This window comes from Pipistrellus kuhlii, unplaced genomic scaffold (assembly GCF_014108245.1).
Source record: "Pipistrellus kuhlii isolate mPipKuh1 unplaced genomic scaffold, mPipKuh1.p scaffold_m20_p_158, whole genome shotgun sequence".
Taxonomy (NCBI): domain Eukaryota; kingdom Metazoa; phylum Chordata; class Mammalia; order Chiroptera; family Vespertilionidae; genus Pipistrellus; species Pipistrellus kuhlii.
In genome coordinates, this window is record NW_023425469.1 from 17605 (window position 1) to 160390 (window position 142786).

At 39.3% G+C, this 142786-nt stretch overlaps 1 protein-coding gene across 5 annotated transcripts; it reads right to left on the reverse strand.

Moving 5' to 3' along the window:
* Positions 1 to 59513: 59513 nt before the first annotated feature.
* Positions 59514 to 120771, reverse strand: RPGR (retinitis pigmentosa GTPase regulator). Of its 5 annotated transcripts, XM_036439484.2 has the most exons (19): positions 120525 to 120771; positions 118770 to 118895; positions 118293 to 118385; positions 116772 to 116834; positions 114572 to 114730; positions 113614 to 113763; positions 109951 to 110109; positions 102830 to 102985; positions 92247 to 92371; positions 89292 to 89474; positions 88038 to 88206; positions 81875 to 81969; positions 81479 to 81544; positions 78009 to 78956; positions 66957 to 67038; positions 66826 to 66917; positions 65114 to 65171; positions 63537 to 63628; positions 59514 to 60330 (listed from the first exon to the last, which is right to left on the reverse strand). In XM_036439484.2, the coding sequence occupies exons 1-19, from the start codon at positions 120685 to 120687 to the stop codon at positions 60124 to 60126; spliced, it is 3186 nt and encodes a 1061-aa protein (XP_036295377.1). In that variant the 5' UTR covers positions 120688 to 120771; the 3' UTR covers positions 59514 to 60123. The 5 variants fall into 5 exon arrangements, with proteins under 5 accessions (XP_036295377.1, XP_036295379.1, XP_036295376.1 ...); XM_036439486.2 differs by lacking the exon at positions 78009 to 78956; XM_036439483.2 differs by having other exon boundaries at positions 66826 to 67038.
* Positions 120772 to 142786: the final 22015 nt, after the last annotated feature.

Here is a 142786-nt window from a genome sequence, read left to right on the forward strand (position 1 = left end):
GCATCTATATTCTGTTATTATTACCTTCCTTGGAAGAATCAAGTTCTGGGGGGAAAATAAGGTAAAATGCAACTTATGGCAATTCTGGTATTTAAAATGACAATTGGCAGGCCTTGTGCAAAACCTGTTGGGAGAGGATAACCTGCAATTCACAATGCTTAGTGCTGTTCCTTTTTAGGTTTGATGGACATCTACTTTTTCGGGGACACTTCCAATACCACCCATGTAGTTCTAGTAGAAATGGCTCTATCCTATCCCCTGACCAGAGAATTTTTCTCTGGTGATAAAGTGAAGATGTGAGTCCTATAGTTAAAAAGGACAAAGTTTAAGTCGCATAGACTAGAATACTAATCCAAGAGAATGAAATCACCAGAGAAAACAACAGAGAAAAAGGGAAAGAGAGCTCTCATAGTATTTGAGCCCTTGGTTTCAGCATTCCTTGGACTCACCAGCATATATCTGCCCTTTCATAAAGCAATAAAATTTCCCTTTTGCCAAAGCAAGTTCAAGAAGGTTTTCTGTCATTTTCCATGAAGAGATCTGATGAGCAGTTGGCCATTGATTAACATCTGAATGAAATGAATTATAAAACATATGACATGGCATCTGGTTTGAGTTTGGAAAAAAATCAGTCTTGGCATATCATCTCCAATTTCTTATTTCAAAACAATACTGTAGTTCATCTTTAAAACACATTAGTGTGCTCCACAACAAATTTGGTAAGACTAACTTTATTCTTAATAAAATATATTATATATGAATAGGGGGGAAGTAAATCTACCTAATAAAATAGTAATATGATAACTGACAGTACCTTTGCAATGCCCACCAGCCGATTAGGAGTGAGTATGCATATTAACCCAACAAAGATGGTGAGTTAATTTGCATATGCTGAAGCAGCCAGGGATGGGGTGGGATGCTTGCATTGTTGCCATGGCGATGATGCAGGTGTTTCTCACCACCCCAGCTGCTCGGGGCCTCTGGGCAATGTGGGAAGGCCGAAAGCCAGAACAAAGGTGGTGCTAGCAGCCAGGGGAAGGAAGGCCCATTCTTGCATGAATCTTTATTCATGAATCGGGCCACTAGTAGTTATATAACACACTGTTCATAATAAAGGGTTATGAAACTTTTATTTTGGTAATATATGTATATTTTATATATATATATTTCATTGATTCCAAAGAGCACTTTTTTTTTTTTACATTTCCATTTCTCTGAACTTGTGGTGACTTTTACAATGAATGGAATGAAGTAACTCAGTTGGCATCAGTTTTTTCTGTTAGTGATATCTCTGACAACCAACGGAATCTTAGATTTGATGACATACTTGTGTGCATGTATGTGTGTTCTGGATTGTGATGTAAAATATACAGAGCTATCTTTGCTATACATATCAATGAAGGCATTTATCTGCTCTCATATTTACTGAAAGTATTAACACAACCAATTTTACAAATGTTCTTCAAATGGCTTCCTTCTCACTGTGAAAAAAACCCTGATCTTCACAAGAAAGCTTCAAGTAGTCAAATAGGCAAATGGAGTAATATATTTGATCAATAGACTTCTAGTGTTATTGAACAAATACTACATGCAGGCCCCTGCCCAAAGAGAGGTCCAAGTTGGTTTGCAACACTGCTAAGATTTCAAGGCACTATTGGCAGGGGATTTCAAGTGCCTTTCACTTATAGAAGGCAGTGCCCTATGGCAGTGCCCCATGGAATACTACGTGGCAATAAAAAAGAAAGAACTCATCATTTGCAACATCATGGTTGGACCTGGAAACTATTATGCTGAGTGAAATAAGCCAGTCAGAGAAATATTAATATCACATGATCTCACTCATATGTGAAATCTAATGAGCCAAATAAACTGATGATGAAAAATAGACCAAGAGTCATAGAAGCATGAATAGACTGTTGGACCTCAGAGGGAAGGCAGGAGAAGGTGGGTGAGAAGAGATCAACCAATGAGCTTGTATGCATATATGCATGACCCATGGACACAGGTAATAGGGTGGGGAGGACGTGGGGGGATTGGAGCAGCTGTAAGAGATTAATGGGAGAAAAAGGAGGACTTATGTAATGCTTTCAATAATAAAGATTAAAAGAAAAAAAGTATAGAAAAGTAGATAAATAAAAGAAAAAATGAATTTGTAAATCAGATGTTTGTAACACAAACTTGGCTTTCCCTGGGAAACCATATTATAAATGATGATCACATCCCCTGAAGTGTCCACAAAAGCTTTTTTAATTCATAATGTAGTCAAACTCTAGATATGCTTGGGGTGGGGTGTAACTCAATGCCCAATAAAAGGAAATTATGTTTTTCCCTCTCCAGTGCCTGCTACATCCTAGATCTGCTGTTTCCCACCCCTGTTCTGGAACACAGCATTCAGGCTCATTCTATTCCTGGTACAATCATCCTGCTAGTTGGCAATCTTGATTTACTGACCTAGAGTCTAACATATATACTAATACAGATTTGGATATCTATGTGTGTGTCCTGGTTTTCTTTATTGAGAGTCTTCTAGTCAAAGAATTCAAAGCTCTGAAATGCCAGATGCAAGCACATATAACCATTTTTATGTCTTGGCTGCTCTCAAGGATGCTGAAACTTGTCAAGTTGAGCCTGAAGGCATATTGTCCTCTTCCAAGCCCCTTACCGGAGAAGGGCCTATTGTGACACATTCCCTCGGTCCTTCCTTCAGCACCTCAAGTCATCAGTAAGCCCCAGGTTCAAGGCAAGACTCTTTGCAGGGAGGGAACTGGTGGATCTGGTCAAGTCCCCAGTTGCAGCAATAAGGCAAATTCTCAGAAACCATGGGCCAGGGAAGAAGAAAGTATAAACCTTTAAGGAAAGTAAAAGCTTTGCCAAATATGTGTCTTTCTGAGCAATTTCCCAGCACTCTGGTGCATAGATACATGTCCAGAATGAAAAGGAAACAGCCCAATAGAAGGTAAGTAAAATGTAGTAGCAGTGATTCTCTAACATTTTATTACATGGGAGCAGCTCAATACAGTGCCACCTTAGTTGGCCTTATTGGTCAAAACAGATACCAGTGAGTCTTATGCAGATGTTTGCAGCTTGTGAAGGGGAAGGAGGACCTACTATATTGTGAACAGACACTACCCAGGCATTCCCCTGGGTGATTTAAATTAAGTATTTAGTTTAAGCAATTCACATTAATAAAGCCTATCCAAAAGGAAGGAAAAATGCAAACACATTACTTTGCATCTCCTTACAAAAGTTGTGAATAGTTGCTTTGCTGGTATTATTTATTTTTATTATTATATTTTTATTGACTTTTGCAATGAAGTGAGAGAGAGATAGAAACATAAATGATGAGAGAGAATCATGGATCAGCTGCCTCCTGAATGCCCCCAACTGGGGATGGAGCCCGCAACTCGGGCATGTGCCCTGACCAGGTATCTAACAGTGACCTCCTGGTTTATAGGTTGATGCTCAACAACTGAGCCATGATGGCTGGGCAGGTATTAGTTTTTGAAAGTTTTTTAAGATGTATGGCAATCATGTCATACTCAAATTCTATACAGCAAAATCAAATTTGGTATAGGATCTTTTTCATTATTAGGGAGTCACCTGGAGAGTAAGACATGGGCATTAGAGCATGAATGCTAATGTCTTCTAGAACCAACACTCTTAAACAAAATGCTGAGCAAGAAATTGAAAATGAAAAATTAAGGCAAGCAGTCCAAAAACTGTTTGGCTCAGTGGTTAGAGCGTCAGCCTATGGACTGAAAGATCCTGGGTTCGATTCCAGTCAAGGGCATGTTCATTGGTTGAGGGGACATCTCCAGTAGGGGGTGTGCAGGAGGCAGCTGATTGATGTTTCTCTCACATTGATGTTTCCAACTCTCTATCTCTCTCCCTTTCTCTCTGTAAAAAAAAATCAATAAAATATATATTTTTAAAAAATTAAGGCAACCAGTAAATGGGAAACATCTTAGGCAGGCTTTTCATTTCCTCCCTTGGTAAATACAGCCAAAAATTGAAAATGTTAATCTTTCTGTTGTTGTTGTTGTTTTTGTTTTTTGTTAATCCTCACCCAATGATATTTTTCCATTGTTTTTTAGGGAGAGTAGAAGAGAGAGAAGAGAGAGGGAAAGACAAAGAGAAACATCCATGTGTTGGTTGCCTTCTGCACACACCCAGACCAGGGTTCAGGCTAGGGAGGAGCCTAAAATCAAGGTATGTACCCTTGACCATGTTCGAACCTGAGGACCCTTTGGTCTGAAGGCTGACACTTTGTTCACTGAGTTAGGGTGCAACTCTTTCTTTTATTGTAAAATCTTAAACAAATAAGTGATGGGGTAGCCTTCTCCACTGAGAATTTTCTAGTTTGCGAATCTGAGGAGGGCAGTTTGAGGAGGTATAAGTATTCTTTAACTCACCGAATTACCTGATTGCTCTGGTCCCATCCCATGAAATACATTTCAAAATAAATAGGTTGGAAATGGAATTAATTTCGAAGTCAAACAAGTAGGACTCAAATTCGGGTAGCATGGGCACCATTGTAGCCTAAGCATGCTCACACAAAAATCAACTAAAAGTTCTGTATAACTTAAAAAAATTTTTTTTTGAAATCCACTTTGAGTTTGCGAGAAAGAAAGAAATACTCCAAAGCCAAAAACTTTTGCAAAATGGGAACCTGGTCAGAAGATATCGAGGTGCACCTTTCATTCTGAGGAAAATTGCCCAAAGTGAGCTTTGATATTCATGGGCCAGTTGAAGATTCATGTAAGAAGAAAATTCCAGGGATCATTCAATATTTGCAGTTTCAGAGGAGACTTCTCACTTCCTCTCAACCCTCACATAGAGCCATTTCACCAAAGATCTGCACACTCAGTATAAAGAGTGAACTAGAAATAAATCCATCCCATGTACCAGGGCTACAAGAAAAAAAAAATTTGTTTTGTTCCTCAACATAAAGTGGAAGGTGGAAAAACCTTCCTATGAGAATTCATAACCATATTATTATTGCTATCATATTATTACTAAAAAATCTCAGTAAAATTAAAAGCACAATGATACTATTTCATACCCAACTAGTCTGTCAAAAATTAAAAAAAATCAAGTGTTAACAAGGATGTTGAGCAGTGGAAATACACAATGGTGACAAAGGGTTAAATTGGTATGATGTGTTTAGTAAATAATTTTGCATTATTGAACAATGTCAGAGTTATCCATGAACTGTGATCCATCAATTCCACTCCTATGTATTTATTCTAGATAAATCCCTGTAGGTTGTTCCAGGGAAGTGGACAAGAATCTTCCCAACAGCACTGTTTGTGTTAACATAAAGCTAGCAACAACCCAAATGCACTTCAAGAGTAGCATGAATAAATAATGGCATGTTTATACAATGGGATTCTATATAGTAATGTAAGTAAACAAACTATAACCACATGCAAAAAATATGAACAAATCTCTAGAATCTAATGTTGAGAAACGTTGCAGGAAAATTCAGTTAGTATGAGTCTATTTATATACAGATCACATATATGTGAAAGTTAATAATATGATGTTAAATATATAAACATATTCAGAAATATTCTAAAGAAAGTCAGCATAACAATTAACCAAAAGTTATAATATTTCATATCTCAGGAAATACAAGGGATGGAATCCAGCAGGGGCATAGTGAGGACTTCAAGGTCATGCTTATATTTTTTGTTTTGGGGTTTGTTTGTTTGTTGTTGTTGTTTGTAATGTTCTACTCAATGTTTAGTTAAAGTTTTCAGCCAGAACACTTATAATGCTTTTGATGCAAAAAGTTTAAGTTGGCTTCTCATTTTTTTGAAATTTCTAGTATAAGAATATATTTATCCTAGAAATTCTTAAAGAACGATTATTTGGGCCTCAACTAAAAGGCCAATAAAATTCAAGAGTCTTAGATCTGGAAATGCTCTCAGAAGATAATCTGATGTGGAGACATGTTTCAAAGATAGTGTGTCCCAATGAAAACCCGAAATCTGGAGACAAAGTCATCCCAGCCTACTCTCAAGCAGCTCTTAGTATTTTAAATCTAGAACAGCCTATAGTATTTATGTCAATATTCTACTGATGCCACTATCAGTTCTCAGGAGACATATCTGTGTGGGTCAGATAAACCTGGGAAAGTGTTGTTCAGAATATATCAGGTGGACAGAGAAAGCCTCTTAGGATTCAGGCAACAAAATTGGGTCAAATGCAGACTAAAGCAGGGGGTACTAATATCTATACATTTAAAATCTATTAAAAAAAACTAGACATATTGATGGATGGATAGAGGGATGAATATATATGTAATGAAGCATGCATAAATGTTAACAGTAGAATCCAGTCGGCACCATAAGATTGTTCACTATCATATGCCTTCAACTTTTCAGTGCATTTGAAATTTTTACTAACAAGTTGCTGACAAAAATATTGATTTGGCCTGGTTGGCGTGGCTAAGTAGTTGAGTATCAACCTATGAACCAAGAGGTCAAGGTTCGATTCCCGGTCATGGCACATGTCCAGGTTGTAGGCTTCATCCCCAATGTGGGGCATGCAGGAGGCAGCCAATCAATGATTCTCTCTCATTATTGATGTTTCTACCTCTCTCTCACTCTCCTTTTCTCTCTAAAATCAATAAAAATATTTTAAAAAATTGATTTGAATGAAAATGTGTCTACTACAAATTTTAAGTTTACAAAAAAAAAAAAAAAAGATTTAGCCTCTCCCAAAAACAGATGGAAATAACAGTGTTTTATTTTTTTATTTTATTTTTTTTATAAGTTTTTATTGTTCATATTATTACAAATGTTCCTTCCCCCCCCCCCACCATTGCTCTCCTCCACCAGGTCCCCACCCCACCCTCTGCCCTTTCCCCTCTCCCCATTGTCCTCATCCATAGGTGCACAGTTTATGTTCAGTCTCTTCCCACGCCCCTCTCTCCCCTTTTCCCCAAGAATCGTCAGTTCACTCCCCTTCCATACCTCTGATTCTATTATATTCAATAGTTAATATTGTTCATCAGATTTTTTTAATTTCCTTGGTTTTTAGATTCACTTGTTGATAGTTACGTATTTGTTGTTCATAATTTTTATCTTTGTTTACTTTCTCTTCTGAAAGAACCCCCTTCAGCAATTCATATAATTCTGGTTTGGCGGTGATGAATTCCTTTAGCTTTTTTTTATTAGTGAAGCTCTTTATCTGACCTTCGATTCTGAGTGATAGCTTTGCTGGGTAGATTATTTTTGGCTGTAGGTTCTTGCTATTCATCACCTGGAATATTTCTTGCCATTCCCTTCTGGCCTGCATGGTTTCTGTTGAGAAGTCAGCTGACAATCGTATAGGTGCTCCTTTATAGATTACTACCTTCTTTGCTCTTGCTTCTTTTAATATTCTCTCTTTGTCTTTTGCTCTTGGAATTTTAATAATGATGTGTCTCGGTGTGGTCCTCTTTGGATTCCTTTTGTTTGGGGTTCTATGCGCTTCCTGGACTTGTAAGTCTAATTCTTTCACCAGGTGGGGGAAGTTTTCTGTCACTATTTCTTTCAGTATGTTTTCCATATCTTGCTCTCTCTCATCTTCTGGGACCCCCATAATTCTGATGTTGGTTCGCTTGAAGTTGTCCCAGAGGTTTCTTACATTATCTTCAATTTTCTGGATTCTCTTGCCTTCTAGCTTCTGTGGAGGAGTGTCTTCTGGCTCTTTATGTTCCAAATCTTTGACTTGATTCTTGTGATCTTCCCTTCTGTTTTTAGGACTCTGTAAAATATTTTTATTTCAGACAATGTATTCTTTATTTCTTGTTGATCCCTTATCATTTCTCGATGACTCCTTATTAATTCTAGTTGATCTCTTTTCATATCCTCATAGGCCCTATCCATCTTTTCTAGGAAATTCTTGAAAAACCTTATAAGCGTAGATTTGAACTCTATATCCAGATGCTTTTTGTCCTCCATTTCTTTCGTTTGTGATCTATTTTGTTGTCGCATTTCGCAGTTACAGATGGGATGGGGTTTCAGGGTGGAGCCTGCAGCTTTGGCTTCTGTCAGCCCCGCCCTATGCGGGTCCGTCAGTGCTCGCTGCCGGTGCCTCTGAGAGAAAGGTGCCCTCGATTTTCGCCTGCTGCCAAACAGTCTATGCTCTCCCACAATGAGCCCAGTATTGGGGTTCAGTTCAGTTGGAAGTGGAGTTGGAGGTGGCGTTCAGAGCAGTCTGGAGCCCCAGTCTCCTTCCGGCCAGGGCAATCCCGCGGCACAGCCGACCATCCCTTCTCTGTGTGCAGTGTGTGCACCGCTGGGACCTCCTTTTGCCACTTCCCCGGGGTTCTGCCTTACAGCCCGGCTCCCTATGGCTGAGCCTGAGTTCCCGGGGTCTGGCTTAAAACTGGGGATCAGAGCAGCCGGGGGCCCAGCACAGTCGGAGTTTTATCTCCTTTCCGCTAGGGAACGCCCGCCAGGCACTCGGCCTCCCTCCTCTCCGGCTCCGTCCTCTCCGCGCAGCGCGTCTCTGTACCTTGGCTTTTCCAGCTCCTCCGCACCTCCTTCTGGTTTTCTCCTTGCTTCTCACTGTAGAATTTCCAGTCAGTCAACCTTCCTCTAGTTCTGGGCAATGTCCGTTTTATATTTTAGTTGTATTTTATTGAAATTGTTGTGTGCAGCTGCGGCTAGGTGTTCACCTGGGCGCAGCCATCTTGGATCTCCAAAATAACAGTTTTTTAATTATGTGAATGTTTATATAGAATAGAGCCTAGAAAGATAAACACCAATATTAAAAGTGGTTATCTTTGGCCCTAGACAGATTGACTCAGTGGATAGAGCGTTGGCTTTCTGACCAAAGGATCCTGGGTTCAATTCTGGTCAAGAGCATGTAGTACCTTGGTTGCAAGCTCCTCCCCATTTCAGGCCCTGGTCGGGGCATGTTCAGGAGGCAATCAATTGATGTATTTCTCTCATATTAATGTTTCTTTCTGACTTTCCCTCTCTTTTCCATACACTTCCTCAGGAGATTTGCTGAGGGGGGTTGTGTAGTTGTAGGAGTCAAAGAAGAATTAATTAATGTTCAGAAGAAGGTACAAACCTGGAAAAGATGGATCTTCGTTTTGTTCATTCCAAAGAAGACCCTGAGATGAGTACTTGGGTCAGGTAGGTCATTTGGGAGGTGATCCCAGGAAGCAGAGTGAGAAAGTAGAAGAAGTGATAAAGGAAAAAGAGAAAAAGTCCATAATGGAGTGCTAATGAGCAGGTTACTTCTGGGGGCAACCAGGATTCATTCCCTCTGGGACCCGCTGGTGAACTTGGAAGCTAGGGTATTGATCCACTGACTTCCTGCCCCTCCTTGGATGAGATCTGGCCCCAGGGGTGTTAAATCTCTTACTGCTCTAGGATTTCCTGAGCAATCTCCCACAGCACTGGAAAAAGGCTGTAGGCAAAACCTCTGAGTCCCAGGGACAAGGGAGGTGAGAAGCTGTTAGCATGAGTAGGAACTATCTACCTCACTGCAGGTGGACGCAGAGGTAGGCTAAGGAGAGATGGAGCAGGGTATCAACAGAGGTGGCTACTAATGGGCAGAAATGACAAATTAAATCATCGGAGGCAGTACCTGGTTAGAAACCCAGGGGAAAGAATTTAATAGAGATTCTAAATATGACGTCTTGTATTTCTCTTCCTACAGTAAGCTGCAGTTATCCAATGTTAATGTGAAAAATATTCAAACCTGTAAATAACTTTTGTGACTTTATTTGAGCCAAACTGTGGACAATTGCCAGGAAACAAAATCTCAACATCCTATATAATAAAAGATTAATATGCAAATTGTTCCCTTGACCAACCAGGAGTTCCATCAGAAGGCGGGAATAGTCTGCCAACCTCCTGTGTTCCCTGACCTCGGCTGCCCCCCCCACACCCCGATTTACCCCCACCAGCCACTTGTGGCCCCTCCCCCGGCCAGTTCCTCCCTCAATCACCTTTCCCAGCCATGCAAGAAATCATGCACTGGGCCTCTAGTATTGGGATAATGCTTCAGACTCCAAAGAATGGTGTTTTTCACCTCGTTTTATACATTACAATCAGCGGGTCATGTGAAATCTATTGGTGATAGATTCCAGAGGCGGGAGAAAGCAAAGGAGGGAAATCTCTGGGATTGTATAAAAAGTGAAGGTTTTTTGCATTGAGGAGTAAGGTGTTTCTATCTCTCACTCCCTCTCCCTTCTTCTCTGAAATCAATAAAATATATTAAAAATAAGAAGATTAAACATTTCATATGACTCATATTCAATGTAAAACGAGAGAAAAACAAGATTTTGGTACTGTCATTTAGAAAACAAGCTACGGACACTCTCACACATGTTGGAGCCTTGGAGGACAGATATGTAGGGAAACTATAAATCCAAAAGTGTCCTGGCTTGATAGAAGCATTCACAGCTAACAATAAATAAGCAAGTTCTCCAGGGTGGGGGGGTCAAGATCACGGAGTGATTATCACTATGATTTTCAGCTGTGGAAATTGTCTCTTTTTAAGAAGGATTCTGCAGTACTGATGGTACAAAGATTATGCAGGCACCAAGAAGTAAAAGTACCCTGGAGAGAATAAAAGATCTGTAAGAGGAAAATGAATTTTTAAGATGGACGAGAGGTGACTGGTTGCATAATAAAGGGCATTAGAAGAATATTAAGGCCTGAGGCCCCAGCAAAAAATAGGGAATCATGCTACATGCCAACAGTCTCCTCTTCTGCACTTTTTCCAATCGGTCCACCAGAGTCATCCCTCTTCTCTACACTTTTTTTTAAAATGTTATTGTTGAAAGTATTACAAATATATTCTTTACTCCCCTCCTTGCTCCTGCTCTCTCCCCAGGCCTTCCCTGCTTTATTATGGTTCCATTTCTGTGTCTTAGGATCTATTTTGTTCATAAATTTGTTTTGTTCTTTAGATTCAACCTATGAGTGAGATCATGTGATACTTATCTTTCTCTGCCTGGCTTATTTCACTTACTTTAATACTCTCTAGGTCCCTCCAGGCTGTCTCAAAGGGTAAGACATCCTCTTTTTTTTTTTTTTTTTTTTTTTTTTTTTTTTTTTTTTTTTTTTTTTTTTACAGCTGCATAGTATTGCATGGCATAGATGTACCACAGCTTTTTATACACTCATCTACTGATGGGCACTTGGGCTGTTTCCAGATCTTAGCTATTGTAAATTGTGCTGCTATGAACATAGGGGTATATATATATTCTTTCTGATTGGTATTTCAGGATATATTCCTAGAAATGGAATCACTGGGCCAAAAGGAGTTCTGTTTTTAATTTTTTGAGGAAACTCCATACTGTTTTTCAGTGGCTGCACCAGTCTGAATTCCTACCAGCAATGTACTAGGGTTCCCTTTTTTTCCACATCCTCGTCAGCACTTATCATTTGTTGATTTGTTGATGACAGCCATTCTGATAGATGTAAGATGGTACTTCATTATTGTCTTAATTTGCATCTCTTGGATGGTAAATGACTTTGAGCATTTTTTCATGTGTCACTTGGCCATCTGTATGCCCATATTGGAGAAGTGTGTATTCAGGCCTTTTGCCCATTTTTAAATTGGATTGTTTGTCTTCCTTTTGTTAAGGTGTATGAGTTCCTTATATATTTTGGATATTAATCAGGTGTATCATTGTCAAATATGTTCTCCCATACAGTGGGCTCCCTTTTCATTTTATTGGTTTCTTTTGTTGTGTAGAAGCTTTTTATTCTGATGTAGTCCCATTTGTTTATTTTTCTCCTTAGTTTCCTTTGCCATATGAGGTTATCCATAAACATATTGCTACAAAAGATGTCTGAGATTTTGCTGCCTATGTATTCTTCTAAGATTTTTATGGTTTCCCATCTTACATTTAAGTCTTTTATCTATTTTAAGATTATTTTTGCATATGGTATAAGTTGTGGAACAGTTTTATTCTTTTTGCATGTATCTATCCAATTTTCCAAACACCATTTATTGACAAGTCTGTATTGATTCCATTGTATGCTCTTGCCTCCTTTGCCAAATATTAATTGAGCATGATGGTGTATATTCTCTTTATATAGTATCCTGACATCTGCAAATAATGATGGTTTTACTTCTCCCTTCCCAATTTGCATGTTTTTTATTTCTTCTTATTGTTTTACTAGAGGTCCAGTGCACAAAATTTGTGCACGGGGCAGGGGGTGTCCCTCAGCCCAGCCTGCACCCTCTCCAATCTGGGACCTCTTGAGGGATGTTAAACTGCCCATTTAGGCCTGATCCCTGGTGGTCATCCCTCTCACAACCCAGGATTGCTGGTTCCCAACTGCTCACCTGCCTGCCTTCCTGATTGCCCCTAACCACTTCTGCCTGCCAGCCTGATCACCCCCTAATCACTCCTATGCCAGCCTGATTGATGTCTAATTGCTCCCCTGCCAGCCTGTTTGCCCCCAACTTCCCTCCTCTGCCGGCCTGGTCACCCCTAACTGCCCTCCCCTGCAGGATTGATTGCCTCCAACTACCCTCCTTTGCAGGCCTGGTCCCTCCCAACTGCCCTCCCCTGTTGACCATCTTGTGTCCACATAGGGGCAGGATCTTTGACCATATGGGGGCAACCATCTTGTGTATTGGAGTGATGGTCAATCTGCATATTACTCTTTTATTAGATAGGATAGAGGCCTAGTGCATGGGTGGGGGCCAGCTGGTTTGCCCTGAAGGGTGTTCTGGATCAAGGTGGGGGTTCCCTTGGGGTGTGGGGAGGCCTGAGTAAGGGGCCTGTGGTGATTTGCAGGTTGGCCAAGTCCCCTGGTGACCCAAGCAGAGGCCCTGGTATCTGGAATTTATTTACCTTCTACAATTGAAACTTTGTAGCCTGGAATAGAGCCAAGCCTTCTGCTTGCTCCATGGCTGCTGCCGTTTCTGTTTGAATTTGTTTACATTCTATAATTGAAACTGTATCCTTGAGTGGAGGCCTGGGCCCTCCAGGGTGTGTGGAAAGCTTGGCTTCCTCTGTTGCTGGGAAAACCCAAGCCTCTCAACTGCCCTCTGTGGCTGCAGTCATCTTGGTCAGGGTTAATTTGCATACTCGCTCTGATTGGCTGGTGGGCATGGCATGAGCAGAGTGATGGTTAATTTGCATATTACTCTTTTATAAGGTAGGACTGCTGTGGCTAGGACTTCCAGTACTATGTTGACTAAGAGTGGTGAGAGTGGGCAACCCTGTTTTGTTCCCAATCTTAAAGAAATGGTTTCCACTTTTGCCCATTGAGTATGATGTTGGCTATAGGCTTGTCATATATGGCCTTTATTATGTTGAGATGTGCTCCCTCTATTCCCATTTTGTGAGAGTTTTTATCAAAAAAGGGTGTTGGATTTTGTCAAATGCTTTTTCTGCATTTATTGATATGCTTATGTGATTTTTGTCATTCAATTTGTTTATTTGATGTATCACATTTATAGATTTGTGAATATTGTACCAGCCTTGCATCCCTGAAATAAATTCCACTTGGTCATGGTGTATGATCTTTTAAATATACTGCTGGATCTGATTTGTTAATATTTTGTTGAGGATTTTAGCATTTATGTTCATCAGAGATATTGTCCTGTAACTCTTTCATTGTAGGGTCTTTATCTGGTTTTGGAATTAGGATAATGTTGACCTCATGAAAAGAGCTTGGAAATATTCCTTCTTGGATTGTGAGAATAGTTTGAGGAGTATAGCTGTTAATTTTTCTTTGAATGTTTGATAAAACTCCCCTTTGAAGCCTTTTGTATGCTGGGAGTTTTTATCAGTTGTTGTTGGCATATTCAAATTTTCTGATTTGTCCTGATTCAGTTTTTTCATTGATTTTTAGAGAGAATTGAAGGGAAGGGGACAGACAGAAAGAGAAACATTGATGTGAAAGAGACACATCGATTGATTTGCCTACCACACACCCAGACCAGGGCCAGGGATCAAGCCTGTAACCAAGGTAAGTGCCCTTGATCAGAATAGATCCAGGACCCTTCAATCCATGGTCCGATGCTCTATCCACTGAGCAAAATCAGGTAGGGCATAAAAAAAGCATTTGATAAAATTTAACATCCATTCACAACAAAGCTCACAGCAAACTAGGAAGAGAGGGAACTTCCTCACCCTTATGAAGAGGATCTACCAAAAGCCTGCAATTAACATTACATTTCATGGTGAAAGATGAGTGCTTTCCTCTATGATTGAGAATAAATGAAAGACATCCATTCTCACCACTCGTTTTCAACATTATATTAAAAATCCTAGCTATTGCAATAAGAAAGAAGAAAGGCATGAAGGTTAGAAAAGAAAGCCTGATTATCCTAAAGAATCTACAAATAACTTCTGAGGTTAGCAAGATTGCTATATACAAAGTCATAAAACAAAAATCAGTTGTATTTCTACATCCAATAGCTCTAGAAAATGATATACTTAAGTATAAATCAAACAAAACATGTAGCAACTCTATATACCGAAAAGTTCCAAAATGCTAATCAAAGAAATAAAAAAAGACTCTCCAAAATAGAGATATACAGTGTTTGTGGATTAGAAGATTAAAATAGTAAAGAAGTTAATTTTTCCCAAATTGATAAACAGATTTAACATAATTCTAATGAGGATACCAGCATGCAATTTTGGTAGACAAGTTCATACTAAAATGTATGTGGAATTTATATCCAAAACAATTTTGGAGAAAAAAAAATAAAGTTGGAGGAAGTGCAGTGCCCAATTTTCAGACTATTTACAAAACTATAGTAATCAAAATAATGGGGCATTGGCAAAGACATAAGCACATAGATCAATGGCTCAGAATAAGAACATAGAAAAAGACTGGCAAAAAGCTGCCAATTAATTTTTGAAAAAGGTGCAAAGGCAATTCAGTGGAGTTTACTGTATGTCAAATATACCTTAATAAAGCTGTTTTTTTTTTTTTAAGCAACCAACCAAACAAACAAAAAACCTGTGTGTTCTTTTTGCAGTATATATATTTTTTTAATTTCAGAAATTTTGGGAATGCTAAATGCATGAAGAGGGGCTTTTGGGATTCACAGAAATGGAAAAATATTTGGGACACTGCAGCTGTTCATCCAAGTTTCTTTTTCTAGCATCTTGTAGACGCTATGTGAAAAATGTTTTGTTACTTATGCCTCATGTAATCAGTGCCTTTAGATCCTAAGTTAAAAATAATTTATGAGAATATAAAATAATACATTTTAGATTTTACCACTGATTACAAATGAATTCAAAGAAAAAAAAATCAAGGTGAAAGGAAATATCTTTGTTACTGATAGTACTAAGGAAACCAAAGCCCTTTGTTACAAAGCACAAATGATGCAATTTCCTTAAAATGAAAGGACATTAGGACACTTGAGGGCAGTGAGAGATTTTTTTTTTATGAAACCCTAAAAACCATGCTGGCTTGGAAAAGCATAGTAAGAGACACCCACGTCCACTTGAGCTTACAGTAAATGATCTGCTTCTAATTGCTAGTGGCCAATGGTTACCTAACAGTCATAGCCAGCAATTTGTGGGTGTCTGTCACATCAAGTCCAGTGAGAGAGACAGAGAAAATAGCTAGTCAGCCCTCTACAAGGCACAGAAATGTATGCAAGTTGTTTTTTTGGGGGCGTTATAACCATGCCTTACATTTGCACTGTACATTACAATTCACTTCCCTAGGAGAGCAGGTGGCATTGTTCATATTTGGCAGATGAAAGCAAAAGTTAAGTTGGTCAAGTTCATCCAGCTAGTAGACAGATAATGATGGTTACCATCTTTTTGTATAAACTTCTTTAGTAAAATGTCTGTTAAAAAATTTTGCCCACTCTTTAAATTGGGTTACTTGCTTTCTCAAAGGGTAAGAGATTCTTCTTTTTTACTTAAGACACTAAGTTTTAGAATAGTTTCTTACACAGCAATTGATAACTAAAACATTCCTCAACCTTCCTTCCATCATAGAAGTCAGCCTTATAGTTCACTTACTAACCTAGATAGCTCTATTCAGCAAGAATCAATTTAGCAGCCCAGTGGCTTGGCTCAATGGTTGAGCATCGATCTATGAACCAGGAGGTCATGGTTGTATTCCCAGTAAGGGCACATGCCAGGATTGTGGGCTCAATCCCCGGTGTGGGGTGTGCAGGAGGAAGCCAATCCATGATTCTCTCTCATCATTGATATTTCTATCTTTCTCCCTCTTCCTTCCTCTCTGAAATCAATAAAAATATATATTTTTTTAAAAAGAATCAATTCAGCAGTAGAAAGAACGCTAAATCAGGAACCAAAATTATGGGTTAAGTTCCACTTTAACCATTGTGTGTGTTAGGTCCCCCAAATGCACATTCTAAGACCAGGTACAAGTGCTTTTTTAGAACGAGACCCCAGGAAGCATTATGATGGACTGGGGAAGAGAGATAGGGAAGGGTGGAAAGGCAGTAAGTGTACTGTTTACTGGTCAATGGCGGGCAACTGGGGCTCCATCCCTCCTTCACTTTGATCACAACACCGCCCTTATGTAAGTTGTTTCCCCATTAAATCTATTCTTAAATGTCAGTTTTACCTTTATTTTATCCAAAAAGAATAATGGTGTCAATGTGGGAGGGGGTGCACTGGTGAGAGGATGATCCCTGCCAGACATGAGCTCTCAGATAGCCTTGTTTCTACAGCTGCTTCACCTCAGAGAATGTTCTTCCTCTATTCAAACTCTTCTGCACAAGACTCCAAAGGAAACTTCAGTCAGAGCCAATGGTACCCAGAGTCCCCAGGCACTTAGCCTTTAAATAGCAAAGATAAGACTGCATGTGGCTTGTGAAATTTTAATTGTGGCCATATATTTTACACAGCTAACAACAACAACAACAACAAAAGTTAAAAGAATAATCTTATAAAATGAAGGCATTACTCTCATTCAAAGGAAACATTTTTTTTCCAATTTAGTCTCCCTCTATTGTTTCATATTATGAAGGGCCAAAGTGTCTTTCTGCCCATCACCTAAAGCTGGAAGAGAAAATAAATTGGAAATGAACAGACACCTTAATCTGAAGGGGTCATCCCAAAACAGGGGCCCTCAATTAATGTCAACTCTTGTTCCCACCAAGGGGCATTCCCAAAGCCCTGGAATCTGACTCTTCACATCAACAGACAGACAAAAGGAGATCTGGCTTTCAAACTAAAACCAGACAACAGAATAAAAACATTGGCATATGGTCCTCTGAAGGCTTAACTGTTCCCCACAGAGGTCAACTCAGACACAGTAAAAATCCAAGAAATGAGGAAGGCCACATCACACCAGAGAGCTATAGAGCATGCTAGGGAGATGCTGAGCTGGAGAAGAGCTCACTCTTACACCATGTTCATATTTTGGGGCATTAAATAGCCTGTTTTCTGGAACACGAGGCAATCCTTCTTCTTTTCAGTTATGTTTAGAAGGCAAAAACAAATCTATAACTCACCCACCCACCTCAGCTCTTGAGGTCTTAAGGCCTCACCATCATTTAAATGAAGACAGAGTAAAGATCTGGGCAAGGAAACTTAGGGGTTCCTCTCACTTTACCTGCAAGCCTGAATGTTGCTAGGATTTTCAAACTAAGTGACAACACAGTATTTACAAACATAGCACAGAATGAAAACAGTTCACATTCAGAACCATGACTGGGATACCACTGGCCACTATATGGAGTGGTGCAGGAGGAAACTTTGGAATGAGAGGGAATGAGCTGAGTTCTGAGAAGGAATGCAAAGATGTCCTGCACTGAGAAGCACTGTCTGGGGACAGGCCACAGACTCAGATCTGAAAACTTCCAGAGGCTTTTCCATGTCAAGGGTACCAGTGCAAGCAATTTGGATCTGGCTGGCCTGGAAAAAAATGGGTTAGGGATTTGGATGAAGAACTTTTTGTGGGGGAAGAAAAGAGAATATTCTAAAGGGAGGTAATGTGCACCGGGTAAGAGAAATTCATTCCAAAAGCTGTTCCCAGCTTTCTTCACATGTTAATACACAAAAACACATGTTAAAGAACACGTTTGCAACAGCCAAACGTGGGTGGCTTTCAACTGGAGAAAACGTCTAACCAAGTGTGCTCACAACTATTTAGCAGATGATGGTTCTCAAAGTTTTTTTTTTTTTTTTTTTTTTTTTTTTTTTTTAATTCTTTCCTTTTTTACCCCTTGAGCCTGCAATGGTCATTACCACCATAAATGCTTCAGAAAATCTAATGTCATCCTCTCAAATGTCTTGTCTTGAAACAAACAAAACAAACAGTTTCCTTTAAAAACAACAAATGGGGCCCTATCCAGTTTAGCTCAGTGGATAGAGCACTGGCCTGTGGATTGAAGGGTCACAGGTTCTATTCCAGTCAAGAGCACATGTCCGGGTTGTGGGCTCAATCCTCAGTAGGGGGCATGCAAGAGGCAGCCCATCAATGATTCTCTGTCATCATTGATGTTTCTATCTCTGTCTCCCTCCCCCTTCCTCCCTGAAACGAATAAAAATATATTAAAAAATAAAAACAACAAATGGGAAACACTAGTCTAATTAGATGTTCTGAGAAAATTTGGAAATGTTCACACTGGTGGTTGTCACATTGGAGCATGCCCCAGATTACTTAGAAGGATTGTTAAATCACATTGCTGGGCCACTTTCCCTCCTATCCAGACTCAGTAGCTCTGGGGTGGAACCCAAGAATTTACATATCTAATAAGTTTCAATGTGCTGCTGCAGGTCTGAGGACCATACTTTGAAAGTAGAGGAAGGGAGATCCAAGATGGCTGCGCCCAGGTGAACACCTAGCCGCAGCCGCACACAACAATTTCAATAAAATACAACTAAAATATAGAAGATGGCTGCGCCCAGGTGAACACCTAGCTGCAGCCGCACACAACAATTTCAATAAAATACAACTAAAATATAAAACGGACATTGCCCAGAACTATAGGAAGGTTGACTGACTGGAAATTCTACAGCGAGAAGCAAGGAGAAAACCAGAAGGAGGCGCGGAGGAGCTGGAAAAGCCCAAGGTACGGAGACGCGGCGCGCGGAGAGGACGGACCTGAGAGGAGGGAGGCCGAGTGCCTGGCGGGCGTTCCCCAGTGGAAAGGAGAGAAAACTCCGACTGTGCTGGGCCCCCGACTGCTCTGAACCCCAGTTCTAGGCCGGACCCCGGGGACTCAGGCTCAGCCATAGGGAGCCGGGCTGTAAGGCGGAACCCCGGGGAGAGGCGAAAGGAGGTCCTGGAGGCGCCCACATTGCGCGCAGAGAAGGGACGGTTGGCTGTGCCGCGGGATTGCCCTGACGGGAAGGAGACTGGGGCTCCAGACTGCTGTGAACGCCACCTCCTACTCCACTTCCAACTGAACTGAACCCCAATACCGGGCTCATTGTGGGAGAGCATAGACTGTTTGGCAGCAGGCGAAAATCGAGGGCACCTTTCTCTCAGAGGCGCTGGCAGCGAGCACTGAAGGACCCGCATAGGGCGGGGCTGACAGAAGCCAAAGCTGCAGGCTCCACCCTGAAACCCCGCCCCATCTGTAACTGGGAAATGAGACAACAAAATAGATCACAAACGAAAGAAATGGAGGACAAAAAGCAACTGGATATAGAGTTCAAATCTACGCTTATAAGATTTTTCAAGAATTTCCTAGAAAAGATGGATAAGGCCTATGAGGATATGAAAAGAGATCAACTAGAATTAATAAGGAGTCAACAAGAAATGATAAGGGATCAACAAGAAATAAAGAATACATTGTCTGAAATAAAAAATATTTTACAGAGTCCTAAAACAGGAGGGATGATCTCAAGAATCAAGTCAAAGATTTGGAACATAAAGAGCCAGAAGACACTCCTCCACAGAAGCTAGAAGGCAAGAGAATCCAGAAAATTGAAGATAATGTAAGAAACCTCTGGGACAACTTCAAGCGAACCAACATCAGAATTATGGGGGTCCCAGAAGATGAGAGAGAGCAAGATATCGAAAACATACTGAAAGAAATAGTGACAGAAAACTTCCCCCACCGGGTAAAAGAATTAGACTTACAAGTCCAGGAAGCGTACAGAACTCCAAACAAAAGGAATCCAAAGAGGACCACACCGAGACACATCATTATTAAAATTCCAAGAGCAAAAGACAAAGAGAGAATATTAAAAGAAGCAAGAGCAAAGAAGGTAGTAACCTATAAAGGAGCACCTATACGATTGTCAGCTGACTTCTCAACAGAAACCATGCAGGCCAGAAGGGAATGGCAAGAAATATTCAAAGTGATGAATAGCAAGAACCTACAGCCAAAAATAATCTACCCAGCAAAGCTATCACTCAGAATCGAAGGTCAGATAAAGAGCTTCACTAATAAAAAAAAGCTAAAGGAGTTCATCAACACCAAACCAGAATTATATGAATTGCTGAAGGGGGTTCTTTCAGAAGAGAAAGTAAACAAAGATAAAAATTATGAACAACAAATACGTAACTATCAACAAGTGAATCTAAAAACCAAGGAAATTAAAAAAATCTGATGAACAATATTAACTGTTGAATATAATAGAATCAGAGGTATGGAAGGGGAGTGAACTGATGATTCTTGGGGGAAAAGGGAGAGGGGGGAGTGGGAAGAGACTGAACATAAACTGTGCACCTATGGATGAGGACAATGGGGAGAGGGGAAAGGGCAGAGGGTGGGGTGGGAACCTGGTGGAGGAGAGCAATGGGGGGGGGGGGAAGGAACATTTGTAATAATATGAACAATAAAAACTTATTAAAAAAAATACAACTAAAATATAAAACAGACATTACCCAGAACTACAGGAAGGTTGACTGACTGGAAATTCTTCAGCGAGAAGCAAGGAGAAAACCAGAAGGAGGCGCGGAGGAGCTGGAAAAGCCCAAGGTACAGAGACGCGGTGCTCGGAGAGGACGGTGCCGGAGAGGAGGGAGGCCGAGAGCCTGGTGGCGTTCCCTAGCGGAAAGGAGACAAAACTCCTACTGTGCTGGGCCCCCGACTGCTCTGAACCCCAGTTTTAGGCCAGATCCCGGGGACTCAGGCTCAGCCACAGGGAGCCGGGCTGTAAGGCGGAACCCTGGGGAGAGGCGAAAGGAGGTCCCGGCGGCAGTGGCGCGCACACTGCGCGCAGAGAAGGGACAGTCGGCTGTGCCGCGGGATTGCCCTGGCCGGAAGGAGACTGGGGCTCCAGACTGCTCTGAACGCCACCTCCAACTCCACTTCCAACTGAACTGAACCCCAATACCGAGCTCATTGGGGGAGAGCATAGACTGTTTGGCAGCAGGCGAAAATCGAGGGCACCTTTCTCTCAGAGGCGCTGGCAGCGAGCACTGAAGGACCCGCATAGGGCGGGGCTGATGGAAGCCAAAGCTGCAGGCTCCTCCCTGAAACCCCGTCCCATCTGTAACTGCGAAATGTGACAACGAAATAGATCACAAACGAAAGAAATGGAGGACAAAAAGCATCTGGATATAGAGTTCAAATCTACGCTTATAAGGTTTTTCAAGAATTTCCTAGAAAAGATGGATAAGGCCTATGAGGATATGAAAAGAGATCAAGTAGAATTAATAAGGAGTCAACAAGAAATGATAAGGGATCAACAAGAAATAAAGAATACATTGTCTGAAATAAAAAATATTTTACAGAGTCCTAAAAACAGAAGGGAAGATCACAAGAATCAAGTCAAAGATTTGGAACATAAAGAGCCAGAAGACACTCCTCCACAGAAGCTAGAAGGCAAGAGAATCCAGAAAATTGAAGATAATGTAAGAAACCTCTGGGACAACTTCAAGCGAACCAACATCAGAATTATGGGGGTCCCAGAAGATGAGAGAGAGCAAGATATCGAAAACATACTGAAAGAAATACTGACAGAAAACTTCCCCCACCTGGTGAAAGAATTAGACTTACAAGTCCAGGAAGCGCACAGAACTCCAAACAAAAGGAATCCAAAGAAGACCACACCGAGACACATCATTATTAAAATTCCAAGAGCAAAAGACAAAGAGAGAATATTAAAAGAAGCAAGAGCAAAGAAGGTAGTAACATATAAAGGAGCACCTATACGATTGTCAGCTGACTTCTCAACAGAAACCATGCAGGCCAGAAGGGAATGGCAAGAAATATTCCAGGTGATGAATAGCAAGAACCTACAGCCAAAAATAATCTACCCAGCAAAGCTATCACTCAGAATCGAAGGTCAGATAAAGAGCTTAACTAATAAAAAAAAGCTAAAGGAATTCATCACCGCCAAACCAGAATTATATGAATTGCTGAAGGGGGTTCTTTCTGAAGAGAAAGTAAACAAAGATAAAAATTATGAACAACAAATACGTAACTATCAACAAGTGAATCTAAAAACCAAGGAAATTAAAAAAATCTGATGAACAATATTAACTGTTGAATATAATAGAATCAGAGGTATGGAAGGGGAGTGAACTGACGATTCTTGGGGAAAAGGGGAGAGGGGGGCATGGGAAGAGACTGAACATAAACTGTGCATCTATGGATGAGGACAATGGGGAGAGGGGAAAGGGCAGAGGGTGGGGTGGGAACCTGGTGGAGGAGAGCAATGGTGGGCGGGAGGAAGGAGCATTTGTAATAATATGAACAATAAAAACTTATTTTAAAAAAATAAAAAAAAGAAAGTAGAGGAAGGGAGAGGGAGAGATAGAAACATTAACGATAAGAAAGAAACATCATCTATAGGCTGCCTCCTGAAAGTCCCCTACTGGAAATTGAACCCATAACTCCAGTATGTGCCCTTGACTGGAATTGTTCCCAGAGGGTAACATGGTACATTAGCATATCAATGATCCTGCACAATCCTGCAAATCCAGAAACTTACTTAATCCAGCACAATTTATTTAGAATGCATTTTGCTTCCCATAGAATATCTGTGAATCTCTCTGGGAAGCAGTGCTTCAAGAAAGCCAGTTTGGAAAATGTTCTACTAGGGATGTTCCTGATCATAAGTAATATTACAGGCTTCTGAGGGAAAAACAACCTGTGAAAGACAGATATCCAAGTCAAGCCTTCAGCCATGATCCGGGATCAGGGCAGTAGAGGGCTGTGGGCCATACCACCTAGCAGAAACTTGGCAGGGCAGCAGATATGGAGAGACCCAAGCCTGCTGCCCAGCAATCAGGCAGCATCAAGGAAGTTTGTTCAGCAGGTAGCAAAGGCCCATCCACCTTCAGCTTTGTATCAGGGTACCAGGTCTTTTTATAGAGACAGGAGCAGCTCTAAATCACACTAGTGTGGATTTCTGAAGAGCTGAAGTTTTTCTAAGGGACAGCTTAGCTGCACGACAAAACCCTGCAAGGACCCTGTTACCAATCACTAGAGGTATGCTTGGCTGCTGCTGGCAGAGGGACTTAATAAGAGATGAAGTCAGAAGCCCTCTAAGGGTGGGATTTGTGTTTTCGTAGAGGGGAAGTAGGGATCTAAAGGATGCACATGCTTATCTCAGGAATATCAGAGATAGGAAAGAAAGTCTAGAGGATGCAGCGATGAAAGCAAAGCCAACAGGAAAAGGGAGAAAAGGAGAGGAAGGGAACTATTGCATGGTAGTTTTTAAACAAGCAAACCATCCTATTTTTGCAAAGGGCTAAACTTATTTTTTTAATATATTTTTATTGATTTCAGAGAGGAAGGAAGAGTGAGAGAGATATATAAACATCAATGATGACAGAGAATCATGGATTGGCTGCCTCAAGCCTTCAATATGGGCATGTGCCCTTGACTAGAATAGAACCAAGGACCCTTCAGTGCTCAGGTTGACACTCTATCTACTGAACCAAATCAGCTAGGGCTGTGGGATTTGTTTTGATGGAAATGCTTTGAAATTGTGGTGACAGATACACCACAATTTTAGAGCATTTCCATCAAAATAAATCTGTGAATGTACTAAAAACCCTCAAAATTAGTTTAAATGAGCATTGTATGGGATGTCTCTATAAAGCTGTTAAAATGTTATTATATATGGTTGGGGAACTCAAAGCAAGTGTCATAGGGAGGGAGCATTGGAGGGACTTTGACAAAATGGAGCAAGAACTGGCTATGGGTCAGAATGTCTCAGAACCATTGAGGAATATCCAAGCAGCCCCAGGTTGAGACCCTGAGATTGCAACCAAGTGTCAATATGCTGGAATGTACCCAGCATATTGGCTCAGTGAATACTCAATGTCATTAATTCTTGTCTGCCTAACCCTGGTGCCTGGCATCATGCCTAACATGTAATGGCCACTCAAAAGTTGCATTCAATAACTGCCAATGGGAGTCACTAGAATGACTTCTAAACCCAGGTCTTCTAACTTTCTGTGTGACCCCAGAGAAATTCCTTCATCAGGCTAAGTCTTGGGAGTGGGGAATGTCATCATTAGGAAGCAAAGTGTTGCATCTCAAGTGCACCTCCCAGTCTGAAGTTCCACAGTTCCATGAATTAGATGGCCAATGCAGGGGAGATTGGATGTGGGTGAGAAACACCTGAGGGAAATTAGATAGAGCCTAAGACAACCAACCAGAAGGTCAGGACCAGCCAGAGGCATGCTCCCCAGCAGATTTCATTCCACAGATCCATTGAGAGCCTTCCATGAGCCAAGTCTCTGCTGGACCATGAAGATACAAAATGAACAAGACTCTAGTACCTGCTCACGTGGTAGGGGCATCAGATTCATCAGAGTAGCTAGTGGTGAAACAACCCATTGGAAAGCTGAGATAAAATATAAGTGGAAAGAAAATTTCAACATTGGATATTTAAAGGAATCAGAGCCTTTGTCTGACAAATGTTGAGTCAGTGGCAACAAGTTAGAGTTCCTACACAGATGGCCACTGTGGGCGCAGAGTCTCAGAGGGTGGACCACACCAACACTTGCCCTGGTCCAAAAGGTTTCAAAAGGGAGTTTTACCACTCCACAATGAGCCTGTCAAACCTTGGCTCAATAATCAATCTGTGGCCTTAATTTAAACAGTGTTTTTGAACATTCTTGGATCCTGGAACTGGAAGGGTCATTCAGCTCTGTTACCCAACAGTAAGTGACAGACCAGTGTCTTCTGTCCAAGGGTCCTGGGGTGCAATCGGCATTGAAAAGATAGAAGTTCACAAGGCACTACTGGACAGACACTGCAAACAGCCAGTGGCAGCAGGGGAAACAAGTCCCTGATGCATGTGAGCCGTCACATTGCAGGTCACTGTAAGAGCAAGGAAGAAGAAATAGTGCAGTTATATTTTAAGTCTAAGGCAGAAAGTCCTCCCTCAAATTCTATGTTTGGATCTGTCTATTACTCATAAAAATAGTTTTAAACCCAATATACTCAATTTACAACCCCAAACCTCTGGGAGAATCCAAGCTATTATGTCCAAACCCATATATCATCTCCCAGGAGGATAATACATAAAGAGGCATCCAGTATGAGCTAAGGATTATGGGTGAGTGAATCATTCAGCCTGAGCATGAGTGATCCAGAGGTTTCTGAGGCCGGAGAGCCATGCAACCGTAAGATCCAGGTGCAAACAATTATCATCTGGAAAATTTGGGAGCTTAGCAATGCTACCAATGAATTTTCTCTTGCACAGACTTTATCCTTAAATCTTTATCTGAAAATCCTATCCCTAGAACTCCCCAGAGCCTCTAAGTCTCCAAGAATAGTGTCCTAGAGTGATAGGAAATCCAAGAGCCTCAGCAACTTGCTATGCCCTGAATTGTTGCCTGCTCAAATGGCTCTTTTGTTCAGAGTAATGCAAATTTCCTGACATTTTGCTACATAGCATTCCTTTTTCTTTGGGAAATATCCTCTTGGAAATTCTGGTTAAACCCTGTAGGAATATTTTACATATAAATGTGTTGATTCCCTGTCACACTTATTTTAATCACTCAATCACTCAATTTACAGATATTGACTAAATATTTCCTCCAATGCCCTATACACTATGCTAACTGGAGGGGAGAGGAAAGGGAAGGGGTGTACAACCAGTTGCCAGCCCAAGCCTGAAGGCAATTCCAGTCTATGAATATGTCTGCTTTGTTTGCTGTTACTTTTTATATGAGGAGAACAGGAAATCTTACCATTGGTTATAACTCAAGACTACCTGCCCATTAATTCAATTAAAGTTTCACTATTCTAGCAATTTCATCTCACTTTGTATGCTGATTTTTGTGCCCATTAAGTACACATTCTCTCATAGAATTCATTAAGACAATCTAGTGAACAGTGGTTTTGAATCAGGTTGGCAAAAGAACACCCACAGATTTTTGTTTCCAATTTCAAAAAATTCTTAGAGAGGCCCACAGGTCTCCTACTTTATCCTTCTATGTGCCTGTAGTGCCATTATCTTTGGCAGCAGTATCTATCAGCTTCATTCTTCAATATCCAAGCCCAATATCCCTCCATGGCTTATCTCTGCACTCCTAGGCCTGTCAACCCATCTGTGTTATAACATTGATCACCTTAGATAACCCAGTGTCTATTTCTCCTTACGACAGAAAGCGACTGACAAAGGAATTCCTTCCATTATTCATCCTGGTATCCTAAACACTCCATTATTCAGTGACCACTTTGAAAAGTAAATTTCTGGACAGAGCCCAGGTTTCATTGGAGAAGGGAGAAACTGATTCTCTTTCAAAATTAAGTTCAAATATCCAAGAGAAAGATTCAGGCCTAAAACCCCTGAAACAATGGCCCATAAAAGATGACAGTCACGAGGTCATACAATCAAGAACCAAGGAGCTGGCCAGAGAAACTCCTTATAAACTGGAACTCAAGAGAGGGTTATTATTCACACTGCTTTTTGTATATATTTTTATTGATTTCAGAGAGGAAGAGATAGAAACATCAATGCTGAGAGAGAATCAGGAATCAGCTGCCTCCTGCATGCCCCCTAGTGGGATTGAGCCTGCAACCTGGGCATGTGCCCCAACTGGGACTCGAACTGTGACCTCCTGGTTCATATTACTAAGCCACACTGACCAGGCCACACTGCTTTTGGGGAAGTGAATCTTTAATCTTATTATTAATCAGAACTTGGCTTCTACAATTCCATACTTTGCTATAGCCTGGCAAAAGTAAACCTTCTGTTTAAACTCAATCTTCATTTTCAATTACTCATTTCAGTTGTGTTCTCTGAAAGGGTAATTGATGTAGCACACATTTGCATTTACTAAGGAAACCATTCAACTGCTTTGGAAGGGGCCAGAGCAAAGTGGCCAACAAAAATAATAAATGCAAACTCCAGCTTGTGGTTGTAGTCAGTCTCTCATCTTACAGCCCCCAATAGAGAAAGTTATGGCCTCAACAGAGGGTGTTCGTGGATTTAAACACAACCTCTAATGCCAGTAAGCCTTACTCCCTATGTATCTAGATTCATTGTGGCACAAAGTCCTGTTTACCTGCACATGTGTTTCTCTCAGCTCCTTTTCGTTCCAATAGTCAAGCACCCAAACTACAGGAAATTATTAACTCAATAAGCACAAATATTCACCTGGCTCAAGGTGCTCAAGTAGGCATGGTGGGAAATATGGAAGAAGGGTAAGACATAGTGTTACTCTGCCTTCAAGAGCTCAGAATCTAGAAGTATAGGCATACCTCGTTTTATTCCACTTCACTTTATTGTGCTTTACAGATGTTTTGGGTTTTTAAAAATCTTTATTGTTGAAAGTATTACATAGGTCCTTCCCCCTCCCCCATTAACCTCTTCCAGCCTGCTCCCCTCCCGCCCAGGCCCTCACCACCCCATTGTCTGTGTCCATGTATTATGTATATATGCATAAAAGTTCATTGGTTGATTTCTTCTCAACCTCCCCTGCCTTCCCTCTGAGGTTCAACAGTCTGTTCATGCTTCTATGACTCTGGGTTTATTTTTGATCATCAGTATATTAGATTCACTAGATTCCACATATGAATGAGATCGTGTGATACTTATCTTTCTCTGAGTGGTTCATTTTGCTCAGCATAATAGTATCCAGGTCCTATCATGCTGTTGCAAATGGTAAGAGTTCTTTCTTTTTTATAGCTGCATAGTATTCCATTGTGCAGATGTACCACAGTTTTTTTTAATCTACTCATCTGCTGATCTGCACTTAAGTTGTTTCTAAATCTTAGCTATTGTAAATTGAGGGTGCATACATCCTTTCTGACTGGTGTTTCAGGATTCTTATTCCTAGAAGTGGCATGAATGGGTCAAGTGGGAGTTCCACTTTTAATTTTTTGAGGAATCTCTATACTGTTCTCCATAATGGCTGCATCAGTCTGCACTTCCACCAGCAGTGTATCAGAGTTCCCTTTCAGCACCTCTTCTGAAGTGGGGGTATCACTGGACGATGGGCAGAATTTGAATAGACTAGATGGTTGGGGGAAAGCAGTCCAGGTTCAGGAAACTATAATACCAAGAAGTGGCAGAATGTCACTCAAATTCTATAAAAACAGGTAATCTATTTTGGTCAGATTTTAGGAAATCAGGTGAGAAGGAATCTAAAATTAGGCTAGAAGCAAATTGTATAGTCCCCTGAGAACATCTGAGGACTTTCTAGTTAACTTTAGAGAGAACATGGAGCTGCTACTCTCCATCTTTGAGTAGGAAAGTGAAATTATAAAAAATGGTACTAGCCTGGCTGTCATGGCTCAGTGGTTGAGCACCAACCTATGAACCAGAAGGTCACAATTTGATTTCTGGTCAGGGAACATGCTTGAGTTGTGGGCTCAATCCCCAGTAGAGGGGTGTGCAGGAGGCAGGCGATCAATGATTCTCTCTCATCATGGATGTTTCTATCTCTCTCTCACTCTCCCTTCCTCTCTGAAATCAATACAAATATATTTTTTCAAATGGCACTAAAGTAAAATTGTACTTAAAAGATCAGAAGCTGGAAAAAGACAGTAGAGTGAGTTAGAGTGACAGAGACTAAAAGTGATACTGTTATAATAATATTTAAAAAAAGAGAGGGGTGGCCGAAACTGGTTTGGCTCAATAGATAGAGCATTGGCTTGGGGACTGAAATGTCCCGGGTTCGATTCCGGTCAGGGTTTGCGGGCACATCCCCAGCAGGGGGTGTGCAAGAGGCAGCTGATCGATGACTCTAACTCTCATCGATGTTTCTAACTCTCTCTCTCTCCCTTCCTCTCTGTACAAAATCAATAAAATATATATTTAAAAAAAGAGAGGGGTGTATTTCAATTGTGAGGATTGATGAAATGGGAAGGTTTGAAGATAGTGCTTTAACAATGGTCTCCAGTATCTCTTAGAGCGCACAATACTGTGAAGTGAGAAGCAGTGTTATCAGTAAAGAAAATGCCAGATGGAAATGTCCTGCTCTCCCCTCCCCAGCATTCCACTTTTTAATGCAGAGTGATTTTGTCAGCTGATTACATGTTTTAAATCCAAATAGAAATTTCTAGCCTAGCCTGAGACTTTAATTGTATATCCTGAGCCAGGTGTTCTGTTCCTAATACATATATCCAAATGTGGCATTTCAGAAGACTCATTTGACTGGTCTGGTATGGGATGGCATTTAACAAACTTCACTCAGCTTTCCTGATTGGCCAACACACACTACATTAACCAGCTTTCTCCAGGTGTAAGGTTAATGGAGTCTTTTAGTGGCCATATCACTCATTTTCACCTTCAGCCTTGCTGACAGAAGTAGGTGCAGTAATTCTCCAAACTCTCATATATAAATAAGGTTTCAAGAGTTTATTTAGCCCTAACCAGTTTGGCTCAGTTGATAGAGCGTCGGCCTTCAGACTAAGGGGTCCCAGGTTCAATTCTAGTCAAGGGCATGCACTTGGTTGTGGGCACATCCCTAGTAGGAGGTGTGCAGGAGGTAGCTGATCGATGTTTCTCTCTCATCGATGTTTCTAACTCTCTATCTCTCTCCCTTCCTCTCTGTAAAAAAATACAAAATATATATTTTTAAAAAAGAGTTCATTTAACAACAGAATCAAAACTCTTCCCCTTATACATGTGCAAAAACAATGCAGATAACTTGACTCTAGGAACTTTCCACACATGTGTTGTTTTTTTTGTTTGTTTTTACACTAGATGCCTGGTGCACGAATTTGTGCACATTGAAAGGAAATTAATTAGAAGATGGCTGATGGGGCTGGGTGAGACAGGCTGTACATGACCTGGAGCCAATCTCCCTCAGTCCCTCCCCTGGGGTGGCACCTGGACTCCAAGGGTGTCTGAGGAGTGAGTGTGGTCCCTCCAGCAGGTGGGATCCCTTGGCCTGGCCTATGGGAATCAGGCCAAAACCAGCAGTCCGACATCCCCTGAGTGATCCCAGAGTGTGAGAGGGCACTCTGCAAAGTTGCTGTGGTTCAGCAGCTCCTGTGTTGAGCATCTTCCCCCTGGTGGTCAGTGTGTATCATACCTTCTGGCTGGTTGGCTGGTCACTTAGCCTTTTATACATATACTAGAGGTCCAGTGCACAAAATTTGTGCACGGGGCAGGGGGGTATCCCTCAGCCCAGCCTGCACCCTCTCCAATCTGGGACCTCTTGAGGGATGTTAAACTGCCCTGATCCCTGGTGGTCATCCCTCTCACAACCCAGGACTGCTGGCTCCCAACTGCTCGCCTGCCTTCCTGATTACCCCTAACCACTTCTGCCTGCCAGCCTGATCACCCCCTAACCACTCCCATGCCAGTCTGATTGATGTCTAACTGCTCCCCTGCCAGCCTGTTTGCCCCCAACTTCCCTCCTCTGCCGGCCTGGTCACCCCTAACTGCCCTCCCCTGCAGGATTGATTGCCTCCAACTACCTTCCCTTGCAGGCATGGTCCCTCTCAACTGCCCTCCCCTGCTGGCCATCTTGTAGTGGCCATCTTGTGTCCACATAGGGGCAGGATCTTTGACCACATAGGGGCAACCATATTGGGGAAACAGGGTACTATGTCTATGTTAGGCTGCAAAGAAGCCTAACCTTCTAGGAGTGGGAATAGGAAGGATTTACTCTAGCTTGGATAGATTTGCTGTGAAATTGCAGCTGGTTATATAATTAGGAGGCTAATGGGGCCCTACATCTCATCTCCCTCTTTCAGAGGTTCTTGACTGTGGGCCTCTTACCTTCTCTTTTACTGGAAACATGATGTCCACTTGTTAAGACGGTGCCTCTGAAATGATCTGCAAAATCTTGCCCCCTGCACATAGGGTGATTTTTCTCAGGACATGCTTGCCTAGAGTATATACCCTCCCCAGCTTTCCAAAACTTTGGGCTCAGTGAAACCCCCATCTTTGGTTTCAATAGCCCCAGCCAAGCACATTTCCTGAGAGACCCTGTGGAGAGGAGCCAAGGAAGGGCTTTGAAAGGTTCTTCAATTGGTTTCTGCTCATGTGGGATCTGAGCAGAGACTGAGGGCAGGTGAGGAATCAGGATAGGGGTTAGCAAGGAGGAGAGCTGTAGCTTCTAGTAGAGGGAAGCCTGCTTGCTGGCTGGAGAGTGGTGAGTGCCCAGCATGGGAAACCCATGATTCTGTGGGTGGCTGGACCCTGGCATCAATCCACACTATCCAAGTGTGGAAACTGAGAGAAAACAGAGTGGAGGGCACAGAAAAGGAGTGATGGCAGTCAGATGGTAAAAGAGAAGAGGCCCCTTGGCTGAGAAAGGCTCCACCAGATGTACAGGCAGTTCAAAGAAGCCTCCCAAATTAGAGTACAATGGCCTCTAGCTAGTTTCTCAACTTCTCCCCCTGCTTTCCCTTCCCCTCTGGGTTCATTTTTAACCCAACTCCTGCTAAAGGGGATGGGAATGGCACTAGTGTGGCACTGAGGATAAAGTTTCCTTTCCACTTTGCCCAGAATCAGTTCCTAACAAATGGCTTAAACTTGCAAGAGTCAGCTCAAAACACAAATGTTCCTCTTTATCACTTCATACATTTGTTTGACTCATTCATTTGCACAAGTGCTGAGAATTTCCAGCAGCCATTCCTACATCTCCCAAGCACATATCTGGGGGAAACCCTGTCCCTGCCTCCCCATCTTCCATGATATCCTTCATCTATAACTCAGTAGGTTTGTTTCTCAGACCCCATATTTAAACTGCCCACTGTGTGGATCACAAAGCCAAATATTGGCACACCTTATCTATGTCAACCACTTTCCCAGGGATTTATTCTCAGTTTCATGGACACAAGGGTGCATCCATGTTGCCCTGCTCCCCTGAAACTCTGCTAACCTAAGAGTCCCAGATGAAGAAATAAGCTTGAGGTTTGTATTTTTTATTCTATCTTTAAAAAATATTTTTATTCATTTCAGAGAGGCATGGAGAGGGAGAGAGAGAAACATCGATGATAAGAATCACTGATTGGCTGCCTCCTGTTTGCCCCTTACTGAGGATCGAGCCTGAAACCTGGGCATGTTCCCTGATAGGGAATCAAACTGTTACCTCCTGGTTCATAGGTCAATGATCAACCACTGAACCACGCCCCTTGGGCAAGCTTTAGGTTTTTAAGAGACATCTCTAAAGAAGGTTTTGCCACCTAGCTAGCATGTTTCAGTTGTTGAGTGCGGACCTATGAACCAGAAGATCACAGTTCATTTCCCGGTCAGGGCACATGCCCAGGTTTCAGGCTCGATCCCCAGTAGGGGGTGTTTAGGAGGCAGCTGAACAGTGATTTTCTCTTATCATTTATGTTTCTCTCTCCCTCTCTTTCTCTGAAATCAATAAAAATATAATTTAAAAAATAAAGTTTTTCCCAATACCAGAAGAACTCTAATAAATACCACGTTTCCTTTAGAATCTACAGACCATGCCTTCAAGAAGCTACATCCTCTTTTCCTGGGGCTAATGGAGTGCACGCCACATGTCACCATGCTCAGTGGGCGCCTCTCTCCCAGATGCTCAGATTTTCTCAGAATCTCCAGCTAAAGGGACTGGGAGCAGTAGGCAAGGCCCCACTTGTGCTGTCCAAAAGAATCCGCAAGTGACCCAGCATACAGCTTCAGGGGAGGGCTTAAAACCTCTGTGGTAGTTTCAGGACTACCTTCCAGACTGCTGAGACCAGGCCCTGAGCAACCCCTTGTAAGGAGTCAAAATTCTGGGTAGTGAGAAACTGATAGTGGGGAAAGGCACGGAATAAGAATAGAGCTACTGTTGTCTAATAATTATTTACCACATACTCACTATAGATGAGAGCTTTTCTTACAGACCCTGGGACACTGGAGGATGAAAGGAGGCTGTAAAATGATAAGATGCCTCAATGGGTCCATGACTCAGTAAGGAAATACGTTTGAGAACAGACCAAGGACAGGACACACTTTGATTTGATGGCTGCGCCTGGACCCTGACCCCCTCTGGGAGTTTTTCTCAGAAACGCTGACTGTCCTCTGGTCCCAGGAACAGGCTGAGCTGTTTGTAACATCACAGATTAGCCACCATATTATTGGGCTTTGAGCTCCTGAAGGCCTGACTGCGGACCTTCCCTTCCCCTTTTCCTTTCTCCTTACACTGCAGCTGGCAGTTGCAAGTAACTGTCTTCTCCCTCGTGTGTATATAACCAGCCAGCTGGCAAGGGAGTCAGAGCAGATTCTTGTGGGTGATCTGCTGCTTTCCCCTTGCTGCCAGTAGGATTGGAATAAACGCTCATATAGGATTCAACCCTGCTTCTGCTGAATTGGCTCATGTAGTGACAGGCAGCGCAGACGCATTGGCTGGCTGGCTACAAAAGAGCCCGCACCCAAACTTCTTAGAGTCGCCTTCTGCTCCAATATGGTTCTACTTGGACTCCTGGAACACCAGACACAGAGGGGACTCCGGATCCGGGCCCCACTGGTTGCCTGGCTAGGGGCTGGCAATCCTGCCCAAACCGGAGGAGGCTCCCTCCGCCTCCTCTCCTCCCAGGGCGCCGAGAAAGGCTTCAGACACAAACAAAGAACACTCTCTGCACCTCCCTCTGTCCCCTCCTCGGCTGAGGGGAGGTTACCCCTGCCCTACCTGGGAAGCCGAGGGTAAACGAGATTGGAAGCAGCAGCAGCAGCAGCAGCAGCAGCAGCGCGGGTCCCCTCATGGTGCTCCAGCCCTCAGCTTCGCTCTGCAGCGCCGCGCGTTTCCCTGTAGAAGGACCCGACCAAGGGGCTGAGCTGCAAAACTCCTCCTCTCCTCTTTCCCTCCCTCAGGCTTGGGGCCTGCCCTCCTTCCTCGGCCTCCCTGGAATGCTGGAGCCCTTTGGGGCTCCCACACACCCTCTTCTTCAGGGCCAAGCACTTTTTCTGACCCCCCAGGACCAGAGGGGGCCAGGGATATCTTTCTGTTCTCCAAGTTCTAGCCTGAATACACACAGGTGGACCAACTGCCTTCCACAGCAAGGGTCCCCAGCACAATGTCTTCAATGTAGGAAACTGCAGGAGTCTTATAGAAAGAGAAGGGGCAGCACTAGCGGGTTGGCTCAGTGAATGGAGTGTTGGTCTGTGGACTGAAGGGTCTTGGGTTCAGTTTTGGTCAGGACACATGCTGGGGTTGTGTGCTCCGTCCCCAGTGTGGGGTGTGGAGGAGGCAGCTTATCAAAGATTCTCTCTCATCATTGATGTTTCTATTTCTCCCTCTCCTTCTCCCTTCCTCTACAAGGGGAAAGCCTTCACCACAGCCTTATCTCACCTCGGAAGACATTTTCCTTACTAGTCTTGATGATAAATTCACAGAAAAACATTGTTTGGGGAACTAGTTTTGGAGAGGGGCTTCCAACAACAGACACCCCAAATCTTGGTCATAGGTGTGGTTACATAAATCAGGTTGGATCAATAGAACTTTCCCCCAAAGGTACTGTCATTAGAGGGATGAGAGTAGGTTTCATGCAGTGCAATCAGAGGTTTGCTCAGAGATTTTTAAAACAGAATCTGGTTGAAAGAATCTCTTAATTTCTTCTTTGGTTAGGCATTGTATAAATGTGACCTAAGAAGTGCCAGTTTGTTTTGGGCTCAGAACAAGATAAGACTCTGCAATATGTCTAGGCTTCTGTGCAAGCTGCTTTGCCACCTGGGCCATGTGATTAAGGCTGTTGCCAACCGGTGGTCCATGAGGTCCGAAAGGTTGGTGATACTGGTTTAAGGAAACCTTTGGAGCAGTGGTCACCAACCAAATGGTGCTCAAATGTCAGTGGCAGGCAAAGATACATTTTTATAAACTTTTCTCTCTATTTTATACTTTGTTGTTGAGAGTATTGCAGATGTCTCCCCTTTTATTCTCCCGTGACCCCTACCACTCAGTTCCCTCCCTGTCTCAGGCCTTCACCACACCATTGTCTGTGTCCATGGACAATGCATATATGCATATAAATTCTTTGTTTAATCTTTTCTCTGATTTTTAAAAATACATCTTTATTGTTCAGATTATTACAATTGTTCCTCTTTTTCCCCCCATAGCTCCCCTCCACTCCATGCACTTAGCCCCCCCCCCCATTGTTCTCATCCATAGGTGTAAGATTTTTGTCCAATCTCTTCCTGCACCCCACACCCCCTTTCTCCCGAGAATTGTCAATCTACTCCCCTCTATGCCCCTGATTCTATTATATTCACCAGTTTATTCTGTTTCTCAGATTTTTTAAAATAAAATATATTTTATTGATTCTCTACAGAGAGGAAGGGAGAGAGATAGAGAGCCAGAAACCTCAATGAGAGAGAAACATCGACCAGCTGCCTCCTGCACACCCCCCACCGGGGATGTGCCTGCAACCAATGCACATGCCCCTGACTGGAATCGAACCTGGGACCCCTCAGTCCACAGACCGACGCTCTACCACTGAGCCAAACTGGTTTCGGCTCAGATTTTTTTTATTCACTTGATGTTTAATGGTTTTGTTTTTTTTTTTTTGTTTTTTTTTATATTTTATTGATTTTGTACAGAGAGGAAGGGATAGAGATAGAGAGTTAGAAACATCGATGAGAGAGAGTCATCGATCAGTTGCCTCTTGCACACCCCCTACTGGGGATATGCCCGCAACCAAGGTACATGCCCTTGACTGGAATCGAACCCGGGTCCCTTCAGTCCCCAAGCCGACGCTCTATCCATTGAGCTAAACCGGTCCCGGCAATTCACTTGATGTTTAGATTCACTTGTTCATAGATATGTATTTGTGGTTCATAATTTTTATCTTTACCTTTTTTTCTTCTTCTTCTTCTTCTTCCTCTTCTTAAAGAATAACCTTCAGCATTTCATATAATACTGGTTTGGTGGTGATAAACTCCTTTATTTTTTTGTCTGTGAAGCTCTTTATCTGACCTTCAATTCTAAATGATAGCTTTGCTGGGTGGAGTAATCTTGGTTGTAGGTTCTTGCTGTTCATTACTTTAATATTTCTTGCCACTCCCTTCTGGCCTGCAAAGTTTCTGTTGAGAAATCAGCAGACAGTCATCTGGGTACTCCCTTGTAGGTAACTAACTGTTTTTCTCTTGCTGCTTTTTAGATTCTTTGTCTTTTGCCCTTGGCATTTTAATTATGATGTGTCTTGGTGTGGTCCTCTTTAGATTCCTCTTGTTTGGGGTTCTCTGTGCTTCCTGGACTTGTAAGTCTATTTCTTTCACCAGGTGGGGGAAATTTTCTGTCATTATTTCTTCAAATAGGTTTTCAATATCTTGCTCTCTCTCTTCTTCTGGCACCCCCATAATTTGGATGTTGATATGCTTAAAGTTGCCCCAGAGGCTCCTTATACCGTCTTCATATTTTTGGATTCTTTTTTCTGTTTGCTTTTCCAGTTGGGTGTTTTTTGCTTCTTCATATTTTATTTAATTTTTAAAATAAATCTTGATTGTTTATATTATTACAAATGTTCCTCATCCCCCCCCCTCCATTGCTCCCCTCCACCAGGTTCCCACCCCACCCTCTGCCCTTTCCCCACCCCCCGTTGTCCTCATCCATAGGTGCACAGTTTATGCTCAGTCTCTTCCCACACCCCCCTCTCCCCTTTTCCCCGAGAATCGTCAGTTCACTCCCCTTCCATACCTCTGATTTTATTATATTCACCAGTTAATATTGTTCATCAGATTTTTTTTAATTCCCTTGGTTTTTAGATTCACTTGTTGATAGTTATGTATTTGTTGTTCATAGTTTTTATCTTTATTTACTTTCTCTTCTGAAAGAACCCCTTTCAGCAATTCATATAATTCTGGTTTGGTGGTGATGAACTCCCTTAGCTTTTTTTTTTATTTTTTATTTTATTTTTTTAGTGAAGCTCTTTATCTGGCCTTCGATCCTGAGTGATAGCTTTGCTGAGTAGATTATTTTTGGCTGTAGGTTCTTGCTATTCATCACCTTGAATATTTCTTGCCATTCCCATCTGGCCTGCATGGTTTCTGTTGAGAAATCAGCTGACAATCTTATGGATGCTCCTTTATAGGTAACTACCTGCTTTGCTCTTGCTGCTTTTAATATTCTCTCTTTGTCTTTTGCTCTTGGAATTTTAATTATGATGTGTCTTGATGTGGTCTTCTTTGGATTCCTTTTGTTTGAAGTTCTGTGCGCTTCCTGGACTTGTAAGTCTAATTCTTTCACCAGGTGGGGGACATTTTCTGTCACTATTTCTTTCAGTATGTTTTCAATATGTTGTTCTCTCTCATCTTCTGGGACCCCCATAATTCTGATGTTGGTTCACTTGAAGTTGTCCCAGAGGTTTCTTACATTATCTTCAATTTTCTGGATTCTCTTGTCTTCTTGCTTCTGCAGAGGAGTGTCTTCTGGCTCTTTATGTTCCAAATCTTTGACTTGATTCTTGCGATCTTCTATTCTGTTTTTAGGACTCTGTATAATATTTTTTATTTCAGACAATGTATTCTTTATTTCTTGTTGATCCCTTATTATTTCTTGTTGATCCCTTATTATTTCTTGTTGATCCCTTTTCATCTCCTCATAGGTCTTATCGACCTTTTCTAGGAAATTCTTGAAAAACCTTATAAGTGTGGTTTTGAACTTTATATCCAGTCTCTTCTTTTCCTCCATTTCTTTTGTTTATGATCTATTTCCTTATCTCGGCATTTTCACAGCTTCCCTGAGTTGGTAGGGTGGCTCTGTGTGCTAAGGTGTCCTATATGGTTCAGTGAGTCAGCCTCCCAGTTACCTGAGGTGGACAGTCTTGGTGTAGCCCTTTGTGGGCTGTGTGTGCAGTCTTGTTGTTAAGCCTTGCTTATTTTTGGTATCACTGGGAAGCGTTGATCTCCAAGCCATTTGGCTATGAGGATCAAAAGTGTCTCAGCTAGGAGGGTTTCTGTATTCTGCTTGAATGGAGCGTAGTCTCGGGGTGGTACAGACAAACTTTGTTGAATCCTGCACAATTGGTTGCAGACAAGCTTTAGATTCCTGTCTGCCCCTCCCTAGGAGAGTCCTATTGGCAGCGAACGAGGAAGCTAGCCACTGGAAGGGCTTCTGTGCTCTGCTTGGATGGGGCAGAGTCTTGGGTGGTGCAGACAAGCTTTATTCAGCCCCTCCTACGAGGGTCTGGTTTCTGAGACCCGCAGTAATGGCCGCTGGCTTCACACACCTCCGAGAGATCTCTGCCCACTGCCTGACAGTCTGGCCTCTCCCTGTCTGGGGCCGTCTATCAGCGCAATAGAGTGGTTCTGTTTTCCTCCAGAACAAGAATGCCAGCTGAGCATTAGCTCTCCGCCCTCTCTGCGCTCAGGGAGCAAGCCAGCAGTGAAGTCGGGTGGCCGCTTTTTGGCACACACAGTTCTCCGCACCTTCACAGTTCCTGAGGTTCAGTGCGCCTTCTTTCTCCTTCCCAGATCGTAGAGCCTCCTCTCAGCCAGCCGTCTGGTGCTTCAGGGTGATGTTTCCCCTGCTTTTCAGTTCTAAATTCAAATTTGATGTGGTAGGCTGCATTCAGGTGTCTACCCTATGCCGCCATCTTGGTTTTCTCTCTGCTTCTTCATATTTTAAATCTTTGACTTGATTCTTGGGATCCTCTAGTCTGCTGTTGGATTTCTGTATATTATTCTTTATTTTGGTCAGTGTATTCTTAATTTTTGATTGGGCCTTTTTCATATCCTTGAAAGCCTCACTAAATTTCTCAGAGGTTTATAGAAGAATTTTTAAAAAATATATTTTATTGATTTTGTACAGAGAGGAAGGGAGAGAGATAGAGAGTTAGAAACATCGATGAGAGAGAGTCATCGATCAGCTGCCTCCTGCACACCCCCTACTGGGGATATGCCCGCAACCAAGGTACATGCCCTGGACCGGAATCGAACCCGGGACCCTTCAGTCCCCAAGCCGACGCTCTATCCATTGAGCCAAACCGGTCTTGGCTATAGAAGATTTTTTGAGTAACATTATAACCATGGTTTTGAACTCTATAGCCAGTATTTTTCTTTTATCTATTTCTTTCATTTGTGACTTGTTTCTCTGTCTCTGCATTTTGGCTGCTTCTTTGTGTTTGCTTCTATGTACTGGGTAGCTGCTAAGACTCCTTGAGTTGATAGAGTGGCTTTGTGTGGTTTGTGTCTTACAGGGCCCAGTGGTTCAGCCTCCCTAGTCACCTGAGGTGGACGTTCTTGGCCGCTTTTTCTCCCATTTTTATTTTTATTTTTATTTTTATTGGAAAGCAAGCTCTAGCCTTGCAGTTACTGGGATCCCTTGGCCATAGTGTGCACCTCCAGGCCTTGCTGCACCCCTTCCCTCTCCTCCTGAGTTGAGCATTAGCCTTGCCTTTGCCCTCTTACAATCTGGGACCACTTGGACGATGTAGCAGTCCACCAAGTAGCAGGTGGCCAGGGAGGAGCCTGAACCAGGGCTGGGTGCCACGCAGTTCAGGCTCATCCTGGTTGCTGCACCTGCTGTTGCTGCTTGATAGTGCTGCTGTGGGTCGCCAGCCATAAGCCCAGCTACTGGCTGAATGGAGCTCCCCCTGTGGGAGCGCACTGACCAACGGGGGGAGGGGAGGCAAGTTCCTGCATTGAGCATCTGCCCCCTGGTGGTCAGTGTGCACCATAGTGACTGGACAACCAGTAGTTCTAGTCATTCTGCTGTAACGGTCACTGGGCTTTTATATACACATATATATCAGAATTTTTTTTCTTTTCTCCTACCTTTATCATTTACTACAGGCCCAGTGATGAATTTGTGCACGGGTGGGGGGTCCTTCAGCCTGCCTGGTGATCAGAGCCAATTGGGGTTATCTAACCCAGTCTCTATCGGGCCAATCGGAGCCCATTGGCTGGGGGCAGGGACCACAAAAGGTTGACCGACCGTGGGAGGTTAGCTGTGGGAGTGCACTGACCACCAGGGCGAAGATACTGCTTTGAGCATCTGGTGGTCAGTGCTCATCATAGTGACCATTCAACTGGTCATTTGGTCAACCGGTCATAACAGTCACTTAGGCTTTTTATATATATCTATATCTATATCTATCTATATCTATTTATATCTATCTATATCTATCTATCTATATCTATATCTATATCTACAATATATCTATATCTATATCTATATCTATATCTATATCTATCTATCTCTGAAATATCTTACTAATACTTAACTTTACACTGAGTGGCCAGATTATTATGATCTCTGAACACAATAATCTGGCCATTCATAAAAAGCTAATATGCAAATTGTCCCCTCAACCAGGAGTTCAACCGGCAGACAGACAAGCCAACCACCCATGTCCCCTCCTCCTGGCCAGGCTGGCTGGACCCCACCTATGCACGAATTCATGCACTGGGCCTCTAATATATATTTTGAATGGCCAGATTATTATGTGTTCAGAGATCATAATAATCTGGCCACTCAATATATATCTCAGTTATAAGACAGCAAAGGAAGTGTGTGAATCATCTTGGAAAAGAATGAACATCATGCAAGTATAAAAAAAGAAATTTGAATTCTCTTCTGGGGAAAGGGTTAGCATTTTTTTATTTGTATGCAGGATAGTTGTATCATGTGAAGCAGAACTTTGGTATTGTCTTTATTCAGAGATTAAGTATACTTTAAGGAAATGCGTATGGATGCCAAATCGGCTAGGAGTGGATTTTAATGGCTTTATAATGTGTCAACTTGGCTGGACTAAGGTACATTTCCCAGAATTTATTCTCTTGTTTGTTTTCAGTTAAAATCAGTCACAGTGATTCTTGGGAGATTTGGAGACTGGAAGGGAAGCAGTGGCCATTTTGTAGCTCACATATGGTGCAGATTTGCTGACTTACCTCATTGGTATGAAGCAGTAATTGGGCCTGCAAGTGCTATTTCTTCCCCTGATCCTCCTTTGGTTGCTTCAACTTGTAGGCCAGGTGTGTGTGTGTTTAGCAGTTGTGACAAAGAGACCCACTTTTGCTTAATATACTCATCATTAACGTCAGTGGCAACAAACACTAATATGAGTTCCAGTCTTACTCATGGGGCTCCAGCTCGTGTTTGTTGGTTCCAGCCTGCTCTTGGTCTCCCCGCTCCAATTTACATCTTTCCTTCCCTACTGCCTAACCCAGTGGTTGGCAAACTCATTAGACAACAGAGCCAAATATCAACAGTACAAAGATTGAAATTTCTTTGGAGAGCCAAATTTTTTAAACTTAAACTTCTAATGACACTTCTTCAAAATAGACTCGCCCAGGCAGTGGTATTTTGTGGAAGAGCCACATTCAAGGGGCCAAAGAGCTGCATGTGGCTCGTGAGTAGCAGTTTGCCAACCATGGGCCTAACCCATGAACTTCAAGCTCTAATATTAGACTCGACAACAGTCATACAGAAATCACTTAGCCATCTCCCATAGTTGCATAAGAGCAATTAACAATAACAAATGCATATTGGCCTTATGCAGTATATATCTTCTATTGATTTTTCTGCTCTGGTAGAACTTGGACTGATAGAGGCAAAGAGCCAGTACGGGGCTACCATGAATTTAGTTTTGAACATGTTACGATTGTGATGCAGGTGAAACAACAATGTAGAAGAAGGTTAGTGTTAAATTTTTTTTTGAAATTCAGTAGATAAGATGAAGAGAGGGGTATATATTTGAAATGCTTGCATGGAGCTGAAGCCATTGCAGTGGATGAGATCATTGAGGATACTGAAGAAAAGGGGAGAAAAAAAAGGATATACAACTCAAACAGGGAAAAGTGAAGGAAGCCATAACAAATATCAGATTCTGGATCTTGACAAGGGGATATTGGAGACTGAAGGGCATTGTTTTTTTGTTTGTTTTGTTTTGTTTTTGACAGATAAAACCTGTGTAAATATATACAAGGGACCTTGACCCAGGACTAGCGGCTGAAAGAAAATGGCACAAAGTGAGAACACATCGGTTAGATCCTGTGACATATCTATTTTCTATAGGATTGAGCCAAAAACTTCAAAGCCCTAACCTTGGCTTGTAATGTGGTTTGTGGCACTAAGCTCATAGCCTAACAGAGTAACAGAGAAGCAGGAATCCAGGACACTTCTGAGGCAGGAATACCTTACCGTGGTAATGAAGGAAGTCAATTTGTATCCCACAGGCTGTATACTTGAAAAGGAGTGTAACTAGCATGGGACTGGGACTTTGTGCATAAAAACTATCCTCACAGCTCTGTTCAGTGTTTCTCAGTGGTTAGAGCATTGGTTCACCCACCGAAGTCTAGGGCACATACCTGGATTGTGGGTTTGCTCTCCATTTACCAGTCAGGATGAGTGCAGGAGGCACATCGATGTTCTTCTCTGTCTCTCTCTCTTCCCCTTCAATTCTCTCTGAAAAGCAATGGAAAAAATATCCTTGGGTGGGGACTAACCAAAAAATAAAATAAAAATATCCTTAGACACATGCCTCCATCAAACTATTATGTTGATTTCCCAAACAAGACCCCAGTCCTCCGTCCAATGAGATCCACTCAGGGCCTTGCAGAGTTAGTTTTGGCTCTTTCTCCCTTTATTTCCAACAATATTTCTAGGCTTCTAACTTTGAAGATGTTGCAACTGACACCTTAGATAAAGCTGCATTCATTAAACTGTCTCCCCACTCTTCTTAATCCTTGCTGACTCCATTGATATTGGCACATCCTAGGGTCTCTGTCTTTTAGAATGCTGATTCATCCAGAAAGCATGCCCTGGAGGTAACAGACTTGTTACATGCTTCAAGTCAAGGAAGGATGTGTTGGAGGAGATAAAGCTTTCATTTACTCTCTTGTAAGCAACCAAAGGTCAGCATTATTGTGAGGACTTAGACTGGAAAATTAGTCCTGTAGGCTAAATAGGGCTTCCAGTTGCAAGAAGTATAGTTAATACATATCCCCTGAATGTGTGTGCACCAAATAGGATGCCTCTCCCTGTGGCTGTACTCAGGCCCCTTTTTATCCTTTTCCTAAAGACCTCTCTTGAACACTGAGAGTTTCTGGCTCATTGTGATGTCTTCAGGGAGGTCAGAGCACATGCAGAAACCTTGCTGTTTGGCCAGAGCTCTGAGGAATCCAGCCAAGTACAGAAACAAGCCAAGTTTAGAAACAATGAGTTAATAGTCCTTATTAGGTTGCATCTTGCTGTTAGTGATAACTAACCAAATGCTTCATTTAATCAAACCTTGGATTTTTTTTTGTTCCAAGAACTTTTCAAGCATCAGCCTTTCTCTGACTCTGGCAAAAAAAAAGTTGATGCATGGAAAAGTTATGTTTTATACAAAGACCTACAGAGTTGGACACATACAAGCCAAATTGGGATTCTACAGTAATATTTTCAATAGGCTGCTTAAAGTTTTCCTGTATAGCTCTGGTCCTTCTTTCTGCCTGAGTGGGTTAAATTTCTATTTGTCTGGACATATAAGATATAGGCACTTTCCCCAGGCCTCATGCTCACTTCTCTTTAAATGAAGAATACACAGTGATGTGTTTCTTGAGTGTATGATCTGGTACAATGAAAACCAATATTTGTTATATCTTATCCTCAAATGGATGCTATTGCATGATGGTTATGTTATATAGTTTTCCTCCAACTTTTTTTTTCCTTTCAAAAAAGCTGTCCAAAGTCTCTGTCTCCATCAACCCACTCCAATCTGGGTCTGCCCACATTGTTCCTCTGAGATAATTCTTGCTCTCATGACCTGCATGTTATTTGCAGCAACAGACAAGTTAGTCATCATCTTTACACACTTCTCAGAAGCACTCAACAGTAATGACTACCTGTTATTTCTAGTGGCACAAACAATCTTTACATTCCAGGAGAGCACACTATCATGTGTCTGATCTCTCTGAATGCTGCCCAGTCTGTTTGGCCACCAATCATTATCTGGGCAACCACTGAATGTTGAATTCCATGAGTATCTCCATACTCTCCCTTTAGATGATCTCATTCACACAGAGACATTTAATTACCAGCTAAACAATAATAACTCATAAATCTGTATCTTAGGCTCTTCTGTGTGTTCTTTACTCTACTACATAACTTTTATTGATTGTTCAAAATGCATTTCCAACTCCACATATAGTTAATAGATCCAAGACCTATAACTTGCAAACCTCTACCATTCTGTTTCTGTGATTGGTACCACTATTCATCCTTGACTCCTTCCTTCCACTCCATCCAACCCATCCATATGCCCAGTTGATTTTCCTCCTTATCCTTCCTGAATTCTGTTATGTTGCTCCACCTTCATTACCACCCACTGGATTCCTATCAATAATTTTCTAAGTGGTATCCTGCATCTGCTCCTCTCTCTCCTGCAACCTCAGTATACTCAACTTATGAAAGCCAAGCAAACTGTCACTCAGCAGCTTAAAACCCTTTGATTACTGGTCTAGGAAAATAAAACAATAAGATTTTGAGCATAGCATAAAGGCTTTGTTGATCTGCACTCTGTCTACCTATCCAGCTTCAACTCTCACCACCCTTCCCATCACTCACTATATGTCAGTCACACCAATATTCTTTTTGTTTGCACTCTGGGTCTTTGCACATACTTTTCCTTCTGCTTGTTTTCCCAACTTCTTATTCTAGGTAACATCTCCTTATTTTCAGATGTTATCTTAAATGACATTTCAGGAAAGCTCTCCCAGGCTCCATAGGGCTTTTTTCTTACTTGCATCCTAGTCAAGGAGGAGTAGTTCACATAATCGATAACAAGGCTTAGAAGACATAAAGAATGCGAAAGGAGGCATAGGCACAAGAAAATACAAAGTAAGCATCAATAAAACCCAGATCCTGGAAACATGGATATAATGGTGACTTCTTTTTTTATAGAAGCCACAATTTGCTTTTTGGCATGGCCAAATAAATTAGTTGGGGTCAATATTCTGGCAAATACTTGAAGTTATCGGGTCTAGTAATAATTAATGTCGTTTTTAAACATTCGTTTAAAATCTTGCTTGGCGTTGACTTGTATTGACATAACCTTCAAACACGTGGTATCTACAGAACGTGTGAAGTGCAATTAACAAGTTTTGCTTGAAAAAGTTTGTGTTTGGTTTGTTTTTTGTTGCAAAACTAGGGCTAAGAAGATGGCGGATGAAGAGCATATTCGGCACTGCATGCTTTACGAGTTCCAATTAGGAAGAAAAGCAAGTGAGGCTGCAAAAAACATCTGTAGTGCTCTTGGTCAAGATGCAGTTAGCGCCAGAAAATGCCAGCGTTGGTTTGAGAAATTTCGCGAGGGAAATTTTTCGTTAGATGACAAGAGTGGTCGAGGCCGTGTGTCCAATTTTGATCAAGAAGCTCTTCAAGCTCTTTTGGTGCAAAATCCTCAAATTACCCAACAAGAGCTTGCGACAACTTTAAATTGTTCACAAAAAACAATTTCCAATCAATTGCGTGCACTTGGCAAAGTCCAAAAGTTTGGAAAATGGGTTCCTCATGAGTTGACCGACAACAACCGTAATCACAGAGTCACAATTTACAGTTCGCTCCTCTCTCGTCAAAACCGTTTGCCGTTTTTAGAGCAAATTGTTACCGGAGATGAAGAATGGGTGCTGTATGTTAATTTGAAAAGGCGGCCTCAATGGTTGGACAAAAATGAGGCTCCACAGCCCACGCCAAAACCTGACTTGCATGCGAAAAAAGTGATGTTGTGTGTTTGGTGGAATTTTAAAGGAATTCTTCATTATGAACTTTTACCATCTAACCAAACCATTACAAGTGCAGTGTATAGTGCCCAATTGGAAAGGTTAGCCCAAGCTTTAAGAGAAAAAGAACCCGCGCTGATTAATCGGAAGGGCGTAATTCTTCACCACGATAACGCATGACCGCATACTGCAAGAATCACTGCTGAAAAACTGCGCCAGTTAGAATGGGAAGTTCTCCCTCAACTTGCATATTTTCCTGATATTGCCCCTTCCGATTACCATTTGTTTCGTTCTTTGCAAAACTTTCTTCTTGGAAAAAAATTTAATAATGAAGAATGCCTCAAAAATGCATTGACGGAATTTTTTGCATCAAAATCACAAGAATTTTACAACAGAGGGATTAAAATGCTTCCTGAGCGTTGGGCACAAGTAGTAGAAAACAACGGCAACTATATTGTTGATTAAATTTTGTTGTATTGTTTAAATAAATTCAATTTAAAAAAGTATTACTAATAACATGATAGATGTGTGTTTTGTGATAGTCCAACACCTTTTCTAAATGGTACCCCGATTTCTTTCTAGGGAACTACCTCTCCCTATTGTGAAAAATCTGCTGGTATGAGAAATTCAAATTGCTTGCTCTCCATCTCTGGCTATCCAATTGGTTTCAGGAAGTAACATCCATCTAATTATTTCTACTTCTCCAAAACAGTGTAAGGCAGGCACCTTTTCTTGGTCATTTGGACTTTAACCTAGAACAAGAGACAGAAAAATCACAAAATGGTTGGAGTTTTTATTTTTTTAAATCGACATCAGTACCTTGACTGTTCCAATAGTGCCCATTTCCTGTGCACTCCACCCCCAACCAAAGCTGCCCTTCTTTTGCTTGTTTACAAATATTTTTCTTCTACTTTCCTGCCAATATTGTGCACTCCTAAAACCCAACTCACTTTCCACAAATATTCAGTCTCTTTAACAATAGAGCTACCAGACTTTAGCTAGGCACTTAAAATCCCAGATCTGGATAATATTTCGGCATTTCTTGTAATTTGGTGTAGTCATAAGACTAAGTTCTGGTCATTGGATGTAAACAGAAGTAGTGCATGTTATTTTCAATTTGTCTCCCTACAATGAAAGGTTGATGTGCTCTCCCGAGCCTTTCCCTTGGCTGGTTAATTATAAGATCTGGACTTAAGCCATGATGAGCCGTGTAATAAATGAAAGGGCCCTATTGAGGATTGTACAGCAACTTCATTAATCTTGGACAACATAGTTTTGAATTGTGATCTGAGAAACACATACCTTGAATCAGCCTATTAATAGTGGGTCTATGTTGCAGCATCTTGGTGTGAACCTGAATGATATAATTTCCAATACTTTATGATAAAACTGATCTGACATGTCTAAGAAATTCATGTTAATAATATGAAAATATGAATAAAATTCAAACTTTGTGTGTTTTCAGAGTCCAAATATTCGTGGACATGAAATATTTAAACAGAGTTCTGCAGCCAAGAGAAGCCACTGCAGACACTGGAATATTTATAGTGTAAGACAGGAAATGTCATGGTATTTATGTTTCCATAAGGCTAAGGAACCATTTTCATCTTAAATCCAATCTAGAAATTTTTTTCCTGCCAAAGCATAACTTGTATAAAATCTCCTCTTTCACCAATGTGGAACAGAAACCATAGAAGCAGAAAACTCAATTTTCACTAGACAGAGAAACAGAGCCACACCACAGAAAATGTGATCCTATTTCCAGAGTTGCACGATAAAAGCAATGGGCTTTTTGCAGAGTGTTAGGGCAAACCTGACTAGTAATATAGTTGCTACATCCCAGGATTCTAAGTAAACTTTGAGCAATCACTCATGGAAACATAATTTTTAATAAATTTTCCAAAAGACTATATGGCACAGACATTTACTAATTATCAAATACTTAAGTCCTCCCCTACATTAGTGAATTCAAAATTTGTTATTTATTATCAAAAGAAATTTTGAATTATTGTTTATATTTTATGTTGTTTGCATCCAAGTTTTTTTCTTTTAAAAAATATATTTTATTGATTTTTTAAAGAGAGCACGGGAGAGGGATAGAGAGTTAGAAACATTGATGAAAGAGAAACATTGATCAGCTGCCTCCTGCACACCCCACACTGGGAATGTGCCTGCAACCAAGGTACATGCTCTTGACTGGAATCGAACCCTGGACCCTTCAGCCCACAGGCTGACGCTCTATCCACTGAGCCAAACTGGTTAAGGCCCAAGTTTTTTTTTGTTTGTTTGTTTGTTTTTTAATTGGCATATGAATGCATAATTGTTACAACACCATTTATTGAAATGACTGTTTTTTTCTCCACTGCATTGCTTTTGCACCTTTGTCAGAAATCAATTGACCTTATATGTCTGGGCCTCTTTCTGGACTTTCTATTCTGTTTCATTTATCTGTTTGTTTACCTCAATGCCAGTACTGCAGTGTCTTCATTAATGTAAGTTTTTAATAAATCTTGAGGTCAAGGAGTGTTATTCCCCCATATATGTTATTCTTTTTCAAAGTTTTTTTCCCCTCTCTTCTGGGTCCTTTGTATTTTCATATTCATTTTAGAATTAGTCTGTTAATGTCTGCTTAAAAATCCTACTGAGATTTTGATTTGGGTTGAGTTTAATATATAAATTAGTTTGGGAATAATCAGTATTTTAATAGTATTGAAGCTGATCCATGAACTTTAATTTCTCTCAACATTCTATTGTTTTTGATATTCAGATCTTGAAGAACTTTTGTTGTATTTATCTCTAAATATTCAATATTTTCAATGCTATTACAAATGGTACTATATTTCAATTGTTTGTATAATACATAGTATAGAGAACTCAGTAGTTTAATTATTTTTTTTAGAATTCATTGAATTTTATATTTAGACAATCATTTCATCTCCAGACACTATAATTTTTTTTCTTTCCAATCGAAATACATTTTATTTCCTTTAATTGCCTGATTGCACTGATAGAACTTTAGCACAATATTGAATAGGAGTGGCAACAGTAGACACCATAATCTTAGAGGAAAACATTCAGTCATTCACCATTAAGTATGATATCAACTGCAGTTCTTTTGTAAAAAAATGTTCTTTATTGAGTTGAAAAAGTTTATTCATAGTCTCAGTTTGCTAAAAAATTTTACCAGGCATGGATGTTGAATTTTGTCAAATACCTTTTCTTTTGATATTATTATATAATTTTTCTTAGGTCAGTTAATATGGTAAAATACATTGATTTAATTTTGAATGTTAAAACTGGTTTTTATTCCTATGATAAATCCCATTTGGTGATTTTTAAAAATTTATTTTAGAGAGAAAGGGAGAGAGAGAGAAAAAAACATCAATGATGAAGGAGAATCATTGATTGGCTGCTTCCTGAATGCCCTCTACTGGGGATTAGCCCACAACCTGGGCATACACCCTTGACTGAAATCTAACCTGGGACTCTTCAGTCCACAGGCTGACACTCTATCCACTGAGCCAAACCAGCTAGGGCTCCATTTAGTCATTTATTCCTATGATAAAGTTAATATTTTACTTTATTAGAGGCTTGGTGCACAAAAATTTGTGCACAAAAATATGTGTCCCTCAGCCCGGCTTGTGCCATCTCACAGTCCAGGACCCTCAGGGGATGTCTGACTGCCGGCTTGTGGCTCAGTGGCCTTCTGCTGCTGTGCAGCCTGGTGCTTGAACTTCAGCAGCTGCTGCATATGCATGGGCTGGGCCACCACCTTCTCTCCTGTGAACACCATCAAGTGAGTGAGTCAAGCATGGAGGCAGGCTTACCCTGAGTTCTCTGTGCTTCCCTGAGTCACTGAGTTGTTCAGACTGACTACCTTCTACAGAGAAAGACACTAGGATCGGGTCTAAGCCAGCAGTTGGACATCCCTCTCGCAGCCTGGGACCCCTCTGGGGATTTAGCAGTGTGACAAGAGGAAGGTGGCCAGGGAGTAGCCCAAATTGGGCCAGGTGTCGCACTGCTCATGCTCATCCTGGCCTACTGCTCCTGCTGCCACCGCTCTGTAGTGCTGCCCTGGAGCCAGGGGAGGCTCCCCCAGTGGCAGCTGTACTTGCCAGCTGTGAGCCCAGCTTCTGGTTGAGCAGCGCTTCCCCGTTGGGAGTAAACTGACCACCAGGAGCCAACTCCTGCATTGAGTGTTTATCCTCTGGTGGCCAGTGCACATCATAGTGACCAGTCATTCCACTGTAATGGTTTCTTGGGCTTTTATATATATACTAGAGGCCCATTGCACGATATTCATGCAAGAATAGGCCTTCCTTTCCTTGGCTTCACTCCCCACTGCCTGGAAGCTGGCAAGTCCTCACTTTTGTCTGGAGCACCACTCCTGTAGCTCCCTCCACTGCCCCACCGCTCCCTCATAGCAGGCGTCCTGCCCCTCCCAGCCGCTCTACACCTGTATATGCAAATTAACCCTCCATCATTGTTGGGTTAATTTATATACTCACTCTAATTGACTGTGGGCATAGCAGAGCTATGGTCAATTTATATGTTTATCTATTATTATGTAAGACTAGTGGCCCGGTGCACGGAATTCATGCACAGTGAGGGGAGAGGTCCTTCAGCCCAGCCTGCACCTTCTCCATTTTGGGACCCCTCAGGGGATGTCATACCTCTTATAATCTGGAACCGATGGTTCCTAACCACTCACCTATCTGCTTTCCTGGTCACTCCTAACTGCCTTCTTCTGACAGCCTGGTCACTCCTAACGGCCTCTGTCTCGGCCCCCACCATCTTGGCTTTTTCCAAAAGGATGTCCAGAATGATGTCCAGATTAATTAGCATTTTACCATTTTTAAAAATGTTTAAAATATATTTTATTGATTTTTTTTTTTTTACAGAGAGGAAGGGAGAGGGATAGTGAGAAACATCGGTCAGCTGTCTCCTGTACATCTCCTACTGGGGATGTGCCTGCAACCAAGGTACATGCCCTTGATCAGAATCAAACCTGGGACCTTTCAATACAGGTCGATGCTCTATCCACTGAGCCAAACCAGTTAGGGAAGCATGTTACACTTTTATTAGTATAGATAAGTATTTGTCATATTATTTTCTACTTTTCTGTATGTATTTAAAATACTCCAGAATATTTTAAGCTAATTAAAAATGGTCAAGTTGCAGAAAAATAAAAGTTTTGAAATACAACCTGGTAGGCTTGTAAGCAACATCTGCGTAAAAGGGCATAAGTTGCAGTTGGCAACAAAACTTGTTAGGATTGCTTGGTTAATATTCTTTTGTTGGAAAGACATGGTTTGGGCAAAGGAGAAAGGAAACCAGCCCTATAAAAGGGAACATCTGATTGGGCCATTGGCATAGCAGAGAGGGGCAGGTGCGGCTAAGGCCCAGGCTGTCCCACAGGCAAGGATGTCTGTGTGTATGGGAAATCAAAGGACACCTGTCACACTTGAAACACAATTTTCTAACACTCACAATTGCAGAGCTCAGGAAGAATCACTGCTTTTAAAACTGTTATTTCCCTGGCATATAAAATACACATTCATATAAATATACATGCCCTCTTCTGAGTTTCGCCTGCCCTCCACTTTAATATTTGGCTATGGCCTTCTTTTCATGTCAAGGATCTGGATGTACAGACATAGTTTTTAATGGCTACAGTGTTATCCCTGACTGTTTGACGTTACTATGGTTTACTTCACTAGTCCTTTATTGTGGGGCAGGCTGTTTTCGGTTTCCCCTGGCATCAACAACTACAGTAAACAAAATTGCTTATTTGACTGTTAGGACACATTCACAGACATGGAACTCCTGGCCCAAAGCTCATTCACATGAATTGTGATACACATTTCCAAATTGACTTTTTAGGAAGTGCTTCTGTTTGTTTAGTCCATTGGTTTTAAATAAGATTACACTCCCATAAATGGGGTAATAGAAAACTCTTCAATGTGCCTTCGGCAAATCACAAACTCTTGCTGAACTTGAGCGACCCCTTCCGGGCATAGCTGTCTGCGCACTTTTTAAGGGCTCTTTTGAAGGAAGAAAGGAAAGGGATCTGGCACCTCTATAGCTCTCCCATGAGGACAGAGCTGGAAAAGCAAAGTTTCCCAAATAGGTGGAAGAGCAGTAGGGACCCTCCCAGCTGCCCCCTAGGCTCCGGGGATGGAACAGGGCACACGAGGCAGGGCTAGCCCTGGGCGGGCGTGGGGTGGGGTGCGGCAGATTGGCTGTGTCCCCTTTGGCTGCTTACCTGCCAACCCTGAGCAGTAAGAGCCCTCAGCGCCCTTCCCTGTCCCTTCCCTGTCCCTTTTCTCAGGTGGGCAGGCAGGGACAGCGTGTGGTAAGGAGACTGCACTGTTGCTCCCAGTTGACTCCCGAATCCTGAATGCTGTGTTACTGAGAAACCTTAGGCTGGGACAGGCCACCAAGCACAGGACCAGAAGGATCCAGGCTGGAGGGTGAAGTCCAGTGAGGCATGGGTGGCTTGGTCAAGGGCCCTGTGTGGATGTGGGCATGTGAGTGCTTGTGTATCACTGGGGTCCACGCTCATGCACACACCCACATGCTCACATTCTGGCTCTGCACCCTCTGCCACCAGGAACCTCCATGGAGCCTGCCATGAGCTCAGATGCATCCAGTCTCAGCACCAAGCAAGTATGAGAAAGTTTCCCCAGACTGACTCCTACCTCGCAAGTGGTAGGTGGAACCCAGACTGATGCTCCACCTCCCTCCTCCTACCTCCTGCCTCCCACCTCCTACCACACACGCCTACTCAGGCAGTAATAGGGAGCTCTGGAGGGAGTTCTGAGCCCCAGCTGGGGGCGGTGGCCACAGGAAGCTATGGGCCTCAGGTTTGAAAGTCAGCCATAAACCCCAATCACAGAAAACTCAACTTTCTGCCACGCTCCAGCTGGGGCCCAGAGCTCCCTTCTGCTGCTGCACCCCAGCCAGGGCCCATGGCTCAGCCATTTGGTCATCCTTCACTGCCCCTCCTGCTGTCCTGGTCGCCCCATGCAGTCTCCTCTCCATTTGGTCGTTTAGGTCATGATGTACCCTGGCTCTTTATAAGTTAGGACTAGAGGACCGATTCATGAAATTCACACAAGAGTAGGCCTTCTTTCCCTTCGTTGCCAGCACTGGCTTCCCTCTGGTACCCAGAAACTGTGCTTTCCTTGCAGCCCTGGCTTCGTCTGGAAGATCATCCAGAAGGAGTTCTGGAAGGGTGTCTGGTCTAATTAGCATATTATGCTTTTATTATTATAGATATGCAATTTATTGTTTGATTCGATCTAAAAATGTAAAAAAAATTATATCTATGTTCATGAAGGGAATTAACATAAAGTAAATCTCAACTTTTAGAGTCTAATCTCTTTCATTCTTACTAAAACTATTATGGGTTGAATTGTGTTTTCTCTAAAACATATGTTTGTGTGTAATAGCTTTTTCTATCAGAGTAAGATTGTTGGCCTTATAGAATGAGTTGGGATGTATTCCTTCCTCTTCAATTTTCTCTCTATGAGTTTATGGGAGCTGTTGTTACTGCATATGGTGGTAAGCCTTAAGTCACTGTAGGTAGCAGGGCTAGCAGTCAGAAAAGCTGAACATGATGTGAAAGAAAGGACAAACAGAAACCTCCAAAGATAACAATCTGTGGGCCCAGCTGCTATCCCGTGCTAATGGATAAGCAAACATGTCATCAGCAATGTGTACATTCTGCAGTGTCGCCTAGCACCTAACACTAACCTTCAGATCATTTTCACCTTTTAAAATCTCTTGTTGCCAACCAGATACTAGAACCACAAAAGGAAGGAAATTCTGGGAAACATAGTTACAGGTTAGCTAAGTTGACACAGTACAAAGTTAATACATGTAGCCTAATTTAATATAGATCTCAAAGGAAATAATGTGACCAGAATAAGACTTATAAAAGAACTAGAAGCCTAGTGCACGAAATTCATGCAGGGTGTGTGTGTGTGTGTGTCCCTCAGCCCAGCCTGCACCCTCTCCAATCTAATACATCCCTCTCACAATCTAGGACTGCTGGCTCCCAACCGCTCACCTGCCTGCCTTCCTGATTGCCCCTAACTGCTTCTGCCTGCCAGCCTGATCACCCCCTAAACACTCCCCTGCCAGCCTGATCAATGCCTAAACTGCTCCCCTTCCAGCACGAATGCCCCTAACTTCCCTCTCCTGCTGAGCTGGTTACCCCTAACTGCTCTCCTCTGCTGGCTTGGTCCCCCCCAATTGCCCTCCCCTGCAGGCCTGATCCCCCCCAACTGCCCTCCCCTGCAGGCCATCTTGTGGTGGCCATCTTGTGTCCACATGGGGGTGGCCATCTTATGTGTTGGAGTGATGATCAGTTTGCATATTACCTCTTTATTATATAGAATTGGAGTAAAGTACATCAAAACAAGATAAAAAAGATCATTTTCTTAGCCACACCTAGCTATGAATATTCATCAATTCTTCAGACAGAAAAAGAAGAAAATGAATGTAGAAAATTAGTTACAGTGCTCTACACAATTTAAAGTGTAGTAGTTAAGAACACAGTTTTTATAAAGTCAGACATCATACTTATAAGCTGTGTGTTCTTATGCAAGTTTATTTTCTCTGTGACTCATTACTATACCTGAAAATGGGGATACTAAATCTATTATAGTCTTATTTTGAAGATGAAATGTTTAAATAAAAAGAAAGCATTTTGAACAGTGCGTGGTGCATAAATTATTTTTAAATACTAATGTTATAATTATATATAATCATGCTTTAACCATATAATATGTACATTTATGATTCTCAATAAATGTCTATGTTGTCTTCATAAAGTCCTGAGTGAAATGCTTCCTCCATGTGTTATGTGTTTCTGCTTGTTGGTTGTAGGCAAGATTCTAATGTGCAGAATGGGGAAATTCAAGTTTACAGTCTTTTGTTGACTGCTTCCATTTGAGAAAGTGTCTGCATCAATATACACCTCATTATCACGAATTACTGCCACTTCTGTATATTTATATATCTCAACATAAGCCATATGACCTAGAAAAATGATATATTCATATCCATGAATAACCACAGAGAAAGCAAAAACTGTCTTTAAAAAGTAAAACAAAACTCTTAAACTCTGTGTGTTCAGTGAAAACTTCTCAGGTATATAAAGCCAAGATATACAAGTAAGTGCCACAGTGGTTTATCAGACTTAATTCTGGATCTGGGATGATTTTCACTATAATGTGTGCACAGGTATATATGTGTCTGCAAATGTATATAAGTATGTGTGTGTGTTTTATAGGCTATTACCAAGTCAGAGTCTGTATTTAGTAGATTTTCATAGCTAATTTGGCTGATTGTATTTTGTTAACTTAAAAACATTCAGTACCTTTTTTGGTGATAGGCCTGGGGAGCCATGATTGTGTAAGATGAAACTGGTTAAGGAAATTTGTAATACAATAGAACCATCTCCTTTTGTAACTTAGGAGTTTCATCCTATAAAATATATTTTAAAGTATATAAAAATATTACCCATACCAATAACATGTGTACCATATGTATTAGCACATATGATAAATTGGATGTGGTCAATAGAATGGGCATTGCAAGGTACTCAGAAAACACACACATTGAATATAACTTATCCCATTTTTCACTCTCAACTTAACAGCTAGAAAATGATTCTCACCATTACAGTGCTTCAGTTTGAGAGCTACAGATCACACAAAATAATCTCAACTTTTAGAGTCTAGTCTCTTACATTCTTACTAAAATATTATTTTAGGGTTGTGTTTTCTCTAAAATATGTTAAAAGTCCTAATCCCCAGTACTTTAAGCTGTTGAGCATCTTTACCATCATTACTCTGAACTCTGTTTAAGATAAATTGCTTATTTCTGCTTCATTTATCTCTTCTTCTGAATAATTCTCTAGTTCTTCCATTTGGGAGTTGTTTCTTTGTCTCCTCATTTTGGCTGTTTGGGTTTGTGACTATGTATTAGGCAGATCCTCTATGACTCTCAATCTCTAGTGCAGGACAGTGTAAAATGCTCTTTCTGACTAATTAGATCAGGCAAAGTCTTAAAGCCTCCAGAGACTGCCTCTTCTTACGGACTGATAGGATTTCAACTTGAATTGCCCCCTGGCAATCATCCACAGGTATAGTGAAAGTTGTTTTCAATAGGATGTGGCAGTTGCTTCTGCCTGGAGGCTATTTTTAGTCTCTTAAGTGGCCTTAGGGCAAGATGTTTTCCAATAGGGTGTGTCAACTGTCTTCCCTCCAGGCAAGGTCACCTCTTTAGCCAATATCTGTTTGGGAAAGATGTCCTCTGCTGCATTAAGGAATGACTCAGCCCAGGAAACTTGGGGTGTCTGCCTTCTGAGCTCTAACCTCCAAGTCCTCAGTCCTGGCTTATGCTCACACAGCTCCAGTCCACTCTGCCCTTCCTCTGCCAGAGCACAAGGTGGGTGGCTGCACAGGGAATTTTGTGCATTGGCCCGTAAAGAAGGTGCCTTAATTTCCAGCTGTCTCTCCCTAGCAGACAGCACCCCTGCTGCTTTTCACAGCCAGATGTTATTGGATACCCTTCTCAGTTTTGGTGCTCTCTGCTGGGGGCCGAGCTTGGGGATTAGACCTCAGAGTTCTCAGTGGCAACGCTCCACAGCTGAGATATCTCTCTGGGACTTCGGTTGCTGACTGAGTACCCAGCCAGCCCTTTCATGCTTCCACCCCTCCTACCAGTCTCTATGTGATCTCCACTTTTAGTCCTTGGTGATCAGGGCTCTCTCCTGTGAGTTTTCCATTGATTATTCAGGGAGTTCTTCTGTCTTTTAGTTGTAATTCCAGTTTGTTCCTGGGAGCAAGTCTATGTAGCATCCACTTACTCTGCCACCATTTTTAATCTCCCTCAGTACTTCAGAATGCCATATTGTTTGCAAACAGGGCCATTAAGGATATAAATTAAAATGAGATCATTAAGGTGGGTTCTAATCAGATATGATTTGTATCCTTATTTAAAAAAAAGAAAATTTAGAAATGGCGACAGACACGCACAGAAAGAAGACAATGTGAAGAAACATAAGGAGAATGCCATATGAGGACACAGGTTGGAGTGATATCCTGTATCGATAAGCCAAAGAATGCCTGAGGCTACCAGAAGCAGTAGAGAGGTATGGCACATCCCAGTGCCTTCAGAGGGAGTAAGGCCCTGCCAATACATTTATTTTGGAGTGCTGGCCTACAGAACTGTGAGACAATACATTTTTATTGTTTTTAAGTATCCCAGTGTGTGGTCCTCTGTTACAGAAGCCCTAGGAAATGTAAGAACCTTTTCAGAATTGTACAGTTTCTTCTTCATACAAAGGAAGGTCTTAATGAATACCAATATTTCCTTTATTTTTAATATTTCAATATGGGATTGAATACTATTTCATAAGACTAAAATCCTATCACTACTGGCATTCTGTAAATTAATATCTATAACATTTGGTCCATCATAATCTGAACAATATCAATGACCCTCTAATGTTCAAGAGATTCTGTTTTCAGCTCCCAAAAAGGTCAGTAAAAAAATATCCAAAGAAACAGTACTATAGGAAAAGAAATTAATGACAAAGAATAGAAGGGGAATAGTTTAGGGATTAAAGTAACCATTTCAATTTTTATTAAAACTATAAGGTTATTAATGTAGCTTTTATTTTTGAAACTAGTTTAAATTGATAATTTAATTCTATCAACAATCTTTTCTTCTTGGGTTCTTAAATGTTAGTTATTTTTTGTTTGTTTGTGTGTTTAGTGTTCACTGATCTCCTTTTCATCCTATTAGGAAACTTAGGTTTTTAAATTACCCTAACATCTCTAAATGATGATGTGTTTTATTTTACTTCACTATACTGTGACTTCTATTTTCTTAGTTTCTGGTATAATATCTGGCATGTAGGAAGTGTTCAGTATTTCAATGTAAAAGCCAAATATGAAACCAAAATTGGAAAATAAATATAATCTAATCATTACTCCAAGGGAAGATGGCTGGTATAATGTTATTTATAATGGTTTTTATAAAAGTATTTATAAAAGTACCACGAAAAATGACTGTGTTGATCCTCAATGAACCACCTTATTAAAAATCTGAATTGTTCTGACACCTCTGACAAAACAGGGATACTTTGTCAGTTTGTTTGTCTTATGTTCATCTCTTCCAAGTGCTTTGACTTAATCCTTCCTTTTCTCCTTTATAATGAACAGCCAAACGAGTAGTATGGCAAGTAGGCTCTAAAATGGCCCCTGTGATCCTTGCCTCCCAGTCTTCATATCCTTGTGTCATGCCCTCATCTTGAGTGTGAGAGGGGCCTGTGACTTGCTTCTAAAACAGTATGTCAAAAGTGATGGGATATCACTTCCCTAATTTTCTGATACTTGTCTTGCTATTAGATTCTATTGACTCTTTTTAATAAAGGAAGCCACCATATGGAGAATCCCTTCAACAGAATAAGACTGGTATTAATTTATATTGCTACATGACAATTACCATAAACTTGGTGGATTAAAACTACAGTATTCATGGGCCAGGAGCCTGGGAACTGATTAACTGGGTCCTCTGTTCAAGGCCTCATAAGACTTCAGCCAGTGCTGTGGTCTCATCTAAGGATTGGGTTCCTCTTCCAGGCTCATTGGTTGTTGGCAGAATTCAGTGCCTTCCAGTTGTAGGATGGAGGCCCTCAGATACTAGAGGCTTCTCACTTTCCCCTGGCACATGTCCCTCTCCATATTGTGGCAGTTTGTTTCTTCAAGGCCAATAGAAAAGCATCTCTACTTCTCTGACTTCTTCCATCTCTGAGTTCTAGAGTCTCTTTGAAAGGGCTCACCTGATTAGGTTAGGCCTACCTAGGGTTATTTCCCTTTTGCTTAAAGTTAACATTAGGAAACTTAATTACATCTGTAAAACCTTTCATATAATGTAACCTAAGTGATATCTCTCCATAATCCCTCACCCACACTCAAGGGGAAGGGATTATTCAGGGCAAGTATGCCAACAGGCAGGAACCTTGGGGGCTATCTTAGAATTCTGCCTACCACTACTGGCCTAATTCCTATTTGTGAGCTTTATTTCCACTTGGCTCATATAGTTTAGATTTTGGCAAAGTAGTTTTTCAATACTGTACTATTACTATAAGTGGAAATAGCAAAACATTTTATTAAGTTTATCTTTAACCTTGTGCATAAGGCACAAAGATGATGTTTCTTTATTTAACTGATATTGCTTTTTATTTGTTTTCTTCTTCAATCACAGTGGTCACTGTGATTGAAGAAGAAAATGTTCAGAAGCTAGAATGGGGACAATGAATGTAGTTTGCTCCATTAAATAAGCATCATTTGTGAGCATAGGAAAGCAATGTCTCTATTGGTGTAGACTAAATAGCTTTACCCTTTCTATACTTGTGGCAGAGCACTGTGTGTTAGAACCAACTGTCAATGCTAGAAACAGCTGAAATAGCAAGACTGGGTATGTTTGGTTCTCCTGTGGTAGGGATCTGTGGTCAAAGACTCCAGATCCATATAATCTGCAATGTCTTCATGCCAAATCACTTCCCTGAAGAAAGGAGTGGGAGGCAAAGAAATTTCAACACAGTTTCTCTATTAAGGTGTACTGTTTACATTTATACAGAAATTTCCTTTACTTAGAAGTAAAAGCATCTTATAGCTTTGAATATTTTAAAATTAGTTTTTTTGGATCCATTTTGTCAATTGAAAAGTCCAAGTACCCCCAAATTTTATTCATAGTCACCTATTTAAACAGTGCAACCAACCAGATATTGTTTATTAAAATATTCTCATTAAAAACAATTTTGACAGTTTTTAAAAATTGCAAATACATTAAAAACTGTTATAGTGTTTTGAGTTTGTAAATATTGCCTTTTGAAATTATAAGATGTAAAACTGTTTAGTTAAACTGTGAAATTTCTTAATTCAACTTTCACATATAAAAATATATTTTTATGGAACACTGAACAGTTAAGGCTACAACACTTAGAGAGTTTGAGATATACATACTGTGAAACTGCTTGTCAAAAATATTATCATAAATAAATATCAAAACTGGTCATACTATTCAAACCAAATAAAACATATTAAATTATATCTTCAAGTTTGTTATCAGAAACATTCCTTAAGAAGTCATGTTTTTCAAGTATAAATTACAATGTGCATGGTGACCACACAAATATATATTTAAAGTATTACACAGGATTTTGATGTTTTCTCAGTATTTGGGGGTGACGTATCCTGATTATTTTGCCCAATGTGGTTCTGTTTGAAATCCTTCTTATTGCTTTTAAAAGCTATTTGATCTCCTAGTGATTTTATTTCTGGAAGTGGCTCATTATTATTCGGCATACTTTTCATACTCATCAGTGACAGTCTTTTAAAAAGGTAAGTCTAGAAAAAACACAAAAAATTCATTTCAGTAAGTGAAATATTCACTTAATAGTATTTGGGGGGGTGCACAATTTTCAACAAGTCAACATTATTTCATCATATCCTTATGGGACACCATATATATATTCTTAGCATTCATAAGCCTTTTTTTTTTTTTTTTTTTTTTTTTTTTTTTTTTTTTTTTTACCAATCACAATCATGATTCCTCCTTGAGAAACTAGCTGGAATATGGCAGAGAAAAGGTAGTTGCCAGGAAGGCAAAAATATACAGGCATGCTTTTGATAGAGAAATTCTCATCTCAGACTTTTATTTATGGGAATGACAATGAATAAAACAATCTATTGACTTCAAACTGGCACTGGATCTTTAACCTCTGTATCTGCAGTCTCTAGCCTTGTGCCTGAGACATAAGAGATACCCAATTAATATATGCTAAGTAAATATAAGAATGAACTAATTCCACAATGAAAATAAATTTTTAATAGTTGGAAAACTTACTGCTTTTTTAATTAGTTTATTAGGGTGGAAGAAAAGCCAATGACACAGTTTTCTGAGTGGCTAACTGTGGATCCAAATAATCAGCATTGACTATAGTTTAGAAAAGCAATATTTGGTAATTTCTAGATCTAACAATCACCTACCAAAAGATCTCTGCTGTCAATGAAAACCATAGGTCCCAACCTAGCTATCTGAATCATTTAAAATTATGAAAACAAAATTCAGTAGTGAATTCTGTCTTGCAGAAGAGTGCAGTTCTTTCTTTTTCTTTTTTAGATTATCCTTAATTAAGAAGAAGGAATACAAAATCCCAAACATATGTTAATTTTGATACTAGAGGCCTGGTGCACTTATTTGTGCACGGGTGGGGTCTGACTGGCCTGCCCCAATCGGGGCTGATCGAGCCTGGGGGGAGGAGGGGCCACAGGCAGTTGGTGGGCTGGCCCTGCCCCTGATGGGGTTGTGTGTGTGGGGGTGATTTGGGGTGGGGCCAGTCAGGGGAAGGGGCTGAGGGTGGTTGGCCAGCTGGCCCTGCCCCCTGTTCGAACTCCTGGTTGAACTTCTGGTGGAGGGGACAATCTGAATTTTAGCCTTTTATTATATAGGATGTGTTAATGAGCTACTTTTCCCAAGTTTTAAAAACAGTTTGGTTTGTTTGGCTTGGATAATGTAAATAGGTGAGAGACACTGTAGATAAAAATGTTATGTGAGAATGATTGAAAAAAAAATCTCATTCAAATAATTTCCTTTTAATAAATATGTAGAATAATAGCATATTCCTTAAGTAGGGAATATACTTATTACTTCTTGATTTTTTAATATAATTTTCATTACCCTTTCTTTCTTTCTTTTAGCCAAGGAAATATGTATCTACTGAAATACATTTTTCTACTAGGTATAAATGAGAATTTAAGCAGAATCAACCTTGAAGACTGAATTCTTCATTCTGGCACTTGTCCTGGCCTAACCTTACCTTTGTCCCATCCACTAGTGCTGGCACTTGAGCACCTTGCTTGGTCCGCTTCTACAAGTGTGTATTATTCTGCCTCCCGCACAGAATTCCTTCCCTGGCTTGGTCCTCTCTCCTGTACTGTATATCTAAATCCTACAACCTACAGGGAATTCTGAAGACTGGAGAGTCTGAATAGTCCCTGAAATCTGACCATGGATTCTAGAATATGCGTTTTCATTTGGTCAGAGGTATGTTTTCCAATAATCTTTTGTGTGTGTGTGTGTGTGTGTGTGTGGCTTCACTTCACTTTTCCTCCCATGATTTTATGCCTCCTGACTCTTTTACTTTTCACCTTCCTCCCTCATATTTGATTTTCTTTTTCAGATACTTTTCCTGAACTCTCATAATTGGAAAAAGTATTCACAGGAATGCTATGAAGCATAGTATATTATAATACTTGTTAAATGTCCTGGTCTACTGGACAGAAAATTTAAAAAGTTTTTTAACCTTGAGCAAATGTTCTGATGATGCATCTGTTATAATTATAAAGCTAATTCAAAGTGTCCTTTGAGCCAGGTCACAATATAATAATCCAAGTTTATCAAATAATTTTTTATAAAGAAAAAATGGTCATAAATTAGTTTTTATCAAAAGATAACAATATGGGCATCATGGCCAAATAGCATTTGAAATTTCTAAAGTAACTCTGAAAGGAATGATTGAAAAGAAATTTCAGAGTGGCATATACCTCCAAAGCTGGCAAAAAACAGGCTGTTTAACTACTCTAAGTATGGTTCCTGGTTTTAATACCTTCAGCTTTCTTCTTTCTTCCTTCCTTATATTTTAAAACTCATTGTCAACCAAAAATATTTACTGAGTATTTACCACATACCAGAAACTGTGATAAGTGATGAGGATACACTGGAAAACAAGGTAGATTATTATATCTGTCCTATGGAGCTGAAGACCAGTGGGGAGATAGAGGCATAAAGCTAATAGGTATACAAATGACTATATAATTGCAAATTGTGGTGAATATTAAGAAGGACAAGAAAATGTTATGTGACAAAATAATAATAATGGGATATAATAATTTACATAAGTGCTGCTGGTCATAAAAGGCCTGTATATGGAAATTACATTTAAGCTGAGACCAGAAGTTTGAATGGGAACTAACAAGGCCTTTTATTTTTCTTGTCTTCCATGTTTTTTCTTCTACCCTGAAATATGGTCTCATAATTAAGAAAGTTCTGAAAGTGAAAAGAGAAACTTACTTTCAAGGAGGAGAAACATATTCCTTACTTTCAACAACTTAAAAACATGTATTAGTCATCTCGTGAGAGACTGAAGTAGTATGTTGTAATGTTTCCTAAACACAACTATCTTTATTTTTTCATTCATCCTTTCTATTTCATGGCTTTGTCTTACTCTCTTGATTATTATGCACTTATAATTTAAGCAAAAAGTTTCTTTATGAATCTTTTCTTGTATGATGAATCAGCATGGATAGAATGATTAAAAAATATGCTATTAAATTTTAGAAGAACTACTTGACTCATAATCTAAAGTCCAATAAATAAACAGATTTGCAAGTTAAAAATGTGAAACATCACCTAAAATTCTTCATGTTTCTGGGCATAAAAACTCATATTAAAGAAGTTAAATTATGTGGATCACCATATAAAAAAGTAGAAGGAGCAATTCAATACTTTGGTCTTAATATTAATATTAAAATGAAAAGTTCATTTCACTTACCTTCTTCGATACTTTCCTGTCTTTATCTGGTGTGGATTTACTATCCTCCAGGATTTCTGCAGATCTGCTCTTTGTAAGCTCACATATGTTTCCTACAATAGAATATATTTAGAAATTTTTTTCCTAATTAATCAGAAAAAGAAAAGTGATGCTTTTAGTGAAACTCTATCAACCCTGAATTATAGGTTAATAATAAAAGACCATACCACTGGAGTAATGGAAAAGGTCCAAACTGCACATTTCCTGAAAAGTTGAGTTAAGCCCTGGCAGGTTTGGCTCATTGGATAGAGCAATGGCCTGGGGACTAAAGAGTCCAGGGTTCGATTCCAGTCAAAGGCACATGCCTGGGTTGTAGGCTCTATCCCTAGTTGGGGGCATGCAAGAGGCAGCCAATCAGTGATTCTCTCTCATCATTGATGTTTCTATCTTCCTCTCCCTTTCTCTCTGAAATAAGTAAAAATATACTAAAAAAAAAAAAAAAAAAAAAAAAAAAAAAAAAAAAAAAAAAAAAAAAAAAAGTTGAGTTAAGGCAAAAAGCCAAGAATGACCTGATCAGTTCTGTAAAAGTTTAGAAGGCTACAAAAGTAACAGTGAATTTTGTAAAATATAAATTATGTTTTCAAAAAATTATAATTAAATCCCTTTTACTCAAATGAACATTATTTTTGTGTTCCAAATTAATCCACATGTTATATAGTTAAATAATGATCTTTAAAGTATACTCATAAAACAATGCATTATTTAAATTTATATTACCAACTACTTAAATATTATATTTAACTTCTTTTTAACATTTTAGGTTATATGCTAAAAATACTCAGAGATGATAAATATTTTAACATTTTACTTAAAATATTCTAAAACTTTTCTAGTCTATCCAAAGAAGTTAGAGGAAAAAAGTAACAAGGGAACTATTTCTTCTCTGCTAAAGTTCAGATCAAATATCTACTATTATGACAGGTATTTTTAATGAGAACATAGTAAAAAGCACACTGTGATGTGATGGTATGGAAATGTAACATAGGGGCTATACGGCAAAAACACAGATGATTTGGGTGTAGAAAATGTAGGTCTCCTCTCTTCTGTGGCACTTGTTCTCTGATACCAACAGCTAGACCTGGAAAAGGATTCCTCTTAGATATCTGTGGTAAGATAAAGACTTATGTCTGAGATCTGGGGACAAGCTAGAAGGCTTCTGTGGCTCTAGACCAGCCTGGTCATAGGCAATAGAGTCTGGCAGTGCTCACCAGAGATACAAATTGAAATTTGGGGCAAAAGCTTAACTTAAAACTGATTGAAAAGAAAAGAAAAGGTAGTGAAAAGGCTGTCCTAAATCACTTGAAAATGACATATGAGCAGCTAGGAGTAGCATGATTAGTTTTATGTGAAAAAGCTGTGGTGGCTATCAATGAGAACAAATAAGCTCATGTCACATATATCATGTGACAGTAAAAAGTATAAAATAGAGTATATGTGTGTAAACTAATTACTCCACAAAGGTACATATGTACACATATATGTATGTTATAGATCTAGCTTTTCTAAAAGCATACTTTTGAAGTCAAATGTGCTCACACCTTTTGGATTTTCATTGTATTCAGAAATGGCCGGTTCCTCTTGGTTGTTTTTTTTGTCCTATAAACAATAAAGAAACAATATAATAAAAAACATATTTGTTCTGTGCTAGAAAACCTAGTCTTGCTTTGTAAGTAGGGTTCCAGAGACGGCCCCTGCTATTAACACAAATATGTGACAATTACTTCACTTTGCTGGGTTGTTGCCACAATGCTGAGTGATTGCTAGGTCACTCTTAGCTTAAAATTATATGATCCAAAAAATAATGTATGATTCAAGAACTCTACTAAAAGAATATTTAGGAATATTAATTGGTATATAATTTAGCTTAGCATCTTACAATGCCAAATTTGAGTTTAATGTGTTCTATGTTAAAGAATTATAGGGACCATCCTAACTGTAACTCATAAATGCTCCTTATAAACAGAATTCTTCCCTCCTTCTGGGGAAAGAAAAAGCAACAACTAATAAACATTTTTTTTTCCTCTATGAGAGGAAGGATATTTGGAAAAAGAAGGAATCAAGAAAGATAATGACGCCCAGCCAGCGTGGCTCGGTGGTTGAGTGTCAACCTATGAACCAGGAGGTCAGGGTTTGATTCCCAGTCAGGGCACATGCCAGGGTGGCGGGCTTGATCCCCAGTGTGGGGCGTGCAGGAGGCAGCCGATCCATGATTCTCTCTCATCACTGATGTTTCTATCTCTCTCTCCCTCTCCCTTCCTCTCTGAAATCAATAAACATATATTTAAAAAAAGAAAAATACCTCTATACAAAATACCATCTTGTAAATAAAAAATACATGCACACAAAACAACAAACATGTTTTACATGTATAGATTCAAATAAAAGGACAAGCATGATTCAATGGTTGTCTATGTTAGGGTGAAGAGAAATGGGGCTAAAAAGGGATAAATTTCAACAAAGAGAGAGGAGCCTTGCCCAGACCAATGATAATAGTGTTTCATAAATGAGAAGGCATGACTAACTCAGTGTTTTATACAAGAGATCCAAAAAATGAAAACAAAAATGAATCAATACAGTATCATTCAATTTGGGTTTCTGAATTATATATCTAATGAAATTATTCCAGGTTAGTGTTAGCAAATTAATGATTTCAAAACTATCATTTGTCTACTAGCAGTGTCATTATCAGGCAAAACTGCCAAATGGAAGAGATGTTTTTGATGTCTCTAGATCGATCTTTAGGATGGCTTTTTCTTCCTCAGTGACACCTCCTCTTTCTCCTCCCACAAATAATTCCTTCTAGAATGCACCTCTGCAGAACTGATTACAACCTTAAACACTCTTGTGAACAACTTTAGTTTGTCCCTATACGTGTAAATTAACACATGTATGCAGGCACCTACACGTCCCATATCTGCCACCAATTCAGTGCTTCTAACTTTGTATTTTCATAATTTCAAAGACCCAGTGGTGAACTTCATCATTTATTTCTCAACAGTATACTGTACTATACTGGCCCACATCATTTGATTTCCATTCTTGCAGGGAACAGAATGCTAGCAAGAAGTATAGAAAGAGAGCTAGAAACAGTGTGCCTCATTCATAAATTTGCAGGAAAAAAAAGATATTCATAGAAATAGTTTTGCTCCCAAAGGAAGTTGGAATATGTCTTCTGCAGAGACCAAGGAACTCATATGTTTTCTCTTAGGCAGGATCTCAGGATTTAAACATTTTCTTTGGTTGTCAATACCTTTTCAATTGAGTTGTCGCTGGTTTCACTTGGGTAACCTGTAGGAACATTTGAATTGTCGCTGGTGTCACTGAGGTCATCTGCAGAAACATTTGAATTGTCGCTGGTGTCACTGAGGTAATCTACAAGATTTTTATTGTCTCCCACAGCTTTCTTCTTGTCTTCCAGATGTTTATTAATATCCTCTGCCTTGTCTTCTGGAAGTGTGCGATTCTATGGCAAAATTGATAATTAAGGAAGAGTTAGATTTTCTTTTTAAAAAAACCCAGAGATTTATTTTGCTGTCATAACTCATATTATCGCAAAGAACACATGGATATGAGTTCAAATATTGAAGTCAAAGAAATAAATTCTGCATAACCCATGCTGCATATCAAGTTACTATATTAGCAAGGATTTTGTGCCTATTGCTCTATTTCATTTTTAATGACTAGAATTCCAAAAATTTTATTATCACCTATGAAATGGTTAATATGGAAACTAAATTTGCTACTAGGGCTGTCTCTAAAGAATGCTTCTAAATAAGTTAAAAAGCTTTGTATCTGGGGGAGGAGGGCACGTTATCTACTGGCACATTATAACAATCATATCCATGATGTTCATTTTCCAAAACAGGGATTTACAATGATTTCAGAAGTAAAATTCACTTATTCATAAGAGGTAAGTGTAATTACATTTTAGGAAAAAGATAAAGAGACATGAGCAGTTTAAGTGATTTGCTCTTAGTTATTACAGCAAAGGGAAAACCAAACTGAGGCAGGACTTATTCTGATTCCTATCCAACTAATCCAAATTATAAAACAGTCTATGAATTTGATAGATTGAGAATAAATCATGTAATGTTTATTAAGGACAGGCAGAAAATATAGTTTTATCTTTATTTCTATATTGAGGTTTTTTATTTTGCAGTTTCATATTTGGGGTGGAATATTATTGATTTTTTTTGTCAGGAGATTAAGCTCCTTATTGGATTTTTTCCCTATGCTTTTCATTTATGCACTTCATTAAAGGTAAAATTACCTCTAAAATACAAGAAGCAGTAAGTGATTAATGCCATTCACTTCTCCAAAGAACGTTTTTACAGAGTTTCATCTTGGCCCTATTTGTCTCAGAACATATACGTCCTTTATATCCCTTTAACACTAACTACCTTCTCATGGTCAACTTCCTAGTGGCTGTTTGGCTAAAGATAAGCCTGATAGAATCTTTAGTAGATGCTTTAAAAAAACAATGCTTCTAATAATCAAATCATTTTTCTTCTGACAAAAAATAAAAATGTTAGAGAGTTAAGGCTAGGGAAAAGATATGTTTATATTTGATTCCTTAGTAACAGATTTAAGTGGGATCTGCAGGCCAGCAGCACTAAAGTTGTGGCCTAAAAGCATTCCCACCAAGGACAAGCAATCCAGAAGTGAAGCCTTCATATTTAAAAAAGAGTTTCAGACGTCACTTTGGAAAGGCTTGATTTGGGTTAGTCAAAAATCATGAGGCAGTGCATGCAGGAAGAGAACAGGGTGCCAGGGTAGATATGTTTAGGTTGTGTAGGGTTAACACAAGGTAGCTACTATTTACCAAGAACTTCTAAGGCTTTCTTTTTTCCTATATGATTTCCCCTCTGAATGACATATATTAGGCCTAGTCAAGTGTACATTATGAATAGCTAAAATGATCAGAGACAGCTTGACTTTGGAAGGGAATTTGAAGCAAGATTACTAGATTTAAGACTTTTTCTCATAAACAGATGTATTCATAAGTGTATATAAATGAAGGTCAACCAGGAATAACAGTGTTCCTGACAGAATTTCAGACTTAGTTCTACTATACCCAGAGGGAGCGTCAGTGAGCTACGCTCAAGCAAAGTCCTCATTGCTTGCAGAGTTTGGCTAATCTAGCATTTGGATCAATTCTAATTGTGCTAGTTAAGGCATTAATGTAACTACAGGATATCATGCTATTATAAAAGAAAACATAGAACTTTAAATTATTTTATAAATAAATAAAACACCCATTTCTTTAATAATGAACTACAATTTTACTCATTAACTTTATGAAAATCTATGATAATGAACTGTTAGAACTACATCATTTTCTAAATTTGAGAAAGCTTTTAGAAAATGACATTTGTACTACAAATCACAACATCAACTGTAAAACTGCACTCATTAAGCACATTTTAAATTATTCAACACACATCTGGACAACTACTTTAAATCACATACAGCACTTACCTTCAAACTGAAACAATTTAGGAGAGATTGGCAGAATACAGTCATTTTATAAAAGAAAAGATAAAGTTTAAATACATTCTTTCATATATATAGATGTATATATGTGTATATATATGTATATATATATATATATATATATGGTGATTTCAGAGAGGGAGAGGGCGAGAGAGATAGAAACATCAATGATGAGATTGGCTGCCTCCTGCAAGCCCTACACCGGGGATTGAGCCTGTAACCCAGGAATCAAATTGTGACCTCTGGTTCATAGGTCAGCACTCAACCACTGAGCCACATGGGCTGGGCTCAATACATTCTTATCACCAGAACCACATAAGAAGTAAAGAGGTAATCTTGAGTGGTCAGTGGAAATGCATATGTGTTGAGATCACAGTAAAGAAGTGAATGGGCCTGGCTCCTACAAAAAGGGTTCTTGTTTCATTTTTCAGACAGCATGGGTGGCTGAAGCCTTTGGTCTGTCCCAGGGCATTGCTTTTTGTATTTCTTATGGGAAATATAAAAAAACAAACATTCTTCTTAAGGTTTCAGTTTCCTTAAGAATATGATCATATTACATGCTTTAAAACCTAGAGATTGCCATCAGAAGTCAGCCTAGTGGTCACCCTGGGAGGAGGGATAGTCACCCTGGGAGGAGGGATAGGAAATTATGGAAGGGGGTTGAAGGGAAACTTCTGGGGAGCCAACACTGTGCTTTCTCTTGATCTGGATGTTAACTATATGGGTGTGTTCAGTTTGTGGAATATACACTGAGCTATATTCTTTCTGATGTATGTATAACTTCACAAGAGTTTTTTCAACTTTAAAAATACTATAAAGCATAAATTTTTATGCTAATGTCATATAGTATAGACATTTCCCCCTCCCCCAAATAGGCTAATAGAGCATACAATTTTATATCTAAGTCATATCAGGTAGAGAAGTGCATATTTATTTTCATCTTAATTTCAAGGTTTCTTTAAGACAAGAAGAGTTAACATGTAAGTTCATGTTTTAATTATACTAGAAATCACTGAAGCAGTAGAGATGGGAAAGGGCATTAAATGCAAAGACCTAAGCACTGCTTTCCAAGCCTTTCTCCATTAGTCACAGTCTGAGCAAGGCACCTAATTAATGTACTTTACAGTCTCTATCTGTAAAATGAGAAAATGACATTAGCAATGAAGCAAAAAGCATACGCAAACAGTATTTGTATGTAAATATAAGTGCTTTTGTAAAGGCCCTTCCATAAAAAGAATCCTTAGTGTTAACATTTGTTTGACATAATTTCCCAGATCTTATTACTAGAAAACAGTTCATTTAAAAGTTCACTCATTTGTTCTATGCTATTGCACACATCCCTTTATTCTCTATCAGGAGCCCAGCAAACAGAAAAAGCAAGGGAAGAGGGCGGCACACCTGTCAGGAGCAACCCAGAATGGCAGGGAAGAAGAGGAAAGCACAATGCTCACAGGCCCTCAGGTTTCTAACAAAACTCCACAAAACACTTTTAAATATAAAATCTTCTGATATTTAAAGGTTAGCAACAGAGCCACATGCTTATGTATACCAAACAATAAATCTGCAGGCTAGACTGCATCCATGGGCTGCCAAGTATGACTTCCCAATTGTTGGCTTCTAATGACACTACTTTATAAATTCTAAACATTTCCTTCTTTGTATATACCACTCCAAAATAATGTATTTTGACCACCAAATACATTACAATTTGGCTTTTATTAGCATACTTGAAAAAAATAAATATAATGCTCAGGGTATAGAACATCTTGCTGGTACATAGCTTTATTCTCATTTTCACTTTTATTCTTTATTATTCCCCCCTTTTTCCTTAAAAAAACATATTATTCACCTTAAACAAATGTATGATATGATTACATTTCATGTGTGAATTACTTTTTAACTATTTGATAAAAACATTAGGACACAGAAAAATCTGTGGTTCCCATAACAGCACTAACATCTAAATTTTAGGTTAACCATGTGAGTGCAGTCAGCCTTTCATCATTCTTCAAATGTTGAGGGGCAATATTTGACCCATGTATGGTATGTAATGGTAGAATTCCACTCTACCCCAAATTTAACACGTTAAGTGCCCAGTCACCGGTGACTGACACTATACTTTCCATCCAGAAGACAAAACAGGCTGGGTGCTTAACATGTTAAGTGTTACCATTATTATAATCCACTTCATTCCCCCAGATCTATTTCCATAAGCCAATTTTTGGGGAGTTGCTATCCTATATAATAAAAACCTAATATGAAAATTGTCCCCTTGGGTCATTAGACCGCTCACTATGATGTGCGTTGACCACCATGGGGCGGCGCAGAACATGGTGGGCATGGGTGACTAGCACTGTGGGCGGCAGTGGAGGTGCTGTGGGTCCCAATGGGCCCTGATGAGAGTGGGACCATGGTGGGATGGTGGAGCAGGTGAATGGGTGGCGCTAGGCCAAAGCAGGTACAAGTGGGGGCTTGATTGCAGACAGTGACTAGCGGTGGTGGCAGGGATTGGGGGGAGGGCTGCTGCCCAGTTCCCAGGCACTGAGGGAGCTGGGGGGGGGGCAGTCCCAACTCATCGCCCCATAGGAGGGATGGTGGGGCTGGGTGAGGGGGTGGCGCCAGGCCAATGCAGGGTGTCAGGTGGTGCTGCAGGGCTGTGAGGCTGGGGACATGAGCTGGGCCCTATCTCCACAAACCATCCTGAGGGATCCCACCCATGCATGAATTCATGCACTGGGCCTCTAGTGTTATATCAAAACAAATGTGAGGTTCCATAGGAAAAAACTCATGCACATCAATCAGTGACTTGGAGATTCAAGTGGTTTTGTTGCTTATCCCAAAAAATGTTTCATGTGTTAACTAATTATCAAAAGACCGTCTCTTTCCTTTTCTAAAAGAGGAGAATAAGACTTAGAAAGGTTAAGAAAAAAACTTGTCCAGCCCAGCCAGTGTAGTTCAGTGGTTGAGTGTTGACCTATGAACCAGGAGGTCAGGGTTCAATTGCCAGTCAGGGCACATGCCAGGGTTGCGGGTTTGATCCCCAGTAGGGGGCATGCAGGAGGCAGCCAATTCATGATTCTCACTCATCATTGATGTTTCTATCTCTCTCCTTCTCCTTTCCTCTCAGAAATCAAATATATGTATATATAACTTCTCCAAGTGTCCACAGAGCTAATTAAGTGTGAAAGGCTGAGATTTGAACTTAGGCTTATTGGACTGCAGAGCCCATGCTCTTTTCAAAACTCTGCTCACATAAATTGAGGACCATAATGCCAGCCTTCAGGGTCCACCCCCCCCCCCCCACACTCTGATATTTAAAGTATTTCAGAAGCTTATGTTGATAGCTCACTTTGATAACATCATACCCTTATATGCCACTGTAAACATTAAGGATTTTCTTTTCCCAGAGTACCAAAGTTTCTGGAACATATATCTCCCTTCCTCAATTGAGAAATATGCCAGTAGCACTTTGCCTGGTATTTATTTTTCAAATTCTAATATTTCTCTACATATAGACTTCCTGGAGCATACTCTTTGCTGGCAATATGGGTTCTGCCCAACCCTCTGCTGGGAGTCCTCACAGGCCCTATCACAGCCTTCACCTTCCTTCTTCAGTAGTTTGGGCAGCACCTCTTTCCTAGAAAGTGTTCCCACCCACCTTCCTTCTCAGATTTCCCTTTCTCACCCTCCCTTTACCTGCTGAAGTTTCCCTGAATTTTGTCTTCAGTTCTTTTCACATTATGAATGCTGCCTCTCATTCAACTCCACCATTTTAACTACATATATAGTATGTGCTGGTGATACTCAGCAATCTCTCTGGAGCTCCAGACCCAGATCTGCAGAACATCTCCTGAATCAACAAACCCCAAACCTTTCCACCCAGTTCTCCAGGCCAGAAACAAGAAAAGTTTGGCCTTTTCCCACCCTCAAAACTACATCACTTTTCCAAGCCCTCCAATTCTATCTCTACATTTCTCACAATATATGCCCCAAACTCTCCATCCCCACTGCCCTAGTCCAGCTGCACTTCAGTCTCTACCTAGTCTACTGTTAACAGCCTCCTGACACCCACACCTCTGGTCCTCCTCCCTTTCAATCCACCCTCTGTATTGCTGCAGAATGATGTTACAAAAGCCCAAAGGTTCACATCTTGCTCTTGTTTAACGTTTACAAACACATAAGGCCCTTCACCTCTCTATCTACAACCAAAGGATACTCTAGGTGCCACTGATAACAAAACACTCTCATGGCTCCCATCAGCCTGGAAAGCCCTGTTTGCCACACTCCTCTTTTTCCTGGTTAGGCTTTACTTTTCATGAAAATTGTCCCCTTGGGCCATTGCCCCACAGTCACTTTTCATGACTCAGTTTCCATTTCATCACTGCTCCTTGAAAGCCCTTTCCTACACTTTCTCTATGGCAGCTGAAGTGCCACTCCTAAAGCACTCTATTGTACTTGTAAATTTTCTGGTCAGCTTGTAGATACAACCAAGAGTTTCTTGAGATCGGGAGCCACACCTTACTCTCTTTATAACCAAGATACAAAAGCATTTACTTCTTATTAAGGTATTTAATGTGGGAAAGCCATAGATGGGTTTTTAAGATCCCATTTTTATCTTCAGGCAGTCCTGGCTAAGAACATGGGAGCAAAGGTATACAAAAGGACATTGTTAAAATAGCAGTTAAGGCAGAGTCAAGGAACACCTTTTATCTGGTATTCTTTTAAGAAATCTATACTTACCTAACATTCCACAGAAGGTTTACTGTAAGTAGCTCTCACTTCTTGAAATACACCTGATTTGGGGAAGCTACTGTTCTATTTTTGGTGCTTGGTATATAAATATTTGTTGAATGAATAATATGTAACAAATGCTAAGTTATGTGTCAGGTACTGGGCATATAATATCACATTTAATTTTCATAATGGAAAGAATGAAGGGATTATAGCACCTTCCTCTATGGTAGCATTTTATTTTTTATATGTGCACAGCAAGTTTATCTCTAAGTGAAATAATAACAGACATTTCAATTGCACTCACCTCAAGTGCTGATGTTCAGCAGCAGTAGATCCTTTGGTCATATGCCTTTATAGCTTACCTTATATTAGTTTTCTTCTACAGTCATTATTTTAAACTGTAACTAGATGGATTTTATACACACTACTCACACTTGCCTCAGAAATGATCACTGATAACTATAGTTAAAAGCTTGACTGGCCAGCAGATGGAGAGCATAATGAAGGAACTAGTTATTCCAATTTCTTTAACCAAGTATTAATTCAGGTCTGAAAATAAATAACCAGGCCAGTATTTTGACAAGAATACTATGCCACACAAATCAATGATTCTAAAGAAGCACAAAAAGATTTTGGACTGGGAAATGTGAAGAAATGGGTAAGAAGTGATAATTAAAAAATTGTTATTTTGATCAGTTCAAATACTAGGGTAGACACAGCTTATAATTTCTTCACTTCATATTCTGGTCTTTCTCTTCACAATCTTTCTCATTCAAGGAGAATCAAATGTGCAAAGAACTCAACTACACAAAATTTACAGGAAGTCTACTCCAAAATCCTTCTTGATAAAAGAATGTAAAAGAAATTCTCATGTCCAAGATATAGAAGGGATTGGAAAAGGAAATCAGTTGAAAAGGGAGCTATGAAAGCTGCATTATATTGAAAATGTTAAGGGAAGATTGAAATTACACTAGTAGAAATCTAGCCTCTCTAAAATTCAATATCTAAGATTAGTTTATCTTTTCACAAATAATTAGTGACTTTTTACATTTAATTTTTATTTTACTTGAAACATTTGACAAGCAACAAACAGAATTATAGAATAGTCAATGAAGAATACATTGAAAGTACATAAAAATACTTACTGAGAATGAAGTTTCTCACAGTACAGTTAAAGCATGGAAATTATAGTTTAGAAATACAGAATTACAGAAGATAAGAAATATTAAACCTGTCATAACTTTTTAAGATATAAGAATAAGAATTTATAGAAAACTAGATAAATTTTAAAATGCAATTCTTCCTTAAAACTGTCTTATGCAAACAATGAATATGATAGAGTAAATCAGCCTAAGAATAAAATAATTTAAGGGTTAGAAGTATGGTTATAAAATTATCTAACCCACTCTATTTTACAGATGAGAAGACTGTGGCCTAATGAATAGCTTTGCCTGGCCAAGAAATACTTAAAGTTTTGCATACTTCCTAATCATAGGTTTAAGTTAATCTCCATTTCATGATATATACTGCCACTTGTCTAGACAGTAACTAAAAGAGACTACGTTATTAAGATCTGAGCTCTGAATCCAACTGTCACTTGGTAGATTGTTGCAAAAAGGACACATAAAAGGTAGAAGAGACAACACTACTAGTATTTCTTTAAAATGTGAATTCTTCATGTTGGCTTTTGAATACCATCCATTTTTATAAAATTATTCTATGTGGTAGGTCAATTATAATCAGACTGAAAATAAGTGTGCTAAATATTTAAGAAATCAGATGAATTTACAGCCCCAATGATCTGCTATTTTTGTATATACAAACAAAATATTTTTATAGTGTACTCCTATTTTCTAAAACTACCTTTAATGAGGAATATGTAATGTTAATTATATTAGCTTTGATCTTTTGATGTTTTCTGATTATAGAGTAATAATTTGGGTAAAACATTTACCAATATAATAGTTTAAGAGAAGCCAAAATTTACCAGTGCCTTGTGTTGTCTTTATCAGTTGTTACTGTACCACAAGTAATGTAACCATGACATAAAATCAATTTAATAAAATGTATTGAATAACTATTACATGTAAAACAATCAAATATTTTGTCTAGGAATAATCAGGTCAAATTTAGTTATTTCAGTTCCAAATAATGTGGCAATACATTATTCCAGAATTTTTTGGAACCTGGTGGTTTCAGAAAAATTTTAGAACCATTTTCTAAAACTTGCTTTGAATGCACTGGCATTCTGTACCTCTGTACTTCATGTTCTTTCCCCTTTCCCTTTGTGTTAGTAATACACTTTTTTTGATATGTTTTATGTCTCTCATATTTCACAGATCCTTTGAGTTTGCTCACTTTTCTGGACTGTTTTCCTTCACCCTGTTTTCCCAGCCTTTCAATCCCTTCATTGCCTGTCTCCTGGTATTTTCCCTCCTCTTTCTCAATGTCCTCTTTTCCCTCCTTCCCTTTTCTCCTCCAGTTTTCTTCCACTTCCCTTTTCTCCACTTTCCCCTCTTTCCTTTTCCTTTCCTGGCCTTCCTCCTTCCCTTCTACCCCCCCTCCTTCTTCCCCTTCTCCCTCTCCTTCTTCCCTTTCCCCCTCTCCTTCCCCTTCCCCCTCTTCTTCTTCCCCTTCCCCCTCTCCTTCCTCCCCTTCCCCCTCTCCTTCTTTCCCTTCCCCCTCTCCTTCCTCCCCTTCCCACTCTTGTTCCTCTCCTTCCCCATCACCTTCTTCTTCCCCTCCCTCCCCTCCCTGCTCTTCACCTTCTCTTTTTTCTCCCCCGCCCTCTCCATCTTCCCCTCCCCCTTCTCCTTCCTCTCCTTCCCCCTCTCCTTCCTCTTCCTCCACTCCACCCTCTTCTTCCTCCTCTTCACCTTCTCCTTCCTCCTCTCCATCCTTCCCTTCCCACTCTCCTTCTTCCCCTTCCCCCTCTCCTTCCTCCCCTTTCCACTCTCCATCTTCCCCTCCCCCCTCTCCTTCCTCTTCCTCCTCTCCCCTCTCTTCTTCCTCCTCTTCACCTCCTTCCATCTCTCCATCCTCCCCTTCCCATTCTCCTTCTTCCCCTTCCCCCTCTCCTTCCTCCCCTTTCCACTCTCCTTCCTCTCCTTGCCCCTCTCCTTCCTCCCCTCCCCCTTCTCCTTCTTTCCCTTCCCTCTCTCCTTCCTCCCCTTCCCACTCTCCTTCTCCTTCCCCATCTCTTTCCCCTTCTCCTTCCTCCCCTCCCTCCTCTTCACCTTTTCCTTTCTCTCCTCCCTCCTCTCCATCTTCCCCTCCCCCCTCTCCTTCCTCTCCTTTACACTCTCCTTCCCCTTCTCCTTCCTCCCCTCCCCCCTCTTCTTCCTCCTCTTCACCTTCTCCCTCTTCTCCATCCTCTCCTTCCCACTCTCCTTCCTCTCTTTCCCCTTCTCCATCCTCTCTTCCCCCCTCTCCTTCCTCCCCTTCTGACTCTCCTTCCTCTTCTTCCCCTTCTCCTTCCTCCCCTTCCCCCTCTCCTTCCTCCTCTTCACCTTCTCCATCCTCCCCTCTCCCCTCTCCTTCCTTCCCTTCCCACTCTCCTTCCACTCCTTTCCCCTCTCCTTCCTCTCCTTTCTCCTCTTTATCCTCCCCTCCCTCCTCTCTTTCCCCCCCTTCCCCTCTTTCTTCCCCTTCCCTCTCTCCTTTCTCCCCTCCTCCATCTCCTTCGCCTTTCTCTTCCCTCTCTCCTTTCTCCCCTTCTCCCTCTCCTTCCTCCCTTTCTCTTTTCCCCTTTCCTTTTGCCCCTTCACTCTCTCCTTTTCCTTCCCCCCCTCCCTCCTCCTCTTCCCCTTCTCCTTTCATCTCTACATCCTCCTCTTTCCCCCCTTCCTCCTCTTCTTTCCCTTCTCCCTCTTCTCTGTCTTCTTCCCCTTGTCCCACTTGTCCCCCTTCCTTATCCTCCTCTCCTTCCCCCTTTCCTTGTTCCTCCCCTTCCCCAATCTCCATCCCTTTGTTTGTTTCCTTTTGATGGCCTTGTTTCCTCTCTCTTTGCTCCTGTTTTTTCTTCTCTTCTAAATTGTTTTTTCCCTTACCCTGGCTTTCCATTTCTCCTCTTCCTTTGTTTTTTTCCTCTTCTCCCTCTTCACTTTGCCCCTGTTCCACTTTTGAATTACTCTGCTTACAGATTCCCTCACATCCACCTTTACACACATTTGCTTTTCCCCCTGACTTTCCATTGCCTTCACTCACCTCTGCGCTGTCTGTAAGGTCATCTGATAGGATCTCTGCTCCCTCATCCTCCTCCTCCTTTCCTCCAGGCATCTCCACATTTCCCTCTACCTCTTGCTCCTGTATTCCACTTCCTTCTAAATCCTCTGCTCCTTCCTCTTCCTCTGGAATTTCTGGCAAGTGGTCAGACTTAAAATCATATTTTGCCATGAATTCGGGTACTTTGAGTTCAGTATCTTCCTCTTGTTCAATACATTTTCTGCTATACCATAAATTTTGGTCAGTTTCCATTTCATCATCATCTTTTTCTCCACTACTGCATTCTACTGACTCAGGAAGCTCAAAGTCATCAGTTGCACTGTGCTGACTTTCACATTCACCTTCCAAGTAACTACATGGCTCCTCTATAGATTCTCTTTCATTGTCAAAGATCCCATCTTGCTTGTTCCTTTCTTTAACAAAATTATTTTCTTCAATATCCTCATCAATATTCATGACTTCATTTGGTAATTCATCAAAGAATCTGTTAATATCATTTATATTCTCTTCACTTTTTCTTATATCCTTCAGACCTGCCATTTCTGCCAGCTTAGTTTCCTTCTCAGAGACCATTTCTCCTTCTTCTGAATCTTTCTGACTGCCTTCTTCATCACTTTTATTTTCTATTTCCTTATCATCAAGTGGGTAAATGCTATGTTTATTTTTAAGTATAAGTGTCTCTTCTTGCAAGCCCTTCTCATTGGTATCAGCCTGAGACTCAGGTTGTCCTGAGTCATGACCTACATCCTTATCTGAACATGCTTCCAGCTTCTCAGTTGTTGGTACCATGAATGTTCCTTTAGCCAAAATTTGTTTATATGCTTTTCCTTCTTTCATTTTTTGAGACATCTCTTCACTTTCATATTCATCACTATCATCATTTTCAGTATGAGCTGTTTGCTGCTTCAATTTCTCAACTGATTCTTGTTTCTGTAAATTTTTTGAAGTAATTGTCATACTACTATTAATTAACAAAGGTAACTTATTTACTACAAAAACTGCCAAAATTTTGCATTATCCATTTCACTAAGAGAACAAAAATGTCCAGTTTTACCAAACATTTTGCTCAGATTTTATTTTCTTTGGGGATAACTTATGCTGTTCTCTAAGTCTATGGTACATCTAATTTTGATTTAGAAACATTTTTCTATATTTAACTTTCAAATTCTTACTGCTTGCTTTAATTTTGCCATTACTTGCAGTACCATCAATATTTATTCTCTGACCCTTTTCTAAATCTTAATAAATTCTTAAATATAATACATTTTCAGACTGATTTTGCAAAATATTGTATAAAATGTATACTTCTCTTGCATGCAGTGCAGTTCAGTTTTTTTCTACCTTTCTTATTGTTTTAATTATCAAATTTTGATTGGTCTTTCAATTCCATAAATATCACAAAATTAGAGAAAATAAATGAAAATGTGAAATTTCTAAAAATTGGGGGGAAAAGAAAATAGAAAAACATAGCTGGGATAAAAACTGAAAATTGAAATCTTTCAATATATACTAAATAACAATAAATATATTTTTCTTTTCAAAACAAAATCTTGTTTTCAAAATTTTGACCCTCTTATTGTATTCTTTAATTATAATAATTTGCATACCTAAAAAACCACAGCAAGAAAAATACTTAAGGTTAAAATATAAGATTTTAATTAAAACTATAAAATTAAACATTGATATTTGAATAATACATTAAGAATTGAAGCCTGGCTAACATGGCTCAGTAGTTGAGCATTGACCTGTGAACGAGGAGGTCATGGTTCAATTCCTGGTCTGGCACATGCCCAGGCTACAAACTCCATCCTTAGTTTAGGGCGTGCAGGAGGCAGTCAATCAATGATTCTCTCTTATCATTGATGTTTCTATCTCTTTCCTTTTCTCCCTCTTTGAAACCAATAAGAAAAAAGGTGTTTTAAAAAAAAAACTGAAATTAATTTCCTGCTGGATGAAATAAGGCAAAATTAAAACTGTTAACCTAAATTTGTAAGCTAATAGGTTGAATATTTCATTAATTTGAATCTCTGGTAGTAAAACCTCACTAAATCAAGTTTTATAAATTGTGATGTTTGTTAGACCCAGAAAGAGGTCATACTTTTCTTTTGCTAAAGAAATTATTTAAAAAGCACAAGTTAAAAATTAATATATAGAAATACTATAATAAATTTCTTTTTATTTACCAAAGTAAGCCTGGTAGGGCTTCTAATTAAAAAAAGTACATGAACCTTAATCAATAAAGAAAAAAAAGAGCATGTGAAGTATAAAATATAATATCAATTAGAAAGGAAATCTTTATCTGTTCTAGGTGCTATTCTTTAGAAAGTCATCATTCTTTCATGGGCCCTGAGAGAGACAGAGGCCCATGTGCCAGAAATGATTCCTAAATTCCCCAGAGTAAAATAACAACACAAAAGAGGTAGAGCCCAAAGTCTAAGATAAGAGGAAGGAAAAACACAGAAAAGCTCGGAGGTCAGAATCAGTCAACATTCACTGAGCTTCCACCACTGTGTTAGAACAACTCTCCCATATAGGAAAAAAAAAAATCTATTCTTGACCTTATCTCTGTCGGTAAAATAAAGATAAACCTAATGAAGATTAACACTAAATGTTTATAGTTTAGCAAGATGCTCTTGCATTTCAGTTATTTTTAACGAGTTTTAGCCTAACAATGTGTAAATGGCACTAAAAATATAAATGAAATATTTTCTATAGCCTTTTTCCTTCAATTTATATTTCTCTATTTTATTCTTATAATTCCCAAACTCCTCATACTTTAACCCCACTGGTCCATAAAACTAGGAAAAGCAAGAGATTTCAGGGGAGGCCTTTATCTCTCCACAGCTGTGATAACCAGACTATTCCTTCCTTTTGCTATTCACTTGTTATTCATGAAAGGTCTGTTTTTTTTATCAATGATGCACAGTTTCTGACTAATTTTCAAATATTTAATCTTGTTTTTATGCTACCAATTCCTTGATAAATTAAAGCCCATTCCAAACATTGGAAAGCAATTAAATATTTTCACTAAAACCATACAAAAGATGTCAATATAATTCTGTAAGGTCAGCACAGTTACTCATCTAAAGCAATAGCAAAGCAATACTCAAGTAAAGTCACAGAGCCATGCTGATAAACAGTAGGCTCTTCCAATGCTTAAGAACTACAGCAATAATCTTTTGCCTTTCTGACAAGAAATTATGGCTATTCTGACTTAAGTGACTGTACAGAGCAAACTTCAGCATTGGAATTCTGTCATTCTTGTTGCACCACAGAAAATACACACCAACAGAACAAGCCCAAATTAGGGTGATCTACATTATATTCCTCTCTTTTCAATTCTAAAGTAAGTGAATGCTTACCTTTCTTGTGTTCTTTTCAGAAACCTTTCAAAGAGAAAAAAAATTTAAACTGTTCTTACCCACCATAATAAAAATAACTGTGTATTATACCTTTTGTTTTTGAATTGGTGATAATTTTAAAGACTTTTCATTGGAATTTAGGCTCATCATATGTGTCTGAAATAAATAAAAAATAAATGTTCTAAAAACAATGAAGACTATATATAATTATATACTTATACATTCTAATATACATTATACAATACAGTTCAGATAGTAATATAGTAAACTCACAATTGCATACTTATAATGTGAGGATTGAAATGAATTTTATTGCATGTAACCTATACCTCAATAAACCTGATTTAAAAATAACAAAAGGAAACCAAACCAAAAAGCATTCTTTGCATGTAACAGAATAGTATAGAAAATATATACATACATACAAATACCTGATGAACAGAAATTCAAACTTATATCTAAATACATAAATAAGAAAACCATTACCATATTTAATACATCAGTAGTTTCTCCAAGGCTTTTTGAATCCACTGATGAGCTGTCTATATCCTTCACTTTGGTCATTTTATCTTGAAAATAATCTGAATGATTAAAAGATAAAAGAGAAAAAAAAGACTTCAAAGGAAAAGTGAAAGACAGCTGGATACTAAACAGAAATTATTCTGTAATATAAAGTGCAGATATAATTTTATGGAAGGTCTTTTAACCACGTATTAAGGGAACTGAACAGTATTCATTCCAGTGATAAATGGTTTCAAAATTTCTTTTTGAAAAATTGAAGGTTTTGACACTGATGAGATAATAAATACTGCATCCATATGAACAAGAAAACACCGTTCCTTTGGGATCAATACTACCTAGGTATTAAGCACTGTGGAAGTGAGTCTGCAAACAGGGACCCAATGAGCCACATCCTCCTGGTATGCATAACTCAGTGTAGTATCTTTACATATTTTATAAGATTTATCTTTATGGCCTGTAAAATAAAGCTGACATAATTGTGATGTTGTGTCTTGGTCTCACATCTTTTTTCTTTCTTGGATCACTTGTTCTGGGAGAAGCCATGTTGTGAACATCCCTAGGGAGAAGCCCATGTGCTAAGGAAGTGAAGCCCCCTAACTATGGCCATATGAGTGAGCACGGAAAAGGATTTGCCAGGCCCAATACAGTTTTCAGATGACTGACAGCCTGTCTACAATGCATGAAATGCCCTGAGCCAGAGCTACTCAGCTAGACTGTTCCTAAATTCCTAATCCTCAGAAACTGTGGGATAATAAATGAGTGCTGTTTTAACTCTGTAAGTTTCAGAGTCATTTGTTATGTAGCAACAGATAACTAGTACAAGCACCTAGAAACTTTCATGGAAAACTGCAAGGTTATCTATATATATAAAAATCTAAGCAACCTTTATGACCAGTCAACTGATCAACTGGTTGACCAGTAGCTATGATGTGCACTGAGAACCAGGGGGCAGATGCTCAATACAGGAGTTGCCTACTGGTGGTCAGTGCACTCCCATAGCCAACCTTCCATGGCCGGCCAAACTCCTGAGGTCCCTCCCCCTGGCCAGCCAACCTCCAGGCCCCTGATTGGCCTGATTGGGTCTAGGCGAGACAGGCCCTGATCAGCCTCAATCACCAGCCAGGCCAAGGGACCCCACCCATGCACAAATTTGTGCACTGGGCCACTAGTTATATCATAAAGATAATTAAAAGTTATAAGCTCTATTTGCCTTACATCTTTATTAGTTGTTATACCCCCATTTACCACTTAATGAAGTCTTCACTAAAAACGCTAGTCCACACTGATATCCCCCTCATAAATTCATTAATTTCCAATGATTAATCAATTATGTTGGTTCCATGTGTGGATATATGCACAAGATATCAACTATTAATTCTTTTTTTGGATGCTATACTTTTTAGTTTTTCAATTAGTTTATACTCAATACTAGAGGCCTAGTGCAAGATTCATGCACCAGTGCGGTCCCTCGGCCTGGCCTGCAACCTCTTGCAATCCAGGACTCTCCCGGGGATGTTGGAGATCCAGTTTTGGCCCAATTCCCACAGGCAGGCCAAGGGACCCTATGCATTGGGCCTCTCTCTAGTGTGCATATAAGATCTTCCCACCCTTCCCTCTGAGATTCATCAGTCTGTTCCATGTTTCCATGCCTATGGTTTCTGCTCCTGCATTGAGCATCTGCCCCCTGGTGGTCAGTATGACTTCACATTTCCCTCTAGCTGCCAGTTGATTTCTCTGCTCCTCATCATGACCAAAATATGCAAAAGAATTTATCCACACCCCCTATCTATACTTCTTCATTTCCCTTTCACACCTCAATTCTTAACACTTTAGATTTTGCTCTGATCTTCCCCTAGTTTAATCTCTTGATGTTAAATCAATGAGATCATCTAATCTTCATGATGTTAAATTCATGGGCTATTCCCTTGAGCTCTTTTTTCTTGGCCCTTGCACAATACTTTGAATTCACGACCCTACTCTACCCTAATTTCCCTTCTCCTACCCAACTGGCTGAGCAGGTTGAGGAAGGTGTTCCTCCTCAATCCTTCTAAATATTAGATATCCTCAGGACTAAATTCTGGGCTCTCTTCTCTTCCTCTTCTACTCTCTAATAAGTGATTTTTACCAGCATTCATGGGTTGTAAATACCATCTCTATGTTGATGGTTTCCAAATTTATATCTCTAGTCCAGACCTTTCTTATGAATTTTAGGCTTTTTCAACTGCCTGCTTGACATTTCTGCTGGGATGTCTCAGAGGTATCTCAAGCTCAATTTTATCTCCCTGCCCCCTCAAATTTGTCAACCAAGTTCAGGGTTGTCTAGGAATCATCCTTGATTCTTCCCTTTCCTTCACATCTATATGTAATCCATAACAAGTTTAGCAAGTTCAGTTGGTGTACATCAAAAATGTACTCCCAATCTGCCCCTTCTCTTCATTTCCACTGCAAACACCTTGGTCCACACATCATTATCTCTTACAAAAAGCTCCTATATATTCTTAGTTCTAGTCTGTGCCTCCCTACAACACACACAGAGGCAAGTTAGGTTGGAGCACCTGACTCTACTGTTTAAAATCCTCTAATGACTTTAAATTGAACTTAAAAAATGGCTACCATCAATAAATCAACAAACAAGTGCAGGTGAGGATGTGGAGAAACATCCTAGTACACTATTGGTGGGGATACAGACTGGTACACTCACTATAGAAAACAATTTCAAAAATTAAAAATGTAACTGCCATTTGACCCAGTGATCCCAATTCTGGGAATATATCCTAAGAATCCCAAAACACCAATCAGAAAGAATAGACATACCCCCATGGTCATAGCAGCACAATTTATAATAGCTAACATCTGGAAACAGCCCAAGTGCCCATCAGTAGATAAGTGGATAAAAAAGCTGTGGTACATTTATACCAAGGAACGGTATGCAGCTGTAAAAAAGAAGGATCTCTTACCCTTTGAGACACCATGGAAGGTCATGGATATTAATATGTTAAGTGAAATAAGCCAGGCAGAGAAAGAGAAATGCTAAATGATCTCATTTATATGTGAAATCTAGTGAACAAAATAAATTATGAACTAACTAGATTCACAGGCATTGAAACATGGAACAGACTGATGAATCTTAGAGGGAAGGTGGGGGAGGAAGGACAAGAAGAGATTAACCCAAGAACTTATATGCATACTAGTGACCTGGTGCATGGATTCATGCACATTGAAAGGAAATTAATTAAAAGAAATATTTTAATGTGGCTATTTGCCCTTTATAATAGAAGTGTCAACCAAATTCATGATTGACAATGACAGATTGAAACATATGTGTGTGATTGGGACCAGAGAGTTTTTATATGTATTGTTCATGTGCAAGTTAATGTTCATTTTTAAACTAGAAGCCCAGTGCATGGATTCATGCACTGGTGGGGTCCTTCAGCCTGGCTTGTGGGGATTGGGCTGAAACTGGCATTCCGTGAGGGGTTCTGGATTGCGAGAGGATGCAGGCTAGGCCGAGGAACCCCATTGGTACATGACCGGGGCCAGGGAGGGACCTTGAGAGGGCTCTAGGGTGTATCTGGCCTGTCTTGTCCAGTCCTGTTCAGGACCGATTGCAGCCAGCTGGCCAGGGAGGGATTGTCAGAGTTTGGTCAGCCAGGGAGGAGCTGTGGGAGGGTTCTAGGGAGTGTCTGGCCTGTCTCACCCAGTCTCAATTGGCCAGATCACGGCAGCAAGCTAACCTACTGGTCGGAGTGTCTGCCCCCTGGTGGTCAGTGCACAACATAGCAACTGGTTGAATGGTTAGACACTTAACATATTAGGCTTTTATTATATAGGACTGCTAGTGCCCCTGGTGCACATGGAAAGGAAATTAATTAGAAAGTGGCCAGCGGAGCAGGACTGGGTGAGATGGGCTGGACACACCCAGGAGCCAACCTCCCGTGGCCCTTCCCCAACCACCCACACCTAGGATGGCACCAGGGCTTGAAGGGCATCTGCAGAATGAGTGGGGCCCTTGGCCTGGCCTGTGGGGATCGAGCCAAAACCAGCTCTCTGACATCCCCCAAGGGGTCCTGGATTGAAGAATGGAGGTTCTCAGGTGACCCACCTGAGAATCAGGCTCTCTTCTCTCTGGTTCTGGGGTGTGTCACCCGAGAACCACCACTGCCAAGTCACCACAGCTCAGCAGCTCCTGCACTGAGCATCTGCCCCCTGGTGGTCAGTGTGTCCCATAGCTACCAGTTGAAGCACCTGCCCCCTGTTGGTCATTGTGTGTCATAGCTACCGGTCGGACAGTCACTTAGCCTTTTATATATATAGGCATAGCCCAGGGACAGACAATAGTGTGGTGAAGGCTTGAGGAGGTGGGCAGGAGTGGGGTGGATGCGGGTCAATGGGGATAAAAGGGAAGGATATCTATAATACTTTCAACAATAAAGAAAATTTAACAACATGGACACAGGGGAGGCATTTAATAAACTTTTTTCCTTTGGATACCCTCAAAACAAATAAAAAAAACCCAGTCAAGTAAAATTGGCTTGTCATGGCCTATAAAACCACAAATAATTTGTCACTGTGTCTGTTTCCAAAATCATCTTGTCCTGCTTTTTAACCTCAATCTCTAGCCCCAATGGTTGTCTTTCCTTTTCTTAAAACGGCCTCCAAATATTTATGTATGCTATTTTCTTTGCCTGGAATACATATACTCTCTTTCTTTCTGTGACTTTCTTTCTTATCCTCTATGTTTTAGCTTAATTGTCATCTTCTCAACAAGGTCTTCCAAGATCACCTTTCCTCTATGATAAACACTGAAGTCTGCAAATAAACTAAGAAAAAGTCACATAATATGTTGGACACAACATTCAAAATACTTTTCACTAAGACAGCTTTAGCAAACAGTCACAAAAAGATAAGGAATTTTTTTCTTTTGATCTAGTTACAAATTCTCTATACTTTCACATTCAAATCTTGAAATGGAAAACAATTTCTCAAAACCATAAACTTCTCTTTTCCTTGTACATACTGCTGTCAGAATCTACTTTTCCTATGTACAGGACTGAAGAGTGCCACTGATTTTTTTTAGTTTCAAAAGAAAACATCCAAAAATTCTGGGTGAAATGAAGGAAACCAGATCATTATCAAGGTCCTAGTTGTAGATAGTATCTCATTATCATGGCCCACAATTCTTACCTGAATTTCTGATCTTTTATTACCTTAATTTTTTGTCTAGCTCCCTGATCCCTAAAATACTAAAAATTATCTCTGCCATAGTCCTTAATCCCAAATGCCCAGATTATCTTCTTCATTAGAATCCTACTAATTACTCTGATCTCCTGGTCTTCGCTTCTTGTCCTGCCTCTATCATCCAAGCACATGCCCTGAAGTAACATATATATACTTGTAAGATACACAAATATCTATAGACAAAATTATTTAGAAGATGTATGTAACAGCTAAAGAGCTGGGATTACAATTTAAAACATAAAAGCTATATTTAACAGGTAGTGAGGTGGAGGTATTAATAATAACCATGAATATATTTACTAACGGGTTTATAGAGGTGCTAGGCTAAATGCTAAGTATTTTATATGCCTTACTTAACTGTCACAATAACTCTCTAAAATAGGTATTATTAAACTCAAAGATAGGAAAATTGAGACTTATAAATCAGTCACATAGTTAATAAATATCAGAGCTGTTATCAGGCCACAAATCAATTTAACTTCATATACCAGGTTCTTAACCACTATGCTATACTACCTAAATGCAGAACTTCACACAGGTCCAGAAGACCTGCATTCAAACCCATTCACTTCATTTATAAACTGATCTTGGACAAGTCAATCTCTTCAAGCCTTTCTCTTTTCATCTATAAAAGTAAAGAATATAACTCCTATCTATTTCAAAGACTTGATTCAGGGTTTAAAGGAGACAATGTAAGCTAAAGTACTATGCATGCCAAACACTGCTTGCTATTTGTAAGAGCATTCTAGGATTTGAGTTCAAATGAGTGATGTCAGTCTTTAGGAAGAAAAAAAATTTAATTGAAGAAAACATTTTAAGGTAATATGAAAACAACAGGAACAAAAGCTACAGTTTTTTTTCTCAGAGCAGACAGAGTATCAAATATTACCTGGTTCCATGGGCTTCATGGAGTCCTCCTTTTCAGTCATTTTTCCTGACAGATTATTTGTAGATATGCAGAAAGGAACTAAACTTGGGGAGAAACAAACAGGTGACCCAAGAGTCCCTTTAATTGGAGGTAGTATTTGAGTCATTTGAAGAGAATCTGGGGATTTCTCCTTAAAAAAAAGGTTAAATAAACTTAGATGTTTTATACATTTAAAACAGAAATCAAATACCCCATGGTTGCTAAAAACAATTGAGAGAATTCAAAATTGGCCAACATCCCACACCATTCATTTGATATAATCCCAAAAGGCTCAAAAATGTTTTGTTTTGTTGTCTCTGTATCAAAGTTGCTCTAAATTGCCAATTTGCAAGCCTATTTTTCACACGATGGGGAAAGATACGTTTGTTTTGTTTTCTCTGCTTTCTTGAGAAACAAAAAATTACTCATAATACATAAATAACAACTACAAAATGTTTATGGGATATATCTCAATCTTTCCATATATACTTTTCATAATAAAAAGTCAAACTAAACCTTTTACCTCAAAAGAAATTAATTTTGCAACTTAAACCAATTTTTAAAAAAAGGAATGTCTCGCCTGGTCAGTGTGGGTCAGTGATTGAGCATAGACCTATGAACCAGGAATTCATTGTTCGATTCCCAGTCAAGGTACATGCTAGCGAGGGTTTTGGATTCGATCCCAAGTAGGGAGCATGCAGGAGGCAGCCATCAATGATTCTCACTCACCATTGATGTTTCTATCTCTCTCTACCTCTCTATGAAATCAATAAAAATATATTAAAATTTTTTTAGTATCATAGAAATAATTTTAAAGCCCAGAAAAAGACTCTCTAAATTTAACTGAAAAAATATCCCCTTTCTCAAACTGAAGACCTTAACATATTCTTTGTTTTCCATATTTCATTGTTTATAACATATAACTTTCCACTGCTCATGAGGTATATATAACTAAAAGATAAAAGCAAAGTAAAAGTCAATTCACATGCAGTTGAGAAAACAACTCTCAGCATTTAATCCAGTGTGATATTAGCAATTTGAATTTTCTAATTTGTATGTTTAACAGTTTAAATGAGTTCCCTTTAAAAGCTTATAAGCCCTCAATTCTAATAATTTTATTTAGTAAATGTTTCTGGCAAGTCCCTTCATAGATTTTAAAAGAAAATGGATCTTTTTCTTCCAGTTTTATTTGTAGTAATAGACAATACTATTATATAGATTAGGCCACAATCGTACCCTCTCTCTTCGACGCACACGTGCTGATAAACTTCTATGCAGTATGTTTCCTGAGGTCAGGTCGCTGATGGACCGAGAAGCTGCTGCAGGTCTGCGAGAATCACAAATTTCCCTAAGTGCAATTTTTTCTATAACAGGTTGTGGAGTAGCAAACACTACCATGTGACATCCACCACAGGCAACCTGCAGCATAAATTGACAGATAACTTAATTGACACTGGCTTTAAACACAAGTAGGTTTTTAACAGTTTTTAGCTACAAAACATTTACTTAGTGGTAGATTTTCTATGCTGAATGACTCTCTCTCTGGACATACACATACTCTCTCTCTCTCTCTCTCTCTCTCACACACACACACACACACAAAAAAAAAATTGTAATATACAATTGATCTTTGAACACAGGTCCACTTATATGTTCATTTTTTGAAATAAATAGACAGTTGGCTTTCCATATCCCTGGGTTTCACCATCTGTGGATTCAATCAACTGTGAATTGAAAACAGTATTTATGATCCACAGCTGGGAATCCACAGATGCAGAGGGTCGACTGTATGCATTGTTCTAGCCATCTATATAGGTATATAAAAGCCTAAGTGAGTATTACGATCAAGTGACCGGAACAACCAGTCACTATGACTAGAACTGACCACCAGGGGGCAGATGCTCAATGCAAAAGCTGCCTCCTGGTGGTCAGTGTGCTCCCACAGCCAATCTCCCCCAGCCCCTCCCCTCTGTGGGCCAACCTCCCGTGGTCTCTCCCCCCAGGTCCCAATGGGAAGGGGTGGAGGGCTGTCTGGCCAACTTCTGGGGTCCTTCCTCCTGGTTGGCTGGCCCCCTGATAGGCCTTGATTGCTGGCCAGGCTGAGGGACACCACCCATGCAATTAGAATAAGTTCTTAATTGGCAAAAGTATTAGAAACAACAGATACAAAATGACTGCTGGAGATAAAACTAGAATTCATGCACCAGGCCTCTAGTTTTATATAAAGGACTCAAGCTTTTGTGGATTTTGGTTATCTGTGGCAAGTTCTGGAACCAATCTCCTGCAGATATAAAGGGATGATTGTAGTTAAGTTTTTGGAAAGTCAAAAGTTATACATAGATTAAAATATATATATATATATATATATATATATATATATATATATATATATATATATATATATATATATATATTGTTGACTTCAGAGAGGAAGGAAAAGGGAGAGAGAGAAACATCAATGATTAGAAACAATCATGAATTGGCTGCCTCCTGCATACTGGGGATTGAGCCCACAACCCAGACATGTGCCTTTGACTGGATTTTCAAATTTGTAGGGTCAGTACCCCTAACCCCTGAGTTGTTCAAGCCATCAAATGCATATTCTTTAAACACTATAATTGAAAATTAGAACAAATTTAACACACTATTTTACACACTTTCAATTTGATATAGTATAGAGAAAAAACTATATTTGATAGTACAGAGAAAAAAGTAAATGTAATGTTATAATTCTTACAAGTTAGAAAATGTTATTTTAATCTGAGAGCAACAGGTTAATTACTTGTAAAAATTATTCAGAAAAATTCAACTTGGAAAAAGAATAAATCAGTCTCATGGGCTAATCATGTCTCTGAGCCTTTTGTTATTGTTGTTAATCCTCACCTGAGGATATTTTTTTCCCACTGATTTTTAGAGAGTGGAAGGGAGGCAGAGAAGAAGGCACGGAGGAAGAGGGGGGGGAGATAGAGATAGATGATGATAGATAGATAAACACTGATGTGAAAGAGACAAATTCGTTGGTCAAATTCCTCCTGCACATGCTTGGACTAGGGCTGGGGATTGAATGTACACGCTCTTTAATGGGAATTGTACCCAAGGCCCTTAGGTGCTCAGGCAGGTGCACTAACCACTTAACAACACTGGCCAGGACCAAGCCTTTTTCTTTGCATGAATATTTTTTAAAGTCCTTAGAGCAAAATGCAAGCATTTAAAATGATGGAACAATGAAAAATAAAATCAATAAAGTATTTTTAGAAATAAATAATTTTCAATAAAGTGTTTAAAAAACCATGTGTAGTATTTTTAACATAAAGATTTTTTTTATCAACTTTATAGTGTACATGGTGGCATAAGAATAGCATATTCCAAACCTTTCCTTTATTTTCAAAGTTAAAATTTATACATTGTACATAGCATTTTAAAAAATGACCTTCCCTATAAGACTATAAGCTCAGTAAATAAGGATTTAATTATTTTCTTTATCACTATATGTTTTTTATTCCTTATACTCAGTCAGTATCTTATTTAGAGCAGGGGTTCATTAAACGGGTTAAATCAAAGAACAGAAATGTTCCATAATATGAGGTACTGAGTTTTTGGAGAACAAATTTCAAGTGATATAATCATCACCAAAGAAACAGAATTTTCAAGTCTGTAGTTCTTAATTGGCAAAAGTATTAGAAACAACATATAAAAAATGACTGCTGGGGATAACTCTGAAACAGTACCTTCTTAACCAAACAACATTTGGTCAACAAAACATACTTTCAAAACTTCATTAATTATCAGAGTTTTCTTTATGGAGAATTTAAAAGTCTTAGTAATATCTAATTCAACAAATATTTATAGATGACTATTGTAAGGTACTCTGCTGGGTAATATAGCAGTCATAAAGCTGTCAGGCATGGCACAATCCTGGTTTTAAAGAAACATATGAAATTAAAATAGAAGAGTCAAGATTAAGGCAAAACGGAAGGTGTTAAAGGAGGAAAATTAGGAAAGGGACAAAGTTTCAGAGTGACATGATGTCTGACATTTGGCTTTTAGGAAACATATATATATATATATGTATATATATATATTAGATATAGCCATGATATTCTTTCATTAACGTATGTATTTTCTATAAAATACTGAAAGATTCAAATAAAGAAATATGAAAATATAAACAAGGAATTGCAATATCCTTACCAAATAAACTTTAAATCTCAAAAAATTAGGGCACAAAGTAGGAACAAACTGATTGGTAAAATTCTCCATTCCAAGTCCTAATTTCCCATATCGACCATCTCCAAAAGTATACATTCGGCCTATATCTAAAATGCAAAGAAGAGAGAATTATTTAAGTGTTACTCATATGACTTCATTTGTAAATAAACGAATATATTAATTTGCATTGCAATTCTAATGCCCCCACACACACATTCTGCATTCACTTTTACTTGATGCATTAATGTTTCCATACTCTCTATGGTCTCTGTGGTCTTGCACATAACATTAGGTAATAGATACTCTGAGAATATGTCATTAAACCCTTCGTGGTTTAAAAGTTGAAACTCAGTTGTGTGAGGCCTCATGTAGAGCAGCAGCAATCTAGCATGAGATCTCATGATATATATCATCTTCTCAAGGGGAAAGAGTTTTGTATTCTGATCCCCTACATCCAAATACAAACAATTTCCTTTTAATCTCAATTCATTGATTGAATCAGGAATTCTCAACCTGGGCACTACTGACATTGGGGCTGACTGTGTGGGTTTGTCCTATGTAGGATGTTTAGCAACATCTCTGGCATCTATCTACTAAATGCCCATAGAATACCCCACCTCTGCAGTTGTGACAATCAAAAATGTCTCCAGACATTGCCATGTGCCTTGGGGGACAAGATCACCACTGATAGAAAAATACAGGCAAAAATAATCCAGCTGTCTTTTTTTACTAGTTCTGTTCCTAGGATGTGAAACATTGCTGATAGAAATGCCATAAACCAACTCTGCCAACTAACCCCTATACCAATACTGGGTGTCATCTACCGATATATAAGTGGTCCCACAATGATGATGAGTAGTAATCTTGTCACTTATCCCACTGCCATAGAGAACCTTCATTCCTCAAGCGCTTCCTTCATAAACTTCATCTTAAGTGGGTAAGTACCATGGAAACAAAAGTAAAGGGAAAGGTTCCAGGATGGGTATAGAGGAGAAGGATCTCCCATTAGTCTGGGAATTATGGAAGGCTTTCAAACTGGAGCATAAGGGATGATTAGAGTTTAGCTACAAGAAGGGAGCAATGAATCTTCTAAGCAGAATCAGCAGTACATACAAAAGCTCTGAGTCAAGAAAAAACAGCATAGTCAAGAAGCTGAAAGGCAATCAACATGCCTGTAGCACAAGGGAGTGGTATGAGTCTGAAAAGATAAGAAGGAACTACAACATAAAATATTTTGTTGGTTCATCTTAAGAATTTCTGAACTCTAGTCTAAGAGGAGAAGAGCACATTGGGAACATCTAGTTTAAGATAGCAAAGTAATTTCATACTAAGAAAACCCAAGAGAACTGACTGAAAATGATTAGAAAAAATACAATTCAGTGAAGAAGTTCAAAAATTAATATACAAAAATAAAGATTCCCTACAAATCAGCAATAACCAGTATTTAGACTCTAAATTTACTCTTATAATTCTCACTATTAGGTTATTTCCTTTCTTTATATATATTCCCCATTATCTTTTTTGCCTTCCCCACCCTCCTTTGACCCTGATTTATTTATCCAAAATGTTTTTTGAAGGTTTGACCTTTTAATTTGATTATCTTTAGCCAGGAAAAAATAAACTCTGATCCAAGTCTCCTGATTCCACTTCCAACCTCCAAAAGCTTTTAAAAATGTGAGCTACTGGCTATCATGTGAAACTGAGAACTTACAGATAACTTACTACATAATCCTGGAGAAAAAAATAATCACAACACAAGTCCCCTGGGGACAATTCATGAGCAAAAAGGCAAACAAAGTTAATGTTCAATTATTTGTGCTACAACTTCTTTCATCAGGAGTAAAGGTATTATGAAAGTTTAACTAAGTAATCTCATTGTATGTTTAGATGACCCATAAAAGTGTGTATTTAACATCAATGGCAATTAGAATTGATGAAAAATGATAGGAAGGGCAGAGAAACTGAGATTAGGATCCTGCAAGTGTGACATACATTTCAACAACAATCCTAGGACTATGAAAGAATAGTAATTCTTTACATTGTATATACATGCTCGATTCTATGCTATATTTATAAAGATCAGTATTTAAAATTATAGGTAGGTCTCTTCTACCCCAAAGAACCTTTCAAAGAGACATACCTGCCCATTTTCAAGTACAGATTCTATTTTCCCTAACCAGACACCATTAGATGAGCTCCACTATAGCAGTAGCTGTTTTTTTTTTTCTAAAAAAAAATCTTTATTGTTGAGAGTATTACAGATGTTTCCCTTCCCCCCCACCAATGTCTTCCTTCAACTGTTCCTGCCCTGCCCCAGGCCTTCAACACCCTATTGTCTGTGTCCATAGGTAATGTATATATGCATATAAGATCTTTGGTTAATCTCTTCTCACCCCCCTTCCCCTTTTCCTTCTGAGACTCATCAGCCTGTTTTCATGCCTCTGTTTTATTCATCAGTTTATTTTGTTCATTAGATTCCTTGTTTATTTTTAGATCCAATTGTTGAAATGTATTTATTGCCATAAAATTGTTCATATTTTTTATTTTTCTCCTCTTCCTTCTCCTCCTCCTCTCCCTCCTTCTTCTTTTCTCCCCCTCCTCTTCCTTTTTTATATTCTTCCTCTTCTTAAAGAATACCCTTCAACATTTCATGTGATACTATTTTCAAAAGGAGGAAAAATGGAAGGAAAAGTGGATCTTGTCAGAGGCCTGAATATTCACAGCTGCAGTGACCACCGAGCAGCTGTGAGCCTCAGAACACCGGTCCCAGGTGGCGCAAACACTTGGACTCAAAGGAGTGCTCCACCGCACAATAAAAAGGAGAGAGAGAATTACATAACCAGACATCCTGAAAAGAGAGATCATGGGGAGACAAAGAAACAGCCCACATATGAAAGAAAAGCAGGCATCACCAGAAAAAGAAGTAAATGAGTTAGAGGCAAGCAACCTACCAGAGCAAGAATTCAGAGTAATGAACATAAGATGGCTAAAAAGAATGGAAGAAAAATTTGACAATATGAGTAAGAACCAAGAAGAAATGAAAAATGAGATTGCTACTGTAAAGAACTCAATAGAAAGCATCAAGAGTAGACTAGAAGAACCAGAGGACCGCATTAGTGAGCTAGAAGACAAGATGGAAAAAAAATACCCAATTAGAGCAGCTTCTGGAAAAAAATAAATAAATAAAAAGCAGGAGGAGAGCCTAAAGGGAACTTTGGGACAATACAAAACAAAACAATATCAGAATAATAGGGATTCCAGAAGGAAAGGAAACTGATGAAGGCATAGAAAAAATGTTTGAAGAAATAATGACATAAATAATAATAAAACTTTCCTGAGATAGAGAAGAAAAAACCCACACGAATCCAAGAAGCTTGCAGAGTCCCAAGCAAAATGAATCCCAAAATACTGACACCAAAGCAAATTATAATTAAATTGGCAAACACCAATGACAAAGTAAGAATCTTAAAGGCAGTCAGAGAGAGACAGAAAGTTACATATAAAGGAACCCACCAGACTAGCAACTGATTTCTCAACAGAAACTCATCAGGTCAGAAGGGAATGGAATGAAATATACAAAGTCATGCAAAGGAAGGGTCTGAATCCAAGAATACTGTACCCAGCAAGGCTACCAATGAAAATTGAAGGCGAAATCAGGAGCTTCACAAGCAAAAACAAACTAAGAGAATTTATCACCACCAAACCAGCAATGCAAGAAATGCTAAAGGATCTGATGTAAAAATAAAGAAATAGGAAGCAAAGAAGGAACACAGGGGTATAGAAAAAAATGGCGACAAATAAGAACCTATTAATAATAATTTTAAATGTAGATGGATTAAATGCCCCAATCAAAAAACAGGGTAATGGATTGGATAAGAAAACAAGACCCATATATCTGCTGTCTACAAGAAACCCATTTCAGAAAAAAAGATGCACACAGAATGAGGGTGAAGGGATGGAAAAGGTTTTCCAGGTGAATGGAAATGAAAAAAAAAAAAAAAAGCTGCTGTAGCAATACTTTCTTCTGACAAATTAGATTTCAAAGTGAAGGACACAGCAAGAGATAATGAAGGCCACTTCATAATATTAAAGGGAACAATCCAACAAGAAGAAATAACCCAGGTAAACATATGTGCACCCAATATAGGAACATCCAAATACATTAAAAAAAAAAAAACTGCTAGAGGACATTAAGGGAGAGTTTAATAGCAATACAATAATAATAGGAGATTTTAATACCCCACTATCACCTTTGGACAAATCATCTAAACAAAAATCAGCAAAGAAACATCAATCCTAAATGACGCACTAGATCAGATGGAATTAATCGACATCTTCAGAACATTTCACCCCAAAGCCACAAAATATACATTCTTCTCAAGTGCACATGGGTCATTTTCAAAGATAGACTAGATATTGGGTCATACGCAAAGACTATTCAAATTCAAGAAGATAGAAATCATATCAAGCATCTTCTCAGATCGTAGTGGCATAAAACTGGAAATCAACTACAATAAAAATAATCCAAAGAAATCAAATACATGGAGACTAAACAGCAAGATATTAAACAATGACTGGGTTGCCAGAGAAATCAAGGAAGAAATTAAAAACATCCTGGCAACAAATGACAAAGAAAACACAACAATCCAAAATTTATGGGACACAGCAAAAGCAGTTTTGAGGGAAGTTCATATCTCTACAAGCCTACTGCAAAAAAAAAAAAAAAAAAAAAAAAAAAAAAAAAAAAAAAAACCAAGAAAAAATGGTAACAAATTATCTAACTCTGCAACTCAAAGAGTTAGAAAAAGAGCAACAAGAAAAGCCCAGTGTAAGCAGAAGAAAGGAAATAAAAATCAGAGCGGAGATAAATGACATAGAGACCAAAGAAACAATACAAAAGATCAACAAAACCAAGAGCTAGTTCTTTGAAAGGATAAACAAGATTGATGAACCTCTAGCCAGGCTAACCAAGAAACAAAGAGAGATGTCCCAAATAAACAAAATCAGAAATGAAAGAGGTGAAAATAACAACAGACCCCGCCGAAATACAAAGGGTTGTTACAAAATACTACGAACAAATCTATTCCAACAAACTGGACAACCTGGAGGAAATGGACATATTCCTAGAAAAATATAACTTTCCAAAACTCAATCAGGAAGAATCTAAAAATCTCAATAGACCAGTGATCTTGGAAGAAATTGAAACAGTCATCAAAAAGCTTCAAGCAAACAAAAGCCCAGGGCCAGATGGCTTCACAGGAGAGTTTTACCAAACATTCAAGGAAGAACTAAAACCTATCCTTCTCAGACTATTCCAATAAATTCCAGAGAAAGGAACACTTCCAAACTCCTTCTATGAAGCCAGCATCACCCTAATACCAAAACCTGATAAAGACAACACAATGAAAGAAAATTAAAGGCCAATTTCCCTCATGAACGTAGATGCCAAAATCCTCAACAAAATTCTAGCAAATCGGCTCCAGCAGAGCATCACAAAGATCATACACCACGACCAAGTAGGATTTATACCAGGAATGCAAGGATGGTACAATATCCGCAAATCAGTAAACATGATACATCACATAAACAAATTGAGAGGTAAAAATCATATAGTCATATCAATTGATACAGAAAAAGCATTTGATAAAATCCAACACCCTTTCCTCATAAAAACTCTCAACAAGGTGGGAATACAAGGATCATACCTCAACATAATAAAAATTATATATGATAAAACCACAGCCAACATCATACTCAATGGGCAAAACTAAAACCATTCCCTCTAAGAACAGGAAAAAGACAGGGATGCCCACTCTCACCACTCCTGTTTGACATAGTATTGGAAGTACTAGCCATTGCAATTAGACAGGAAGAAGAAATAAAAGGCATCCAAATTGGAAAAAAAGAAGTAAAATTGTCCTTATTTGCAGATGACATGATATTGTACATAAAAAACCCAAAAGACTCCATAAAAAAACTATTAGATTTAATAAATGAATTCGGCAATGTAGCAGGATACAAAATTAACGCCCAGAAATCTATGGCATTTCTATACACCAATAGTGAATTTACAGAAACAGAGACTAAAAAACAATCCCATTTACCATTGCACCAAAAAAATTAAGATACCTAGGAATAAACTCAACTAAGGAGGCAAAAGACTATACGTGGAAAACTACATGACACTGAAAAAAGAGATAGAGGAAGATGTAAATAGATGGAAGAACATACCATGTTCATGGATTGGTAGAATCAACATCATCAAAATGTTCATACTTCCCAAAGCAATTTACAGGTTCAATGCACTCCCCATTAAAATACCAATGGCATATTTCACTGACCTAGAAAGAACTCTCCAAAAATTCATCTGGAACAAAAAAAGACCACGAATAGCTACAGCAATCCTGAGAAAGAAGAATAAAGTAGGAGGGATCTCAATACCAGATTTCAAGCTGTATTACAAAGCCACGGTTCACAAAACAGCCTGGTACTGGCACAAGAACAGACATATAGATCAATGGAATAGAATAGAGAATCCAGATATCAACCCAAATCACTATGCTCAATTAATATTTGACAAAGAAGGAATGAACATACAATGGAGTCAAGACAGTCTCTTCAATAAATGGTGTTGGGAAAATTGGACAGATACATGCAAAAGAATGAAACTAGATCACCAACTTACACCATAACAAAAATAAACTCAAAATGGACACAGGGCTTCAACATAAGACAGGAAACCATAAAAGTACTAGAAGCATCCACATGCAGCAAAATCTCATACATATGCCAAAAGAATTTCTTCACTGATACTGCCCCTAGGGCAATGAAAGCTAAAGAGAAAATAAACAAATGGGATTACATCAAAATAAAAAGCTTTTTTACAGCAAAAGAAACCATCAACAAAACAAGAAGAAAGCCCACTGTATGGGAGAACATATTTGCAAATGTTATCACTTATAAAGGTTTAATCTCCAACATCTACAGACAGCTTATACAACTTAATAAAAGGAAGATAAATGGTTCAATTAAAAAGTGGGCAATGGGCCTAAATAGAATCTTTTCAAAAGAAGACAGAAGGAAGGCCAAGAGGCACATGAAAACATGCTCAAAGTCACTAATTATCCAAGAGATGCAAATAAAAATGACAATGCGGTACCATCTCACACCTGTCAGAATGGCCAACATCAACAAATCAACAAACGACAAGTGCTGGCGAGGATGCTGAGCAAAAGGAACCCTCATGCTCTGCTGGTGGGAATGTAGACTGGTACAACCAGTGTGGAGAACAGTATGGAGTTTCCTAAAAAAACTGAAAATGTAACTCCCATTTGACCCAGTAATCCCACTCCTTAGGAATATATCCAAAAAACTAGAAACACCAATGAAAAAGGATATATGCACCTCTATGTTCATAGCGGCACAATCTACAATAGATAGGATTTGGAAACAGCCTAGCTGCCTGTCAGCAGATGATTGGATCAAAAAACCATGGCACATCAACACAATGGAATACTATGCTGCAGTAAAAAGAATGAATTCTTATCAGTTGCAGCGAGCTGGATGGAATTGGAGAACATTAGGCTGAGTGAAATAAGCCAATCAATGAAAGAAAAACACCATATGATCTCACTCATTTATGGATAATAAGGAACATTATAAACTGATGAACAAAAAGATAGATACATAGACAGTAAAGAAACAGACTGTCAAATTACAGCCGGGAAGGTAGGAAGATATGGGGGAGATCAGAGATCAACAAAGGACATATATGCATGCATATAAGCATAACCAATAGACGAAAAACTCTGGGGAAGGAGAGCATGTATGGGAGTGGGGTGGGGTGGGTATTGGTAAGGTATGTACACATATAATACCTTAATAAAAAAAGAAATTCTGACTTTGAAAAAAAAAGAAGGAAAAATGTAGAAATACTGATATCTGGATTACTCTAAAATATATGATTTTTAACTTTTTAATGCTTTATTTTTACATAGAAATATGACCTAGAAATAGTGAAATTATAGAACCTTTTGTTCTAAAGCAATTAAAACTGTGTAGTATATCAATTACCTACAAGTAACCAAGTCATTTTAGGGGAGGATCTTATATTGAGTCCTACATTAGTAGCACCTAGTTTCTTAAACTGATGAGGGCCCAATGCAGCATCTCCCTGGATAGAGAAAGTACAGAGTGGAAGATCTAAAGGACCCAGATATTCATTTAGTGATCTTAAAGGTGCCTTTCTCTCTATCACTGTGGAGCAAGTAGGGGTCACTCCTGAAAACATCTTAGAGTGGCAAAAGAATCATAAGAATTTAGTGGCGAGGATGTGGAGAAAAAGGAACCCTAGTACACTGCTGGTGGGAATGCAAACTGGTGGAATAACCATGGAAAACTGTGGAGTTTCCTTAAAAAAAAAAAAAAAAAGTAACTGTTATTTGACCCAGTGATCCCATTTCTAGGAATATATCCAAAGAATGCTAAAACACCAATCAAAAAGAATATATGCACCCCCATTGTCATACAAGCACAATTTATAATAGCTAAGATCTGGAAACAGTCCAAGTGCCCATCAGTAGATGAGCTGATAAAAAAGCTGTGGTACATTTATATCATGGAATTCTATGCAGCAGTAAAAAAAGAAGAAACTTTTATTCTTTGAAAGAACATGGAGGGACCTAGAGAGCATTATGTTAAGCAAAATAATCCAGGCAGAGAGAAAAATATAAAATGATTTCATTTCTATGAGGAATCGAATGAACACAATAAATGGACAAACTAAATAGATCCAGAGGCATGGAAGTCTGGAACGGACTGATGAATCTTGGAGAGAAGTAGGAAGAAATTAACCAAAGAACTTAGATACATACTTGAGGCCGGTGCATGAATTTTATGCATGGGGGAGGAGGATTGAGCCCATTCTGTACTCTCTCCAATCTAGGATGGCTGGCTCCTAACTGCTCACCTGCCTGCCTGCCTGATTGCCCCTAACCACTCTGCCTGCCTGATTGCCCCTAACCACTCTGTCTCCTGCCTGATCACCCCTAACTGCTCTCCCCTGCTGGCTGATTGCCCCTAACTGCCTTTGCCTCGCCCCACCATCATGGCTTTGTCTGGAAGGAAGTCCAGTCTATCTGGTCTAATTAGCATATTACCCTTTATTAGAATAGACTAGAGGCCTGGTGCATGAATTTGTGCATGGGTGGGGTTGCTTGGCCTAGCCAGCGATTGAAACCTATTGAGGGGCCAGCCAGCCAGGGAGAGGGACCCTGGGAGGTTGGCCAGCTGGTCCCCTGATTGAGGCCAATGGGGGGAAGCAACTGGGTGGGGGAGGGGCTGTGGGAGGTTGGCTGGGCAGACCCCCATGACCAGGGCCTATGGTGGGGGGCCAACTGGGCAGGAGAGGACCTGCAGGAGGCCTGCTGGGTGGGAGGAGGAGGGGCCATGGGAGGTTGGCTATGGAAGCACACTGACTACTGGGAGGCAGCTCCTGCACTGAGCATCTGCCCCCTGGTGGTCAGTGTGTGTCATAGTGACTGGTCAACCTGTCATTCAGGTTGTTAGGTCATAACTGTTGCTTATGCATATATATATATATATATATATATATATATATATATATGCGCATGTATTGCCTATGGCCAAAAACAATAGTGTGATGAAGGGCTAGGGAGGAGACAGGAATCTGGTGGAGGGTTACAATGAGGGAAAAAGGGTGGGGCATCTGTAATATGCTCAACAATAAAGATTAAAAATAAAGAATTTACTCAGTCTAAATATAGCTCTGTCAGATTAAATAGGGAGAGTAGTTTAAAATAAGTCCCTTTTTCTTTCCTGGTGAACAGAGCTGGGAAATACAGAATTATACACTTGAAACCCATATTATTTTATTAACCAATTTCACCCCAATAAATTTAAATATATTTTATTGATTTTGTACAGAAAGGAAAGGAGAGAGATAGAGAGTTAGAATCATCGATGAGAGAGAGTCATCGATCAGCTGCCTCTTGCACATCCCCCACTGGGGATATGCCCGCAACTAAGGTACATGCCCTTGACCGGAATCGAACCCGGGACCTTCCAGTCCCCAGGTCGACGCTCTATCCATTGAGCCAAACCGGTTTCGGCTCACCCCAATAAATTTAATAAAAATTAAGATGATGATAATAATGATAATAATAACAATAATAATGGACATGTGGATACACATAAAATAAGTTTTTTTCTCATAAGACTTTTCCCTTTGGTCCAAGTTGAATTAAGAACCTTCAAATTCATACAATTTCTGAATGATTCCAGATTTCTGCCAAAGTATAATACTATGGTCTTATCTCTGACACTGCTGACATATTCTGAAGTTCTTAATCTTTGAATCCTTTATATAGACATTAAATTGAATTAAAATTTTTAAAGTTTACAATTTTATATTCTGGTATATTAAACAAGGAATTCAATTTTCTCAATTATCCTTTGTTTAAGTTATACATTAACTCCATATAGTATTTATTTTATAATACAATATACCCAGTTCTATAAATATAAACCAGAAATCTGATCTGTACCTGTTATCAAAGCTGTGTGATTTTCTCCACAGGCAATAGAAGTTATTTTGTGGTCCTTAACAGATTTAATGATTTTGGGTTCTGCAGTTTCAAAGACAAAAGTGCCAAGACCCAGTTGACCAAATTGTCCCAGACCAAAGGTGTACACAGCTTTCTCTGAAAGGGAAGGGGCAAAAACAAGAAAAGCATTGTAGTGAAGTAGACACTGTCACCATTATATATAGTGAAACTGTGATATTCAACTTTTCACAATGAAGGTTAAGTATCTCTGAAAGAATTCCCATATAAGAATACCTAAGCATACATTTCTCAATGATGAAGGAAGAAGAAAAATGTCAAGGTATAAACTGTAAAAAACAAAAACAAAAAACTCTTTCTTCTAATAACATTACATATAACAACTAATATAACTTTTGGTCATAACACCTTTGTAAAATCTAACAATGTAATTGAATATTAATAAATAATACAATATGAGAAAAACAGATTTCATTAGTTAGCTTCAGATCAATACTACTCTAATTTCACAGAATTCAGTTTGATTTCATGACTAGTAACTTGTTGCCCTGTAGAGATCTTAAGTTTGTCCAAACATAATCTGGATAAGTTAAGTTCTTATTTTTCCTGGGATCTATATTTCATTGAGGACCCCATCTTATAACCAGGCCTTTCTTGTCTTTTGGTAACTGACATACAAGATCACATCTAACACTCTGTGCCTCATTTAGTGTGTCCCAGTTCTAGTCTGACACTTTCTCAATAGCAGTCCACTGTTTTCCTGATTTTAAGGAAAAACTAATTATATCATCACCATAACCAGTAGTTGTATTTCCTAATCTGTCATCGTCACATTTAAATGTTATGTTTAAATAAACAATAAACTAATTTAAATTATCTTTGAAGTATTTTAATGAATGATATCTAGCTAGATTTTAAGACCAGAGATGCAGACATAAGGAAAAAGAAAGCTGGGGAAGGCCCCTATAGAATAATATAATCCAGGCCCTTTCCTTTAGTGAAGGGAATAGTTTAGAACAGAAGGTTAGTTATTCTTTCCTTAAAGGTCTTGCAAAGTATTCTGTAACTTCTAGGTATTCATATAATACTTATTTTATTTTTATTTTTTAAAATATATTTTATTGATTTTGTACAAGAGGAAGGGAGAGAGATAGAAAGCTAGAAACATCGATGAGAGAGTCATTGATCAACTGCCTCTTGCACACCCCCTACTAGGGATATGCCCGCAACCAAGGTACATGCCCTTGACCGGAATCGAACCTGGGTCCCTTCAGTCCCCAAGCCGACGCTCTATGCATTGAGCCAAACTGGTCTCGGCTCATATAATACTTATTAAAACTAATGGTCAATTCTCTCTTCCAAGTCCATTTCTTCATTAGGATTAAATATTTAACCTTTCTGCCAACACTGTGTTCCAGAATACAGATTTCTCATCAGGGCTAGCTCATAATAACCTCCCCCAGGTCCATGGAGAAATGTGAAAAATAGGAAAAGTAGTGAGTTTACCATACAGAAAAATTTATACAATTTAAGGGTGTGTTTTTTATTATAAAATTAAGAGCTTTTAAATTTTTTTTTGAAAATCTCCCTTATTTTATGATACGATTGTGAAAACATTGCTTTTTTTTTTTTGCAATGTCCGTATTTAGTCAATGAAAATCAAAAGCTTGCAACTCTATATTCATCTTCATATTTTATAAAACAAAAATCATAAAATACAAAAGCTTTATTGGTCTATGAGATTGCAAAGTCCGCAAAAGTCTGCAAAAAATAATCAATTTCTGGTAAGATAGCTTTTAACTATAAAATAAAGTCCAAAGGAAGCTAAATGTCTATCTATAATAATAAAAGCATAATATACTTAGATATGACATCATTCCAGATGACCTTCTGAACAAAGCTGGGGCTGCGAGGGAAGCCTGAGTCCCGGGTGCCTGCCAACGGCTGGAGAGAAACCTGGGTCCCAGGTGCCAGAGGGAAGCCAGTGCTGGCAGCCAAGGGAAGGAAGGCCTATTCTTACACAAATTTTGTGCATCAGGCCTCTAGTAATATTATAAGAAAATGTCACACAGAGGGGACCCTTAGCCTGCCCTGCAGGATTGGGTCGAAACCAGCTCTCCGACATTCCCTGAGGGATCTCAGATTGTGAGAGGGTGCAAACCAGGCCGAGGAGCCCAACTGGTGCACGATTGGGGTGGGGGAGGGATGCAGGAGGTTGGCCAGCCAGGGAGGGACCATGGGAGGGCTCCAGGACATGTCCAGCCCATCTCTCAGTTCCAATCAGCCAGACCCCAGCAGCAAACTAACCTACCACTCGACTGTCTGCCTCCTGGTGATAGTACATGTCATAGAGAGCAGTTGAGCGGCCTTAGCATATCATTAGCATATTATGCTTTGATTGATTGAACGGATGACTGGATGACTGGACACTTAGCATATTAGTTTTTTATTATATAGGATAGTGTTCTTTAGAACTTTCAATCACCTATTAAATTCTTTCTGTAATTTTTGTATAAACTACATAAAATATGTAACATAAAGAATAAATTGGAGAACCAAGATGGCTGTCTAGGTAAGCACCTAAGCTGCCGCCTTGCAAAACAATTTCAAAAACAACAACTAAAATCAGAACGGACTTCATCCTAAACCAAAGGAAAGCTGGCGGAGTGGGAAATCTACAACTAGAAAGAAGGACAGAGGCTCACGGATCGGACTGGGACCCACAAAGTGCTGCGTTAGGGAGACACTCCGCGCACATAGAGGAAGTGTGGCTGAATGCCTGGTTGGCAGGAGGGGAGGAATTCCCGATTGTACTGAACCCTTTCTGACAGTACTGAATCCCAACCCCGGCCGACATCCCGTGGATCCAGGCTCATACGGGTGGAGTCTGGACTGTAGAGAAAGGCACCCAGAGACTCAGAGACTGGGATACTGGGGGAGCCGGGAACCCCAGCGGGCAGGGTCTATAGTCAGGTGCATGAGCGAGTGCGAGTAGAGAGGTCCAATCACGGAGGTTGCTGCAGCCTCTCCATAGCAGAAGGAGGCAGAAGCTCCAGACTACAGAGACCCAACCCAATTCTGGGCGAACCCCTGGGGCACCCACATTCTTGCACGGGGGGGGGGGGGAATCTTGGACGGTCAGGTGGAAACTCAGGGAAGCTGGGAAGGCAGAGGTCAGGAGGAAACTCAGGCGAGCGCACAAGGGCAGGGCTGATGGGAAGCCAAGACTGTCAGCTCAGCCCTGAGACTCCGCCCCATCCACACTGAGCACAAAGGCTTCTGCAACTTTGCAAGTCTGATCCTATAAGACTGTCTCCAGTACAGAAGGTATCCCACCCAGAGTAGACACAACTGATACTCACATCCAATTGGCCTGAAGGTCAATTCCTCTCAGGGATACCAACAACAATCAAGTCTTAACTACAACAAGGCTGTATACTCAGTCCACAAAGGGGAACACCAAAAGTGTCTACCTCAGATAACTGGGGAAGCTGACCCACCAGGCCATATAGGAAACCAAACACACAAAGCCATCCTACCAACTCTGGGAAACAGTGAAAATGCCAAGACAAGGAAATAGACCTCAAACGAAAGAGTTGGAGGATATAGAGTTCAAAACCACGGTTTTAAGGTTATGCAAGAATTTCCTAGAAAAGGCCAATAAATTTCATGAGACCTAACTAAAAATTAAACATAAACTGACTAAATTGGAAAATATTATGCAGAGATCCAACAGCAGAATGGGGGAACACAAGAATCGGGTCAAAGAGTTGGAATACAAAGAGCCAATAGACACTCCTCTGAAGAAGCAAGAAAAAAGAGAATCCAGAAAGTTGAAGATAGTGTAAGGAGCCTCTGGGACAACTTCAAGCATACCAACATCAGAATTATGGGGGTGCCAGAAGAAGAGAGAGTGTAAGATGATGCTGAAAACATATTTGAAGAAATAATATCAGAAAACTTCCCCCACCTGGTGAAAGAAATAGACTTACAAGTACAGAAAGCCCACAGAACCCCAAACAAGAGGAATCCAAAGAGGATAACACCAAGACACATCCTAATTAAAATGACAAGGGCAAAAGACAAAAAGAGGATCTTACAAGCAGCAAGAGAAAAGCAGTTGGTTAACCATAAGGGAGCACCCATACGACTATCAGCTGATTTCTCAACAGAAACTATGCAGGCCAGAAGGGAGTGGCAAGAAATATTCAAAGTGATGAATAGCAAGAACATACAACCAAGATTACTGTATCCAGCAAAGTTATCATTCAGAATTGAAGGGCAGATAAAGAGCTTCACAGATAAGAAAAAACTAATGGAGTTCATCACCACCAAACCATTATTATATGAAATGCTGAAAGGTATTATTTAAGAAGAGGAAGAAGAAGGAAAATATAAAAATTATGATAAACAAATACATATATATCAACAAGTGAATCTAAAAATCAAGTGAATTAGAAATCTGAGGAACAGAATAAATTGGTGAATATAATAGAATCAGGGTCAAAGAAAGGGAGTGGATTGATAATTATCAGGGGAAAGGGGTGTGGGGGTGCAGAAAGAGACTGGATTAAAATCGTACACCTGTGGTTGAGGACAATGGGGGGGAGGTAAGGGCAGAGGGTGGGGCGGGGGAACCGGGTGGAAGGGAGCTATGGGGGGAAAAGGAGAAACAATTGTAATAATCTGAGCAATAAAGAGTTATTAAAATAAATAAATAAATAAAAATAAAAAAATAAAAAGGACATAAAAAATAAATAAATTGCATTTCTGCCTACAGAATGACTTTTCAGATAATGTATAAAGATTAATTTAAAAGTTTGAATCCTAAAATAAATATTTTTGAAAATTCATATTGTTGGCAAAAATTCAAAACAATCTTAACTTTAAAATTATTTCCAAATTTAGAGTGGAAGCCTTGAAAAAAAATTGTTTCTAATTTGGAAAGATCCCATATGGAAATTATAATTCTGGTAAACCATAGCTTAATAAGCATGACAAGGACTAGAACAAGTTAAGGAAAATTTATGTAAGAGTAAAATCTAAAGATAAGTCGAAACCGGTTTGGCTCAGTGGATAGAGCTTCGGCCTGCGGACTGAAGGGTCCCAGGTTCGATTCTGGTCAGGGGCATGTACCTTGGTTGTGCGCACATCCCAGGAGGGGGTGTGCAGGAGGCAACTGTTCGATGTTTCTCTCTCATTGATGTTTCTAACTCTCTATACCTCTCTCTTCCTCTCTGTAAAAAATCAATAAAATATATATTTTTAAAAATCTAAAGATAAAATATTGTTCAATCAACTTGCATAACATCTGAGAATTGGATAATAATAAAAATTTGCCTAGAATACTTCTAACTTTGAGTTACTGAAGATTAATGGTGATTTATGAAACTTTATTTTTTTTCTAACAAAAGAAAATCACAATTTACTACATAACTATATTACCTTTATACTACTCATCTATATCTATGTCTATATCTATGTCTATATCCATATCCATATCTATATCTATATCTATATCTATATCTATATCTATCTATATCTCTATATAAAATCCTACTATGCAAATATAATAGAGTGGACAGTGGAACAAACGAACAACTGGTCCTATAACATATGCTGACCACCATAGAGTGAGCGTGTAACATGGCAGGCATTGACAGCAGGTGGCAGAGTGCGGAACATGGTGGGCATTGGCCGTGGCAGGATGGTAGAACAGGTGAATGGGGGTGCCAGACCAAGGCGGGCGCTGGTTGCTGCCATCAGTGTGAGCCTCTGGTGGTTACTAAAAATTCTTTGTTCCCATGCACCACAATCCTGCTATGCACTCACACCTGCTGCTGGTGATGGCCTCACTCGCACCTGCTGCTGGCACTGGAGCCACCAGCCCCGATAGCTCCTCAGGGCTTTTTCACATCCCCCTGCTCCTGAAGGGCAATTGGGACTGGAAGCAGCCTCTCACACCCACAGCCAGCACTGGAGCCACTGCTGGCACCCAGCACCAGCCCTAATTGCTGCACACTGTCCGTGGGTGTGAGCAGGGCTGGCATTGTCAGTGCATGGGGGTGGTGGGGGCGGAAGTAGGACTGCTGGCCTACAGGGGAATGGGGGTTGCAGTGGGAGGGGCCACATGGGGGCGCAGAGGATGAGCCAAGAGCTGCCCCAGTGCCAACTGCAGCCTCGCAAACCACAGTTCCTTTCAAGGTGCACAAATTCATGCACTGGGCCCCTAGTCTAAAATAAAGGTAATGCTATACAAATTTAGAAACACCAATTTAGCAAGCATATTATTAAGGATTATGCATATCTTAAATGTATTATCTAGAATAATATGAAATGACATCTCATGCCAAATACAAAATTCAGAAGCCAAAAGTGACATTACTATTATAGTTCTAACTTTCTTCATTACCTGAATTGAAAATCTTAATACTTTTTAATGAATAACTATAATGAAAAATAAAAAATCACAAAGAAATCACTGTTATATGTGGTGAATGTCACAAAAAAAAGAATTATGAATGACTGTAGAAAATAGCATGAAAAGGGAGCTTTTCAAAAAAAAATATTTCAGAAAAATGTCAATTTTAGATAAATATGGAATATATATATGCATATATATGGAAAAGTATGTATTTCCATACACATGGAAAAAGTTTATGGGAAAAGTTTGCCCATAAAACGAGCTAAAAACAATGCCATTTGTTAGCAAAAATAATTCAACAAGATTAATTTTTTTCTACTTAAGAAATTCTTCCATTGGCCAGAAATATATATTAACTACAGGAATAAAAGGTGAGGATCTTAATTGAAAAAGATTCAATATCAATTCATATGAGCTATCTAAAATAAACTCTTAGAAGCAAGAGACTAGACTGGTGGTTTGTCAGGAGCTGCGGGGGAGGGAAGAGAGCTGCTAATCAATGGCATAAAAGTTTCATCTATGCAAGGTAAGTTATGGATAATACCGAATCATACAATTAAAAATCATTTAAAAGGGTAAATCAAATGATAAGTGTTCGTACCACAATAAAAAAGGAATATAATTTTTTTCATTAGCCACCACAGAAAGAAAGAAACAGAGTAGCAGGGTCCACACATACCTGTGAGAACCACTGTGTGTCCTCCACCACAAGCTACTTGGATCACCTTCTCAGGAATTCCAGGCACCAGCTGGGGCACTTTGTGATTCATCAGTAGCTGTTTGGGAAGACCTAACTTTCCATACTCAGGTTCTCCAAATGTATACAGTTCTCCCTCCACTATTAAAGGAAAAGAACAGTGATCAATGACAGCATAAATATGGACAAGATACTGGTCTTTCTAGTACATGTTCTCATGTGCAGTAAAAAAAAAAAAAAGCAACTTAATAAATTTGAACTTTCTTGAGATATTTTTACTGTATGGTAGGGAAATGAAGCCAAATTTTAATTTTCCCTTTGATTTTTCTAGTTCAATATGTTCAGGAAGAAAACAACCATGACTACTAAGAAAAAATAGAAAATTATTTTAGCTGTTTAACAAAAAAAGCTTCTTTTCTTTTTACTGATTTCAGAGAGGAAGGGAGAGGGAGAGAAAGATAGAAACATCAATGACGAGAGAGAATCATCGATTGGCTGCCTCCTGCACACTGTAGATATGGCCCTGACCGGAAATCAAATCATAGGTCAACACTCAACTATTGAGCCACTGCAGCCAGCCAACTTCTACTTCCTTCTTTTCTCCCCTTCTTTTTTAATAAAGCAGAATGACTAGACATTAAGCCCCCATAAGGACATAGATTTTGTTTTGCTCGCTCATTAAGGTATTTCAAAAACCTAGCAATATCTAGTATACTGAGCATTTAACGAATAGTTGTTGAGTAAATGAATAATTGCTTTTTATGAAATGTTTCAGAAAACTCATTTAGATATGAATAAATATATGAATCTTAAGATAACAGATTTTACTGTTAGATGGTACTTCCTCCAGAAAGACTATCAAGGAACCTCTTACATTTAACCACTGCCTTGGCAATATCAACACTGTTGACTTGCTTCTGTTATTACACTTACCACACTATAATATGACTATGAATTTCTTGAACGTAGGAATTTCTTTTGTTCATTTCTATGAACTGAACTGAGTTATATAAAATAGGGATTTTAAATATTTGTAAATAAATAATCTAATCTAAAGAATGACACAGAATATATCACCACTGGTGTGAGGAAAGACGTAACAGCAAGTCTTGTTGCTTATTAATTGCATGTCTCCAAGAGAAACATGATGGATCACTGACCAAACCCCTGGGAATATGAAGTGTTCTTTATGTCAGTGATTGATAATTTTATTATGTACACCTGAAGCAATGATTTATGCCAGCTTAGCTTCTTAGGGTTGCTTTGCACTAACATCAACATTGATGAAGTACACCCGGTCTATTTTTAAAAATATATATATTTTATTGTTTTACAGAGAGGAAGGAAGAGAAATAGAGAGTTAGGAACATTGATGAGAGAGAAACATTGATCAGCTGCCTCCTGCACACCCTCTACTGGGGATGTGCCCACCAAGGTACATGTCCTTGACCGGAATTGAACGTTGGACCTTTCAGTCCGCAGGCCGACGCTCTATCCATTTAGCATACATTAATCGGTTTAGCATACACCTGGTTTCACTGTTGAAGAACCCGAGTTTTAAATGCTGTGGCCAGTTGCTTGCAGGATGTGCCTACATGACCAGTGCCTCACAAAAAAGCCCCAGACCCTGAGACTACAGTGGGCTTCCTTGGGCAGAGACATTCCACACATGTCCCTGAAGTTTGCTGCCAAAGAGAAAGCATATCCTGTGCAACCTGGGAAGAAGAAGAACTAAAAAGCCTATGCCGGACCTCTCTAGACTCCACCATTGTTGCTTTTTTTCTGTATCCTTTGTTGAAATAGCCATGAGTTTAACCTGCTCTTGAATCTTGAGAGTCCTTCTAGAAATTCATAGCATTTAGGAAAGTTGTGGGACATCCAATACACATGGTATACACTAGTTAAAACTTGGTCAAACATGAGACTATAATTTAAAAAACTCAGTCAAATACGTAAATATAGCTATACTGATTTTTTTCACCATTTTAATGATTTAGAAAAATGCTGGCACAGAAGAGGTGCTCAGTAAGTCAGCACCTTTACTCTTTTCCCATGCCTTTTGCCTCTCATATGAAACAAGTTACTAAGTCCAGAAGAGTCTCTTTCCATCTCTGTCTATAAATTCCTCCTGCTCCTCATACCTTTTATATATATATATATATAGTTGATTTTTTACAGATAGGGGAAGGGAGAGGGATAGAGAGCTAGAAACATCGATGAGAGAGAAACATTCATCAGCTGCTTCCTGCACACCTCCAACTGGGGATGTGCCCGTAACCAAGGTACATGCCCTTGACCGGAATTGAACCTAGGACCTTTCAGTCTACAGACCAATGCTCTATCCGCTGAGCCAAACCGGTTTCGGCTCCTCATACCTTAACATGGGTGAAATGTATGGCATGTGAACTATATCTCAATAAAGCACTTTTTTTTAAAGGCATTAAAACAATTAAACAAAGCAAAAGTTCAATTTAACATATATTAAGATGAACAACTCCACCTCTTCCCCTACTGGCTACAGCAGTTTAGTCATAAAAATGATTCTGGCAGTTTTATTAAAACCCATAAGACAATGCTTTTGCTTGTTTTTCTATTTGTGTTTTTTCCCTTTTTTTGTTTTGTTTTATGAACAAAGTGAGCACAGACTATACCAAACCTAGGATCCTAGAGTTACTAATAAGTTGGTAGGTAGTATTTCCCCAAGAAACACAATCAATTGGTCATTCATTCACTTACTCCACCATCTGACAATAATTAATGATTATAAGTTTGCTCAAGACACAAACTGATCTAGTGATGAAGAATACCAACCAAGTTGGATTTTGCCATCTCTTGGTACCAAGCTACTACCAATTCACTGGTAATTCTAAGGAGCACTGAAATGAGTCAATTGGCACTTTCTAAAACTAAATCTGAGGTGCATGGAACAAGGAGTAAATGTATAAAGCAAAAATCTAGAGTGATGTCTCAGATGGGCCACAAAATTACTTCCTCTAGGTGTTTTACTATTAGAAAAACCATCAATAAGATGGAAAACAAAAATTATAGTGTAGATGCAGACTATAATAGAGCCCAATATTTCAAATATTTTAACTAAGGTAGAAACAGTTGCCACTGAGCCAAGGAAAGGGAGAAATTGATAGGATGCTGAGAAAAGACCCACCAAAGGAAATCATATCCCATACTGACTTCTTTTCTTTTTCATCTAGTCTTTATCCTGTTCCCACAATGAAAGTCTATGCCTTGCTTATTGAAATAATAAAAGCAAACTATCAGTTCAAGGGTAGAATACATCAAAGTACAGAGGCAAGTCAATTCAAGGTAAGTGGCCTACAGGTAAAGTTTTTTTTTATGCCAAATGATTCCAAGAAGTTTGAGATCCAAAACTTAGAAGGGTTTCTAACATATACATTTTGTTTTTATAATACACCTAATATTCATTAAAAAGTTAATAAGTCAGAGATTTTGAAATTATAAACTCTCATTACTGAAATAAATACTATTTTAAAACAGAGCAAAATTATTGCATTACATGGACTACTGTGGCATTATTTCTATGGAACTGTAGGATGCTATATCACTTTATTATTAACTAATAACGTAAAATGGGAGATGATATGATGAATCCAAAATGTTCTGTCTTACTTGTTACAAAAGCTGAATGGTAATATCCACAAGAGATCCAGGCAATAGGTTTCCCAATGGTCACTTCATGAGGAAAATACACATTACATGTATTATTTAAGCCAATCTGCCCTTCAGAATTTTCTCCCCACATAAAAAGTTTTCCATCCTCTATAAAGAAAACACAGGAGGAGAAGTGTTTTTAAAAAGTGGTAGGTCTATAAAGTTACTGTATTATATTTCCAAAAGCCCATTTATTTTTTAACTTAGAAAAATTATGTATCTTAAAAGTACTCCTAAGACTTTTATACCAGTTAGCTACTTAACAGTTCAATTTCTAGCATAAAATGCTTCTATCCTTTATAATAAAAGACTAATATGCAAATCGACCAAATAGCAGAACGATCGGTCACACACTGACCAACAGGGGGCAGACATTCAACACTTAAAACATCCTTCCAGGGGAGGGACTGGGAGGCTGGCTGGCTAGTCAGGGGGAGGGACCTCGGTAGGTTGGCTGGCTGGCCCTAATCAGGGGATCAGGTCTGGCTGGCTGGGGGAGGGACCATCTGGGGGAAGGGACCTCGGAAAGTTGGCTGTTAGCGGGAAGTTGGCTGAGGGAGTGCACTGAACACCAAGGGGCAGGTCCTGCACTGAGCATCTTTCCCCTGGTGGTCAGTGTGTGTCACAGTGACTGGTCAACTGGTCATTTCAGTCATTCTGGTTGTCCAGTCGTAATAATTGCTTAGGTTTTTATATATATAGATTACCTCCAAAATGTATGTTGACATCTAACTCTAAATAAGCATACGATTATAACATATGTCATGGTTTAAAGTTCTATTTTAAATGACTTCTAAAAACATATCAATGAAAGAAAATTTAATGGCAATGCTGTCTTCAATTTACTGAGTTGGTTGGTATATCCTGGTCTAAAGGAAAAGGATGTGCCCCAGCTTGAAATGGAAAAAAGTCTTACCAGTTAGTGCAGCTGAAGTGTTAGATCCAGCAGACAACTGCTTAAATTGATGCTGGGATGTAAAAAATTCAATTAGATGAAAAGTGTTTCTATCTTCAGTGTCACCAAGTCCTAGCTGGCCTTCATTATTTCCTCCAACTGCATATACTTTGCCTCCTTCTGAACACAGAAAAGAAAACATTGTATACTATAGTCATCTTTATGAAATAGACTGGTGTATAGCAGATATTTCCTCTATTAACAGTGAAGAAAATTGAAAGCTGATATTATCCTATAGTTTGGTGTACAATTACATTTGTAAAAAATGAAGCAAAATAAGCAAGACTATATATATTTTTGTGAGATCTTAGAAATCATTCCAGAGTCCCAGCAGCATCTAAAATGCATAGAATGTGTGGAATGTATTTTCTTATTCATGCAGCACTTTATTAACTTAGAGCAGAAAAAAGGAAAGTAATTTCCAAATTAGTTTATAATCTAAATCAAACTATGTAAGAAATATATGGTTCATTAATTTTAACTTCCATACCCATTAAAGCTAAGATAATAATCGGTAACAAATAAGTAAAATGATGTAAACCCAAGAGGAATATAATTAAAAACATGAAAAATCTATGTTGTATAATTCTTTTAATTTTATAGCATTATGTTTAGAAGAAAGGACTCCAGAGCCATATTTCCCGGGTGCAAATTCTGGCTTGCCTCTTATCAGCTGTGAGACCTTTGGCAAGCCGTACTTAACCTATCTGAGTCTCCTTTTCCTCATCTGTAAAACAGGAATAATAATAGTGCCTACTTTATAGAGCTGTTATAAAATTTAAATCAGTTAACATTTGTAAAATTCTTAGAATAGCATTTGGCTCATTATAAGTACTATAAGTATTTGTTAATTACTTTTTATTTAAACAAGAAGTATATCTTGCCTAAATAATAAACATTGCCAGTAAGCTCTGAAGTAATACATATTTTTGAAACATATTAAAAATTAGTAATATCCATCATAAAAATGCACATGAAGTTAAAGCCTGGCTAAACAGGGGAAATAGGGCAAAATCAGTTTGAATTGGTAAAAATTAAAAATGAGATATTTTTTAAAAAATGAAACAAGACTAGCTTTTAATGGAAGATATTACAAGGCCACATGGAATTGGACCACACAATTTATACATATGGAGTAAACCAGAGTTGGTGAAATGCTTAGCATAGTTCAGAGAACCACATGAGTAAAAAGTTGAATAGTCACCAAAAGTTCTATGAAAAAAGTAAGACTAATACTGCATTTTTAAAGAATATGAGGAAGAGAAAAGACATTACAGCAAGGGAGCAGTTTCAATAGGGCAGAGAGGTGGAGGAGAAGCCAAAGTAGTGAAAATATCCTAAAGACAGCTGTGTGGAGGGGAAAGGAGGTAAGAAAAACTGGATGTCCAGAGTCTGAATGTCTAATTGTTCCAGCAGCATTTGTTGAAAAGACTACATTTTCTTAATTGAACTGCGTTGGCACCTTTGTCAAACATTAATTAGGCATATATATGTGCACCTATTTCTGAATTCTATTCTGTTAATCTTTGTCTGTCTCTTGGCCAATAGCACACTCTCTTGATAACTGTGACTTTGTGGTAGGTCTTGAAATCAGGTAGTGCTAGTCCTCCAATTTTCAAAATTTTTTTTCAAAATTGTTTTGGCTACTCCAGGTCCTTTGCTTTTTCATATAAACTTAAGACTCAAAACAAAATAAAAAACAAGAAGAAGAAAAAAGAACAACAACAAAAAGAATCACCTTGTCAACTTGTAGACACACGCACACTCACACACAGAGCCTGTTGGGATTTTGATTGGAATTGTGCTGACTCACATCAATAGGGGTTGATGTGAGGTAGGGGTGGTTCCCACTCACCCTCAGAAAAGAAGAAAGAAGAGCAAGAACAGGAACAACTAGCCCATGAGGTGTGCACATGGTTAAGGAGTTGTTGCCTCTTGATGTAGTCCAAGGAAACAATCTTTTTCTTCAGTCATTATCACTTACCTGCATATTTTCAAAAGTCTAACAAGTACACTAACTACTTACGTTTAAAAAAAAAATCTTAATCTTACTATTGTTGCCAAGGTATCACTTCTATTAATTTTAGAAACGCACAAATGTACTGGAATGAGATCTCAGTCTTCAAACTGGGCAGGAAGTTATACAGATTGAATACCATACCTGTTGAAACTAGGGTGTGGTTCCGTCCACAGGCAACATGTTTCACCTTTTCAGGTTTTAAAGCTAAAAATATGACAATTAAAATATGAAATGATTATGAAAATGGTAAATAATACAGGTCAAATAAGTAAATAAGTAGTAGAACAGAGATTTAAATCTAGGCCTGTCTAAGTGCAAGGTCAATGTTCTTAATTACTAAAACAAAAGTTTTCAGAACTATGCCAAAACCAGTTTGGCTCAGTGGATAGAGCATCGGTCTGCGGACTGAAAGGTCCCAGGTTCGATTCCGGTCAAGGGCATGTACCTTGGTTGCGGGCACATCCCCCGTAGGGGGTGTGCAAGAGGCAGCTGATCGATGTTTCTCTCTCATGGATGTTTCTAGCTTTCCCTCTCTCTTCCTCTCTGTAAAAAATCAATAAAATATATTAAAAAAAAGTTTTCAGAACTAGTCATGCATCAAAATAACCAGAGCTCTGAGAAAAATACAGTTTAGCTCCACCCCGTGAGACTCTGAGTTAGTAGGTCTGAGGTAAGACCAAGGCTTCTATATATTTTTAAACACTCCAAAGGTAAGTAATATATGCTGAGATCCACTGCATTCTGTTATGCTGCCTTTATATCAACGTGATCTTTTAAGTAATCTATCATCACCATCAATCTCACCTTCCACCTCCCTCAAAGAATCACTAAGTCCATTATTTATAGGCATAAACCTCTGTTAAATTCTTCATTTGTTCATTTACACATTCAAGAAACCTTTATAGAACATATATTAAGTGCTTAGAAGATAACTAAGACAGAATCCCTGGTGTCAAAGGATTTCCTGTTAGCTTGTCTATTAGACATTTGAGAGAAAGAGTCATAGGCATTGTGAATACATTCAAGGGTTTAGCAGACTGTGCCCAGTAAATATTTTTGACCAATTTAATATACTTTGAAATCCCATAACACCACCTATAAATGGCATGAATATCATAAATTACATTGTAATTTTGGGCTAAAATTAAAAATATGGCTAGGAAGATAAAGAATGCTACTCTTGTCACATCCCAAGGAATCTTCATTGTCATTCAAGTTTAGTTGATGTTCACAGATTATACTTAAACAGAAGCTTTGTATATAACAGCAAATAACTTTGTAAAGATATTATAGGTCCCCTATTTTCTGGGACAGTTCTGATTTAAAATATTTTGTCATGTTCTTAGAAGAATAATAGTACTAATCAACACCGAATCTTGATGTTTTGTTTAGTACATCTACTCACCAAATTGCAGAAGGGAAAAGTGTATTGTATAAAACCAGAAACTACATAAAACCATGATGTCATCAAATCTAACAAATTAAACAAAACCCCAAATTCTAAAAAATGAAGTTAAATGTAAATAATGTTCAGGTAAATATCAGAAAATAAATAACTAAAGACTTTATTATTTATAATAGGATATTAAAGAACTACACAATTAATATAAAAGTATTTTGGTTTTAAGTTTTTAAAGTGACAAAGAAAAAAAGACCCCAAACCTTTGACACATGTTGGTTTGCAAACCGTTGACTTTGATCCTAATCCTAACTGGCCCCAGTTGTTACTGCCAAACATGTAAAGTTTTTTATTTCCTGGTGGAAAGGAAAGAAGAAATAATAAATTGAAGCGTTTTAAATATAAATGTGAGATGAAGTCATCACAAATAAAAATGCTACACTTAAAAGGTGTCATTGTTTTTCATGTTGAAACAGGTTACCTTGTGCATATACATACAGGCAGATTCTGTTTGGTATAAAAGAGTTTCTAAAATTATATGGTAATAGGTTTTTAATATAGATATATTAAAATAGGTTTACTGTAAGAAAGTTACTAAGGGAACTAAATTAAAAAGACTAAATTGATGAATCAACTTGTCAAGTATTATCTGGCAAAGGAAAAACAACAACACTTTCTATATTGTTTTCAATATATTTAAAACACCGGGCATCTATAATATTTAGGATTTTAATACTAACCGGTAATAACAGCAGTATGTTCATCTCCACATGCAAGATATGTAGGTATATCATTTTTGAACCAGAATTTGCTGGGAGTATTTTCAGCAAACTTTGTTTTTCCAAATGTAAACACAGCACCCGAATCTGTAAATATATGACAGTTTCTATTTTATAACTTTTTCTAGTTGGCTGTTACTAAAGTTTTTCCCCCAGTAATTTATTCAGATTCCTTGTCTCGTGATAACTTTGCCTCTGAGATAGCACTGTTTACACCCTCCTTCCTCCACCTTCATTCACTGTTACTTTGTCAGACTTCATTCGAATTTTATTTATGAAATCTACTAAATTCAGTGTGTATATAAATTTAGTGGTATAAAGTAAGACATATACTATCACAAGGAGGGTAGTCCTCAATTACGAACAGCCCTGCTGTCACCAGGTCGACCTACTCCATCTGGTTAACACCTAATGGTGTAGCCCTTGACTGAGGGCTTTTGTACACACAGAAACAACACAATATTGAGTCTCCTCATTAGTATCACCAGGATGCAGGATGTTTGATCCAATACTATTTTTGAGAACAAAAACCCCTACTGGCTACTAGTAACCATTGAAATACACATGCACACCCCAAACAGGAGGCCAGATCCAGCTTTGGAGGAAATCTCAGGGATGATCACACATAAATTAATGGGTACCAGAATGGAAAACATAGTGAACATAAATATTTATAATCAATATTAATGCAAAAGAGACTAGACACGTGGAAAACCTTATGAGAACAATTATGAGGCATCTCATTTCTGATAAATGAGAAGTAGTAAGCCAGGTTCTACAACAGGCTCTGGGGTTTCCCTTGAATGAATAATTTAAACTGTCCCTCCCAGCTGTGGCTCCCAGGAAAAGCTCCCTGATATCTGCACTCTAAGGCAGGGTTTGGTGGCCCTGTTCTAGTGCCCTATCACTTTGTTTCTTTTCTTGTATCCCTCACTAAACTGTGAACCCCAAGAGGGCAGGGATCTATTAAAGTCAAGAGCATGGCAGAAAACACAATACTTATTAAAGTGAATGCATGATTCTGCTCGAATCCAGTATTTTTGTTGAAACTGTTGGTCGTGAATGATTAGTGGGTTACAATATCAGTTCAGTGGGTCATGATGAGTATTTTTAAAGGTATTATAGAAAGTATCTGAGTGTATCCCAAGTGGTTCAAGTACTCTTCCTCATGAAATGTCTATACACTATGTATGTGGTAATGTATGTATTGCCGTCACAATGTCAAATGTATTTTAAGGCTGGGGGCGGGGGGAGTCTTAAAAGAAAATCATCACTCCTTAAGTAAGGACTCCCTACTCACCCCCTTTCTGTAAGCCGTTTTCTCACCCCATTTTACCTCGTGCCCCTCACCGCCTACTCCTTGAGGTACTCAATAAATACTAAGTGGACCCTGGGGACCTCTAAGGAGGTACTTCGGGCAGTTTACAGGGAGGTTAAAAGTTGTTAACTTCGAGAAACTCACAGAAAGCTTCTTTAAAAAGAACAAAACACTCGCCCCCCTTTATGCTTTGTCCCCCCTCAGACCCCTTTCCACCACCCCGTCCTTTCCTTGCTCAGTCGTTGGGGGCGAGAGGGGGCTCCTACAGCTCAGGCTCTAGTGGGGGACCAAGGCCAGGGACTGTTCCCAGAAGGGGCCGGCCCGGAGGCGGGGCCAAGCCTCCCGCCTCCCGCGGACCCTCCCTCTGGGCCCGCTGCCACTAGGCAGGAGCGACTCACCAGGCACTACCTCCTCAGGTTCCCCCATGCTGAGGGAGCTGCGGGGAATCCGCGTCTGGGCCGGGAAAATGGCGGGGGCTGTTCGGTTGGGCCTAAGGTAATACCCCAGCCGCGACTCCGGCCGTGGAAGCCCCTCGGGCTTCCATGGCGACACTCTGGGCATCTGAAGCCTCTGCGTTCTAGGAAGTCAACAAACGGCAGCCTAGGGCAACGGAGGAGGGGCGTTATGGCGTGAGGGGAGGCGGGGCGAGGGGAGGCGGGGCGAGGGGAGGCGGGGCGAGGGGAGGCGGGGCGAGGGGAGGCGGGGCGAGGGGAGGCGGGGCGAGGGGAGGCGGGGCGAGGGGACGTGGAATTGTTAGGAAGGGAGCAGAGGCAGCAGCAGTTAGTGCGCAGGCTCAGATGCCTCAGCGGCCTGTTGGAAGTACCTGCGCGCTCTCTGCTGGTTCAGAGGGGAGAAGCGACCACACCGCGCAGTGATGCTTGGGAGTGCTCAAGTTGAACTCTGGTAGAGGAGGTTATGGCCCCGCATGGACCCTGGATAGTGACAATGTAATGAATCACCTGCTCTCACACTAGCTCTGTGACACAGGCAAACATCAACACACAACTGTAATACTAATAATGGCGGCTATTTCTAACTAAATGAGATAGGCAGTTTGTTAAACATCCTATATCGAGTATTGTGCCAAATCCTGGCATATACTTAATGCTCATGAAATCTTTTTTTTTAATCAATCTTTATTGTTCATATTATTACAAAGGTTTCTTCCCCCCTCCACCAGGTTCCCACCCCATCCTCTGCCCCCTCCCCAGCCCCCATTGTCCTCATCCATAGGTGCACAGTTTATGTTTAGTCTCTTCTCACATCCACCACTCCCCCTTTCCCCAAGAACTGTCAGTCCACTCCCCTCCCGTATCTCCGACTCTACTACAATCAACAGCTAATATTGTTCATCAGGTTTCCAATCTCCTTTTTTGTTGTTGTTGTTTTAATTAATGAACTTTTACACTTCTAAGAATAAATTTTAAAATCTAATAATTTAAAACCTTGTTTTTTCTGCCCTGGGAATTGAAGAAGCAAACTTGTTTACATGTAAACTTGCCCTTAGGCTATCAAAAGGTGTAGCCATTCAAGTGTAAATGAACACATTGTTTAAAGATAGCTGCTGGTTGGAATTGGATTACCTGTTCTGGGTGGGAAGGGCTTGTCCTCCCCTTTCTCCATTAAAATTAAGGTGTTAGCTTTAAAACCTCTTTTTGACAAGAGACCTTAAACTTTCAGAACTTTAAATTTTTCAGATAGTAAATCAGTTACTTAGCATTTTCTCAAATCAATAATACCTCCACATGCCCAAGGATACACTTCAGCACAAAAGACATTTCCAAATAGATCAACCAACCTCATCCAGACCCCACACAAGGCACTCACAGATCAACACCCCAGTGCTATACTAACTCAACACATCCAGATCTAAGCCTTCATCACTTGATTCAGCAGACCCTTAAGTTCCCCCAAAAGTTTCCAGCCATGTCTGAGAGGCAGCCCTGGGGCGTGGGCAGGTGAAGAGCAAGCTGTTCCGGGCCTGGCTGCTCCGGGCCTGGCCTCGGTTGCTCTGGTCCGTTCTACAACCAGCTGCTCCGGGTCTGGCCACTGCCGCTCCCGGCCTGGCTGCTGCAGCTCCGGGCCTGGCCGCTCCCGACCCGGCTGCTCTGCGCCCAGCTGCTCCGGGCCCAGCCGCTCATGAAATCTTTATTAAATAAGTCAGCTCTACTACAACTCCATATCATAGTTAATGATTCCATTGTTTATGGCTGTGAAGATTATGCAAGGGAGAGCAGGGGAATAATTTAGCCAGTCAAGCTGTATGCTGAATGGCTCCATTGTGTTTTCCAACAGGAGAAGGCTGAGGTGTACAATCTGTGGCATGAACAGGTTCAAGAGATTTCACCATCAGCAGAACATCATTGTTCTAGAATTTGCCTAAAGATGTTGCCGAGACCGGTTTGGCTCAATGGATAGAGCGTCGGCTTGGGGACTGAAAGGAACCGGGTTCGATTCCGGTCAAGGGCATGTACCTTGGTTGCGGGCACATCCCCAGTAGGGGGTGTGCAAGAGGCAGCTGGTCGATGACTCTCTCTCTCTCATCGATGTTTCTAGCTCTCTATCTCTCTCCCTTCCTCTCTGTACAAAATCAATAAAATATATTAAAAAAAAAAAGATGTTATATTTTTCTTCAGTCAAATCTTAGTTTCCTGTGCATTAACACTTGGCCGTCTGACCTGGAGAGCATTATACTAAGTGAAATAAATCAACCAGAGAACTACAAGTATCACATGATCTCACTCATATGTGGAATCCAAGTAACAACATAAACTGATGAACAAAATATAAACAGAGGCATGAAAGCATGAACAGACTGTTGAACCTCAGAGGGAAGTCAGGGGCAGGTGGTGGGAAGAGATCAACCAATGAAATTGTATGCATACCCATATGCATCACCCATGGACACAGACAATAGGGTGGAGAGGGACTGGTTGGGGGGTAGGAGTGGGCTGGAAGAGTGAATGGGAAAAGGAGGACATATGTAATACTTTCAACAATAAAGATTAAAAATATAATAAAAAAATAAACACTTGGCTATCATAAAACAGGCACAAAAAGCTATCTTTCAGGACTAGAGTTATGTACATGTGGCAGTTGCAGGCATGGGCTCTAGAATTAGACAAAGTTGGATTCAAGGATCCCTGAATTCCTGTGTGTACAGAAGTGTGTTACTGAATTTTTAAAGGGTGTTTGTTTACATTAAAATTTGGAGGGGAAATTAAACTGTCAAATATGTCAGGGTTTGCCAGTCAGCCCCAGCACAGTGGACTTTAATAACTTTCTCAGTAATCACGCCCAAGGTTAAAATGCAAGGTGAACCTTAGGAAAAACAGTTATAAAGGAAGTTAATATTTCAGAAGGCCTTAGGGTCTTATCAAAATTGATGCATCAGTTTTACTTTAACTCTCTTATCTATCTAATTATTTCACCACTTTGATTAAATGAAGCTAAAATTGGCATTGATGAAAAGAAAAAGCACAATCAAAGAAGCAGATAAACAAATAAGTGAATGCAAATAACTCTTAATTATACTCAGTAAAGTTAAGGAATAGTTTCAGGTGCCAGCATTAGTTTCTCAAATCAGAGGACAGTGTCAGAATGAAAAAAATATCACAGAATGTTCTGAAAATTGTGGTCAATTTCAAAAATTTTAACACTTTTATATGAGTTTGGTTTCAAAGAACAAAAAATTCTGGGTTGTAAATATGTTCAGAGCCTCTAATAGAAAACTAATTCTTTGCATCCCTTCATATATCTTTATCATTTTTAGAATCTTACTAACACCCTCAGGCTTTCCCAAACTCTAAGAAATAGGTGGGCTTCTAGATATGGAAGCTATTCCTGGAAAGTTTAAAATGTTATATCATTTGCAATTATACTTTTACTTTATATAGCAAAATATAGCAAAAGCTTTTACTTTAAGTTGATCAGTTTTTTTCCCTAAACTACATAATATTATTATTTATACTTTGCCCCCTATCTAACCAAAATTACTTGTATTATTTATCCTCTCTATCCAGTGTCCTGCTGCTATGATGCCTGGTGCATAAAAACAAACACCTGATAGTGATACAAACTAACTAATACATGCAGAAGAGATATGAATAGCACATTCATTGCAGAAAAAGCGCTTATGGGTGAAAGAAGAGTCAGTGGTGTTATTAGAAACGAAGATAATCACGATGCATTATTCTCATATAAACTTTGCAAAATGTATTGCTGATGTCTCCAGAGTCATCTTGTATTCAACTGATTAGGGACACCTACTTTAGAAAATGACAATTTTTTTCATGTCCCTCGTTGCTTTGAACCAACAGGATGCAACTATAAATTTTAACTGGTAAAAAAATAGTAGCCATGGTAGCAAAGAGATTTTATGCATTTATAGAGTCCTTTGTATTTTCAAAGCACTTAGCAATCATTAATTATTTTATCTCGCTACCATCTCAAATGAGATAGGTTGCTTAGCATGGCAGGGTTATAGAAGGAAAATAGTAGCAGACAATAAAATATTAGAAACTTTAAAAGTTAGGCAGTTGAAGTACTGTGGGAGAACAAAGTCTCTGGTTTTCCTATCATTTAGGGGGAAAAGAAAAGAGAGAATAAAACATTATAGGTCCTCATTGAGACACATTTTTTTTCTTTCTTATTTTTGATTAGTTTAGAGCAGTAATTTCTATTTGATGTGCCTCAAGAATTTTTAAAACATGTAATACCTGACTATTTAGTCAGGGGCACACAAAACACACACACACACACACAGCCCAAACACAAGAAACAAAAAAATGACAACAATCAACAAAATAGCCATCCAGTGTGAATGAATCAAAATACCTATTTTTTTTAGTCAGATAGGCAAAAAATATATTTTTTGGTGTGCTTCAGTAATCCTTCTATATAGTAAAGAGGTAATATGCAAATTAACCTCATGCCATCACAAGATGGCTGCTCCCACAGCGGAGGTGGGGTTCCTGTAATGAGTGATCAGCAGGGGCTCCTGAGGCTGTGCCCCCGCCCAGTGAGGCTTAATAAAGACCTCAGGCCATGCCCCCCATCCAGCAGGGCTTGACGGGGGACTGCAGGCTGTACTCCATGCCCCAGTGCTGGGCCAGGGAACCTGAGGCCACACCCCTCATCCCAGGTGGGGGGACCTGAGGCCTATCCCCACCAGGCATGCACCAGGGACCTGAGGCTATGACCCCCTGGCACCAGGCCAGGGGATTTGAGGCTGCGCACCCCCCTCCCCCAGCGTGGCATGATCGGGGATCTGAGGTTGCACCACCCTCTTGGTGGGGCTTGATAGAGGTGGGGCCAGCCTGGTCTCTATCTCACCCAATGGGGCTGGGGCTGGCTGGGTCTGGGTCTTGCATGATTTCGAGGCATACATGGGTGGGCAGGGACTTGACTCTGGTTCCCGTGGTGCATCCCAGACTCTGACAGCAGGAAGATTTTCATATACATTTTACTAATTTTCTTTCATCTGTGATACTTCTATTATAGAGAAAGGGTAAATAGCAATATTAAAATATTTCCTCTCATTAATCCCCTTTTAATGTGCATGAATTTTGTGCACAGGGCCACTAGTTAGTTAATGTGTGCCATCAGATGAAAAAGGTTGAAAATTGCTGGCTTAGAGGACAATGGTTAAAAGAAAAAAAAAAAAAAAGCAGAGCACCTCAACACTTTTATTTCTGGAAAAGTGTGTATAATAAGCCAACAACAAAGTGCAATGGAGATGGGGACTCTCACTATATGTACTGATGCTAGTAACTAAGAAAAGCTAACATTTATTGAATACTAATTCAGATATTGTATTCATTATTACATTTCATCTTCACAACAAAGCCATGCGATTGCTATAAGAAAAACCATAAGAGGAAACTGAGGCTTAGAGAGGCTGAGGAATTTGCTCAAAATAAATAGGCCTTCAACTTTAATTAATTGACTCCCTAAATCCTTGGATTAATTTTTGTTACAGGGCTTCTAGGTGATTTGCTTATTTCTTAATGGTAATACACTGGGTAACAACTGAGGATGATCTGGAAACTATTAACTCCTTGCTTTTCTGAAAGAAAAGATGCTGAACTCAGTTGAAGAATTCTGGAGGATAAAATCAATATGTTATGAGTTCCAATCTTCATGACACAGGGTCCAAATAGTCAACAAAGCTCTACGAAAATGAGCTTGTTTCTCTCTTGTTTTGGGGACACAATTCTCAGTTTATCTTCTGGCTATGCCCCATCTCACAGGCCACAGAATTGTTTGCTCTCAGGGGAAAGCCTTAAGAGAAGAAGGCTGGGTTTAACTAGTAGTTTAAAATGAAGGCAGAATACTTGCTTTAGTAGATGTTGCCTAATAAAGAAATCATGATCAGATCAAGAGGACTTCCCAAGTACTGTTATATCTGGATAGAGGCACTAACTACAAAGATGATTGTTGGTTTCTTTAAAAAGTAGAAATAGACAGGGAAAGTATTCATCAAGTAATGATTTTAAGGCATCTAGGATATGTGTACTGTGCTCCAGGGTATAATATTGTCATGAAAACAGTCATTGGAATAGTGCTTTTAGACAAGTCCTGGGCAGTAGGAAGCAATGCCAATAGTCTCACAGGTTTCCCAAAACATTCAGATTCTAGTTACCTGGCAATCCTAAGAAGCATTAGGGATGATTATTGAGACACTAGTGAACTTTGAACCTCTGTGAGTTCCCTGTTTGCTTAATGCCTGATAACCTTTATGCACAGCTTGGTCTCTGTGCTTTCCAGGGGAGGAATTGGAATCAGCCTATGGGGTAAGAGATGTCTCTAGGATTCTAGGCTGGAGCTTGTGTAAATAAAAGGGCACACAGGAACGATAACCTCACTTTTTGTACCTCATCTGCCTCTGACACAAAGGTTAGATCATTAACCATATTTATTTACACTTTCCTACTTCATCAAGTGTGTATCTCCTAGTCTTGTCTTCTAATGCCAAAATTTACCAGATCACAAATTAAAAAGCACCACGTATGAAATTTCGAGATTTTTGTCCCTCTGAAAAATTCTAGACTCTGCTTAACATAAATGAGTGCCAAAGTAAATGATTAACAGAATAGTTACTTCAACAAAATGTGGTTTATGTGACAAGAAAAAAGAGAAATTGTACTTGAATTTGATGATCAGCAAGCATTTCATGCTCTAATTCATAATTTTGCTCTTCATGTAGGACCTTGTTTACCTTCTTTACATGTCTCATATGAAAGGGTATGGTAGGAAAAGAGGATCAGAGGGGATCAGAGATAATCTTCACTGATTTCACAATATCCCTGAAGGCTGGCATGTTTAAACAAATACCTAGCAGTGATATAGCAAGAAAACACCCTAAATCAATATTTTGACAAATCCCCATTATCATCTGTTAATTAAAAAGTAAATTTTGAATTGTCTATAAAGCTGGAGCTCTGTGGGTAACATATATACAAGTGGGGGTTTACTTTATTCTCATAATTCTAGTTTATTTCCTTTTGCCACTTTCTGTGAAGAGCCATGTCATGTAATATATTCTTTATTTAATTAAAAATATATTTTATTGATTTTTTTACAGAGAGGAAGGGAGAGGGATAGAAAATTAGAAACATCGATGAGAGAGAATCATCAACTAGCTGCCTCCTGCACACCCCCAACTGGGGATGTGCCTGCAACCAATGTACATGCTCTTGACCAGAATCGAACATGGGACCTTTCAGTCCACAAATTGATGCTCTATCCACTGAGCCAAACCGGTTTCAGCTAATAATACATTCTTACAATTGGACACAGGTTTACAGTTTCTTAAGGGGTCCAGAGACATTAACACAAAACGATTTTGGATTCTTCAACAAGTTGTATATAACCTAGGATATAAAGGGCTCTTAAGCAAAGAGAAATTAGATATCATATGCCACCATAAAAAAATCTCAACCTGAAACTATACTTTGAACAAATTTAACTCAATATGGATCATAGATCTAGATGGAACTGTAGGCTATAAAACTTTCAGAAGACATAGCAGAAAATCTTTGTGATCTTGGTTAGGCAAAGAGTTCATAGACACAGTATCAGCATTTTAATTCATAAAAAAGAGTGGTAAATTGAATGTGATCAAAATTTAAAACTTTTGCTCTGCAAAATACACTACCAAGTAAATGAAAAGGCAAATTACAGACTGGGAGAAAATATTTGCAAATTACACATATAATAATGGTCTTTTGTCTAGAATATATAAAGAACTCTCAAAATTAAAAAATAACAAATAAAAAGCTCAATTAAAAACTAAATCTGGGAGAACCAAGATGGCAGCATAGGTATATGCCAGTATGAGCCACCTCCCTCAACCACATCAAAATTACAACTAAAATACAGAACCACCACCATTCAGAACCACCTGAAAGTTGGCTGAATGGAAGTCCTGCAGCTAAAGAAGAAGAAAGCACACCAAGACTGGTAGGAGACAAAAGGTGCTGAACAGCCTGGTCTGATACCCACATGTGGAATTTTTAATCAGGGGCTATATCTACAAGACCTCCCATGAGAAGCAAGGAGTCCCAGCAATATGCCACACCCACATCCCACGGTTCCAGAGCTGGGAAGAGAAGTCCTTGTAATTTCAGGCTGTAAAAACCAGTGGGGATTATGGCTGAGTGACATGGAGGCTGGTGGAGTCCCACATGCTCCTCTTAAAAGGGCCAGCACATGAACTTACACAGTATTGCTTCTTCTGAGCTCCAGCACTGGGCAGTGGCTTTGGGGAAATCCAGGGACATATAAGGAGGAAGTGAAGTGTCTGGTATCAGGGCAGGATTTTGGGGGCAGCTTTATTGCAGGCAGGGATGCTCACAGGGATCATTGTTCCTGTGCTGGGAACAATGCAGAACTGTTCTTGCAGAGCTGACTTGCAGCCATGTCTGAATTTCCATCAGTGTGGCCTACACTGTTTGCTCCAGCCTGGTGATTCCCTGAGACCCCATTCCATCCAATTTTCAGGCCTGCCCAAGCTGTTTGCAGCTGTTTTTCCATATGAATGGCCTATCCTGGCTCAGGTTTAAGACTTTCATGAAATTCTCAAACAAGTAGCAGCCAGTACCAGTGTGCCTCATACTTATCAGTAAGAGGCCCAAGACCCAGCACTAGCATCAGCCTGCCTTGATTCAAAGCTTGTCCTCACCTGGGTACTTCTAAGCCCTGTACAAGTAGCAGCCATCTGCAGATCATTCTGTAGCTCCTTCCTAGTGGCCCAAGGCAGTGGCTGACTTTGCAACTCCCAGGAGGCCCCAGAGCCAGTGCACCCAGTGGACAAGTTCAGACCACACCAAATTACAATTCTACACATCCATAAGTGGCACCCTCAAGAGGCAGACTCAGTAAGCATCAAAGCCTCACTGAAGCAAGTCCTCTTCTGTATTGATATCTCCTGCACAGAGCTCTCCCACTGTAGTCATAGCTGGTCCTCACAGCCAGTTGTACTTCAGGTCACTTCCTCCCAGTGATGCCAAAAGTAATTAAGGCTCAAATACAACAAGACTATGCACACAGCCTACACAGGACTATACCTAGAGTGCCCAACTCAGGTGACAGGGGAGACTGAACCACTGGGTCTTACAGGACACCTGTTACACAAGGCCACTCTACTAATTACAGGAGACACAGAAGCTCTATCCAATACATAGAAATAAACACAGAGAAGCAGACAAAATGTGGAGACAAAGAAACATGTCACAAATGAAAGATATGGAAGCAAGCAAACTACTGGATACAGAGTTCAAAACAATAGTTATAAGGTTACTCAAGGATCTTAATGAGAGTTTCAAGGGACTTAATGAGAGCTTCAAGAGAATTAATGAGAGCGTCAAGGGACTTTGTGAGACTTTGAAGGATCTTAGTGAGAATGTCAAAGACATGAAAAAGGATCAGTCAGAAATTAAGCATACACTAACTGAAATAAAGAATAATTTACAGGGATTCAACAGTAGAGTAGAGCATTCCAAGAATCAAATAAGTGATTTGGAATGTGAGGAAGAAAAACAAAAACAAAAACAAACACCCAACCAGAAGAGAAAAAAGGAAAAAGAACCCTAAAATATGTAGATAGTGTAAGGAGTCTCTGGGACAACTCCAAGCATACCAACATTTGCATTATGGGGGTGGGGGACAGTAGAAGAGAGAGAGCAAGATATTGAAAACCTATTCAAAGAAATAATGACATAAAACTTTCCCTATCTGGTGAAAGAAATAGATTTACAAGTCCAGGAATCACAGACAGTCCCAATTAAGAGGAACCCAAAGAGGCCACATCAAGTCACATACTAATTAAAATGCCAAGGGCTAAGGACAAAGAGAGAATATTAAAAGCAGCAAGAGAAAAACAGTTAATTACCTACAAGAGAGCACAGAAATTTTCTCAATAGAAATTTTGCAGGCCAGAAGGGAGTGGCAAGAAATATTCCAAGTGATGAGTAGCAAGGACCTATAATCAAGATTACTTTACACAGCAAAGTTCTTATTTAGAACTGAAGATAAAGAGCTTCACAGACAAGAAAAGCTAAAGGAGTTCATCACCACCACACCAGTATTACATGAAATGTTGAAGGGTATTCTTTAAGAAGAGGAAGAAGAAGAAATAGACACAAATTATGAACAATAAAGTGGCAATAAATACGTATCAACAATTGAATCAAAAAATAAAAATAAATGAACAAGAAATCTAATGAAAAAATAAACCAATGAATAAAATAAAACTAGAGGCAAGGAAACATGGAACAGACTGAAGAATATCAGAGGGAGGAGGAAGTTGGGGGATGGAAAGAAATTACCAAAGAACATAAATGCATATATGCATTATGTATGGTCACAGACAATAGGGTGGCGAAGGCTTGGGGCGGGGCAGGAACTGGGTAGAAGGGGGCAGTGGGGGGAAAAAGACGGACATCTGTAATACTCTCAACAATAAAGATTTAAAATAAAAAAGAATTTGATTAGGCCTAAAAAATAAAAATAATTTGGCCAATGATTTAACAGACACTTCACCAAAGAAGATATATGGATGGCATATAAACACAAAGAAAGATGCTTAAAATTGTTGGCCTATAAGAAAATACAAACTAAAACCACAACTAAAAACTACTACATACCTATATGAATGGCAACTATGAAAAACAATAATTCCAAGTGCTGATAAGGATTCAGAGCAATTAGAGCCCTCATGCATTCCTGGGAGAACTATAAAATAATATAGCCACTTGGGAAAATATTTTGGCTGTTTCTTCTAAAGGTATACATATACTTACCATATAATCCAGCCTAAAATTAAAAACAACAAAACATATTAAGTATATTAATTTAACCAAAATATATTTTAAAAGGAGATAATGAGAATATTGTTTCCATTTACAGATAAGACTTGCCCAAGGTCATTTAATGAATAAATGATATGTTTTGAACTAGAACTACATCTCTGAAGGACATTATTCTCTATCTGTTGTTACATGAGAAATAAACCTCCCAAAACTTAAGCTAAATTATGTATCAGCATGTATTCGGTTGCAAATTACAAAAACCACAATTCAGAATGACTTAAAGAAAAAGGACATTTATTATTTTACATAACAAGGTGTCCAGTGGTTAGAAGAGTCATGAGGTTAGTTGATTTTGCAACTAAATGATGTAATAAATGACCAAGGTTCCTTTCTTCTTCCACTCTGTCAAACCATAGCTTCATTCTAAGGCTGTTTCTATTCATGATTACAGTATGGCTACTGGTCTCAGACAGGAATATGTGCTTCCCTGTTCATATCCAGTGAAAGACAGAACACCAGCAACAATCTCACAGAGCTTGTAACTAAAGTGTAAATGCTTTGGTTTTGCAGGGACTTAAAGACTTCAGACAGGCAGCTATAAAAAGTACTATGTAATTAGAAACATTCTGAGCTAAACAGAGCTTCCCACTTCAATAACAGCCATACTAGTATGAGTATGTCTTATTTGTACAGAGCTCAGATTGGCGATAGATCTTTGGCAATAGCCACGTTAAGGCTCTTAGACACTGTACTTCATTTGGTGAGCATGTTAAAGTTTCCCAGGCAGTGTAATAGATCATTTATAACACATGTGTCAAACACAAGGCCCGCGGGCCAAATCCGTCCCGCCAGGCCTTGCAATGTGGCCCGCACCGCGCTGTCATCACTGCACTCCGCTGTGTTTCCATCACAATGACAGTTTATGACTGTTCAGTAAACCATTCGGCCCGCGATTTAGGCTGGATTTTAGATTTTGGCCCCTTCTCTGATTGAGTTCGACACCCCTAATTTATAAAATCTTCAGTTGAAGAGTCAAGGACTCTGAAGATCTTAGAGGAGTCAAGTGACTTAGACAAATTGACCATCAGTTAGTGACCTAGCCAGAGGTCACATTTGATCTTCAAACATCCTTCTCATAATTCTTTCCTTTACATCACATTGATTCTCTCTTCAGTGCTTAGATTTTACTAGGGAGACACAGTAGCAATTTCAAGGAAATATTGCAAGTCCATAATGATGATCACAAGCTCTATATGTCAGGACACTTACATTGTTTTTATCACCCAATTTGGCTATTTGGAATTTTAGACTCAAATGTGATAGCACAAACTTAAAAATCCTAGAGTCTCATTAACTTTTCCATCTCCCTTCTTTCAACATTCAATTAACTGTTCAGATAGGTGAATTCTAATCCCTAAATCTCTCTTGCATCCATCCCCTGCTTTCTATTTCCACAGTACCAATATATGCTCAGGCCCTTATAATATAGTATCTTCCATCTCTTTGTCTCCATTTTCTCCACACTGTACTTCTTACACAATGGTGCTCTATTAGTGCTTTGAAAACACAATGCAGATAATGACATATCCTTGTCTGCCCCTAAAACTTTATTAATATTTCTTTGACTATAGATTAAATTTGTAACTTCATAATATGGCTTTCTAAGGCCCGCAACAATCTGACTTCAATATTCCTTCTTGAATCTTGAGAAAATCCTCCTTTCTGGATGGAGGTTATAGTCAGTGATGTACTAGAGCCAGTTCACAATGGCTTGCAAGAGCCAGTCTTATACCTCTCTTCTCAACTCTGTGTTCAGTAATGTCACTATGGTAGCTTAAAGCTGACCATTGTGTGGTAGGAACTTTTACACAAGATAAATCACTCAATGCTGCAAATCAAAGCATTTTTTCTTTTTGAGGAGCTAGTTATTAAACATTTATCAGCACATCACCAGTTGCACAGTAACCAGAACTAAATATGACAGTGAGGGTTCCTTATGATAAGGGGACAAAGATGTTGACACTGAAATTCCAGGTACCAAATCAGAGCTAAGAGGGCTTAAGAGAAGAGAATAAGAAGAGAAGCAAGGGAGCATAGAAAAAATGTTGAGAAGGTAGACTTGGGAAAAGATTGAGTTCCCATAGAAGCAGACATTGATTTGAGTTCAAGTGGTTTATTGGGAAGATAATCCAAAGAAGCACTGGTAGGGGAGTGAGGTAGTGACATTATGAAGGGAAGACAGTTAATACAGGGCACATTTAAAAATATATATTTTTTACTAATGTCATAGGGGAAGAGGGAGAGAGAGATATAAACATCAATGATGAGAGGATCATTGATTGGCTGCCTTCTGCACACCCCACATTCAGGATCAAGCCTGCAACCCAGGCATGTGCTCTTGACCAGGAATCGCACCTGGGACCTTTCAGTCCACAGGCCGATGCTCTATTCACTGAGCCAAACCAGCTAGGGCAATACAGGTCACATTGATGAGCAGGTTTCTACTGTGGCAAATTGAGGCCCAGTTCCACTGGAGATCTTTGGGAGAGTGAGTAAAACATGCCCTATGGTTGCCCACACAAGGATGAGGTAGACACTGTGGTTGCTATCCAAAGGTAGACAGCTGTGGTTGCTTGCATAAAAAGAGGAAGTTATGTAGGGAAAGACAATGCAAAGGGGATGTGAATAAGACATAGATACTCATGGTTTTCTAGTGTTTTTTAAAAAAATAATTTTCTTGGTGGTGGCATGGCCTCATTTAAGTGGTCAATGATGGCATTGATCTATACTTCCAATTATGAATCATTTGTTGCTACTCCACAAACCCTATTTGTTCCTTCCTCTGGATCTACTCTCAAGTTCCTTCCTTTCTTGTAATATCCCTTTGTTGGTCTCTCTAGTTTGACAATTTCCTAATTCTTCCCAGTACATCAAGGATTAGTGCCACCTTCTCTAAGAACTCCATCTAACCCCTACTCTAACTCCTGATGCTGGAAGCTGGATGAGGAGCAAGCCAAGCTGGAGGTCCCATTGAGGCCTGAAGCAAGGGAGCAGGGAACAAGCCCCTAGACCTTGGTTAGAATGTATGGGGTCAGAAGAGACATACAGAAGTTTTGCTGTGGAGTCATTTCAAATGGTATTCCATGTGAGAAGGGACTAATTACTCCTACTTATCACTATATCCCTTAGAGCCTACCCATCATATAGACCTAGCCTATCGTGGTTACATAATTGTTTGCAGCAGAGAAATGTGAGTAAATGAAGGTCTGGATAGACAAAGGGAACTAGGTAGGGAGCAAACCTGGCAGGTGAAGAGGAATTAGAGGAGTCATGGAATAGAGGATCAATGATAAATCTTAATAAGTGTTTTTTTCACATGTGACAAAGATTTCAGTTGAGATGTATTTTGAGATTCAGTGAAATTGCCTTTAACCTCATCCCACTTGTGAAGTAGCTCTTCTCTTCTAATATCTATGAGGGTTATGGGTGGTTTAGGTTTTATTTTTAATCCTTCTGGTGGACTGAGTGCCTACCTTCATAGAATTATGAGGGTTTGTGAAATTGCTTTGACATCTCAGAAGTGCTGCCCACATTCCTTACTACAGCACTTCAGATACTTTTTGATTTTCCCCCAAACATCATTGCTCATGAGTTGTCTGTGTAAGTAGCACAGTTGACTGAATATATGGACTTTACATTAGCATGCAGTTTGACCTCTTCTCCCTCAGTCTCCCTGCAAACATTGTTTCCTTCCCTGTATTATAATACATAGACTAATTTTGTTCTCTGAATCCTATCTAACAACTGGCCAATTTTGCCTCTTAAACAGTGCTTAATGGTCTTTTCAAGCAAAGTATCAATCTGTGCTCTCAATCAGAGCATTCACTGTATAACTTCTTATCCCCATGCCTTTGCCACTGCCTGAAATATTCTTTCCAGAGCAGGAGACTTGACAAAGGTTTGGAAATTTTGGTCTTTCTCACTCTTTATCCCACACCAGCCTCTGTAAGTAGAAGGGAATCTTGTCTGGATTTATTTCCTGATGATATTAATTATGACATCACAACCATCCCTGCCCTTGAAGTGGCCATAGTTGGTTTTTAAGTAACACTTTTCTTGTATTACATAAACTTCTAGCAAGTACTTATCTGAGTTGGCTAAAGTTGAATAAATTGACCAGAAGAGGCAGCTTCTACCCCTTTTCCTCTTCCTCTGCCTCCTTCCCTTTACAGCTTAAAGCATTTCCCCTTTCCTATAATGTGGTAGCACTTCCTCTGGACCTCTTCTATGGGCTCCTGTTATGGATATTTAGTTACAAATCTTATCATCCTAATTGAACTATAAATTCTGCAAAGATGAAATCATCTTCATCCTCCAAAATTCAAGCCTAAACAAGTATCTAACAAAGAATAGATTTTTTTTTGTTTTTTAAAACATTTTACTGATTTTTTACAGAGAGGGGGAGAGAAGGATAGATAGTTAGAAGCATCGATGAGAGAGAAACATCAATCAGCTGCCTCTTGCACACCCCCTACTGGGGATGTGCCCGCAACCAAGGTACATGCCCTTGACCGGAATCGAACCTGGGACCTTTCAGTCCGCAGGCCGACGCTCTATCCACTGAGCCAAACCGGTTTGGCACAAAGAATAGATTTTGAAAACATCCAATTTGTAAGTGTAGGTGGATGAATTAATGTGAAGCTTTGAATGGCCCCTTAGTGATATGGAGAGGATGCTAGGGGAGAAGCATATGGAATTACCCTCCCCACTTGTACTGATTCTGAGTTCCTGCTATAATTAATAGGCATCTACTGATTTATTGAAGACGTGCTATGTGCAAGACACAATGGGACTTCCAGCTTCTTGCCATGAAAAAAATAAAATAAATAATAAATAAAATAAAGTTAAAACTAAAAGCTTCCAGGGCACTTCTTTCTGTACTTCTTTCCATTTGTTTTTTATGTAAATGCTTGGAATTAGAGATAGGAAGATGATACCACTGGAAATATTGAGGGCTGTCATGTCTACCTCTGGGTTTTGGCCCTGCCAATTCACATTTTCCTGAATGAGTTATTTATATGTGTCTTCACACCAGGTAGCACTTCAGTGCCTTGCATATATTACATGCTCAGTGAGTTCCTGTCAATTAATTTTGTATAAGTATGTGACAGCATAAATATATTATAAAAATAAGAAGTCTGGGCACCAAAATAATCAGGACTTTTTCTAAAAAAACAAAAACAAAAACCAAACAACCCTGCAGTGGTGATAAAACTTGGCTTAAAGTTCAAATGCCCCTGAACTCTGCCCTGCAATATCTCTAAACAGAGGGATTTGATAAGGTAGTTGAAGTATAATATTACCTTTGCTCTTTCACTGCAATCAAAAGCATTCTTAGCTTTTGAGTGGACCCCACTGACTACTTTGGTGAAGCATTTTCAGACGCATAGAATCGTCCTTTCCACTAGCAAAAGAAGATGCTGTTTAATTTCAGGATCCTGTTGAACAATGCAGCTCTTAGAAATGGTCAGAGGTTTGTGGTTCGAAATTTTCGGTAAGTGACAATGGCCAGAGATTTGAGTCTGATTTAGGAACCGTGTTGATAAATGGACTTTATTTATTCTGCAGAGGAGTGCAGCTCAAAAGGACTCTTTTTGCCAGGTTTGACCCTTAGAGACAGTTGTCTCTAATTCCAATTGAGCTTTCATTGCTCAGTCTCCTGTAATCAGATTTCATCTTCTGTTGGGGGTGGGGAGACTAACTGTGGCAGATATAACAAACTAAATATTCTCGACATCTTCTATTTGTGTACATTCTAAATGAACAACTGGCTGAAGAAAATTAAAGGCACTAATTCACATAGGGCCTTCAGTTTGTATTTGGGTTTGCTTGAAAATAATAAATCAGTCTAGTACATAGGGATTAATCACTTCTATAAAAGAACAGACTCCAAATTGCAACTTGATTAATATTTACAAATCTGCTGTACAGGAGCCTTGTGTGTGATGAGGAGAATAATTCTTTTAAAAATAAAATCCAAGTTTGATATCTATTCCTGAAATTCTTGGTAACATGTGTAAAGGAGGCTGTCTCCACTGGATTCATTATAAAAGCTACATTCAACTTACAGCCATGGAGCACAAGGTGGAAAATGGTGAGAAGGGTGTTGAGCTAGCTGTGTAAGTAAGGTCATCAAATGTGGACTTTGTTGCCAGAAAGTTTCTAGAGTATCCATAACACATTAACAATCAGAGAGAATTTCCCCAGGGCCTCTTTACAACCTAAACGAACCTTAAAACAAATTTAATGACTTCTTAAAGGAGTAAGCATCTAGTCTGAAGTTTCTTCCCACTGTTAGGAAGTGAGCGTGTGATAGTGGCCCTTGGCTTCCCTTCTCTGGGTCACCTCACAATTCTGAACTCTCTGGACTTCATCTCTTCTTTGGTGAATATAAAACTCTCAGAAGATAGAATGTGATTGTAAATTAAGTTCCTCGTATTAGAACTAAGTGGGACCTCAGAGCCACAAAATAATGCCTTCTCTTAATATATAGATAAAGTAAATGAAGTCCAGAGAGATTATGAGGTTTACCAGTTAATATCAGAATTATACCATATATACAAGAATCTGAAGGAAAACTCAGGTTTTTGGGTTTCAAGAACTATGTTCAAGGCCTGGCACAACCTCTTGTTGGTTATATAAACTTGAGCAAGTGGGTAATGTTTCTGTGATGTCAATTCACTTATAAAATGGGAAAGATAATAATATCTGTTCTGCTTCCACCACAGAGTAGTTCATTCATTTACTAAATATGTATTGAGCACTCACTTTGTGCAACAGGCAAGATGTTAGAGATACAGTGGTAAATAAGGTAAATAAGATATTTCATTCCAGACATATGAAGTCACAGTCTACTGATAACCAGTGAGAAAACTATAAAATGATAAATGTCCATTATTTTATTATTCCATCTCACTGAGTTTCATCATATAAAAATGTGATGAAATTTTATTCCACTGTTTTGAACAAAGAATCATCACTGAGCTGAAGGCAATCAACTGAATGAATAACCAAAGTTTGGAACTTATATTCTCCTTTGAAAAATGCAATAAGATTTTTAATGCCCTGCCAGTTTTGCTCAGTGGATAGAGCATCAGCCCTCATATTGAAGGGTCCCAGGTTTGATTCCAGTGAAGGACAGGTAACTGGGTTTCAGGCTTGATCCCTGGCCCTGGTTGGGGTGTGTGCAGGAGGCAACCAATCAATGTGTCTCTCTCACATTGATGTTGCTCTCTCTCTGTCTTTCCCCTTCCCTTCCACTCTTTCTAAAAACCAATGGAAAAATATCCTCAGGTGAGAATTAAAAATAAATAAATAAATAAATGGATGAAATATATTCATTAAAAATAATTATCACTGGTTATATTTTTGCAAAACCTCTTCAAAATATTTGGACTTTTTGATATTTACTAATATTCTAAAATATTCCAACCTCCCACCACACTTTCCCATCTCTCTTGGGAAAAGTGTAAAGTCCTTGCTACAAAACCTACCATGTGAGTTTACCACTAGAGAGTAATAGAAAATATGTAGTTAGGATTTGGCAATGCCACAAAATAGAGACTGCACAGTTTTGAAGTGAGCTGCCGTATCACTATAGACATGATAAAATAATAGCTTAAATGAGCTATTATTTATCCACACTGGCTCCTGGATCAATAATTTTTTGTCAATTATTATTATTATTATTATTTTACAAAATCAATAGCATCAGACACCACAACTGCTGAAAACACCCAATCCATAGGCTTTTCATCTCAAAAACAAGGCTCCAGAGCCTGGCTATGTTTGAATAATAGACAGTGTCCTATGATTTGTTGCCTATTAAGGAAACCACTTACATAGTTTAAAGAAACCACTAAAAAGTCTTTTTATCAGAGAAGACAAATTTGTAAGTGCAGTTCAATTTCATCTCATAAATAGAAATATCTTCAGAGAATATTGAGCTAAGCCACCCAATTCTGTAGAGATTATGGATTGGAGCTGGAGGTGACTGGCTTTCAGGTTTTTTCATTCCAGACCTCTCTACAGGCTTACATAAATTATTATGCCCCTTTCATCCAACACTCATGCCCATCTATACACATAAAGACACAGATGAAACAATTACAGTCCATTCATGTTTTTATGTAGAGGAGATAAAATAGCCCTCTTTATTCACATTTTGTCATAACTAAAATGAATGGCTTTTTAAAAACATATTTCCTGACTTCAGAAAACTATAGGTATAAAGCATGAAACCAGGAATGGAATGAGATCATGTTTCCCTTAGTCAACAATAGAATTTGGGTTTTATTTCTATTTTTTTATTTTTAATAATATAGTAATTTAACTAAGATAAAAGAAAGTAGAGGCAACCATAGATTTTTCAGTATTGTTTTTCCAGTTCTTTAATAGTAGGTTTGTAAAAAGCTAACCATCATCTCAGTCTTCAATTTTTATTCTTTTCTTTTTAAAAAAAAAATAAATCTTTATTGTTCAGATTATTACAAATGTGATCCTCTTCCCCCCCTCAATTGCTCCCCTTCACCAGGTTCCCACCCCACCCTCTGTCCTTTCCCCATCCTCCATTGTCCTCATCTATAGGTGCACAGTTTTTGTTCAGTCTCTTCCCGCACCCCCACTCCCCTTTTCCCTGAGAATCGTCAGTCCACTCCCCTTCCATACCTCTGATTCTATTATATTCACCAGTTAATATTGTTCATCAGATTTTTAAATTCCCTTGGTTTTTAGATTCACTTGTTGATAGCTACGTATTTGTTGATCATAATTTTTATCTTTATCTTCTTCCTCTTCCTAAATAACCTCCTTCAGCAATTCATATAATTCTGGTTTGGTGGTGATGAACTCTTTTAGCTTTTTTTTATTTGTGAAGCTCTTTATCTGTCCTTTGATTCTGAGTGATAGCTTTGCTGGGTAGATTATTGTTGGCTGTAGGTTCTTGTTATTCATCACCTTGAATATTTCTTGCCATTCTCGTCTGGTCTGCATGGTTTCTGTTGAGAAATCAGCTGACAATCTTATGGGTGCTCCTTTATAGGTCACTACCTGCTTTTCTCTTGCTGCTTTTAATATTCTCTCTTTGTCTTTTGCTCTTGGAATTTTAATTATGATATGTCTTGGTGTGGTCCTCCTTGGATTCCTTTTGTTTGGGGTTCTGCGGGCTTCCTGGACTTGTAAGTCTATTTCTTTCCCCAAATGGGGGAAGTTTTCTGTCACTATTTCTTCTAGTACTCTTTCGGTATCTTGCTCTCTCTCTTCTGGAATCCCCATAATTCTGATGTTGGTTCGCTTGAAATTGTCCTAGAGGTTTCTTACACTATCTTCAACTTTCTGGATTCTCTTATCTTCTCCCTTCTGCAGAGGAGTGTCCTCTGGCTCTTTGTGTTCTAAATCTTTGTCTTGATTCTTGTGATCTTCCAGTCTGTTTTTAGGACTTTGTATAATATTTTTTATTTCAGACAATGTTTTCTTCATTTCTTGTTGATTCCTTATTATTTCTAGTTGCTCCCTTTTCATATCCTCATAGGTCTCATTTATTTTATCGGCCTTTTTTAGGATATTGTTGAATAACCTTATAACTGTAGTTTTGAACTCAATGTCCAATCTTTTCTTTTCCTCCATCTCCTTCCTTTGTGTCCTTCTTCTTGTCTGCATTTTAGTTGTTTCCCTGATTTGATGGAATAGCTTTGTATGCTAGGTGTTCTGGTAGAGCCCAGTAGCACAGCCTTCCCAGTTACCTGCAGTGGACAGTCTTGGTGTAGCCCTTTGTGGGCTGTGTGTGCAGTCTTGTTGTTAAGCCTTGCTTATTGTTGGTATCACTGGGAAGCGTTGATCTCCAAGCCAATTGGCTGTGAGGATCAGCAGTGTCTCAGCTAGGAGGGTTTCCCTACTCTGCTTGAATAGGGCGGGGTCTCGGGGTGGCGCAGATAATCTTTGGTTCCCTGTCAGTCTTGCCTTAGAAAAGTCCTGTTCGTGGAGAGTTTTGGAAGATTGGTTGCAGGCGCGCGCACCTCTTTGGTAAAGGTGCAGACAAGCTTTGGATTCCTGCAAGTCCCTCCTTAGAGAAAGCCAGCCTCTGGGAGAGCTTCTGTGCTCAGCCACAGGTAGGGCGGAGTCTCGGGTTGGTGCAGACAAACTTTGTTTTCCCTTCGGCTCCTCCCCAAGTCCCGCAGTAATGGCCTCTGGCTTCACACACCTCCAAGAGATCTCTGCCCACTGCCTGACAGTCTGGCCTCTCCCTGTCTGGGGCCATTTATCAGAGCAATAGGGTGATTCTGTTTTCCTCTTGGACAAGAAAGCCAGCCACGTTAGCTGTTCGCCCTCTCCGCGCCAGGAGTAAGCCAGTAGCGAACTCAGCCCGGCCCGCCCTCTCTGCGTGCAGGGCGTAAGCCAGCAGCAATCTCGGTCCGGCCCTTCCTCTCCGCACCGGGATTAAGCCAGCGCCTTTTCGCACACACAGTTCTCCGTACCTTCACAGTTCCTGAGGTTCAGCGTGCCTTCTCTCTCCTTCCCAGATGGCAGAGCCTCCTCTCAGCCAGCCGTCTGGCACTTCAAGGCAATGCCTCCCCTGTTTTTCAGTTCTAAATTCAAATTTGTTGTGGTAGGCTGCATTCAGGTGTCTACCCTATGCCGCCATCTTGGTTTCTCCTCTCAGTCTTCAATTTTTAGATGAGGAAAATATCACAACATTTTGGAACGCTGACAATCTAAGGTATTTTAGAAACCACCTAGTCACCAATTACCAATAGTAATTTATATCACAAGTGAGTATATGGTATATGGAAACAGTAAGAAAGGTTTCAAGTAATTTTTTGTTAAATTATTATTGTTGTTAATAAAGAAATTTAGAAATAATTCATGCTTTTTTTTTTCAAATTAGTAGGATCAGATTCAAGAGTTTTGTGAAAATAAAGTCACTCTTCTTTGCATGTATTGTAATATGCCTTCTTGAGATAGAATGGGATAGAATTAAATTTAGGCCACTGAGAATTCAATGAGTCCAATATAGCCATGGCAAATCTTGTCTTTATGAACTAACTTCATTAATATTGTGGAAGACAAAGACACAAAATATTACTGACTTTTAGTATATTTTCTTAATTTTTCAGATGAGAAATTGAGGTCAAAGTTGGGAAATTATCTTCCTAAGGACATAGTTGAACTAGAACTAGAATTTAAATATTTAAAATCTCTACTCTATTCATTCTACTGCTATGATTATTTTGATCCTTTTAAATTGATCAAGTTGGCCAATGTACTCTTGCACAACATCCTTTTTTTTAGGT

Coding starts and splice junctions, on each gene's coding strand:
- RPGR (XM_036439483.2), bottom strand. CDS start 120,687: ATGCCCAGAGTGTCGCCATGGAAGCCCGAGGGGCTTCCACGGCCGGAG. Junction 116,835..118,292: donor CAAACCAACATGTGTCAAAG/GTTTGGGGTCTT, acceptor TCATATTTTTAG/CTTTAAAACCTGAAAAGGTG. Junction 60,331..63,536: donor ACAGGAAAGTATCGAAGAAG/GTAAGTGAAATG, acceptor TGTTTTTTCTAG/ACTTACCTTTTTAAAAGACT.